Source organism: Gastrolobium bilobum, unplaced genomic scaffold, assembly GCF_033153095.1.
Source record: "Gastrolobium bilobum isolate Gb01-03AN ecotype WA unplaced genomic scaffold, APGP_CSIRO_Gbil_v1 utg11002, whole genome shotgun sequence".
Taxonomy (NCBI): domain Eukaryota; kingdom Viridiplantae; phylum Streptophyta; class Magnoliopsida; order Fabales; family Fabaceae; genus Gastrolobium; species Gastrolobium bilobum.
In genome coordinates, this window is record NW_026899111.1 from 368,171 (window position 1) to 512,349 (window position 144,179).

The window sequence follows — 144,179 nt, forward strand, 5'->3', positions numbered from 1 at the left end:
TATATATATATATATATATATATATATATATATATATATATATATATCTATATTTATATAATATAAATTAAAAGAGAAAAAAATTATTTTTTCAAACGTATGAATAATTAATTCAATTATCATGTTGAATTTTAAATTTTAAATTTTTTTTTTTTTTTGTACAAGTAAGGAAAATAAACAACCAAAGAAAACAAACTACCTACTACCTTGGGCACAGTTCGCCCTACAATCTTCCAACAAAAGATCTAAACAACCCTCAGGGGGTTCACTAAGCCAAACAATACTCCAGTCCACTTGCGAAGCCTGGCGAGCTAGCCAATCCGCCACTCTATTGCATTCTCTATTCACATGATCAACCCTCACCATCCAACTCTTCTCCAGCATCTCTCTTATCCTAAGCATGAGCAGATGGCAAGGGTGCGAATCCACACATCCTTGAGTAATCAACTCACACGCATCCATGGAATCTGTTTCCACCATCACTCGTTGGTAGCCTTTTACCCAAGTCCATTCCAAGCCAATTAATATACCCCATAGTTTAGCCATCAGAATATTACCACACCCAAGTCCTTTTGAAAAACCAGCAATCCAATCCCCATTACAACTTCGGATGACACCACCACAGCTGAGACGTGTTCCTTTTACAGAGCAAGCTCCATCCGAATTAAGCTTTATCCAGGTAGTTGGAGGTGCTTCCCAATGGGGCTTCCTCACACTCCTACTGTCAACCATCAAACCAGCTTTACAGAACATTTTTTCAGCCACTAATACATTATGCATAAACATCATAGCATGTCTCACAACTTCTATAGGAGTTTCCCATTCATCATTAAAAACTCCATTGTTTCTTTCCTTCCATATCAGCCAACAGACAACCCCAAACAGCCTCCTCCAGTCCTTATTTTCCTTCTTCCTATTCAGATTTCTTTCAATCCAGCTTACAAAATCACCTTCCCAGAAACCGTTTAGCACCAACCCGTGACAGCATAACTGCCAAATCTGGCAAGCCCAACTGCACTCTCTAAAAATATGATTACAATCTTCCACATCAGCCTGCCATCTCATGCAGGTAGCATCTTCACCAAGATGCCTCCTTACTCTTTGATCATTAGATAGCAGATTCTCCCCCATAAGGAGCCAAAGGAAAGCTCTTATACGCTGAGGCCCCTCCCAATCCCAAGCCAGACACCAGTTCCTACTGTCATCATAATCAAACTGCCTACTTAAAGAAATATATGCAGTCTTGATCGAAAAAATACCTGTGCTAGATAAATTCCAGACCACCTTATCAGTTCCAGCACCCTCAGATGGAGGCATCACCTTTGCAATAGCATCAACAGCCTCATTACTCAGAAAGCTGTTGAACTTAGACCACTGCCAGCCACCATCTGGATCAGCACAATCACACACCCACCAGCTGCTTGCTTCCTCCGGAATGGGTTTAATAATTCTGTCTATAAGTCTTCCAAATCCAGGAACCCATTAATTAAACAAAAAATATTTAAAATTATAAAAATATACTTTAAAATAAAGTAAATTAAAATCTGAACTAAAAATAATGATACAAAAAGGGAAAAAAATTCGTACAAGAAACTTTTTAAAAAATACTTAAGATAAATATTTTAAATGTATATATTTTTATATATATATATATATATATATCTATATTTATATAATATAAATTAAAAGAGAAAAAAATTATTTTTTCAAACGTATGAATAATTAATTCAATTATCATGTTGAATTTTAAATTTTAAAATTAAATATATTAGAAAGAAATCAAACTTTCATTTTTTGATGTAAGAGTGTAATTAACACAATTTTCTATGTCGTCCTAGAAGCTATTACTTGGAGATTGGAAAATGTGCACATACTTCTATGCATGTTTTCCTTTATTTTTTGTATAGAAAATTGTTAAGTGTATTAATTTATTATTATGTCTACTGGGAGGGAAAATATTTATTACTTAAAATTTAAACTTTCTAAATTTGAATTTTGAACTTGAGATGTGAGAAAAGATTCAGCATTTAATATTGTCCACTACTTTCTGCATGGAAAATTATTAAGCATATTTTTTTTTTTTGATAACAATTATTAAGCATATTAATGATAGTTATTATTATGTCTATTGGTCTTAATTATTATATCTATTAGAATTAATTATAAAACTGGAAAAAAGATATGTATAAAATAAATTTAATTTTAATAAAAAATTATTAATTAAACAAAAAGAATATTTAAAATTATAAAAATATACTTTAAATTAAAGTAAATTAAAATCTTAACTTAAAATAATCATGTAGTTTCAGCTTTGTGTTCACAATTGCATGTCAATTTAAAAACAAATTACATAATAAATTTTTAATTAAATCGAAAATCGAAATTAAGAAATTAGTGGGAGACATCTAATTAATGACCCACTATCATTTTTACATTGAAACTGTAAGGTTTTTAATTGTTATATTGGAAGATGGAAGGTTCTTTATTAATGTTACTTGAAAATGGAAAACTAATCATTTGATATTTTCTTATAACCTTCAAACTATTCAGACGCTTAATCTTCTGCCACCTGTGTGTTCTCACGTGCTTGTCAATTTTGAAAATAAATAAATAACTAAAAATTAAGTTTTAAGTAAATTAAATATCAAAATTAAAGTATTAGTGGCAAACATCAAATTAATGTCCCACTATCATTTTTACATTGGAATTGTAATATTTTTAATTTTTCTGTTGGAAGTTGAAAGGTGCATTACCAATGTTATTTGAAAATGAAAAATCCATCATTTCATGGAGAATATACACAAGCTTCTATGCATATTTCCCACTACTTTTAGTATGAAAAATTATTAAATCTATTAATAATATTTATTATTATGTCTACAGGGGGAGAAAATATTTAATATTTCAAAATTCAAACTTTTTAAATTTGAATTTTTAACTTAATAGGTGGAAAAAGAATTCCGCATTAATGTTTCTGTAGTGAAAATATATATATAGTAAAATTAAATTTAATATGTTAAATTATAGATTAAACAAAAAATTAATTAAAATTTATAAAAAAAATTTGTATAGTTGATAAAAAATAATTTAAATTTGAAATTTAAATGAAAAAAATTAGAAATGACATATTTATACCTTAAATAAATTAAAACTTTTTTTTGGTACAAAAATAAATTAAAATTTTACTAAATCGAAATACAAAAATTGAAAAATATTTCCACACAGGTATTTTTTTAACATAAATGTTTTAAATATATATGTATAACCAATATTAAAAAGTATAGAAATTATAAATTAAAAGAGAAAAAATTTATATTTTTCAAAAATATGTCTAATTAATATAAAATTCAATTCAATTCCCCAAACATTCGATATACTAGAATACTGTTTGTATCAACTGATGTTTGTTCATCATATTTGTGTTACAAATATAAAAAAAAATATGCACAATGAAAATAAAAGAATTTAAACCAAAAATAAAAAATGAAATTTATCGTTCTGTAAAAAAAGAAAAATAAAAGTTAATCACTATAACAATACGATTTTTAATTTAATATATAAGAAAGAACACAATTTATTATATTGTAAATGAAAACTAGAATGTTTTTTTTTGGTAAAATGAAAAACTAGAAATTATTACTTGGAGATTGTGCACATCCTTCTATGCATTTTTTCCGCTACTTTCTATATAGAAAATTATTAAACCTATTAATAATATTAATTATTATGTTTATTGGGTGAAAATTATTTAACATTTAAAATTTTAATTTTTTAAATTTGAATTTTGAATTTAATAAGTGAAAAAAGAGTTCAGCATTTAATGTTTCTGTAATGGGAAAAAGAGATATATATATATATATATATATATATATATATATATATATATATATATATATATATATATATATATATATAGGGCATGATCCTTTGAAACCGGTGTCAAATTTGAAATTTGACACCTCATCTGAGAGCCGTTAGATCAAAAAAGATCAACGACTCTAATTCCTAAGCATGTGACGCCATTGATCTTTTTTGATCTAACGGCTCTCAGATGAGGTGTCAAGTTTCAAATTTGACAATGGTGTCAAAGGATCATTCCTCATATATATATATATATATATATATATATATATATATATATATATATATATATATAAAAATTTGAATTTTAATATAAAATTATAGATTAAACAAAAAATATAAGGAAGCTGATAGTTAAAGGTTGCATACTGAGCTTGGCACAGAGGGTCTGCCTGCCCCGCCTGCCAACACGTTTTTATAATTAAATTAAAATTTTATTATTCTTTTTTTATAATTAAATTCCTAATTCAGATTTCAATTTTTGTAAATACAAATTTATAAAATTCTAAATAATAACGACACAAATCCTTGCAAAAAATAATTATTTATTATTATTTTGTAAATCTAATTGTAATATATAAAATTTCATCACTGAGATAAAATATAAAAATCTAGACGCAACTATAAGAGCCTTTTTGTAGATAAATATAAAAACCTATTACATCCTAATAGTTAGATGTGGCAAACTGAGCTCGCCCGGAGGGCCGGCCCACCAACACATTTTTATAATTAAATTGAAATTTTATCCTTCTTCTATATTAATTAAATTCGTAAATCTTATTTTGATTTTTGTAAATACAAATTTGCAAAATTTCAAATAGAAACGACACAAATCCTTGCAACAAATTTTTTTACTATTATATTTAAAATATGATTATAATAAATGAAAGTCCATCTTAGAGATAAAATATAAAAACCTAAATGTGACGATAAGAACCTTTTTGTGGATAAATATAAAAATCTATTGCATGCTAATAGTTAGAGGTGGCAAACTGGGCTCTGCCCGAGGGCCGAGCCCACCAACACTTTTTTATAATTAAAATAAAATTTCATCATTCTTCTTTTATAATTATTCCTAAATCTGATTTTAAATTTTGTAAATACAAATTTGTAAAATTCAAAATACTAATGACATAAATCCTTTCAAAAAAATAATTATTTACATAAAATGCTGATAGTTAAATGTTGTAAACTGGGCTTGGCCCAGAGGGTCTGCCCGCCCCGCCTGCTAACACGTTGTAATAATTAAATTAAAATTTTACTATTCTTCTTTTATAATTAAATTCCTAATTCATATTTCAATTTTTGTAAATACTAATTTATAAAATTTCAAATACTAACGACAAAAATCCTTGCAAAAAAATATTTATTATTATTTTGTAAATCTAATTGTAATAAATGAAAGTTCATCACTGAGATAAAATATAAAAACCTAGACGTAATTATAAGAGCTTTTTTTTTAGGATAGATATAAAAACCTTTTACATGCTAATAGTTAGAGGTGGCAAACTGGGCTCGGCTCTCCAACATATTTTTATAATTAAATTAAAATTTCACTATTCTTTTTTTATAATTAAAATTTCACTATTCTTTTTTCCGGTGCATCGCACGAGTTATACTTAAATTTGAAGGAACTTTTTATGTAGGGTGCTGATTTGGAATATTATTTAAGAAAACTTAACGTTCTTAATGAAAAATCCATATTATTTAAGGTCAACGTAAAAAAAAACAATTTGGAGTCATATAATGAGCAAAGATATCATGTTTCAAGTGTTTGAAGCAGCGAAACTATTGTCACCTTATTGTTAAAGTCTTTGGTGGACCCGAACGTATGTTGTTGTTTTTTAAAAATTTATCATCGTGGGTTCTTTATATTGTTACAAGTTTTTAGCATGTGTATTGATTTGATGTTGTTTAGACACATTTGCTCCAATGTAAGCAAAAAATATGACTCATACATGACCATTTGATTAATTTGCTTTCAAATCCCTTTCAAACAACGTTTTTTTGGTTCTAAAAAAATAACCCATTTTTTTTTGCTGAGACTATTACTTCTGGGTGTTAACATATTAGCGTAATTTATTTAATGAACATTTGCATTTTGTATCGTAGGCATAAATATGATGGTAGAAGAAGATGTTCCTGGTAATGCATAAACATAGAAGATCACATGTTCGGTATGTGTTGAACTCATCCCTCCAATGATTGCTACAGAATGATACTGAATTAATATCGTTTTCTTATTATAGGTACAAGCTGATCTTTTAGTTCCATATTTGCTTAGTCTGTTTGTTACCTTGATTTTATTAGCGGCTGTTATAGTTAGCAATAAGTTGTATGCATTTTTCTCTTTTTAGCCATCCTTATTTTAACTTGGTCAACTCTGGTGTATTTATTTTTTCATAACTCAATCGAGTAGATAACTATATTTGATTTGCATAATATTGATCACTCTGGATAGCAGATTTTTGTTTATGATTGATATTTGTAAAATTATGTGTCAATGCTGTAGTTTTTTCCACCTGAAATATAAAACAAGATAGCATCACGGGTTTTTGTAAGAATAAGGTTTGCAGTGCGATTAACCAACCACGCGGACGACAATATTTTGTTCTTTTTCCCGTGGCATCACACGGTTAATTCACTAGTTGGATTAAAAGGTAAACCTAAACCGCAAAAATATCTCTAGCTAGGAACCTAATGGGCACACGATGATATGAGACAGGGAAACAAAAAAAAACAAATAAAACTTACTGTGAATCTGTGATAATGGCTAATAGCGTGGAAGGCGCGATGAGGAAGGAGGGTGCGAGGTGGCTATGCGGTGCTGTGATGCGGCGGCACCCGGTGACCGGGTTTGATGGGGGTTCAATCAATGGCACACACACTCTTATTGTATTGGTTTTTTTTTTTTGGATTTTGAAGGTTTTTAAGTTACCAAAAGTATGGGGTTTCTCTCCTATTTTTCCTCCTACGTGTTTTTAGATTTTTTTTTTTTTTTTAAGAGTAACAGAAGCCAAAAAAAATCCAAGTCCCCCTTTGTTCTGCGTTTCTCATTTTTATAGAGGAAGAAAAAAAAAGAGCTTTCTTCAGCATACCAATTTTGTTCTCTCCTCTTATTTTTGTTCCATGCTCTTCTATTCTCACAAGTAAATATGGTGTCTTGTAACATTAATCAAACAAGTGTTTTAAAAATTGGCTCGGACTGGTCGGGTCGACTCCGATCTTAGTGATCCGGTGGGTTTCCCAATTCGACCGATCATTTGGACTAGTTCTACAGTCAATTTGGTTTGGACTGGTTGATCCGGCCGAGGTAACTCGATTAGACTAGTTGACTCTCTTTTTTTGGTTCCTGAGCACTCTTGAATTAAATTATGCTCGTATTTTGTTTAAATATGATTAATAAGTAAGTTGAAAATAAGAAGATATTTTGGATTAGTGCAGTTCGTTTGGGATAAACACTGATTGTCTCATCTTAACGGTGGACACTCTCTTTAGTGTATATTTTATGCCTATCATTTGTTATCATGATTTAGTTTACCTATATTATGTCAAGCACAAAATGTGCATTTAGCTTGGCAATTTTAATCCAATGTTATAATATGGTCTAGAGCTATAAACCTAAAAGTATATAAGTTTTGCTATCGTTGAGAACTAATTTATTTTTTGAAGCTCATTGATAAATTTTTTATGTGAATTTCTAATATAAGTAATATGTTTATATTTTTAATATGTGAATAGTAAATTCGATTGAAGCAATGCTCCAGTGACCCAGTACCTCGACCGAGTCGATGACCGATCTGAATTTTAAAACACTGAACCAAACCCCTTGCTACTTCAATGATAAGATTTTTTTTAATTGTTGTTTTATTTTAAATTTATATCTCCTGAACAAAATATGATGTTTACAATTCCCATGAGGAGGATTGAAGTTTTTCTCCATTGTTTAGCATAGTTTTTCATTTGTATATATGATATTGGCCTGTATATATTTTATTCTCTTCATTATGTATGATGTTATTTTTTCATCGATGTTAAACTAGTTGTATACTGCCTGTTCTGTGTACTGCTGCTTTATCAGGTACCCCATGAACCATTTGTTTGAATAAAATTGTTTTGAAAATAAATACTTTTTAAAAAATTTAAATTTTTTGTTTTCGATGGAAAGTAAATTCCATCAGAAAAAATAACGCAAAATTTAGCTTTCAACCAAATGAAATTCCTTATTTGTTTCAACGGATTTTTTTTTTTTTGACAGAATTTGCAGCTAAATTCCGTTAAAAATTGTGACTCAGATTTTTTGACAAAACATACTAAAAATTAATTGTATTTAGTTGAAATTTTTTACGAAAATTTATTAAAAAAATAGTATTTTTCTTAAGGAAGGTTATACTTACAACTTTTTTTTTACAACTTTTTTTTTTACAACCTCTTACAACCATATCTTAACACCGTTGATTTCCGTCAATCAACGGTTATCATTTATTGTGAATTAATAATTATTTAATGAGTTTAATTTGCGAAAATGATAACCGTTGATTGACGAAAATCAACAGTGTTAAGATATAGTTGTAAGAGGTTGTAAAAAAAAAGTTGTAAATATAAACTTTCTCATTTTTTTTCCCTTTTTTGACAAATTATTTTCTGTTGATACCTTCGACGGATTTTTGTTTTTTTTGTTTTTTATACATCCAATTTCCGTTGAAATGTGTGTTTTGACGTACAAAAATGAAACGGTGTTAATCCCGTTGAAATTATTCCTTCTAAAATAAGCCATTTCTAGTAGTGAACTAAGTTTTATTCAAGATTACAACATTAACTGAAAATAATATGTTAATCGTCCGTTATTTTACACATTCTTTATGTTCCTACATTTTACATATTCAGTCAAACATAGCAATATTAATACTTCAAATCATAAGCAACACAACTTTAGCGGCAAGCTAGACTTTTAATAGTGCTAGGACTCTATGAAACTCTAGTCTATTAATTATTATTTTCAACAGCATATTTCTCTTTAATTGTGACAGGAATGGGTTGCATAATCAATGATAGCATGCAACTCTTGATGTCATGATCTGGTAGTGTATACCCATCTCCATATTGGTAAAAGCACAGTGACATTCTTGCAACATCTATAGCAGTATCTATGAAACTCTGAGAGAAAGAAGAATTGCGAGCTTCTTCATTCATCTTCTTCCATGTTGTACGTATCATGCCCTTTATGTACTCACGAGAGTCTGCTTCAGAAGCACCAGTTTCTTCCATGTGGCATTGAATTGATTTAGTAACATCACCTGTATCCACCTCACGCTAAAAATAAAAGAGCTAAATTGTTAAAGTATAATATAAATCATTAAAGGTTGGTGGATCTATTTATTGTCCACTCTTCAAGTCCAGTGAACTTTTGTATGAAATGACGTGTTAAAGTATAATATAAATCATTAAAAAGTTCTCACCCACTATCTTAAGCTTTTAGATTAAATTGGTTTTAAGAGGAAATAAAATAAAAAAGGTATATGGATTGAATTCAATTTTTTTTTTTCTTTTTTGGTAAAGAATAGGAAATGGATTGTTATGGTACCTTGCATGTTCCAAGGTCATTCGCAAGGCGAAAAATAATTGCCGAAAGGCGAATTATATTGGGATATTCTTCTAAGAAAACTAAATCCTCCTTTCCTAATGGACGTGGAATCAAGAAGTAAGCATGCACCAGTACAACAGGTCCACTTATGGTTATCCACGCATTCTCAATGTATTCTTGTAGTCTTGGCGTATATCCACTATAGTACCATTTAGCCTCAACCAAATACGATTTGCATAAATCAGCCCACTACAAAGTTATGATAAAATGAGTAAGAGATATATATCGTAATTAATTAAGGGTTTAATGTTGTGGGAGATATAATTATTTTCTACGTATAGATAAAAATGTATGGGATTCATGTGAGGAGAAGAAAGAAAAAAAACACATGAATCCACACTTTTATGTGTGTATAGAAAATAACTAATATGATAAACACTAAATCCATTAATTAATATAATATATGAAAACTCATAAAAAAAATAGATAATACAGATAAAACAAACATGAGAATAATTTTATTTTCCTTTGAAAATATATCATTTGTCAATTTAGTCATTAAAACTTAGATTTTTTTTTGCAAGGGCAGCTAAACTCTCTCTACCAAAATTTTAATATAGTTATGTATTGAGAACTCAAATTCAATATCACTAATTAAGCTAAAACAACCTCATACCAGTTGATTCACGTGCTTGTGGCTAATTAAAATATTTAATTTTCCATCTATGCATCTATTATTAACTTGAAAAGCTTTTGTATAAAGGTTAAAATATGAAATGACATATATTGCACACTCAATCAGGCCAAAACCATTTTGCTTTACCAATCTTGTACACTAGTTGGGGTTTATATATGAATGTAATATTCCACCTTAAGATATTTATATTTCTTTTATAGGTATGTTGTGAATCAACTTATTAAAACTCAAATAAATGGAGGGATGAAAAATTAAAAATTTTAAGAAATGGATTGACAAAATTATATATCAAAAGAACTAAATTGTTTACAAATATGTTTTTCAGAGTCAAAACAAAATTTTACTCCAAGAACAAAACAAATAATTGCATACCGCTTTCTTTAGGTATGGAATAATGTTGTATCTATTCTCTTTTAGGGTGGCATAAGCTATTTCATTGACGGAGTTATAGAGTGCAAGGAAGCATATTTTCATGTAGTGTGGTAGACCATCCATAGCATTTAGATCCCATCTAGAATCACAAACAAATTGATAATAACCAATCGTTAGAGGAGAGGAAAATTTGCAAAAAGAGGTCGACGGAAAATAGAACAGAGAAGTAATAATATTAACCTGTCTATTGCTTCTGTGAAGAGCTCTAATTCTTCCAAGGTGCCATGTACATCATAAATATCATCAATGGTGGTTATAAGGGAAATGACCTTTGTTAATTCTTTTCTGAAATTTCCGAGATCTGGTTTAAAATTGAATCCCACGGCCCAATAGAAATTCTCCACAAACCTGTTCCTAACAAAACTCAACTCTTCTACTAAGCCAGTTCCTTTCCACCATCTAAAACCGAGAGAAAATTTCAAGTATTAGCACAAAGCATGTTATTCATCAAGATATGTTTTAAAAAATCGAAAGGAGAATAATTAACCCAGCCTTAAAATGAAACTATTGTTGGGTTTTTCCTCCTTCAACGCACAAGGCCCAATGTTGATGGAACTTGGGGTTCAAGTTTGTCATGGAACTTGGGGCTCAAGTAACCCTAAACCTTCTTCTTCCCTATATAAGCATTAGTTGTGGGATGGAGGTAAGGTTAGCTTGAGAGACATTTTTGTGAGACTATTTTGAGAGCACCTCTAGGGGAGAAGCTTGAAAGTTAGACCTCGTTAGGAAAGTTTTAGAGAAAACCATCATTGTAGGTGAGGTTTGAGTGTACTATCATTATTGGTAATGTTTGATTCTTGTAACCCATTATTTCATAGTGAAAGTTTGATTATGGACTAGTATCTCGTGTGTTTTTACTTTTTCACATTTGAAAAGATTTTTCCATGTTAAAATCTGTTTGTTTTCATTTTTTTCTCTCTCCTTTACAATTTTTGTTTCTGCTGCGCATAGGTTAGCCTGGTAAGTTCAGACCAACCTCTCTGTGATAACCGAGCTCACAAAGGCTTGTTAGCCGAGATTGAGGGACCGAGTTCGTCCCAACAACTATATGTTACTCAATATGATGGTATCTTAATATATTTATCAATCTTGTATGAGTGTCATCATCACCTTGATGTATACTTGAGTTCTTCTTGGTAGATGCTTTGAACCATGTTGAAATCCAATTTAGCAAACTGAAGTAAAGCGTGTTTCTCATTTTGCCTTCTCTCTTCTAAAAAATTAATGAACCACAAAGCCTCCAATCTTGGCACCCTCCAATGCAACGGAAACTCCAAAGCATGACTGATTAGGAGTGATGTACCATTACCTCTATTCTTCTCCACATATTCTTCGAGAAATTTTGATGTGAAATCTCTTGCTTCATCGAGTATAAGTTCGTCTTCCACTGAATGAAACGAGGCTTCATACAGTGACAGCAATCCCTCGACATCAACAGAGAGGCATTTTTTGAAATTACCCATTTCATCTTGAAAGCCACCAAAAACATCTGCAAAACCATTTTTTTTTTTATGCATAAAAAGTTAAACAGTAGTTATGCGACAATCTCAATCGGTCAATATTAATGTTTCATAGTAAAATCTGAAAGTGTATCAAGTCCTATAAAATTCAATACCTGTTGATAGATTATATCCATGTTGCCTTAACAGTCTGAAAGCAAGGGCCGTGGCATATAAATTATTCTTCCTCTTTAACATGTCCATATTGCTGTGTACATTTTCCAGTATACTCCTTATTTCATTGGTAAAATGATAAGCAACACCAAGCCTTTGCAAGACATCAATCATCTCAAGTTGTTCAGCATGATCTTCCACTTGGCAAAGCATCACCCTGATTTCTTCCTTTAGCACTCTGCTTTGCTTTGTGTATTTTTCTTCCTACAATAATTTAACTATAATGTGTTAGCTTCAGTATTTTTCAGAGTATGTTATAAACCTATAGGACTTGGATATTGCATGGACTTTTGATTGATAAATATGGGATTAAAAACCAAGAGGAAGGAAACATACCTTATATTCACTACTCAATGATTGGATATAATCATAATGCCAAATTGAAGGTTGGAAGTTTGCAGATCGACGAACAGTTTGAGTATGGCTAGAAACATCAGATAACGCCATGCATTGGATTGGACAAGGGACATTAAAGTTCTTGGTTACTAGGGATGATGTTTTTCTTTCTAGAGGAACCATTTTACCAAAACTGATGGAGTGTAAAGGAAGTTGACGAGCGGCCATTCGTTTGAAATGTATTCGAGATTAATATACTGCAAAATTTGTTAGGTTTCCTTAGATTTTGTGCTGCATATTGGAGGCAAATTAAAGCCTTTATATAGGAAAAAAAAAATTACGTAGACAAGATAATGATTTACACATTTAATGTTCACCACTCTATTATAAATTTATAACTAACTATGGTTAGCTATGCGTATTTATTTTATTTTATTTCTTTTTAAAAAAATCTTTTCGATTTTTTAAAAAGTCTAAAATTTGTATAATAATTATTGTGAAAATAACATATCTTTTGTATATATTGACTTTGTATAATTTGTATGATGATCATTGTGCAAGCTAGAAGTATCAGTAAACGATAATCTAATTTTCAATATAGTACCAAAAAAAGTTGAATTATCATCTTTTACCTCTAACAAAAAATTTACGATGTAATTGCCTGAGATACGGAGTAACCCAAATTTTCATCATACAGATGAGCTATTGTACAACAATAACCCATGCAATAGAAGCACAACCCACTTTTTCTAACATAGATCAAGCATAATCCACTTTCTCCAACATAATGAAATTGACAAATGACAACATTGTTTACAAAAGCATAAAAGCATTGTCATCGGCAAGGAAGCACGGACACTTGTAAAAATAGGAAGAGTCGGGTCCGACACGCTCCGACACGGTGTCGGACACGCGGTTGACTTTTTCCGACACGTTGACCATTCCGACACGCGAATTTGACCGTGTCCGATACGGTCAAATGGCATTTTCGTAATTTTTTTAAAATTTTTTAAATTTTTTTTTTTAAAAGTTAAAATATATTAATAAAGCTTTCACCTGATCATATTAATTTTATATTTTTGTCTTTTTTCCCCTTAAGTAAATAAGAGATCATCTCAGCATTATTGTTGTTGATTCCTATCACGCTCTTGTTGTATCTTCTTCTCTCTAATCTCTCTCTAATATGATTTGATCTCTCTATCTGATATTATATCTCTTTCTCTCATCCCAGTTCTTATTTTTTTATTAAAGCTTCCATCTTTATAACGTGTTGATGGGTATTATTAATTTAGTTTCTTTTTTTGTTAAATTATTAAATATTAAATGAAATATACACTATATAAATTAAAAATATTATTTAATATTAAAACGTGTCCCAACGTGTCGAAGTCCATAATTTTTTAGAATTGACGTGTCGGAGTGTCGTGTCACGTGTCGCGTGTCGTATCGGTGCTACATAGGTCATCGGATATTAGGCATTAAGGTAGATTTCTGATGAGTTAGTGAGTCTTGGGTTTAGAATTTTGTTATATGATTTTTGAGTTATGATTGGGGAATAGGCCGAAGTAGGTAAATGATAAGGTTGAGGAATAATTGGATTGATTTGGATTGGATCGATTTTCTCCAATCAAAGTGAAAACTGGTCCAATTCAATTAAATTTTGTGGGTTTTTTTTTCAGTTTTCAATTTTTTGATTTTCAATTAATTTAATTTTCAATTTTTTGATTCGATAACCGTGCGATTTGAATCGATAGATCAACTCCCCTAATCAAATCTGAAACGAGAACTATAAATCGGTCACATTTGTCACATGTATTAAGTATTACAGCGCACGATAAACCCACATCATAATTCATGTGGCTGTAGGCTACAGCCACATGAATCTGTAGGCCCTGCGTAGTGATATCCACACAAATGGAAAGACGGGTACCGAATATTAGGCCCTGCGTAGTGATATCCACACAAATAAAAGGACGGGTACCGACTATTCTCCACAAATAATTCATACGGTCAGTTATATATATATATATATATATATATATATATATATATATATATATATATATAAAATATCATTATCTCATGTTAAATAAAAAAAACAATTGTACTAAAAAAATGAGAAAAACAATTCCCTTTATAAAAACTGATATTTTATAATAAATTTTGGAACTCATTTTTCATGCTACAGGAGAATAACTATCTAAAAACATCACAAATGAAATCTACAAATAAGAGGAAAAATAAATAAATATAAGACTCGTTTCTGTTTTGTGTCTGGTGGAAGTTGATTTATATCCTATTAATGAGAGAAGTATAACCAAATAAACATATAAATTAGTAGTTTAAAATAAAATAGCTTGTTATAAAAAAAATAAAAATAAAATAGCTTACATGGAAGTGAAAAAAAAAAAATGATCTATATTATATTCGAAGATGTCCTCCTCATTAATTCTATTATTGTTGCCTTCTGTTTCTTCCTCTTCTTTGACAGCTTCTCTGAAATGGGAATTTTTCCATTTTCTCCAATTCCTTTTATACTCCAGATCGGTGGGAGAGAATATTCTCTGAAATGAGAGACGGCAATCCCAGGAGTGAAACTGGGCCGGGCCAAACTCAAGAATAGGGGTGAAATTGGGCCGGGCCGGCCTACAGATGCCTACGGCTCGGCCTACATCAGGTCAGATCTGACCTAGTATATTTTGTATAATAGGTCGGGCTTGGGTCTTAAAAAAGACTGTTTAATAAAAAGGTCGTGGGCCCACTTTCAAAAGGTCGGCCTGTATTATACTATTTATTTTAAATAAAATAAAATAGAGTAAGTATGCCGTGAAGGAAAAACAAAAGATATAAATTTAATCAATTACAATTATTTATAACTTAATTATATTCGATTATATTTTAATAGAAATCTTACTTTATTTCTTATATAGGAGGAATCAACATCTCAACATGTTAGATTGTGTATATTAATATATTAAAAGAATTTTGAGAAATGTTATACTTACTACAAACATCATGATGTGTTTGTTTGATTCATGTAGTTATTTTAATTTACATAGTATGGATTTGTTTGTTGGATCTGATGAAATATATGTTATTTAGTTTAAGCATTTTGCTTTTGAAAATGACTTAAATGCATATTGTATGAGTTTTGTTATGATTCATGATTCTGTTTGGACATTGAAATTATGATTTTTGGTGTAGCAACATAATTTTAGTACTTCGTAAAGTTGATTCATGATTATGCTTGAAAGTTAAAAATTAACAGGCTAACGGGCCAAACCAAGCCATTTGTTTTTTTATAAACGAGTCAAGTCAGGCTAACAGTTAGACTCATACTAGGCTTGGGCCAGGCCAAATTAAAAAATTTTGGCGTAGGCTTGGGCTTTTCAGGGTAAAGCTTAGCCCAACCCATTTTCACCCCTACAAGAAGATTTTGTTTTTCTTTCATGTTGTCTTATGTAACACCGATATCGACATGGGACATGTGACATGATACAACACGACATTCTGACATGTTAATTCTAAAAAATATTAGATTTTGACACGTTAGGACACGTTTTGATATTGAATAATATTTTTAATTTATGTTGCGTATATTATATTTAATATTTAATAATTTAACAAAAAAAATAAAGCTAAACTTATACCCATTAATTTTGCAAAGAAACATAAAATGTCACAAATATTTATATTAAATTCAATAAAATTGTAGGGATATGATCTGTTTACAAACTTTTTTTGCAAATTACACTAAGTACGACCGATCGTACACTGCATGATTAAAGTATGACCGATCGTACTTAGTGTAGTTTGTAAACAAAAAAGTTTGTAAATATAACTTGCCCCAAAATGGTAATAGTAATCCAACGAATCTAATAGTTAGAACTAAAAATGCAACGCAATGCAACCTTTGAACTTTTTTTTTGAGTTTCTATAACGTGCGTTGAAGTGTCGGGGAGTGTCGGAGAATGTCGAAAAGTGTCGGACACGACACGTAGGGATTTTTGAAGTGTCGGTGCTTCATACATTTGTCCTCCTGGTCTAGGTCCTATTCTGGACTCTATGTTTTCTTCCCTGTAGGTTTTTGTTTTGTTTTGAGCTTTGTCACTCCTCCTTTGTACTAAAATAAAAAAGAAATTAAACACAACACGCTAAACTACACACGCCCCACACCACTAGGCTAACCCTAGTGGTGCAGGGAGAGACAAGTTGTTAGTTGTGAATTGTGGATGTTTTAACATTGCATTTTTAGTACTATTGGGCTGTTAATGATTGAAATTGCAGGTGAACTGGCCCAAAAACGTAAGAGTTTGGCCCACTATGGTATCTGTTTAATAGAATGGCAAATTTATAAATTTTACTTACAATTTTTGCAACGTCTTCACAGGAAAAAGGTCCATGTGGACAATTTGTTAGATGAGAAGAGTTTTGGATGATGGACAACATTAAAAACAAACTTGAACTTTGTTTTTAGTTAGGAACTTTAGGAGTTAGTTTTTATCAGTTTTTAGAATTAAGAATAATTTGTTAATTCTTGTTAATTGTGTGCTTTAGAATTAAGAATAATTTGAAGTGAAGGAAAAGATTTTACACGAAACGAATTGGGTTTGATTTCTGGGAACGGAATTGAATCTGATTAAATCTAGGTTTGGAAAATCCCAGAATACGCTGTAGCACTCAACCTTCGTCAAGAATACTGTTGCAACAAGTTAAGTGCAGAAATGCAAAAGAAAAGATCTAGGTTCCAGAGGTTGTTTACAATTGTCAATAGTTGTGTTAGTGATTAATTTCAACTTTTCAAATCAATACTGAATTTAGATGGTTAGTAATTGAATTTCAATTGATAGTTAGATTACTTAGGTGTCAAGAAATCAATTTAGAATGAGGAAAATAAATCAATTATAATGTTCCTTGTGGGAACGATCACTATCATCTTGATAGATATACTCTTAATTCGTAGTTGTTAGTTTTTGGAACTCACTATAACCATTTTTTGGAATGACTGCTCACACACTTTCATGTCGTTCATCTTCACTAAATTTGATCGAGTTAGTTGGTAAGAGTCATTGATAGTTGTGGTTTTTGCCATGGTGGGAAGGGGAATGTTTATAACCATGGGAGGTGAGTCCAAGAATGAAAGCACCAATGCAGCTGTAGAAATTAAAAGGAGGGATATATTAGAAAGGGAAAATTAGAAGAAAGGGAGAATTAGAGGAGGAGGAAAAGATTTGAAGAGAGGGAGAAAGAAATCAGATTAGGAATAAGGGAGATAATATAAGATAGAAGAATAAGAGATAGAATTGAGAATGGAGAATTGAGAGGAAGACTGTTAGGGGGCGTTTGGTTTATGGTTTTGTAATATTCTCTTATGTATCTGACTTTGGGAAAGGAATACGTCCATGTTTGGTAGAGAGAATTGAAATATTTTCCCTACTTTCATTTTTGCATAACTAATCCGAAAGGCATGTAAAAAACGAAGCCACTGCACTGTTGAGAAAGACAACATGAAGGTGGTATTTTGTATTTAACTAGGTAAATGGCAAATAGGCAACCAGCATCAGACGAAAATACCCTCATGCTAAATAGTATTTGAAACCAGACACGGAGAGAGAAGGCAACACTGTTTACTATATAAGGGTTATTTCGTAATTTGAAGTTCTTTTCCCATCAATATTTTACTTCCAACCAAACATAGACTCAGTAAATTTAACCAAAATTTTCTAATCAAATTTCGGCCAACCAAACAATTTTTTTTCAACTTCCCTATCAAATTCATTTTCCCACCAAATTTTTAGTAATAGTATTTTTTTGATAAAATGTTTTTATCCTGAACCAAGCCCCTTATTGCTTAATTCATTCCGTAATCTTATGATCGGTGGGCTTTTTACTTATAGTCACCTACGTACATCTTTTAAGAGCTAAAGTAAACTACCGAATAATATAATTTGAAATAAACTAAACTAATCAAGATAAAGATAAACTAATTATTGTAACCAAAAAAAGATAAACTAAACATATATATAATTTTAATTCTTTATGGTAGTTGCTATCGAATTAAAGTCAGGATAGTGGAAAAACTTACCACTCCAATCTAATTTGTTGGGTATAATGCTTCTAATTTTAAATTTGTATTATAATATTGTAAAAATCCAATCTAATCAATTGAACCAATAACCCAACAGTTGAAACAGTGATTTATTGACCCCAATACCTAAATCGAAATCGAGTCAATGATCTGTGTTTAATAACATTACTGATAAGAAATGAATACAAATTATAATCAATAAATATTTGAAATTTTATCATAAATATTGGAATTAATGCAGAATCAGAATAATAATAATAATAATAATAATAATAATCTAGATGCAGCAAAATCAAATATAGATATCTATTCATGGCAAAAATTTGCCTCCTGAAAAGATGTTAATCAATATTATGCTTAGAATCCAAGCTTTTGGGATATCATGGAAAGCTGGAACCAAGCCATCTAACTTCCACCAAAGTTGAAGAATCTAATTTAACTAGTTATCAATAATGAGTCCACCTAGCTAGCATCTACTGATTCTGATTTGCACATCCACTCTCTCTCACACACACACATATACACATGAAAAGTACGCCAGATGACATTTTGGTTTTGCATGACACATGAAAATGGATCATGATCAATCAATCTCCCAAAGGGACAAGATTAGACCAACTAGTAAACAACCAATTAAGGGAAAGTAAATCAAAAGCATATTCATCCACCAACATAATCAAGATTCATCCAAAGGATAAAGGGTTTAAAAAGTGAGATTGTATATTGACTAATTCTATCACTAATATTATATATAAAAAAAAATTCATCAAACAGCTGGCCACATTTGCCTTAATAATTTGAAGTAAAAAATAAAATAAAATAAAATAAATGTTGTTGGGACTTGGTAACGTGAGGCAAAGTAGAAAATCCAACAAAACCTCCAATCCACCTCAGAGTTGAGGTAATCTTGCCGGGTTCCTGTTCCCATGGCTTAACACTCCACTCCATGCTTTGTCTAGATTTATAGCAGTGTTCCCTCTTTTCATGCTCACCTTTGCCACTTTTCTAATTAATCCTTCCTTGTTTTTGTACCCCCACCAAGTTCTGAATTACATTGGTAACACAATTAAGACATTATTTTATTGCATTAACAAAAAAAATTGGTCTAAGACCCACGTTCATTCCCTCCCTCACTTCATTGAAACTTAAACCTCTAAAGGCTGCAAATCCCTCAGTTTTCGAGCTTGCCCACGTTCACTTCCTTTTTTACTCTCCATTCAGTCAACCTTTGGGGTATGGACTTTGCTTATATATATATATTTAGCCCCCACTCACTTAAGGCTATGTAGAGAACCATTTTTTTTTCTAAGGGGTTCCTTCTGAAAAACAGAATTGCTCTAGCTACCATTATATTTTAGTACTATTATACCATATAAGGAGCTATGGCTGAACTCCAAAACAAGAAGCACAAGCATGGAGCTAAGGTCCCTGCAAAGAGAAAGGGATATGGGATTAGCAGCAAGTGTGCTTCTTTGGTTAAGGAGCAACGTGCTCGTCTTTATATCCTACGCCGTTGTGCCACCATGCTCCTTTGTTGGTATATTCAAGGAGATGACTGAACTAAAACACATTCTCATTTCATCTTTTTTTGGTCTTCTTTTAGTTATATATGTTATGGGAATATAGTTTTTCATGTTGAATGAGACAATTTATCTTATATAACATACAAAAATAAATAGATAGGATCTATTTTTATTTTTATTTTTCCTTAATAGATCTTACCTATTTTTTTGTGTATTGCATGAAACAAATAGTCTCGTACAATATGAAAAACTATATCCTCCTATATTATATAAAGTTTACTCTCTTCTATTTATCCATCTTTCAAAATGGTGACACCTTTGTTTGAACAAACTTCCTTACCATGCAATGTTTCTGCTTCTAGCCCAGTTGGGTTTTTTGGGCTTCACTGTGGCTCTCTCACTTTAGTCTCCTTCAGAGGTTCCCTTTTTTTTTTCTCTTTTTAACCCATTTGGAAAAACCCAATGGGTTTTTATGGGTGAAGGAGAGTTTTATTGACCCTTTTTAGTGCTGCTTTTTTTCACAATATGGGCTGGTATGAACACTTTGGAGCTGGCAAGGAAGTACTTAACTGAACGTTTTTCAGCTGATGCTAGAATAATTGGAATGTAGTCCTTAATATGGACACTACTTTTCTGCTTATCTTAGCCAGACCATTTGTCTTGTATTAGATATATTGCTACTTTTCTTTGACTATTGACATTGTAACTTAGAACTAGGATTTGGTCCCTATGCAAGCTTGAAAAAATACAGAAGGGAAACTCATATGTTGTATGTTACTGACAACTTGTAAACTCATAAATCGTTATTCACAAAGTTACTTCATCATGAGAAATATTGTGATAGCTTGGTGTATGTGAATTTGAGGGATAGGGGTGATGGTTAGGGATAAATTTTCAGTACTCCAGCACTAAGTGTTACACCTACTAAAATTAAAAACAAATAACTCACCTAAGTGCAGTTACTACACCAATAAGTGTGTAGTAATAAAGAATATTGTTGCAATTTCACTCTGCATGTACAAAGCACACTGAAAGATATGGTTTTGATTAAAAAAAAAAAAAATGATTGCGAGATTTGCACTAGAGATAAAAATGATTGTGAGATAAAGATTTGATTTGATAACATTATCTGTAGGTAACATGGAATGTTTGACAAAAGGTTGATTTGACTACACAAACTTACTGGCTTGAGCTAAGTCCAGATTTCCATTATATTGCATGGCCTTGCAAAGACAAGCATATCTCTTGATTCATGTTCTTTGTCATAGCAAGTTCACAACATAAGATCTTGGAGGTGCGACAGCACTACCAAGCGTGAGCTAGTGATTACTTCTAAAATAGGCAAGTCGTGCGTGCGGATATCATTTTTAATTAGAAAAATTGTGTATATAATATTTTATTCTTACAAATCGTTCTTTGAGAGGTTTGTGATAGTCTTTGCCATTATAAATAGTCCTTTAACTATACATATATGTCAGTATGTCAATGAAATCCTCATGTGCTACACTATGTTCATTCTTCACTATCAAAAATTGCTTTTTATAATTATTATGCCTTTGCATCACTATGTCAATTCGTATATTTGTTCGGCTTAGCCAAAAAGGCAAAAAAATTAATTTATTACTTTTTTAATAAAAAATTACGAATAAGTTGTCGTTTTGCAAAAAATTACGAATTTATAGCACCCAAACACGCCCACATGGGGCGTGTTCTGATGGAGAAAGACACGCCCATGTGGGGCGTGAGCTTGTAAAGGAAACACGCCCAAGTTAGGGCGTATGCGGCAGGAGAGAGACACGCCCATGTGGGACGTGAGATTCTGAACAAGACACGGCCAAAGTAGGGCGTGTTCTAGGAGAGAGACACGCCCACGATAGGGCGTGTTCTCCGCGGTGTATATAAATCCGTTTTTCACTTTTTTACCTCATTTCCACCCTCTCATCCTCTCTCTAAACCTCCTCCTCCTCTTTCTCTCTAAATTTCTTTTGGAGGGTTTTGCGCAGCGAAGCTCTGTCTCTCTCTCATGTAAGTCCCTATTTATTGTTTATTTTTTTTATTAACAGCAATTAATATATGATAGTTATTAGTGACTTAGATAATTGTTAGGGGGTTAGAAAAATATTTGTGACTTTATTTAATTGTTAGGGGGTTAGAAAAATATTAGTGACCTATGTAAGAGAATTGTGATGTGACTTATATATTATATGGACTTACAAATTAATTAGTTACTTCTAAATTGGTATATGTTGGTTTTATGACTTATTTACACACTTAGAAATTAGTTTGTGACAATTAATATTTTTTTATGAATGACACTTGCAAACATATTGACCTTTCAATTAACCACATTATAATTAGGGTTAAAGACGAATGAATAACGTATGCAATATTAATTTAAATTGAATTTGAATTAATATTTGTATTGAAATATATTGATAGAATAATGTAATGTTAAATGAATTAATTGTCAATGATGTTAATTTAATTGAAATTAATATAACAATTGAAATTAGTTAAATGCTATTTAATTAAGTGCAATTAAATTTTATTTAGTGTAAATTAATATAATATCAATAGTATTTTGGGTACATCTTTTCCATCTGTAGTAGTATTCTATTATGGCCCATTCGTCTTCATCAGAGTCCTCGCGCTCTGGATCCGATGGTGATCTTGAGCCATCCGATCCTTGTACGCATGTACTTCCTGGTCCATATAGGTGGGAGGTACTCCATAAGAGGACACAGCGCAGTCACGTTTCACAAGTTGTGTGGAACGAAGATACGGTTAGGGGGTTAAAGACGAGGCGAGGGAAACTTCAAGGGGGACCCCATCACGATGATATACCAGACGTTGTCGCTGACTATTTGACACAGGCTGGGTTCATACATGTGGCACGTATGAGTCATGTTCAGGTATGTAATGTTTAAATAGCTTAATTAAATTACCGTATGTGGACTTTGTATAATTGTTGTTTTTCCTTCAGATCGATACCCCCTTGATCTCTGCTTTGGTTGAGCGTTGGAGACCGGAGAAACATACATTTCACATGACGCAGGGAGAGATGACCGTTACATTACAGGACGTGGCTGGTATACTTGGTTTGCCTACTGACGGGCGGGCAGTTACCGGATCTACAGCGTTGGATTGGATTGCTATGTGTCAGCAGGTTTTTGGGACTGCCCCAGTTGCAGGCACAGACATTCACGGAGGCGATCTACGTATTTCTTACTTAGACAAGATATATGCTGATTGGTTTACAGTAGCACACAATCCAGAGGAGGTGAGGCGTTACACCAAGGCACACATTTTGCGGCTATTAGGCTCATGGTTAGTGTGTGACAGATCAAGTGGCAGCAAAATTGTTTGTCGTTACGTTCCATTGCTTGCAGGGGACTTTACGGACATTGGCAAATACAGTTGGGGGTCTGCGGTTCTCGCCCATCTCTTTAGACATTTATGTGTGGCAACAAACCCGCGGACTGTAAATCTGGGTGGTTGTCACGTATTACTGCAGATATGGGCTTGGATTAGATTCCCCCCATTGCACCACCTATCCCGCAGCCTACCCACCCGGAGTGGCATTTTGGTCACAGGTATATTTTATTAACTCATATTGACTAATTTATTACATGTTCATTTGTCGAATGAGTATGATAATGGTTTACACATTCCATTACAGGTTTAATTCCCTACCTCCCTTTAAGCCACATGAGCAGTCTTGGTATCGGGCAAACCTTGACACGCTTTATAGAGACGAGGTTTGTGATATCTATTATTAATTGTTTTTTATTTATTTACATATTATAGTTGGTGGTAATTGTGTACTTGTTACTAATTTTTTTATATGTAGGTTGTGTGGCAGCCATACGGAGAGTACCATACAGCATTGTTTGTATCTGATCATGAGCGGTACTTATGGTTGGCCATTACTCCTATCATTTGCTTCCACACAGTTGAGTACGCTCAACCGGATCGATGTATGCGACAATTTGGTTTTGATCAGCCCATACCGCGGAGACCAAGAAAGCTTAAGGGTGTTCATGATCTAACTTTGCGAGGGAAGAAGGATGATAATTAGGAGCGTAAGTTGAGGCCCTTCATACATCGATAAACGATTAGGGATACGTCCATACGTATTCCCCCTGCACTGGTCGGGTTGATGTCCCCGAACCATGAGTACCTACACTGGTACAGACAGCGAGGGAAACGGTTTGTCGCCAGGAAAGCTGCTAGGGTTGGACGAGCAGTAAGTTTTGACACTTCAATTATGAATATGATTATGTGTTTATAAATTTTTAATTATATCATGTTGTTTCATTTCTTTATAGATTGATGGGTTGGAAATGCTATATTTTGCGACTACTGCGGATCAGTTCCCCGCCTTTGGCTTAGAGTGGGTCCATGACGAGATTGGTCGCATTATTGTCATATTCAGAGAGTCGGCACGAGTAGAGGAGCCAGGGCCAGAGGCTCCACCTACGCAGACTGTTGAGGAGCCGATGTTGACCATTGAGGTGCCCAGTGGCAGGCAGGAGGGGCGTGGACTAGGACGACATGTTGGCCTACACATGTTAGTGCACAACATGATTTTATACCATCTGCGAGCGGTGGATATGTTGCTTCTACACCTGGCATGTCTTGCACGACTCCACCAGCTCATGTTCCAGAGGCGGTTGACGACGAGGAGCCATGTCTTGACGCATTTGCACAGGCTATAGAGGCTCAGTCTAGGCGTCGATTACCCCCACGTCAGGCACGTGATAGGCCATGGCCTCGTTGGTCGTAGTTTTATTTCATGTATTGACTGTTTTTTTGTTTAGTTACATGGACTGATGTATTGACTGGTTTTTTGGGACTGTTGTAATTGTGTACTATGCTATCGCTGACTATTGTGGACTGTTTTTTGAATTTTTCTATTAGCATGCAAGGAGTAAACAAATCAGTTTTATGTATGCGATGTTATACGTAATATGCAAGCAAACCACACAATCACCGTAAAAGCTAATTTAAAAAAAACAGAGAGATACATTGTAATTGGCAAATTAATTGTTTATAAGTGACAAACACGCACAATTCATATCATGCATTATTGCCACGGTTAGGACACGACCTACGATTGTGCCCGTGTTGCTTACAAAGACCACATAACCTACGTGATGTAATAATTTCAACCTCATCCATCTCGTTCTGTATTCTTGTAGACTTTGGACGACCCTTTGCCCGCAACATATTGTTATCTGGTATTACCACAGGACCTGCATTGTTGGGTGGAATTGCTTGCTCATTGCCGATTGGTTGCCATGGAAATGAGTATGCCTTTACCAAGTTTGACGTCTTGAATACATCATCTATATATTGTCGATAATTTCGAAGAATGGATAACGTTGCAGCAACGGCGTGACTACAAGGATATTTAAATGCTTTAAATTGTCCACATTGGCATGTACGAGCAGTAAGGTTAACAGCATATGTCCTTTCAAACCCTGCATCCACCTCAAAAACGGTTTCATCAACATTATATGTACGCACAGTATGCATTGTTGCCACAGATTCATTATGTGTCAATGATTCAATCACATTTTTGCAATAACTATGACCAGATTCAAGTTGTCTACAAGCCGATTGACCTCTTTCCACGCAATATTGAACCAATCTACTGTATGTAAATTTTACCAGACCAGTAATGGGCATGTTTCTTGCTCCCTTTAACACTCTGTTTATGGATTCTGCCAAGTTTGTTGTCATATGCCCAAATCTTCGTCCATCAAGGTCATGTGCACGCGACCACTTTTCCTTAAGGATGGCATCAATCCATTCTGCTACCTGCCTGCTTGTGTCTCGAAATCGTGCTAGCGACCTCTCAAAATCCACCATGCAAGGAGTATATCCTGCGAACAATCCACTCTGCTTGATTTTATACCATTCCGCTAGTCAGTTTAGTCACTCACGCCCATATTTGGGCGTGTCTACCCACTGAACACGCCTTATCCTAGGCGTGACCACACACGCCCTACGTTGGGCGTGTTTCCTTCACAAGCTCATGCCCCACATGGGTGTGTCTCTCTCCATCAGAACACGTCCCATGTGGGCATGTTTGGGTGCTATAGATTCGTAATTTTTTGCAAAACGACAACTTATTCGTAATTTTTTATTAAAAAAGTAATAAATTAATTTTTTTGCCTAGCCAAAAATATAAAATATATATATAAAAAAAAACCCGTATATATAGATCGTATCTTTAAATTCGTATCTACCCTAGGATCATAATTGCAAAAGTTTAGTTAAATTTTTTATTAAGCTTACTAATATCTCCAAATTAAGGAATCTTAAATTCAATGGACATAACTAAGATTGGCATATGACGTAACATGAACACATCTAATACACATTCTATCCGTATAATTTAAGTTATGATAAAGTTTAGGATGAGAAAAACAGGACTTTGATCATACTGCCCTTGTTCCCCAAAAAAAAATACCGTAATGCCACAGTTCTGAAATTTTTTCCAAACTGCCACGGTGTCAATCTCGTTGTTAGTGGCAGCGAGAGAGCAAGTTTCAACTATCACAGGCAAAACAAAACAAACTCGTTGTCAATGACAATGAGTATAAACTGCCACGTGACAAAACAAGTCAACTCATTTTCATAAAGCCATAACTTTTGGCTCGCGTGTCCAAGTCTGGTAATTTTTTTTTATTTAACGTAACTTTTTAAGATCTATGCACTGGAAGAATTATTTTTTAGTATTGAAAAATAAAAATAAAAATAAAAATTAAATAACGTCATTCACACAAATAAAATGTGTCAAATGATATACAAAGAAACATTTTTGAGGAAATTTTTTTACCAATGCCCCTCCAGATATTTGTCAACGCATAGATATCGAAAAGTTACGTAAAATAAAAAAATCGCTTGATTCAGACATCCAAACCAAAAGTTATAGCCTTCCAAAGTAAATTTTCAAAATTCTATGACACGTGTCACAAAATGATAGGACACCAAAGTCGTTGTCAGTGGCAACAAGTTTAGACTAAACTCGTTGCCACTGATAGCTACTTTGGTGGCATCAGAAAACGTGTCACGTGGCAAAACATACTCACTACAACTGCTAGCAAGTTTGAAGCCGTGATAGTTTGGCAAATTTTTATTGCGGTTATATAATACACAAATTATCTAATATATAATACACAATATAATATTTAGTACTGCTATATATGCGATTCTTTTTTGTGAAAAAATGCTACTGATATGAAGAACAAGGACTAAAAAATAAATAAAATGAAAAATGGCATTTAAGATCAAAAGAAATTGCTATGTAAACTTTCAGCAAACTCTGGAAATGACATGAGTTAAGTAAATCTCGACAGTAGTAGAAACAATAATTCAACTCACAAAACAATATACTATAGTAGATGTTCCATATGATCATGGCATAATCATGAATAATTTAAAGAAATATTTCAAGCTACAAAGTAAACATACAAAAGCATCAACCTAAGATTGGATCATGTAGATAGCAATATGCTACTTGAACTATGTAACTGGTTCTACAAATCATCATTAAAAAAAATCTGAATGTAAAACCAGAATGATAACACTCCTATAGGTATGTCATCTTTATTTGTCAATCCAATCCTTGAATAGCAACATCATGTAAAGAGGAACATTCACTGCTGCAATAACAGTCAGCATTCTCAGTACGCGTAACATTCTTTGGATTATAAATTTTGTCTTTGATTTGCCAGTTCTGGGAGGTATTCTTGATACTGAAGCCATATCCACATTCACAGAAAGATCTGCTTCCTGAGCAGTATTTTTTCTAGCAGTTTGCCGCATCACAACATTACCCCTGACAGCACATAAAAAACACAAGGAAGGTACTTAAGTTTTATGTCTCCAATGGGTAACAAAGTTGGGGATACTTAATTTTATGTTTCATGACAAACCAAGAGATAACACTTCTAAAGGATTGAACTGCCCAATATATTTTTCACATACAGAGTAATAACAGAGACAATGAGCCATGGAGCAACAGTAAGGTTGCCCCTTGTGACCGAAAGGTCCCGGGTTTAAGTCTAGGAAATAACTTATTTATAAAAATACAAGGATAAGACTACCTACAATCGACACTCTCCCCTACCTTCGCAAGCCAGGAAGTCTTGCGCACTGGGGTTTACCCTTTATGCAGAGAAATACCAGAGTATGAAAACCAAAGTTTACCTTTCCCCTAAGTTCCGTTCATTCGAATTTACAGCAGATGCATTCAAGGGTTTCTTTATAAGATGCATTGATCCTTCTGCATCCCACACCATCTCATATTCGTAGTTCGCATCCTCATCCTTCTCTTTTGTTTCACTTCTAGATAGGATGGATGCTATTAGTTGTTTACAATGGCCCACTAGACTCCAACACTGACGCCACAAACTTGTGCCACTTGTTGGCCAAAATAAGAGGGCAAGAAGGGTCAGAACAAATAGCACAATATACCTGACAGTTACAGCAAAATAGGATTCATTAAAAAAACTGACTCAAAAGCTCAGGTGACAATTATATTAACTTCATTATCAGCATTTAGAGCTACCATATGTAGACGTGTGTTTGCATTGGAAGATAACATAGATGAGTCAACACAGCCTCTTCTGGAATGGAAGCATTTGGAAGAGTTGAGTTATCAACTGATAACAGCATGAAAGAAGGATACAAGTTTCCTTGTTGCCAACTTATAGTACCTAGAGTGTGCTGCGCGCTACTATCAGTTTAAGTGTCCAAAAACTCAAGGAGACTGTCCAGATGAGAAGATCAGGTTCTTACCTCGTTGACAGGCCCAAATTTAGATTGATGAGTGACGGTGCACTGATCGTGATCATGGCCAGACAAAATAAGCTTCTGCAAAAACCAGAACTGTTAACTCTGAAAGTTGTTACCCTCATTTAACTCTGAAAGTTGTTACCCTCATTATCGTCTCCACTCTCAACTCTCCTATATTGTCAAAGCATCTATTGCAAAAGAAAGAATGACATAAAAATGAATAGCACACTATACACATGAAACATATACTAATCGTTGGCAAATCCATGATGTATCAATTTTTTTTTTCCACATCCATAACAGGGTGGAATGGCCATGCACAAGAGTCCAAAGATAAGTTAGATAACTCACAGGTTTGATTGTATCCAGTAAGTATTTGGATGAATCTTCAAAAACATAATTTTGATACCTGTATGAACCAAAAGTAAAACCAAACTTCAGTATCTGTGAGACACTTATACTCAGTTCATGCAATTTTCAGGCTTCTTACGTGATTTTTAAGATGAGTAACTTACGTTATATCCTTAGTATTACCATTTACAGCATGAGATATCCTCTGAAAATTAAAGAAAGACTCGTTACTCATTAGTAGTTTCAAGAATGGAAGGTAAGAAAACATTCAGATTTCAGACACGACCTATTGTCCCACACTATTGTGAGGGTCAATGCCATACAACATACAATATGCTTACTATAGATTCGCTTCCAGAAACTGAAATAAACTTTACCTGATTGATAATTGGGGAACTACGATCAGGGCCACAGTAAGTATCATCCCGTCGATATAAAGGAATATGTGTCAGTAAGACTCTTGGATTAACTACACCATCTAGTAAAGTGCAAAAGAAGTATGGATTATAATAGGACACATGATCCAACCTAACAATGAATCATATGGATAGGCCAGTTTATACCGACAGAGATATTCTTCACAAAGTCCCATGTTTGGGAAGTCAGATGCTTTTGTGGGTGTCCTGTAGAAAACATAACGAGTCCCGTAATTTCAGCTTTTTCAAAATTCCTCAAGGAGTGACTTGTATAAATAGCATATGAATGAAATTTACAATATTTCAGTCATATAAATTATGTTAGTTATTTAAAAAGTTAAAGAATGATTGCTTGTTTAGGAAAGAATCTTTAGTCAAAGAAAGAAAGAAATAATCCATAAAGAATGCCTCAACCAAATGGAAAAATAATCATTGCTATAGGCATGACAAGGGAGGAATAAAGTTCATGTGAAATATAGTAAATGAGATGAGGCAGCAAACGGATACAAAAGCATCTATTGCAAAAAGTACAGCACAGAGAGAAAGTGAAGAGATTGATCAAACGAAAAAAAACTTGATTATATCAGATAAATCAGAAGCGCACATTGAAAGGGAATACAAGTGTAACAGCTTGGAACCACAAAATAAGAGTACTACTATTACAGCATTGCTACTTAAAAACACGACAGCTCAAATTTATAAGGCAAAATCCAGTTTACCATCCAAAGTTTGTGCATCAACAGCAATAAAATCCACTTTTCCAACCGTAAACCTGTAGTTCCTAATCCCAAATGTTTCCTCATAGCGTTGGATAACCTATACTCATGCGATGATAAAAATGTTAAGAGCAAAGAAGAAAAAAAGGTAGACTATATAATTAACAGAAAGTGCAAAAATAGTAAATGTGTTAATCACATTCCATAAATTAGATTGTAAATTATGTAAAATTGAATTGAAAAACTTTAGCATAGAACCTCTTGAATCTTGACAAAGCATTTTGATAAACTTAAGATGTGATTTAAAGTTTTCTTTACATCAATCACAATTAAAAAGACAGGTATCTGAAATAATTCAGTGCCAAATGTCATTTACATGTGTCATCAAAATCAATCATCTGGCAACTTTCAAAAATTTCTGTGTGACATCCACAACCAACACAAGATGAAGGCATATCAATGTTTCAATCAAAATCTGCCATGTTAAATTTACATTCATCTTCTGATAATATCAACAAGACATAAATGTCGAGGGGACTAGTTTATACAAAATCCCGCCCATCAGCAATCTGTATATCATCAGTAAGTCCAAATTTTAAAATCAACAACCCTAAGGTAGCGTTTGGCATTCGGACAGAATGGAATGGAACTGTGGGACTATATATCCATGTTGAGATATATAGTCCCACATTGGTTGTATGTGCAACTAATGTGGAGTTTATAAGGCCTTGGGCACTCCCATCCTTTGAGCTAGCTTTTGGGGTGGTGTATCCCAAGGTTCTTAACATGGTATCAGAGCTTCGCCGCCCCCCACTTTCTCTTGTGGCGTTTCTTAGCACAGGTAGGTTGGGTCTGTTGCATTGTCCACTCTTCAAGCCCAATGGGCTCTCGTGTGAGGGGGCGTGTTGAGATATATAGTCTCACATTGGTTGTATGTGCAACTAATGTGGAGTTTATAAGGTCTTGGGCACTCCCACCCTTTGAGCTAGCTTTTGGGGTGATGACCTCAAGGTTCTTAACAGGAACAAAATGGAACAGTTATGTTCTGTTCTATTCTACTTAGTGCCACCAATTTTAATGCGACCAAAATGTACCAATTTTAAAACCCATAACCTATTCTGCTCTATTTTTAAAATGCACCAAGCACAATAAATGTAATTTCTCATCCCTAAGGTCTTGAATATAGTCACCAGTTCAACGTAACTGTGACTACATTCTCAGTCAAGTGTTTGGCATTTGACTCCCTCATAGTCATAGCTATATATCATACACGTCAAAGCAAGCAAACTTATAGTTCTTGGAACTTGGGCATCAAAAGTGGAGCAGTAACATGTTGAAATACCTCTGGCTTTAGAGAATGAAGACTTTCATAGCCAATATCATGGTTTCCAGGAATGTAGTAAACTTGCATGTCTGTGTATTTTCCTTGTGCATCCAAACCAAAGATATGTTTGAAGCGACTGAAAGACTCTTTCCATCTGTCCATCCAAAAGGTTGTAAAAGAATTTCATAATAGGAAATTTGAGAGAACATTCTGAAGATATACAACCAAAGGAAACAATCTTTTGAAGTTTAGACGAGTCAAACCACAATTTACTCGAAATTAATCAGGGATGGGTCATTAGTATATGATCCTTTAAAAGAAGTTGACTATAGCAATCTAAGATTAATTTTTCTTTTTTCTTCTGCTTATAACATTATCAAAGTTTAAGCTAAATATGTAAATCAATGACTAAATAATCAATTGAAATAAAGAATTCAGAGAAAAAAAAGGGGTTAAAATTTAACATTTAGCATCACCCAAGTAGCCAAAACATCAGGTATTACAAAACAAATATATATGTTTATGGTTTTTTCATGCATTTGGTTTAAGCAAAATGTTCAAATCTTTGACCTGATACTCATGTCTATAAATTTTCAGTTGGATTCTGTGGTGATCATCTGATGATTGTTTTGGAGGGGCTTCTTTGTAAAACATGCACAGGGACTGGAACTACCTTTCTCTTCACTTTTTACCTTCTTTGTCCAAAATATTCTTCTTTGAAACCAAATAAAATAAAAGAGTCAAATAGACATCCAACCCATAAAAAGTTACCAGCTCGTTGGTTATGTTGTTTTCTGAAATGAAAGGTTTATATTGAATTCCAAAATCATTCCAGGTGGAAAAGGCTAACTGGAAAAAGTATACATGGCATAATAGATAACAACAAAACTTACTATAAACTGGTGAAAACCAAATCAACAAGCAGAAATATTACTTTCAGGACTTACTCTTCATCTGATAAATAAGGACCTCCATCGAAGTAATCACCTAAAAACAATATGACATCAGGTTTGAAAGGCAGGACAGATGAAAAGAATGATCTACGCATGTTTAAATCAGTGTAGAATTCTGCAATCTCCAGTGCAAGTGACTTTGCAGGAAGACGGAGAGAAGTTTTATCCATGAGCTGTTAATGTTTAACAAAAAGTCATATCAGAAGATATGATAGATATACATCCACAGAAACATACATTAATAGATGTGCAGAAACAGGCATAAGCAATGCAAGTATATTTTTCATGAACATGTGTATGCCCCCATAACCATAAGAGAATAAAAGTTCACCTGGGGATCAGCAATAACAGCAACTTTTACATAATCAGCTTGATTATTCCTACTGTCTGTAACCTGCAAGCAGAAAATCAGAAAATCAAGTTAGTTAGTTATGCATTTCACTATGTTTACATTATGACATTGCAATGTATACACATTTTCAAATGTGCTGTTAAAGAAGCAATCATGCTGGTTTAGGTTCACCTTTTTAGCTACAGCAGCCACTAGCCTAGAATCATCAAACTCTTCAATGATCCACAAAACCCCATAAATAATTTCCAGCAAAATATAAAAATTTATAGATCCAGCACAAACTCCCCACACAATCCTTGGTAAAATTATTACATGTAAAAACAAAAAAACTCATATTTGAAGATACCAGCTAACAGAGTGTCTTAAATTCCATAATTTACAAAAACCAAAAAATAAAATAAAATAAAATAGTTAAAGATTCATTGTTCACCAACACCCCACCCCATAAACAGCATCGAAAAAAAAATATAAATATCTGGTTTTGGTTGTAAACTGTGCAAACAATATAAAAAATTGAGTGTGACCCAAAAATGAAGGAAGTGAAAAGTTGAAGACTTTATGGTTACCATTGAAGAAGAAGAAGAGGGGAGAAGATGGGGCCATGAACAGGTGAAGAGCGGTGGAACCCAATAAGCGAACATCTCCCCATAGAGAAGGGTTAGTGCCCAAATGAGGCACAGTAACACAGTCAATTCCTGCTGCTTCATCACTGATCTTCCTGATCCTCCAAGTTCAACAATGGAATCAAATTACAGTACCTCATTCATCGTCTTTTTTCTTTTTCTTTTTTATTATTTTTTTTTTTTAGGTTTCTGGTCAAGCTAGTTCTGATATTGGCACTATTGAAAATTAATTTATTTCTTTTTCGGAGTTTTAGTAAGTATATGGTTGGTAGTAGAGGTGGCAAAGTGGATGGTCCGCTCCATCCCACCCGGTCATCAACTCGTCAAAAAATGAGTCAGTCTGTCCCGTCTCGCTTTTGAAGGTGGCTGAAAAACTCAGCCCGCCCCGCCCCGTTTGGCGGGTTGGGCATGTTGGCTCGTCAGTCCGAGCCTACTTTACACTGACCCGTCTCGACCTGCCTATGTCCGTCATCAACTCGCCAAAAAATAAACCCACCTCGCTCTGCCCCACTTTTGAGATGAACTGAAAAACTCAATCCGTCCCGCCTCGTTTGACGGGTTGGGTGGATTGGCTCGGCTTGCCAACTCTAGTTGGTAGGAGTAGGGCAATTTTTTTTTTTTCTAAAGTTTTGCAAAATATTTATTCTTTAAAAAAATGTATTATACAAGTATTTTAAAGTCAACCTTAATAATGAATTTATTAAGAGTTATGTTAAAGCTAATGGTTAAGAAATATTTAATATTTTTTCTTAATGTTGGCAGGACATTAAAATATAAAATTTTGGGATATGTGCAATATTTATGTGGTGGCCTTCTCAAAAAAAAAAAAAAAAAGTCTTAATCTCTTGCTTATATGGATAGATCCAAGAAAAATATTTTTCAATTCCTCGAGGATATAATTTTGAATGGTATACCAACAAAAGGAGCGAAAGAAGTGTTAGGTTGTGTTTGGTTCAAGCTTTTTGTGTAGATCCCTATCTATCTCAGTTTGGCAATCCATGTTGCCTTTGTTTGGTTGAAGAAAAACAATATTTTAGCTATCAAACTCACTTTCCTATCCATTCAGAAATGCATGCAAAAATGGAAGGAAATTACTGTTGAACTTTATCATTTTGTAATGTGGTATTTGGAGAAAACCATCTAAATGAGAAAAGGTGAAGGACAAACATGACCATAATACCCCCTCTTCTGACTACTATCATCTCAGACTAACCTTCCACTACCAAAACCCAAAGTACATATCTGAAATAAAAATATCATACTAAATGGCGACAACATCACTGAAGCATCTACTTGTTATGGTGGGAGGTGAGGTAACTCAATCTCAGCTTTCATTCTAAGTTTCACTCCAGTGAAATCTGATGCGCTATTCCAATGGTCTCCTTATGCTAATTCAATAGCAGCTGGGTCGTGCTGAATGAGGGAGAAAGCTCAAGGTCCGGATAAAACCTTTGATCAACGGTCAATGTGCTCATTTCTCGATTGGGAAGGGGGAATCCAAAGAAAGGAAGATAAAGAGTCAAACAAAAAGTTGTTTTTATGTTATGAAAAAAAAAATTGAGAACACAAGATCTCTTTCACCCTTTGAACTTGAACTTGGAGACAGACAGATATGGAAGCTTAGATGAATGGCGCAACTGATAACCAACGGCATTCTAACCATTATTTTATTTATGCAATAGTTGTTCTCGTTGAAATATTGTAAAGGTTATTTTGTAATTTCATCCCATTTTTCCATCAATATTTTCTCTTCAACCAAACATAGACATAATATATTTAACCAAATTTTTCCAGTAAATTTTTTTCCAACCAAACAACTTTTTTTATATTTTCCTACCAAACTCACTTTCCAACCATTTCCCTATCAATTACATTTCTCTAATATTCAAAAAATTTCTCCTCAACCAAACGCCCCCTTAAGGTAATCGGAGACATTGTCTTCACAAATATAATTGCTTGTTTAAGGTCCTGCACAAATAAATTTTATGTTGTAGGAAAATTTTAATCTCATGTCATAGATATATCAAGTGTGAGATTCACTTATTTTAAAATAATAAAAAACAAAATTATGAGTGGCGTACATTTTATGATATGTGTAGGAATTATTTATTTTCTTATGTAACATGAGAAAAATAAATTTCAATATTTAATGTGAGCAAAATACATTGGGTTAGCTTCTAAGTAAGCTAGCGGGTTAGACTTAGGGATTTATACTCTTTTAGTTTAGTACGGTCGTATTGTCTAAGCAATTGGATGTTGCACTATTGAATAACTAAAAAAAATTTACTATGTAATGCCCAGTTATTTTTTTTTTCAAGATATTTTGTTGCAGGACATCCGAGGGACCCATCATATAATAGGTTTAACATTTTTTTTTATTATTGAATAGGTTTAACACTTTATATAATGAGTTTTATGTTTATAATGTAACATTATATAACATCACTTTCTTATACACACATTAAAGAGGTGGGGTCCACATATTTTTCTTTCTCTTTCATCGTTTCACTTTCTCTCTCCATTTTTGTGTGTGTGTTGGAAACAACACTTAAATCATGTAACATAACACTAATAAAACCCATATATAATTGTTAACATGGTTAAAGTCATTAAATGGTGTGACATTGAGACACCATACAATTGGATGCAAGTATAAAAAAAATTTACATTGATAGTATCACAATTACTCATAATAAAATAAAATAGGAAAAGATTCGTTTACAAAATTTTTTTACAAATTTTTATAAATTACACTATGTATTCCAGGAAGTACATAATGTAAGTAGCGTACTTCCGAGAGTACATAGTGTACTTTGTAAACAAAAAGTTTGTAAATATTACTCTCCCCAAAATAGAGAAGAATCTGTTTATAAAATTTTTTTACAATTTTTTGCAAATTACACTATGTACTTCTGGAAGTACATAGTATAACTCAGTGTACTTCCAGGAGTACATAATACAGTTTGTAAGAGTTTGTAAAAAAAAAAATTATAAATATCACCCTCTCCTAATAAAATAGCTATAAATAAAAAGATAGATTCATACAGACAAACAATTAATTAATACATTCTAGATTATTAAAGGCTCGTTAATTATCTACAACTATTCCTTTGTACATGACTTTCTATATTCAATTTTAAAAAGCCTAATCACATTGGAAAGCAGGTACCTAAGCCACTATGGTGTGCTACTCCTATAGTCCTATTCATTCCTCTTATTTTATATGATTTCATTCATTTTGAGGGGCATAATGTATATTATTCCATTTGATTCTGCGTTTGGTGACAATTGTTAATTTCAAATTCCAAGCCCAGCCATTATGTGCTCATTGCCCCACCACTGAAAATGAACCCCACATTTAATGGGCAAGAAAGACTTTCTAGTCTCTACCAAAAACAACCAAAAAGATAGATATTGAGTCAAGAAGTAATCATTAGCAAGTTACATTGATGCTACATCTCCAATAAGCTTCCAACATGTTTCTCTGTAGTTGAATATATATCATAATGCTGATTGTTCTACTTTTTGGCCATTCATCTCTTCATTGATTGCGTGCACTTCTGCTTTTGTTCTTTTGGCCTCATATTTTGTCTTGTTGCCCAAAACTTCAAATTAACTCAAGGTATCTCCTATTTAACAATGTCAATGTTCAGTTCTGGAAAGCATGTCGTCTTCACTGTACAAATTCTATTATGTCAATTATTTTAAAATCACAAATTGTCAAACCATGAAATTCATAAATGTCATGCTTATTTCCTCTTCTAGTAGAACTTAGTTTTGTTGCTTGTGCATATTTAGTTCTTCTTTTATATGAACGGTTTTCTGTCCTAGTGTTACATGAAAACACAGGTGTATACACAAAACCAAGACCACTAATGTACATGCTTAAACACAGCAGGGACATGAAGGCAAAGGGTGCTTGAACTGTTATTTGTTTTAATTATCCATTTCATTACTGATTCAGAGAATAAAAAACACGACAACTTGTTATGTATGAACTTAGGCTTTTCCATATATCTATTGATAGCATAAATTTTTGAGGCATTTCTTTAAGTAACAAAAGTAAACCATAGTGTGAAATTCGCTTCAATTTGAGATGTCAAGTTCCAGTTTGTATTCTCACTAGTTTCATTGATCTATTAATACTTACTTACCTGGAAATGAGTAACTCATTTGAAGCATATAAAAAAGCAGTCTTCTCTTGTACAGAAGATATACAGAAATGGATAGAGAATGGAATTTGTTACACTAGTTACCATTCAGTTCAGTTGCTCTTGAAATATGTAATGTCTAACAATATAATTTTGTCAAGAAGAACAAAGCAAACGGTCTTGTGCTGGATGGAGGTAGGTATTAAAGAAAAGTTTTTTTTTTTTTTTTAAATTATGAACTTAAACTAAACGTACTTTCTGTAATAAAAAGGACCTGACATTTAGTTATTAGAATGGTAATAATCAAAATCAGTAAGTTGTAGCACTGCTGTAATAAGATTGAAAAGTAAAACAAGAATTCATATAACAAAGGCTTGCATTGTCTAGGATGCTGTATTCATCATAGGTGTTATAATGTGTAGATTCTGCATAAGCAATGACACTAGTTCCTAGAGTAGAAAGTTCTTCAGATGAAAATGGATGATCACATAATATAATTCACAAAATCTTTCTAGAAATATTATTCTGACAGGGGGAATCAACATTTACAGTGGTAAAAATGACAATCCTGTATTTATAGAAAAGCAAAATTTTTTGCACAAGTATACATATCTACTGTCAAGATTTGTTGAAGGACAAACATTCCTCTCTAGTCATTATTTCTGTGCTGGTTGGCTGATCCTACATTCTTCAGCCATTCAACAACTTCTCTGATGGTTGGTCTCTTGAAAGGATTGTGGCTAACACACATGCAGGCCACATCAAGTACCTGAAGCATCTCTCCTTCAAAGCCCTTCCCTCTCAGAAGAGGGTCAAAAACTTGATCTTGTTTTCCTTCACTCCTCATCTGATGAATCCAAGCAACCAACTCTCTTGACATTTTTGGCTTGCATACATCAATAGGCCTCCTCCCAGTGAGAAGCTCAAGCATGACAACTCCAAAGCTGTACACATCTCCTCTCAGAGTAGCCACCCATGCTTGTCCATACTCTGGTGGAATATAACCTAATGTACCTACAAGTTCAGTTGTAACATGAGTATGATATGGAAGAATCAACCGGGACAACCCAAAATCAGCAACATGTGCCTCAAACTTTTCATCAAGGAGTATATTGCTTGACTTTATATCACGATGCACAATGTGTGGTTCACATATCTGATGTAAGTAAGCCAAACCACCACTTGCACCTTGTGCTATCTTCAAACGAGTTGGCCAATCAAGTTGAGATGCACCATCAGCCTTTTCATGCAACCAGTAATCCAAACTTCCATTCTCCATGTAAGTATACATGAGAAGCCTAAAGCCATTATGCACACAATAGCCTTGTAATGCCACCAGATTCTCATGTTGTGCTGTTGACAAAGCCTCTACTTCTGCTTTAAATTCCCTTTCCATAAGACCCAAATCTCCTGAAAGTTTCTTGATGGCTAGTGTAGTTCCATTTGGTAATGTTGCTTTATAAACCAAACCAAAACCCCCACATCCTATTATGTTTGCCTGGCTGAAATTTTCAGTGGCTTTTAAGATCTCAAATATGGTAAGATCCTTGGTTTCAATGGTTTTGTTGGGGAACAATACCACTACACTAGCCTCCTTGTCAACCTCAGGATGAACCCCACTGTTGGAGTAGGCAGAAATTGATTCCAGTTCAATTTTTTCTGGCACTCCTCCTGGATTGACCTTCCTCTTGGAGAGTAACCATATTACCAACACTGTCATCATGGAAGAGATGCCAAAGCAGGCTGCAATGATAAGTCCAGTCATTGCTTTTCTGTTTGGTCTGTGACTAGCTGCAGTACTATTAGTATTTTGTTGAGAAGAACAAGGGTGCTGAATAATTGAACCACACAATTGTGGATTTCCTTCGAAGCTGGAGGAGGAGAAAGTATCAAACTGACCACCACTTGGTATCTGTCCTTGAAAATTATTGTACGCTACACTGAAAAAAGACAAGAAGTGTAATCTTTTGAGTGAGTCAGGGATATCACCAGATAGATGGTTTCTTGAGAGGTCTAGTTTCTCTAAGTTAGTCAAGTTTGAGATTTCAACTGGTATATTGCCAGAGAAGTTGTTGCTTTTCAGGTCCAGCTGATGAAGGACTTTTAGTTGACCAATCTCAATTGGGATACTGCCATTAAGGTGATTGCTTCCCAGATATATTGCTGGTGGTAGGCTGGAAAGCTGATTATATTGCATCTGGGAAACATTGTTGGCATTAGCAAAGACAGGTAACTCCAAGTAAGTCCTTTGTTCATTATTATATGCTTGTTGAGATGTTAGTGTTGGGAGTCTTGTGAACTCCGTTGGGAAAATTCCTGTAAGGAGGTTAAAAGACAGGTCTATGTAGAAAAGCTGAGGAAGTGTACCCAACAAAGGAGGAATTGAACCACTAATTTGATTATAGGACAGGTCCAAGGCCTCAAGCTTCTTCAGATTTACAAGCCAGTCTGGTATTTGACCTGTGAGATTACAACCACCCAAGCTTAGAACCTGGAGATTTTGGAATTCATCCGGGCCTATTAAGTTTACATCACTTGGTATCATTTCATTGTAAAAATTCTTGGAGAGCATAAGGGTACTTAGCTTCTTGAGTCCTGTGAGTATTCTCAGAGCCCCAGTGACATTCCTCAGGTTGTTACTAGAAACTGCTAGGAAAGAAAGGGACTCAAGTCCAAGTATCTCAGGTGAAATCTGCCCCTCAAGTTGATTAAATGCTAGCCTTACTGCTGCAAGTGACTTGCATGCATAAAGGGTTGGTGGTAAAACACCAGTAAAATTATTGTTGCCAAGGTCTAGTGTAGCAAGTCTGAGGAAACCTGAGAAATTGAATACTGAGAGATTTCCCTCCAATTTGTTGACCCTTAAATTCAACACAACAAGATTGACACAGTTCATCAGAGATGGGGGCAGGGTACCAGTCAAATTGTTGACATGAAGAAGTAGCTGTTCCAATTTGGAGAGTTTACCAATATCAGAGTGAATTGGACCCGTGAGATAATTGGAGTAGAGCTCCAAAACTGTGAGGTTGGCAAGGTTAACAATGCCATCACCAATTGTTCCACTGAGTTTATTGAGTGGCAATGAGATTTCTGTGAGAGAAACAGCCTCAAAAATATCACTTGGGATAGTCCCGGTTAGAAAATTGAAACCTGCTCGGAATATCTCCAGCTTGGAACATGCTCCTAGACCAGGCTGAATGGTACCATCAAAACCATTGGATGAATAATCCAAGAATCTGAGAGAAGAGGAGTTATGGTCGTTAATGCAAAAGAGAGAAGTGGGAATTTGACCTGTGAAGCTGTTATTACTAACATTGAAAGATATCAAACTCCCTCCTGCTGCTGCACCAGCAAGTTTCTGAAGTAGAGAAGAAGGGAGTGCTCCATTGAACGAATTACTAGACAAATCCAGCTTCTGAATAACACTAACACTACTATTGCTGCTACTGTTATCAGCAACAAAGGGCGGCAATTCACCAGAGAGACGGTTGTAGCTTAAATCAAGAACCAGCAAGTGATTAAGCAATGAGAAAAACTGGTGTTGGAGATTACCAGATAACCGATTATGAGATAGATTAAGGTGAGAGAGAGAAGTGAGGCCTATGAGAGATGAAGAGATGAAGCCAGTGAGACCTCTAGATGGTAGCAAAAGATGAGTGACTTGAAGATCCCCATCACAAGTGATACCTTCCCACAGGCAGCAATCAGCAGAAGTAGACCAATTGAGAGAAGGGTAAGGCAAAGAAGTGGATATGTTACTAGAGAAGGCTAAAAGAGAGTCTTTCTCAATTTGGTTACAAGAAGAGACTTGAACAACCAACAAGGACAGAATAAGTAACTGTACTATTATGAAAGGGACCATTAACTTGGAAACCATGTAATAATATGCAGAAGAAGGATGAGAGGGTGTTGATGTTGATGGGGTTGATCTTGTTGTTGGCTTTTGTGTAGCCTTTGTCATTAGAACAACAGATACAAAGAAGGTAAAGATAGAGTCTTTGTTGTGATCCTTCCTCATGAAACAAGAAGAAGAAGGAGAAGGAGAAAGGGGACATAAGGGTGTCATAAGCCAATATGATTTGAGATTTTTGGGATGGCATGGCAATGAGCATAACCATCCATTGACACTGCAAAATGAAGGGTGAGAAAGAAAGAAAGAAAGAAAGAAAGAGAGAGAGAGAGAGAGAGTGGGGATGACGTTGACAAGTATAAAAAATAACCAGTGGATGCTTCCCATTAATAAAAATAAATAAAATAAATAAAAATAAAATAAAAAATGAGCGTTTACTTTGAGGGGCGGCCAGTAGTGGCAGAGTGGAATTTCTCAAAGATGATAATGAATATCATAGTTGACAAGTCTGCCAATCAGATAACATGTGGAGCAGACATCACAAACCCAAGTTTTATTGATGTCTGGTCTTCATGTTCTTAAGCTGCCACCAAACTGAAGCACCTACCATTTTCTGTTATTATATCTCTATGAAGATCTAAACATATATATATACATACATATATACATATATAATTCCAAAATGGGTCTTGCACTTGCATCTACACTTTAACTACCATTATTTTGTACGTATGAAGATTTAAGCATATATTACTTTTATTTATTTTTTTCCTAAATGGGGCTTGCACGTACATCTTCACTTTTGTTCGTTTTATGTAACATGTAAGGTGTGGCACTCAGAACACGGATTTTGAGAAACACCGTTAAAATTTTAACAAATATGTCTATTTTACCCCGTCAAAAAATAAATAAATAAGGGAGGCAAGTGTTTAAAAATAAAAGCATATGAGGTGATTAAAAAAAAATACATGGGATAAGTAATTAAAAAAAACATAAGGGGCAAAAATCACAGTAATTTTTGAACTTTTTCCTTTTTATTTTTTTGGTATAGAAATATGGGACAAGATTCTTTGTCACTAGTATCTAACTAAAAAATTTGACTCCAAATTTTAACCGTTGATTTTCTTCAATCTAACGATTATAATTTATTGGGTTAAACTCATTAATTAATTAATAATTCTCAATAAATTATAATCGTTGATTGATGAAAATTAATAGTTAGGATTTGGTATTAAACTTCTAAGTTTAACACTGGTATCAAAGGATCCCATATCATAATATTAGGAAAAATGATATATTTCCATATTTTATTTTTAGAATGGATTTCAACTACCAATTCAAACATAAATTAAAAAAATAAATTAAAAGTGCACTTTTTTCATGCTGATCAATTTGGTTTGGGACATAATTCTTATCTTTTTATTTTCTTCACAAATCAACAAATTAAAAGTGCATTTTTTTTCATAAAAACAAACAATAAATTCGATATTGGAATGAGCCTACTTTTTATTTTTATTTTTTATTTATTGAATAATGTTGAAATGCGTCATGGATATATTTGGCCTTTGAATCCTTGTTTGTTATGTTTAGCAAGTATTTATGTAATTTAGAATAACATAGTATTTCTAGTAATATTGTCATTTTATGCATTTTGTTTTTTAATCACTTACCTTATGTCTTTTCTTTTTTACCCTATGTGTTTTTTTTTTAATCAGTTACCCCCTTGTTAATTATTTATTTTCTGCTCAGTAGACAAAATAAATATATTTGCTAAAAATTTAACAGTGCTGACTGCTAAAGGTGAACTTGAATGAAAAAAACTATGGAGAGATATATATGATAAAAAAAATGGGCGTAAGTGATTCTGAACTTTTCCTTATTTTCTATTATTAAGTTAATTATTTTTTTAAAGGGAAATTTCAAATATATTTTTATCTTATTCTTTTCTTTCATATTTTCTTTATTTAGAACTTATTCAAATGCATATACAATAAATAATAACATATGAGGAAGGTTATACTTACAATTGTTTACAACCATATTTTAACACCGTTAATTTTCTCCAATCAACGGTTATTATTTTTCAAATTAAATTAATTAATTAATTAATTATTAATTCACAATAAATGATAACCATTGATTGACAGAAATCAACGGTTAAGATATAATTGTAAGAGGTTGTAAACGAAAATAGGTTGTAAGTATAACCTTCCTCGTAACATATTAAAGGTAAATAAGTCATATTTTATTTTTCAGATATTTAACTTAAGAAAATTACATTTTTATTCATATTCCAGGTTGCTTAATCAATTTTTTTTTAAAGCGCTTATAAAAGTTGTGAGAAGGAAGAAGGGATTTGGGGGTGGAAGTGGAAGGATGGAAATAACCCAATACTTCCATTTTTAAGTGAAGTATTGGGTTATTTTTCAAAGGATATTTTTCAAACTAAAGGTTAGAGCACCGAATCTATATCATATACCCATTACCCATACATCATGGTGTTTGATATGTTTTTATATATATCATGACATTTTTATGCCCGTAATCAATTTTAAATATAGAACAAGATAACCTAAATATATATATATATATATGTATATATATATATATATATATATATATATATATATATAACGGTTTTGATATTTTAAATGGGATAAATGTTGAACGTAACTAACTAAGAATACCTTGATTATATGCATATATACTTTCAAGAAGATTATTATTATTATTATTATTATTATTATTATTTATAGTACAAGATTCTTATTTTTTTTGATTAAGGCCTGCAATTGTCTTGTTTGTTTTAATGTAACAAATTGTTTTATGAGATAAATGTTGAACGTAACTAAGTAAGAATACCTTGATTATATGCATATATATATACTTTCAAGAAGATTATTATTATTATTTATAGTACAATATTCTTATTTTTTTTTATTAAGGCCTGCAATTGTCTTGTTTGTTTTAATGTAACAAATTTTTTATTTTTATTTTTGGAAATCTTATTGTAACAAACTTTAGTTAAAAAATAAAGATTAATTTAAGAACCGATTGTAAAGTTTTACTTGTAACTTACATGAATTTTTTTTGGTGAACGATATATGAAAATGTTAAATTAATAGGAATAGACAATAGTGCTCCAATCAAAAGATGAAAGTAACATTTCAAACACCACCGATATAGACAGCAAAGTACAATAGACCTGTTTTTTAGGTTATCTTGTTCTATATTTAAAATTGATTACGCGCATCAAAATGTCATGATATATATAAAAACATATCAAACACCATGATGTATGGGTAATGGGTGTATATGATATAGATTCGGTGCTCTAACCTTTAGTTTGAAAAATATCCTTTGAAAAAAAAAAAATTCTTTGAGTCATTTTATTCGAATAGTTAGTTTGATTTTCCTTTAAAAGAAAAACACAAACCTTGCTGACATTCTTTTTATTTCTTCATAAAACAACAAGTAGGACTTTTTAAACCAAACTATCATAAAACATTGGAATATCCAACGCATATTATGCAAATTGTCAAATTATTTAACCATAGGAATAAAATATACAAGGTTTGAAACCGATTATAGTATCATAACTCCTGTTGACTTACTAATCATTACATTTTATACGTTAAGGATAGAGAATTTGACTAAAAAAATCTTCAAAGTGTTTCCAAAAAAAAAAGTCTTCAAAGTAAGTTGTTTTAAAATAAATAAATAAAAATATATTTAATATTATATTTACAAATTTTTTATTTATAAACTCTTACAAACTACACTAAGCATGACCGATCATACTTCAATCAAGAGTGTATGACCGATCATACTTAGTGTAATTTGTAAAAAAAATTATAAACGGATCTTTCCCGTTAAAAATAACTTTAAACATATCCTTTCTTATTTAAAATTGTGTCTGATTTTCTAAGACAATTACATGTATAAGATTTAGGTTAGACTAACTCAGGCGAAAAGGTTGGAATTCCTTTTCATGTGTATTAACAATAACCTGTTGAAGGTATAATAGTGCAATTTGCGGTCAATAGTCAATGTTATGACGCATATTAATTAACGAAATTCTGTCATTATTATGTGATTGGTGAATCAAGTGGAGAACCACATCTGGTTAATTTTATTAACTAACATGCTTGCTTCCTATCACTTGATACTTTGAATGTTTCCTTAGTTTTTTTTTTTGGTAAGCAATGTTTACTTCTACATTCAATATTCAATATTATTCATGAGAGACTATTTCTAAACATGTAATGTATCTCCCCACCAATATCACATTTGGAAGGGGCATAAAATTTTAATGGCAAAAAAATTAAAATATTACACTTTTAATAATTAAATACGAATAGGTTGCAATTTGGAAATATCTACGAATCTATTACAGTCATTCACGTCCATTGGGGCGGGAGAAGTCACGCCCAAGTGAGGCAGAAATTGCCCTGAATTCATGCCCTAAGGAGGCGTGACAATTCACGCCCAAGACAGGCGTGAATTGCTTGCCCTATATAAATCCCAAAATTGCCACTTTTCCCTCTCACTCCTTCTCTCTAACTTTCCTCTAAAGTTTCTCTGCCTTCTCTCTAGATTATTTGCGGAGCATTTTGCGCGGCGAAGCCCTGTCGAACAAGTAAGTCTTCATATCTGTTTTATCAAATAGTTATTTATAATATGATACATGTTATAATAGTAATTTAGGGCAATGTTATTAAAATCGGCCCGATCACTGACCCGATCGAGGTACTAGGTCACTGGTTCAACCAGTGGGTCACTGGTTGAACCGCATGACCCGATGATTATATATAAATCTATAATTTATATTAAAAAAATTATAAATATACTCAAATAGCTGAAAAAAATAATATAAATTCTAAATATTTTAATATAAAAGTAATAAATTATACATCATTGTGCAATAAAAGATCAAACAAACACATAATGGATAATGCTTGTTTTATTGGTGTTTCAGGTTCGGTAAATGACATCTCTAACTATCAAATAAAAAATCTCTGCATAGTGCATAATTGAGATAATATTAAGATTGTAGGTACATAACTTATGTAGGTCAATAAGTAACAGATAACTCAAAATGTCAACTATGATTTTTTTTTTGGAATTTTTTTTAAAAAAAATATTTTTAAAAAAAAACCGCGTCGGGTCACTGGTTAACCGGCCGGGTCACCGGTTTTTCATCAAAACCGGCCGGGTCGCACCGGGTCGTACCGGGTCTGATACTTGACTGATCCAATATGATAACCGGACCGGTCAGATGACCGGTTCACCGGTTCCGGATCGACCCGGTCCGGTTTTCACAACAATAATTTAGGGTGTTGCGCATATAACTGTTATTATAGTGATCTAGGAATATGTTAATAATAGTGTCTTAAACCCTAGGAATATAATAGTGACTTAGAAATATAATAGTGACTTAGAAATATAATAGCGACGGTGGAATACAATAGTGAATGTGAACAAATGTAAATTGTCATTTTTTTTTTGTAGGTAATGCAATTTAATATTTTTGTTAACACATGTAAATTGCCATTTTTTTGTAACAAATGTAATTTAATATTTTTTGTAACACAAGTAATTAATTTTTTTAAAGGAGATGTAAATTAAAATTTTTGTGTAACACATGTAATTAGTTAATTTTTGTAACACATGTAATTAATGTAATGACTTTTGAATATATTAATGAAACCAATTAATTTATTATTCTGTATAGTACACTATTATGGCTGACTCGTCATCGTCGGAGTCACCTCGGTCTACATCCGATATTGAGACTCAGGCCGAGCCTTCGGATCCCAGGACGCATGTGCTTCCAGGACCATACAGGTGGGACGTACTTAGGAGGCGCACGCAGCGCAAACACGTTTCACAGGTTGTGTGGAACAAGGAGAAGTGTCGCCAGTGCAAGACACGACGCGGTGTTATCAAGGGGGTCCATCTCCTGATGCTATTCCTGATGTCGTTGCAGACTACCTGCAACATCGTCACCTGCAAGTACAAAATTAAACATTAAAACCCAAAAAGCTGCAAATATAAATGTATATTTTCAGCCATTTACTTATTTACCTTCCAAAATTGGCGGTAACTGAGTGGACGCGACATTATCATGTTCCTGGACATGAGACTCACCCACAACATTATATTCTAGGATTTGAGTGTCAGGAATACCACATTCATCATCGTTGTCTGAAGCGCTAGCGTCCTCAGCAAGAAGTTGATCTTCCATTGCAATATTTTCATCATCGTCATCCTCACCATCAACTTCCATAACCCAGGTAGGATCATTTTCTCATTCCTCAGACAAATTACCAACTGGAGCAGCAAATGATGATGCATTATGTGCAAAATTTAAATCAACTAACCTCACGGGTATAGCAACATCCTTTGTTCCGGCAATATCCACGTATAACTCAAAAAAATCTTTCCTTGACTGATTGAAAAACTCTCTGATTACCATTTCTACGTCTTCATCGTCAACAACTTGCATATTAATGTATTGTGATTCACACCATATTCTTACAGTGACCATATTGATAGATTGTTTACCTTCCAGCGCTAACTTTTGACGAATTTTTTGATGTACTTCGCTAATTGTTGAGTTCCGCATGATACGTGTTGGCCTTTTCTCTCCTTAAAAAATGACACCACGTCGACATTCTATTTTTCTACCATTATAATATAAAACAACACGAACAAAATCAGAATGTGAACTCATTCTTAACTATATTAATAAAGAAAAACACAAAACAGAGTATGCATAAGCAAGTGAGACTGTATCGAAGACTAAGAAGTTAAGATGAAGAAGAGTTGTGATGAATATGGAGATAGGAGGTGTTTATATAGGAAAAATAGGTGTCATTCACGCCCAAAGGGGGCTGGAAAGGGGGCTGAGTCACGCTCAAAATGGGCTGGAATTTCCCTTGATTCACGCCTTCATGGGGCGTGATTAGTCACGCCTATTTTGGGCGTGAATGACGTGGAATTCACGCCTTGCATGGGCGTGAATTGTCCCGCCCATTTTGGGCGTGAATGACTGCAATAGATCCGTATATAGTTTCCAAACTGCAACCTATTCGTAATTAATTATTAAAAGGGTAATATTTTAATTTTTTTGCCAAATTTTAATATCTAACCCACTCAGTTTGGGATTAATCCCATAACCATCTCAAAAAGCTGAAGCTTGTGGGGATACTAGAAATCCTATCTGACTCAAAGAAATAATTAAGGTTGTTATAAAAAAAACATATAATGTATCTACCAACTGTTATTTTATATAATCATGTACCGATCATATATATACAACTAGAAAATATTTGTGCAATATATAAATATTTTTAAATAAAATAAAATTTAAAGGTATTTTAATTTATACCGAAAAAGAAATTTTATACTAAACATCATACGTTGTATTTAACATTTTTAATTTATTAATTAATAAATCTTAGATATAAAGACAAAGTGACCGGATGAGGTTGAATGTAAATACCTTCAAGTTATACCGAAAATAATAATAATCATGCTTTAAATTTAAAACATATAAATTAAAAGAAAAATGAAGACAAAAATATTTAAAATTATATATATATATATATATATATATATATATATATATATATATAGGGGTGTAGATGGGTCAGGCTGGCCCGGCCCGACCTACATTAAGCCTGGCTTGGCCCGGCCTTTCAGAAAAGTAGAGTAGGCTTAGCTTTTAAGAAAGCTTTTTTAACAAATTGCCGTAGGCCAATTTTGCCAAGCCTAGCCCAAAGCCTTGTAGGCTGACCTATTTAATTTATTAAAAACAAAATAATAAAATAATATTTATTTTATGTGGCATGACAAAGTACCAATACCAACCCTAATTCTTAGATGAATGACATTCTCTTGTAGACTTTATTTTAGCACCCAATAATTGTATTTTTATTATTTTCCCCTTTTCTTTGACTGTATTCCTCTATGATATACATTCTAGAGCTGGGGTATTATGTTGACTCTTTCTTGTTTGTTATTTTTTTCTTATGAGAAGTACTAGTGCATGAATGAAACTTTCTTTGCTCTATACAATTATTTTTTTTGCTTAGTATCTACAGTGGTAGGCCTACAAGGCCTGTAGGCCATGTCGGGCTTTCTTATTTTTAAAAATAGGTCGGACTTGGCTTACAAATAAAGCCTTTAATAGGCCAGTAGGCCAGATAGGCTGAATTTTTTTTTTACGTAGGCTTGGGCCAGGAAGACCAAAACCCAGCCCATTTACACCCCTATATATATATATTATATAATATTTAATTTTGTCTTTTTTTCTTTTTCATTTATTGTATATAACTTCACGATACCAACTCTTTCCTTTTGAGTTTGATTTATATTCTTAATATATATTTTTATATATAACACACATGTTAGGAGTTTTATATTCTCCAACTAAATCTCTTGTATATTTTGGATACAAATTTAACTTTATGCAATAAATTAGAAAAATTATAATTTAGAATAAAAGAAATTTATATGTGTTGTAAAATTAATAAGAACTAGAAGAAGAATAGAGATAAGAGAGATAGGTGAATATATTCTTGTTGTATTGTCATACTACAATGATATCTTATTTATAGGCTCAGGAAACATGAAAGTTACAATAACTGAAATAAATTATTCTCCAACGGTCATAATATCTCCAACAACCATAACGTCTTCAACAATCATAACATCTCTAACAGTTATATAACAGATTGGACAGCCAATTGTTTATAACATGACTCCCCCCTTGAATGTTCAATAATCCTATTGAGAAGAAATATGTATGAGAAACTATCTCATTAAAAACTTTACCAGGAAAATTCAATGGGACAAAATCATGGTGAAAGAAAAAAGAGTGGAGCACTTGTTTCAATATGCACGTTCTTTCTATTTCTCAAATACATGACTTCTTCCTTGAACATCATATTTTCTTTAGTTTAATTTTTCTTTTACGTTCAATATTTTTTTTAATTCATTTTCGGCTTTCCTATATTCTTCATTACTAGTTATAAATAAAATTTACTTAATTAATTACTAAATTTATTTAATTTACGTAATTAATTCAGTATCATTTCTTTATCCGTTTGTTATTGTCTATTTAATTATCTAATCAAATATTAAATGTAACGGATAAAATTTTACAGATTTTTATTATATCAAGTTTTAGATATTTTTATGGCTTTAATGTTTCTACACTGAATGTAAATAAGTTATTTATATTTACTCCCAAAACGACGTTGTTTTGTGTTAAAATATTAAAATTATAATGAGAAAGAATATTATAACTCTGAAATAAATTATAATTACAAAAATAACTTGATTTCGGGCACAAAACGACATCGTTTTGGGCTCAATGTAGATAACTTATCTTTATTGACTGTAAAAAAATTAAACCCTAATTTTATATATTAAATTATAACATGCACCCTTGGAAGTAGGGGAGCTAAACGAATCAGGAACCTTTCAGAGGCCTTTGGCTCGGCTCGTGAAGGCCTGAGCTTATATGTCTAAAATTGGTTGTTTGCACCAGGCTTGAACTTGTATAAAAGCTCGTTTAATAAAAATGCCTCAGGCTCCAATTCAAAAGCTCGGTCTTAGAGCCTCTCAGGCTGACATAGTATATTATTATTTTTTTATTTTATATTTTTATACTTCTTATAATAGTCATCTCTTTCTTCTCAATCCATTTCACCTCGTTCTATTGGTTAAACAGACTTTTTGAATGATTTTGTTCTATATTATAATATTTGGATATACATTGAATTTATGAATATTTATGGAATTACTAGTGTTGTTGATTGTATATTCTGTTTGGATAAATTTTTGTTGTCTTATTTTTTTAAAACAGGCTAAATCATACTTTTATTTTTTGTAAATAAGTCTGGCCACAGGCCGATAATTATATTTATAACATGTAACATGCTAGGTCAGGCTGACACATTTAAACACAAGCTTAATCTTTTAAGACCAAAGTTCGGCTCGGCTCGGCCCATTAACACCCCTACTTGGAAGGTAGTCTCGATTTACCATTCTTCATAAAAAAGACATTTGTCATTCTTAACTTATTTTGTTTTAATTTTTAAATTTAAGTTCTTTTGACTAAATTATGCATTTTTAAATATTAATTTAATTTATATTTTCATTTATCTAATTAATTATATTTTTCTCTTTTATAAATGTATTTTTTATTTTTAAAATTTATACCATTTAAATATATTTATGATTCACATAATATTTTAAGGGTTTAAATTGTCTGCTTTTACATGAGACAATTATCTTATGCTAGTGAAACATAAAAAAATCGTGCCATTTTTTTATTTATTTTTAAAAAATAATGGGTCTCACATAATTTATTTCTATGACATGATATAAGTTATCTTCTATTAAAGAAGATTAATAAATTCCATATTTTAATGCTCAAAAGAAAAGCGTTAACACCATTCTTCACGTAGAAGAAAGACGATAATCATTATAACTGGCTCTTCAAATTTGCTCAAAAAAAGTGCTGATCATTAGGCATAATAATGTTTTAATAATTAATAGGTTTCGTAGCAGCTACGTACGTTTAAAGGTGATTCTCAATTAACTTATTATAATTAACTCTATAAACAACTTATTGTTGCCTCTAGCCACTAGGCTATGATTTGATTCAGTTCATCCGCTCTATACTTTTTAAGTGGCTTTTTAATTTTATGTTTTAAGTAATATTATAAACCCGACCCGATTATCAATTCAACCAGAATACTGATTTCTTAGATTAATGGTTAAATCAGTTGGTCCAAACAAATATATGTAAATTTATATTTATATTTAAAATTTCATAAAATATTCAAATACTTAAATTTACATACATTAAGATTGTAATTTAGGGATTTGAGTTATTCATACTGGTGTAAAAAACACAACATTTAAGTTTACAAAAAAAAAAAAAAAAACATTTAACAGTTTTTCTTTTTAAATAACAATTGCACGATCCACCAATTCAACTAGTTTCAAGAAAATTGGTCAGGTCATTGATTTTTTTCAAAAAACAGTCGACTCGAACCGATTCGTATCGAGTTTGTTACATGACTGATTCATTGACTCAATCGAACCAGTTATATCACTTGTTTACCAATTTTTGTTCAATCTAGTTCGTTCAAGTTATATTTAATAACACTAATTTTAAGATATTTTTATTAAAAATATGATATCGTTGGTGGCAATTATGTATATTTTTTTGGGATGAAAAGTAAGAAAATTGTATGAAAACTATTCATGCAAAAGATCATATATTAGCAGTGAGGAGATAAATTTTGGCATACATTGGGTATTGATTTTTACATTTAAAATTAATTTAATAATGTACATTTAATTTATATTTCATATTATAATTTAATTAGTTAGATGCTATCATTCCTGGCAAAGGAGGAGCAAAAAAGGATGGGAATGAATGGGCAATTACCTCAAAATTCACATTCTAGGCAAGTTGACTGCTACCGAGTCTTTAGTCTATCTTTCATTGTTAGGAGGACAAAATTTTTTCCAATTTAAATGTTTTTAATTCGAGAAATTTGAATCTACACATTTTACGTGAATTGTTCATTCCACGGCTTCTTTTATTGACTTCATTTTTTTCTTATAAAAAGTATGATAATTTACATCATACACGAAATCTTTCATCGTGGTTTATTTCATTTTTTTTAATACGTAAACTTTATTTTTGTAAATTATCATAAAAACTTCAAACTGGTATTTTCTTTTAAATATATTAGGGGTAATCTGTACATAAAAAACACGTGAAAAATATAATGTCTAAATTTGAGATGCTTTTTTTAAAATTAATACTATTTTATTTGTGGCACTATTATGTTTTAAAGATAATTATATGTTCAAAAACGAAGTTTATATATGAAAAATAAAAATTAATTAAACTATATAGAAGGTTAAAGTGTAACATGACTAAAAGTATATAAAAAGGTAACTAAAATAATTAAGAGTAAATAAACATGAATAAGCAAATTAAAATACTGAATGTTTCTCTAGAAGCACATGCGACTGCGAAGACAAAATGGCTCCTTGGAAAATGTTTCAAACTTTCAAATAACATGGACGCATCTCGAAACAACTGGGTCAGCATAAACTAACTACAAAGCATGTCAAAATAAAATAACGGTCCTGATAAAGTAGGTAAGTAAACCTACATTTATTATTAATTTAATTTTAATTCATTAAAATAATAATAAATATTATTGTATTTGTTTGCCTTAAGAATAAATAAAATAAATAGAGTCACATCCCATAAGCTCTGGACGTTGGTATCTTCCTTACACCAACAAGGTCGCATCTAATCACATGAGTAGGAGTAGATACTCATTTATTAAAAAAAAAATGGATTAAATGATTTACTTTTTGTTCCAACTTTAATAACTAATTTAATGAGTCTTAAATATTACGAGAATATTAAAGATATTTTTCCTTGCATGTACGAAACCTTGAAAAAACTTCTACCGTAGAATGGTAACTTGCCTTTAAAACCCATAATAAATTTAAATTTATAGGTATGAAGGCAATGGTTTGCTCCTTTTGTAAATACAATTGTTATGCTTTCATCTCATTTACATATTAATTAGAGTGCATATGTATCACTACCCTCTCGCTCATTAACAATTTAACATAAGAGAAGTAGTCATTATCAAATATTAACAATTATCACTAATTATATTTGGAAGGGATTTGAATCCTTAATCTTAAACTCATCCCGAACAAGATTGCTTCCTATAAATAATATATGTGATTTATTTAAAAAAAATCATCACTCGAATCGTGTGTATGATAATAATTCTATTCTCGGGTATTGTTTTTAGAAAGAAATAATCTTTTTTAAAAATATTGTCATATATACCCAAAAAGCTCACCAGAAACTTTAAATTTTATTTACTGATATTAAAGGCGGTTATTAGCTAAGCTACACATGGCAATTCTTCATTGAATCTTCATTCCAAACTAAATAAAGTTTAATGTCTTCCTTACCTTCACATATCAAATTATTTATTAAAGCAGAATTTGAGTAACATGTCATGATTAATATATAACTTAATTAGTTGACTTGATCAATCCATAAGTACTCAGTATAATTGTCTGAATTTAAAGTAACTATAATTGCTACCACCTTTTAGTCACCCATTTATCACTGATCCATAAATTGTATCACGATTCATGAGGAGTAATAAAACATACAATTTGATTCAACTTGGGCTCATAGTTAGAGAAAGCCCATAAGGCCCAATAGTTAGAAAAAAGCCCACATCTTCCTGTCGCAGAGATGGGAGAGACACAACACAACACAACACACAACGCTGTTTCTTCATTTCGAGTTTGTTCTTTGTTTCTTGCTATTGAATTTGAGGGAAATCATCGTTTTCTTTTTTAGTCTTTTCTCTTTGAATTCATCTTCATAATCCTGAAAGTGATTAAGTTGGAACGCCCAAATCGATGTCGGCTCGATTGGTGAAGAAGGTTCTGAACGAGCAACAACAACTTTCCCAACAAGTGAACGAAGAAGAAGAAGAAGAGCACGAGAATCAGCTCAACGGTGAAGATGAAGATTCCAACGCTCGTTCTTCCATCAACCCCTTCGACCTCCTCAACGACCAAGATTCCGAGCCTGAACAACAGGTTTTTTTTTTTTTTTTTTTTTTTTTAAATCCTAACTTTCTTGTTTGGATTGAAACTCTTTAACTATTGCAGCATTACCCTTTTCTCCTTTTTTAATTTTCAAAGTGGGTTCTGTTTTGCTATTGATTTCATGCACCAAGCGAATTGGATTAGCCGAAAATTCGAACTTGGCATTTGTATCTGGAAATAGGTCAGAAACAAACAACATATTAATGGAATTTAATTTCAGGTTCAAGATAACTTTTATTTTTTGTTAATCAAATGTCACCACCATTTAGTACTAGAGAGTTATATAGTGTTCTATTACTTTAGTAGAAAATTTTATTGGGTGTTTTGCTTAAATTTGATGCTTGGGTTTATGTAAAAGAAGGTAGAGACTAGGGAGTATGCTTATTACTCATCTGGATTTCTAATCCTTAGCTCTCAATAGAAAATTTGGCTGTTTTAACTGCAGGAAGATGAGTTGACATACACAAATGAAACATTGGCGAGATATGATGATAAAGGGGAGTCATCTTCATCTAAAGGAGGCACTGCTGCGGTTTCGGCGTCTAATCCAAAATCAAAGAAAAAGAAAAAGAAGAAAAACAAGGATAGTGCTGTTGCCGCTAAAACAGGAGGTGAAAAAGAATTGGACTTGATTCTAGAAGATTTATCTTTGGATGTCAACTCTTCGGGTGAGCAACATTTCTCTACAAAAGGTAGAGCAGTGAATGCCAAAGACCGGAACAAATCTGTTAAACAGAATGTGAATTCCATATTACAAGTGGATCCAAAATATTTGAATGCCGAAAATGAGCTGAGGAGAATATTTGGATCTAAGGTTGTGAAATCATTTGAGAGTAGCAATCAAGCGAGCGGTTCTAGGCAGATAAGAGGGGTGAGGCGCGGACACTATAATCTTAGAAAAACTGTTCTTGTCACTCCAGCAAACCATTGGCCTCGGTGTGACGATTCTTTGTCCATGGAATTTCTGGAAACAAAGGATGGATATAACTACTTTAGGTAAGGAACTAAGGATCATTCTTATTAAGTTGGTTGATAATATTTTCCGCATTTTTTTGTTTGAACACCACTCTTTCTGTATATGTATGGCTGTATACAGGCTAAGGACTTAGTTTCAGTATCCTATCTTCAAACATGTGATGTATGCAACTAATGAATCTCAAACATGTCCAATCAAAATAAGCACATAAAGAAATATGCTGTGTCCATTGGCGGGGGATAATAAAGTATATATCATATGTAAAAATAAAACTTGCAAAGAACTCTGGACGAATACAAAGGTTCCAAATTAAAGGGATGACCTTGAATAGAACAGAAGTACCTAGGTGGTGGGTGAGTTATGAAAAGTAGAGAGATGATTGTTGGTTATTTTTATTACTGATATATATAAGTTAGTGTAAGATTTTATTTGTTACTTTTTTCTCTTATCATTGATATAACTATAAGGCCATGCATGATTGGGCTTTTGTTATTATTTATTTTCATTGTCAATGACCTTTGGGTCAGTGGAACTCCTCAATCCTCTCCTCAAAACAAGAGCGGAGAGTGGGATCTTGGGTTCTCAACCTGTCTGTTTTATAATTGTGCGGTTTACTTATGAAGTTAAAAATTGAATATGTCTTTTGTACTTTGTATTGTGATATCCTATTTTAACCTTTACGGTTAAAGATTATTGAGATGTGACTCATAAATAATAATAATAATAGGAATTGCATATTTTCGTAGCCCTTTTAACTATTGCTCATTTCCCCCATATTTTGGCTTTTTTACGATGTAGATATACACACTCATCATCCTACTCCCAAACTCAGAGCGCGTTTGAAGCTGCCAAAGCAATTAGTGACATAAATGGCATCGCGAGAGTATTACAGTACCATCCTTATCATCTTGATTCCCTTCTAACAATGGCAGAATATTTGAAGGTAGTGGGTGAACAACAGATGTCTGCAGATGCCCTTGCCAAGTGTCTATATGCCCTTGAATGTGCATGGCATCCCATGTTCACTCCACTGCAGGGTAACTGCCAATTGAAGTTCAGACATGATACGAACAAACCTATATTCTCAGCTCTTTTCACTCACATGAAAAATTTGGACAGGCGTGGCTGTCATAGATCTGCTTTAGATGTCTGCAAATTGTTGCTTTCGCTGGATTCTGATGATCCCATGGGGGCTATTTTCTGCATCGACTACTTTGCTTTAAGGGCCGAGGAGTATGCATGGCTGGAAAAGTTTTCTGAAGATTATCAAAGTGATAACTCCATTTGGTTGTTTCCAAATTTCTCTTATTCTCTTGCCATTTGTCGGTTTTACCTTGAGCGCGAGGCCTCCAAACAGGATTCTATAGATTCTAAAATGGCTTCTTCATCTGATCTTATGAAACAAGCATTGATGCTTCATCCTTCAGTCATAAAGAAGCTAGTGGCAAAAGTACCATTGAAAGATCGCACATGGACAGATATTCTTAAGCATGCCTTTTTCCGATCAGATCAAACAGGAATTCCATCTCAAGATCACTTGATTAATATATATGTTGAGAGAAATTATCTTATATGGAGGCTTCCTGATCTGCAAAAACTGTTAAGTGATGCTGCAAAACTAGTGATCGAAACGCTAGAAAATAATAAAAGTGAAATTAAGGATTGGACTTGTGTCAGAAAAGAAGCATTTTCATCTGAGAAGAATGAGTAAGTGATTCTTTTTTATTTTATTTTATTTTTTTTTTGTTTTTAGCTCAGATTTTGCACGTGTACTTTTGTGGCATTTTTTTTGAAGTGAATCTTTATCTGAATCCAAAAAAGCATCAAATGTTTAAGTATTCTGTTTTACAAACCGTCTTCAACTAGGTTTTTTTTATTCATCTGAAGTTATTGTCTTTGAAACTTGGTGCAAATTATTTCAATTAGAAATGAAGATTTGGTAGTTGACCAATTTAATTCATGACTAAGAACTTGCAGCAATGTGTTGATATCCGCCTAACTGACGAATAATTGTGTGATAGAGTTGCATTGAATCAATTTTTTTTTAAAGCTTATCTCATGTCATAAGGAAAAAGAGAGAGAATTAAGGAAAAGAAAGTAGCACGTTGAATCTTATTCCTTATGAAACTGAGGGTGCAGTTCATTTGCTTATGATATTCCGGCACTGTTTTTATTTCTATTGATTTTTAAGCAATTCAACTTACAATTTCTAGTTTGTTAGGTATGGACATTTGTTGGTATCTGATTTCTCTGATTCAGTGACATCAATTCCACCAGAAAATCTGCAACACTTTATGGGAGTTCCAGGGGTGAGGGAGGAGGCTATGCAGGACGAGAACCAATTTGCTAATCTGCATGGCAATGGCAATGCTCCTCGTGGTGTTACAAATAGAAATGCATTAGCTGTTTTATTTGAGTCAATGCTACCGTGGGTTACATACGAGGATAGGGAGGATGGCGGACATGTTGATCACCAACCTGATGACCGCGGACATGATGATCACCAACCTGATGACCGCGGGCAAGACAATCAATGATTCTTGATATAACTCGGTCTTTCTGCTCTAAATGCCTTTTTTTTGGGGGGGGGAGGGGAGCTGTTGAACTTAATGAGATGTCTTTCTTGTAAAGAGAATCGACATCTAGGGAGCTTGATGCCTTCTGCTGTTATGTTGATCCTTGGCAACCATCTGGGAACACTAGATGTTTACAAATGCCATATAATTTTGTGGTGTCTGATTTTAGGGATATTGATATCAAATGTTATACCTTTTCCGTTATGAATTTTCATATTGATCATGTAAGTTTTTTTGAGAGTCATGTAACCAACCATCTTTTCTTATATTATTGGAAGAGTTAAACTCCAAATAACAACTACTTGAGAGGTCAAATTCTTTTAAGACACCATAACACAGATGATAATGTAGAAATGAAAACATTAGATCAAAAGTAAACACTTGCAGTATCTCATTGTGGTTCGAGTAGTGTAGGAATAGTAATATGCGGGACACATTTTTGTTGTGTGCCTACAGCATGTCCGTCTACTTCTGTAAATTGTCGAGGCTATGGCAACATTCATGGGATATCTTTGTAGATTACAGTAAGTATGTACTGTAGATTTGCTAGTATTCAACAAATACTGTCACCTTGTATTTTAGCCGTGGGAATCTGTTAGGAATGGTTCGCTTTACGAAGACAACTTTGGTTGACAAGATCAACTGTCTTTACCAGCTCTTAGCTTAACATTAATCTCATTATACGAAGCAAGAGATTAAGAGGAAACCACCTGATGAATTTCAATTTCTTGTCAACAAAATGTATTTAGAGTTAAGACAGCAGCTGGCCCAACAAGCCTTGTGGTTACATGAAGCTTATTTAACCCATGGAAACCTTCCATCAAGTGGCGTATGTCCTCCATCATCCATTGCTACAGGCTAATTCAATCTCATACTTCCTCATAAGAGGAGTAGCACATACAATACTAGAGTCAGTTACCGTAACAGAAGAGCCAGAAGAAATACTTGTTGTATTGGTGTTTTTTAGGCCTTTATAGAGGTTAAAACTAGTTCCTGCTGTTGGGATTTCTTTCATGTGCTACGAAGCTTGCAAGAGGATTTGTTGAAAATGAACAAAATCAATAACGACTGGATGAGTGCAGATTTCTTTCCACAGGAATTGTTGGTATTGCTTTTTGTTTAGGAAGAGGGAACTAATTTGTCCTTTTAGTTTTTGGTCTTGCAAATTTTGTTTATCCATACATATTTTTAGTTTCTTTATTGATTACACACACACAGTGATATTATTCCCATTCAATGTCTTTGGTCTTTGCTGAGAATACGCAACTTGTAAGTGAGCTTTATTACTTGTAATAAGTTCGAGATCAGTTACAGCATTATGTACCGTGGTTTTTTAATACTCGGCTATTGATCAAGAGTTTATATAGATAATGGTGCTTTCAAGTTAATAAAAACACGAGACAAAAACAACAACAACATAGTAGAAGTTAATAAAACCACAAAGGGTATCACAATATATATGAAGAAACCAACCTGAGATAGGAACAGGCGCAGGAAATAATACTTCTGTTCAAGTTGCGCCTATACTTTGTTGGCCTCATTTAAAAAAATAAAAATAAAATAAACAACAACAGAAGAAAACACAAAACAAAAAATTGACAGAGATAAGCAAGTTGCTGGTAAATGAGTATGAAAATGTGATTTCAAAATAGATGTTCATTAATGCGGGATGCCAGGAAGCTCATAGCTTCCATCAAACCCTAAAACGTTGGAAGGAGAGAAATTCAAGAGTTAATTTTAAATTCAAAAAGTTTTGAATGATAATGACGGGTAAGGTTACTCTTGTAAAATCACTCCACATTCCAGTAATATTTAACTGTCAACTAAATATATAATCAAGAAACTTGAGCAACATTCTTATTAATATTTTGTTCTATCAAATAATTTTTTGAAAAAGTACTTTCACAGCATATTCCTGGAAAACAGAAAAATTTCTCCTATACCAAACATTCCCTAGCTTCTAGACTCTGCCATTCCTATAATTATTTCTCAATGGCAAACCTTTTACAAACTAAATGCAGAAAAGCTGTTCAATATGCCATGCTGAGGAATAAGATATACTGACCTAAGTCCCTACAGCTCAAGCATGGTAGCATGGCATTCATTTCTTTTCCTTCTTTTTGCGTAGATTGAGGGGATTGGGGCAGGTTAGCCTTCAAAGACGACAGAGGAATCTGGGAGGGAAGTGGGGGACCAGGTTTGGGATTAAGTTTTCATGTGAGAGGATTCTAATATATCATTAGGGGCACAACTATGCGCTGCAAACATCATTACAACAATACTAAGCATTATTATATAGCATCAGAAAGAGCATGGGCGATTATACACTTTAGGATAAATTCAAATTTGCTTTAGGGAGGTGGAAAATAAAAACAAAAAAATACACACCTTATTAAACATTAATACTAACTTCTAATTCAATGAAAATTCTATATTGCTAGGCTGTCATCAAGATGAAGAGATGAATCAAGTTTCAACTATTCAAGAGTATATCCACTGGACGTGTATGTGTGTGTGCGTGTTACCAAGTTATTTCTACAGTAGCATGCTCCATTCATCTTGTTCTTCAACCATGAGTTAAAATGATATAGATCAATTGTTCTTTGATATTAAATGAGAAGTTCAGAACATTATAAATGGACCAGAATAACTTAGCTGTGGGCTCATAGAATCAAATCAACTAATCATTGTGTGGAATAATGGATCATCTAATTGAACTAGGTAAGCGTGGCTGTCTTAGGGGAACAACAAGCAGAAAGTGGATTTTGCTAATCTTTTTGTATTGCCACTAATGATTTGTGGGTTGTACTTTTTCCTCTTTTAGAAGAAGGTTTAAATAAATTAAATAGAATAAATCAATCAATAATAGAGTGTCATTTAAAATGACAAACATCAAACCCTATTATCTCTAATGTCTTATGATCAAAATTTAATTAATTTTTACCCATTTTCTTTTTTCTTAAAATTTTGATCTAATGATGTTGGAAAAAATAAACAGAATATGTATAAAAGAAAGATAGGCATAATAGACCAAATGGTGGTAGATCAGTTGACGCATGAAAGTTGAGCAGGTGATGGTGAGATCATGTGTTCGATCTTTCCCAGTAACATCTTTGGAAGAGATTTAAAGCCTTAATCTTAGACCCGTCCCGAATCAGACTAATCGCGAAGCGATAACCGATTGGAATATTTTCAAAAAAAAAAAAAAAAGATAGGCATAATATCGCAATTATATAATTATAACATATTTGTATTTACAAAAAAAAAAAAAATTATAACATATTTGTTATTTGTTAATAATTAGTTTAATTCACTCAAGTTGCTTTACTAATCATTCTATTAAAATGGAAGCTATAAGTAACTCCATCACACACATACACATTTGCACAAGACAGGATCAGAAAGATTCAAAGAGCACTGAGCAAGACACAATGGGTAATGATCGCAATGTGAAGAACGCTGTCATAGCATTCTTGGTTCCTCTTCCCTCAATCATCTTCTATCTCTCATTCCTCAACAACTATGACTCAGCAATTGCCTCTGGGGTTGACCCAAAGTTTCAATCTTTTTGGTCAACTTCATTGTGGGCATGGTGCTATCACCACCCTCTGCTATTAGCCAATGCTATTTTCTTCTTCAACGTCAATGTCCTCTTCTGGATTATAGGCCAAATCCAGAATACTCATTGGGTACGTACAATTTCCCCCCTTTCTTCTTCCTTCAATACACACTTTTCTTTCTGGGGTTCCTTTAAAGTTGACATCTTTTGCTGCTAGTGATGGTGCAGATGATTGACCCTTATTGGACAGTGATACCTGTGATGCTTGTTCATTACTATGCAACTCACCCTTTGGCTCAATATGATTGGTGGAGGTCCAAAATTGTGATCTTCTTGACTTGGGTGTGGAGTATTAGGCTCACACATAACTACTTCAGGAGAGAAAGGTGGCAATGGGGTGCTAGGGAGGATTGGCGTTTCACTGAGATGAGCAAACAGTATGGACAGCAATGGTGGTGGGTTTCCTTCTTTGCTGTTTATGTCTCCCAGCAGGTAAGTTTTTTCTTGCTTTCTTTTCCATCCATGGGTGTTGAAATGAAGTTTAAACAAACCCCCTGAACCTGCTTGGTGAATTGCTTGTTTGGTTTATTTGCTGTGCCATTGAAATGGGTGCTTGGTTTGTCTTAGGACGTGGAGAAAAATGGAGAGTGGAGGGATAGACTTGTTATTTGTGATGTCTAAGACGGCTTTTTTTAGTTTTTAACTATGTTTATTTATTTTTCTTTTCCCTCTATCTTTTCTTGCTTTTTGTTTTGATTCATGGACCGTGACCTCAACTAGTTTGGAATAAAGTAATGTTAATGTTGATGTTGATGTTGATGTTTATGTTTTTCTCATCTTTGCAGATGTTTTTGATTGGATTGTCCCTTCCCTTGTATGTTGTCCACTCTGTCAATAAGCCTTTGAGCATCTGGGACTTGGTAGCTATTGTTGTCTGTTTATGTGGCATTGTCATAGCATACTTTGCTGATACACAGCTCTATGGTTTTGTGAGTAGAAACAACAAGTTAAAAGGGCTTGGTAAACGCCCTGTCCCTGTTCTTGACAATGGCTTATGGTATTATTGCCGGCATCCGAATTACATTGGTGAGCAGCTTTGGTGGTGGGGACTAGTTGTATTTGCATGGAGCCTGGGACATGGATGGACCTTCATTGGAGCATTGGTTAATACCATGTGTTTGGCTTATGTGACTAAGCTTGTGGAGGACCGAATGCTGAAACAAGAAAGTAGAGCAGAGGCATTTAGGCTGTATCAGAAGACAACTTCTGTCTGGGTACCTTGGTTCAAGTCCTCTCCTTCTGGAGTAAAAAATAAGAATGCTTGATGTTTTTCTTTTTACAATGGTTGGTTTTGTAAAATTATCATCTTGATATCTTATAAGTCTTGCTTTGTTCTTCGTTGTTTATTTAATGGAATCATGAATTGTAAGTGTTCTAGACATGTAGGTCGCTGTGATATTGTATAAAATCTTTATGCATCAGCTACGTTTGGAGTTGTAATGCATTAATATCTTTTTGAATCCGGCTTTTCAGCTTTGAAATGATGGTTCATGAGTGCCCTGATGGCTAGTGTAGATGAAGTAATATATTTGGCTGTGGATATATGTCCCACTAGTCCTTTTAGTCAGGCTTCTTTCTTTCGTGGGAAAGCTTGAATCCATAAAGAAATGTTTTGCAGCAAAACTTTAATAATTGTTAGAAGCTATGCTATTTGCAGATCAAGATCTCATGTTCTAAAATGGGTCATCAATTTGCATGTTTTAACATGGTAACATATTGATATCCAGTGAATGTCTAAATCCCTAACCTTAATACATTGGCATGAATTCTAAGTACCACAATTAGGGGTGTAAATGGGCCAGGCTAGCCCAGCCCGGCCTACATTAAGCTTGGCTTGGCCCAGCCTTTCAAAAAGTAGAGTATGCTTAGGCTTTCAAGAAAGTTTTTTTAACAAATAGCCCGTAGGCCAATTTTGTCAAGCCTGACCCAAAGCCTTGTAGGCTGGCCTATTTAATTTATTAAAAATAAAATAATATTTATTTTATGTGGCATGACAAAGTACCAATACCAACCCTAATTTTTATATGAATGATATTCTCTTGTAGATTTTATTTTAGCACCCAATAATTTTATTTTTCTTATTTTCTCCATTTCTTTGACTCTATTCCTCTATGATATACATTTTAAAACTGGAGTATTATGTTGACTCTTTCTTGTTTGTTATTCTTTTCTTACGAGAAGTACTAGTGCATTCATGAATGAAACTTTCTTTGCTCTATACAATTATTTTCTTTGCTTAGTATCTACAGTGGTAGGCCTACAAGGCCTGAAGGCCATGTCGGACTTTCTTATTTTTAAAAGTAAGTCGGGTTTGGCCTACAAATAAAGCCTTTGATAGACCAGATAGGCTGAATTTTTTTTACGTAGACTTAGGCCAGGAAGGCCAAAGCCCAGCCAGCCCGTTTACACCCCTGACCACCATAATATCTAACTTTCCGAGATACTGAAGTTAAAGGGATGCAATTTACCATCTAGTGTTGGAAAGAGATACATCGCTAGATCCAACTAAATCTTTTAGTGCAGAGAGATTCAGAGTTTGGTAGTCCTTTAGAACTCTTAGATTATGTAGCACCGACACGATACGACACTCTGACACGTTAATTCTAAAAAAATATGAATTACGACACGTTGGGACACGTTTTAATATTAAATAATATTTTAATTTATATAACGTATATTCATTTAATATTCAATAATTTAACAAAAAAATGAAATAAAATTAATAATATCGATCAACACGTAATAAAGGTGGAAGCTTTAATAAAAAAATAGGAACTTGGATAAGAGAGAGAGAGAGATAATATCAGATAGAGAGATCAAATCATATTAGAGAGAGATCAGAGAAAAGGAGATACAACAAGAGCGTAATAGAAATTGATAACAATGATGTTGAGATGATCTCTTATCTACTTAAGGAAAAAAAGACAAAAAATAAAATTGATATGATCAGGTGAAAGCTTTATTAATATATTTTAATTTTTTTTAAAAAAAATTTAAAAAAAAGTTTAAAAAAAAAAATTAATTTTTTTTTATCGAAAATGTCATTTGACTATGTCGGAACGTGTCGGATACAGTCAAATTCGCGTGTCAAAAAGATCAACGTGTCGGGAATGTTGACCGCGTGTCGGACACCGTGTCAGAACGTGTCGGAGTGTGTCGGCGTGTCGGACACGACACTCCCTGTTTTTTAGAGTGTCCGTGCTTCCTTACTCTTAGATGCCTTAAGGTAACAATGGAATTGTTATACGCCTTTTCATCCTTGTAGTGCAAAAAATTAAACATATCACTAGTTTAGTTTTTTTAGCAAATTATTTATCCATTTAATGCGAATGAAACATGCATTGGGAGTGTGCGCTTAAAATGATTATTTGTTTCATTTTTTGCATTAAAGTGGTCAAAAAGCCATTGTTATAACATCTCTAAAAACGTGATGATCTTGTAAGTGTTTAATAAAATATGGTATATGACCGCCACTTTTAGGAGTGTAAATGAGTCGAGCGGCTTGTTAAGGGTCTAAGGTTTGACTTGTTTAATAAATATATCGAGCTCAAGCTTTAAAAAAAACCTTTTTAGCAAACAAACCCAAGCTTAATTTAATGAGATTTGGCTTGAAAGTCCGTGACCTGGCCCGATATATTATTATAATAAATAATATATTTTTATGTCACTAAATCATTAACCCTATTTTGTAACCCTATTTTTTTACTGTTTTTTTTTTTGGGTAAGCTTTTACTATTGTTTTAACTCCATAAGCAACTGACCAAACTCAGGTATTTTTTCTCTATTCTTCTTTGAAGATTATAATATAATAAGCTTTGGAGTTTGGACAGCTTATTCTATTAGCAGTGAAGTCGTCGCAATTTTTTGTGTGTGTGTTCTTTTCTGCATTGCAAGCGGCGTCGATCGCACATTCTCTTGGTTTATTAAGTCATCATGAGCTGGATCAATGTTTAAGAAGAAATTGTGAAACTTATTATTCGATCTTAAAATACATGTGGACTGAATGAGTTCTATGATTGTTTTTTTTAAGGAATAGAGAATTTGATGCATTTATAGCTTCAACATTTGGAAGTCGGTGAGTTTAGAAAAAATATATTTTATAATTATAAATGAGTCAAGTTAAGTCTTTAATTTTTTATAGTCAAGCCTAGAATTTAGTTTATACCAAGCTAATGAGCCAAGCCAAACTCAAAATATTTTTCATAAGTTTTGTTCGTTTAAGCTAAAGTTTGTCATGTAAGAAGGCTTTAGTTTTAATTTCTTAAACATGCATAGGAAAAATGGATGCTCAAGTCAGTTAATTCATGAATTAGACCAAATGCAAAGTCACAAATGATGCCCAACTTGAGATTCATGAATTAGAATTTCGTTTTGATGATTAGGTGATTCAATGAGGCCCAGCTTGGGATTAGACTTGAATAGTAAACCTCTTTTCAGTGTATAAGTTCTGATTGAATTTTTGTTTTTGTTTTTTTTTCATAACCACATCACATTAGTTCTATTGATTTTCTATGAGAATAGTACATGATTAGGGAGCTGATGAGTGATGGGTGTTAACGAAGGTGACTTGTAACTGTTGCGATAGCTTCTTATTTGACTTTGGATTACATGCCTTGAATTATGGTATTTTGCTTACTAGTCATAGCAGACGGTGATAGTGTCATGGACAGAACAGTAACAAGACCTAACAAGTGGAAAAACATATGATATATCCAAAATTCCATGTGAAGGCAAATTAACAGCTGTCTGGACTTAGATAATTATCTTTTTCCCATTTTCAAAAGCAACATAAGGAAACTAATTCAATTGCAAAAGAATATTTTAAAGTGAGGGTTGTTTTTATTTATTTATTTATTTAAATTAAATCATAATCTTTATCAACTAAAATTTAAAGATAAGTGCACTTTTACTAATTTACTCCAATTATAAGTTTATTTTAGAAAAAATTTATGGGAAAACTTCAGAAAACCCCTGCAAGTTTTCTCAAAATCACTTAACTCCCTCTCCGAAATTTTTAATCATTTATCCCATCAAAAAAAAATTATCACTTACCCCCTAATTTGATTTTCAATCCAAAATTTTGTTAAATTTTTAAAAAGTACCCAAATTACCCTTAATAGAAAAAAGAAAAACATAATTTCCTCACAAACTACTTTGTAACTAGTTTAATATGTCTTTTTAATTTAAGGGATTATTGCTTAATTTTAAGCTTGCAAACAATTGTTATAAATTTACGTTTAAAATATTCATATATACGAAACAAGTAGGATGTTGTTTTTTATATTTTAATTCCTGCAGAGAAAGTTTGAATTTTTTACTGTAAAATCCGCAAGGTATGTTGCGAAAGTTGAGTACTATCATAGAGTTTAGCAAAGAAAACCTACTTCATTAACAAGCCTACTTTTATCAAAACCCATGAGGTCCAATGTATCTGTGAACAAAATGGAAGATACAAAAATATGCACCAGGGTCGGTTTATATGAAGAACACTTGCCCCACTCACACCATCTATTTAACTGATATATAGCAAAAAACTTATAATATAATTCACATTCTCAAAACAAAATTCACCAACAAATGCTAATATTGACATACAATGAGGCTTCAAAGTTCCAAGTCTTGTCTCGAAGAAAAAATTGTAATTGTGGCAAGTTTTATATCAAATTATTTGTTATTATTATTATTATAACAAGGAGGTATTCTCACTTAGTCCCCTTAAATCACCTTGCGGTTCAAGAATTAGCTATGATAAAACGTAAAGTTTTACAATTGGTACTTTTTAAAAAATTATGTTTGTGAGGAAATTATGTTTTTCTTTTTTCTATTAAGGGTAATTTTGGTACCTTTGAAAAAATTTAACAAAATTTTGGATGAAAAATCAAATTAGGGGGGTAAGTGATAAAAAAAATTTGAGTAAGAGGGTAAATGATTAAAAATTTCAGGGAAGGGGTTAAATGATTTTGAGAAAACTTGTAGGGGTTTTTTTGAAGTTTTTCCAAAATTTATTAATGAGTATAATAATTTTAAACTGGTAATGTTAAATATTTCATTTGTGAATCGTGTTCATGGGCTAAGAATGAAGATTTGAGCTAATTATAATATAATTCAAGTGACTTGCAGACGTCAGCTATGAACTGTTTGATACAAATTCAGGGTTGAACAGTGAATGAAACATGACAGTGAGAAAATGAAAGATTTTACTATGGGGATTGATTATCCTATTGGTGCTTACGTCCAAATGGAGATGCATACTTGTGAAGGTAGGCGAAAATTATTAGATGTATTAAATAAGATTAAACTAACTTGTTCAAGAGGCAAAACATATATATAAAACCAATGAATGAGAACAAAGGAGGAAGGCTTTTGAGCAAGAGTTTTGTGATCACATGCATCTTTCTATATCCAGACAAAGGAAAACAAGAGGGGATAAAAATAATGGGTCTCGTTTTATCCTTTAACATAACACAACAAATTTTTCTACACTCACAATATTTTGTGGGCTCACACTTTTTTAAAACAAAAAATAAATAAAAAATTAAGGCACGCAAAACGAATCTCTATAACATTACACAATCACTTTTCCTACAACATAACTCTTATAAAACCCTAAAAATAAAAAATAAAACGTGGATTCTTGTTTTACTTTGGGATTTGTTTGCTTGTGAATTGAGATCTTTTTCTGCATTAGATTTCATATACAATAATTGCTAGGTGAATTTAATGGCCACGTTAAACAATATAGTCATTGTTCTGTCAGAGAAGTAAATGCCATACCTTCTTAGTTTACACGCATATTAAATTCGGGTTATGGTCTGATATTGGTTGGCCAAAAATTATGTGCTACATCAAGGTTACAAGCTTTTCAGTATTTTCTTTTTTTTTTTGGAAATACAATGAAAACTAAAGCAACATAAAAAAAAACTCTATACTGGGCACAATCTTGGGAGACTAACTCCCCTCAAGTCATTACGAAGCAATTCCAAACAAGCCGTTGGAGGGACATCCAGCACAATCAGCTGTCCATCCTGATGAGGTGCATGAGTAGCAAGCCAATCAGCAACAAAATTGCCTTCTCTATAAGTATGACTAAGCTGAATAATCCAGTCTCTTTGAAGCTTTTTAGTATTTTCTTATCTACTTACTTTTTTTGCTATCATTTTTCCTTGTCCATTATATGTATGCACTAATTAATCATTTAATATCTCATGAATTTAAATTTTAATTCAAAGTGAATTTTCTTATTATTGACTATACTGCTGTTTATGTAAAAATTATTATCTTTTTCTAAAATTAAAAAAAATGTTAAAAATGCAATTTATCATTGATCAATCACCTGAAAAAGCGAATTGCATTATTTCAAAAAAAAGTCTCCTTTTGTATAAAATTATTTTTTCTTTTCTTTTCTATCTTTTTAAGCGAATTTCTCCTTTTTATTTCATTGTTTCCATTTTATTTACTACTTTTACAATGAATTCAGTAATTATAACAAATCAATCTTAAGAGAAAATAATTTAAAGAAATAATCTCTCACGGATCGATAATTTAACAATTATTCTTATTTAGGGATTGCACAAAATTAGATTCTCCAAATCATTGTATTTATAGCTTTGATTGCACCAGATAAATCTTTGTGATTTGTTGCTCAAGTTGGTATATACATAATTGGTTAATTACTTTGAACCAATTAATGTATTCTTATCATCAACTAGACAAAGACATCCCCAAGATTTATTTCTTGTTCCTTGTTAGTTACCATACTTAAGTTGTCTTGTCTTCTTCTTTTCTCCTAAACAGTACAATGAAACTGGTCCAATGATAAATATTCATCAAGAAGAAGATAAAAGCTAAGGACTTTACTTTCATTTCCAAGTTGCTTAGCTCTAACTTCTATCTTCTTCCTACTCTCATCAACACCAGCATCCATAGCCTAGAGACCCCAACCCCACCAGGTGCAGGTGCTGTTGTAGCAGCTGAACAAGTTGAGATTTTGATTGGTTTTGTGCACCCAAATTCCCAAAACAGTGATGGTCTTGAGTGAAAGAAGTGTTTTTGGTACCAAGAGGAAAATGGGTTTGGATTCTATTGTTTTGGTGGTGTTGGTCTCATCGTGTTGTTGGATTCCTGTATGCACCTTGGCGGTGAAACAAGTGTCCCCACCACAGCAACAACAGAACCAGAAGCTGAGGTTTGGTCAAAATGGAGAATTCAAGATATTGCAGGTGGCAGATATGCACTATGCAGATGGCAAGACTACACTGTGCTTGGATGTGCTCCCTTCACAGAATGCTTCTTGTTCTGACCTCAACACTACTGCTTTCCTTCACCGGATGATCCTTGCTGAAAAGCCTAATCTTATTGTCTTCACTGGTATTCAATACTTGTCTTGTTTATGGTTTTCAGTTTTTTTTTTTTTTTTTCATTTCTCTCTAATTGTAGCTTTTAGTTTTTTAGCTTCTCTTCTCTTGTTTTTGGAAAAAAAAAAAGGACCTTTTTCCTTCATTCTTTCAATAATTAACACCCCAGTGATTTGATAGTTTAGTTACCGGAAGAATATGTGAAGTGAACATGTTTTGGTACTGGGACAATTAAAACATCTTTAACTAATCAAAGACAATGAGCATGATGTTGTTCCAATTACTTGTAACTGGATGGAAATGAAATGGATTTTAGTATTGTATTGTTTTGGGGCTTGTAATTTTTATTTTTATTTTTAAATCATCTTTTGCACATGTAAGCAAGTTATAGTTACAAGCTTCTTTGATTGTTGATATGAGATAACCTATTGTGGTGTGACAGGAGATAATATCTTTGGGTTTGATTCCTCGGATTCTGCTAAATCATTGGATGCTGCATTTGCTCCTGCAATTGCATCAAACATTCCTTGGGTAGCTGTTTTGGGCAACCATGACCAGGAAGGATCCCTCTCTAGGGAAGGGGTGATGAAACATATTGTTGGGATGAAAAACACTTTATCTAAACTCAATCCTCCAGAAGTACACATCATTGATGGTTTTGGGAACTACAACTTGGAGGTTGGAGGAGTTAAAGGAACTGATTTTGAAAATAAATCAGTGCTCAATCTATACTTTCTTGATAGTGGAGATTATTCCAAAGTTCCTTTAATTTTTGGTTATGATTGGATCAAGCCCTCCCAGCAACTTTGGTTCCAACGAACATCTGCAAAGCTTAGGGTACTGTCTCATCTGTTCCATTATCTTATCTAGCTGTGTTCTAGCTACAAAACATTTGACTTCTAAGATCCTGCAAACCCAATTATCCTGTTTCTCTTTCTTGTTTAGTATCTGCTTATGAATGGAAGTTTTTGTGGATCCTCATTAAGCATGTGACTTGTTTTTCAGTTCTTTCCATTGTTAATATTTTGATTGACCACTTACTATTTCTTTATTTTGCAGAAAGCATACATAAATAGACCATTGCCTCAGAAAGAAGCTGCTCCTGGTCTTGCATACTTTCACATCCCGCTACCGGAATATGCTAGTTTTGACTCATCAAACTTCACAGGTGTGAAACAGGAACCGGATGGCATTAGCTCTGCTTCTGTGAACTCTGGCTTCTTCACAACCTTGGTTGAAGCAGGAGATGTGAAGGGAGTTTTCACTGGCCATGATCACATCAATGATTTCTGTGGTAAGTTAACAGGTATACAACTTTGTTATGGTGGAGGATTTGGATACCATGCTTATGGAAAAGCTGGATGGCCTAGGAGAGCAAGAGTGGTGGTAGCTAGCTTGGAGAAAACAGAAAAAGGAAGTTGGGGAGATGTCAAGTCAATTAAAACATGGAAACGTCTTGATGATCAACATCTTACTGGAATTGATGGTCAGGTCCTATGGAGCAAGAGCTTTGGAGGTAAGATATCCTGTAATAATTGGAATACTCTTTTGCTTGTTCTTAAATTATGATATAGAATGAAAAGGATGTAATCTATCTTTAGAAATATCTATAACAGATGAATGTTGGACATAAAGAAAATGTGACAAGATAATGGAAAATTATAAAAAAAAACTGTTTATAGAATGAAATTTGAAGAAAGAAACATTAGGGACACATATTTGCTGGGCATAGTTAAATGAAAATCATAATGTTTGTAGCTCAAGACAAGGGAATAAGAAGCTATGGAAGAATATTGTGTTGTTAGCTTTTCCAGGAATTTAGGAAAACTGTATTGTTTTTTATTTCATGTTATCTCCTTGGATTCATTGTTTTTACTTTGGTTTTCATTACAGGAAACCTTAGCAAAAAACAAAATGTTGGCACTTGAGAATTTGAAAGTGATGAAGACAAGTGTTGGTATCCACATGAAGATTATTTATTTTATTACTTGTGATGAGTTGCTATACGATAAATTTTATTCATGGAAGTTGAAAACTCTGCTAAAGAGTAAAAAAGAAGGAATGGAAAGTTCATTAAGTGCAGTGATTGTATGCAATGGCTATTGCAATTATGCATACTCCATATGTATTGTAGGATAATGTCAATAATTTGAAGTTTTTATATATGGCCTTGGAACCAAAAAGAGTTTATTTTAGGAGATTGCTGATGATCTAAGCCACGAATCGACTGTATGTTTCAACTTGCTTGGATATTTTGCGAAGGTGCTACATGATAGTGATGAACTCACAGCACAATCGCCTTAGGAATAATATTTATTGCGGATTTTGACTATTGAATCAGGTGAGGAATAGCATTTTTTTCCTCACTTACAGAAACCAAGGCAGCTTAGCTTGAATGAAAGGAATTGTTTCAAAGAATGAGGATGAAAGAAACACAAGACTCGAAAAGGATTCTTGTTATTTTATTTATCCTAAAATAAAATTTCCCACTTAAACATCTGCTATTAAAAATAGGAAGCAAGAACAACTATGTTATGCAAGTACTGAAAACATTAATATATTCCATCTTTTTTTATTAGTACTAACATAGCATGATAATAAGTATAATCATTTTCTCAAGAAACTGTTAAAAGAGAAAAATATTAAAATAAACGCAGATATCGCTTAGCACCTTGAACTATTGGGTGAGATATGACAGTTGTTTATTATGGTATCAGAGTTCCTGTGATCATCAGGTCACGAATTAACTTTTTATTGCTCTCATTTTCTAGTAGAATTAATTCAGCACTTAATGATTTTAGGGCTAAGTTCTAAATTTAAAATTAAAAAAAAAATGATGAAATCGTATGCTTAAATTTCACATATTTTTCTGTTCATTTTCTCTGTTGAAGTCATCGGAGTAATATACTCGTTTAAAGAGCAAGGACGATCTAATATCCCCTGCGCTAGTTACCGTCAGATATCACTGCGGTCCTATCATCCATGCAAAAATGTGATTGCTTCATGAATCTACATTCAAGGCATCTAAACTTAAACCGGTATTTGTACATTGAATCATAAAACTGTGCATGACATAGAAGTGGCCATTTTACAAGCTTTCACCAACATAAACACTCCTCCCTAAAAACATTTAAGCCTTACTACATAGTAAAAGAGGTTCACCAATGTTTCTCCAAGGCTTGCAATCTTATAAGAGTTATTCTAACCCCTCCTCACTTTGGAGTGAAAGCCTGTATCAGTAATAGATAAATAAAGTCAGCAGAACAAACAATAAATTAAAGTCTAAAGTATGAAATCAAGACCTAAATGTTGATTGAACTTACTTTAAAAATAGTAGCATGACCAGGATCTGCAAGGTGAGCAAAGAGGTTGTCAATAGGACCAGTGCCAGTGTATATGTGCTGGAACCATGCACCCATCACAGCCAACATGGCCAATCTCCCATTCTTGATCTCCTTTGTTCTCAACTCTTTGATCTTCTCAGGAGAACCACTTCCCCAGCCAAGTGGGTCAAACCAAAGCCCACCTGGGTACCCAACATCAGTTCCTGTGAGCTTGTTGTTGGGAAAGATAGGGTCAGTGTTGACACACCCTGGCTTGATGATATCAGCCCACCTTCTACCCTCAGCCCAACCAATGAAAATGAGCTCAACAATGAAGAGAGTTGTAGTGTCTGTGAAATATTGCTGCTCTCCAGCAGTGTACCATGAAGGGGTGTTAAGGATACCAATCTTTGTTAGGAATTCTGGGATGAAAATGCCAGCAGCACCTAACATTGCCCATCTGCAGTGAACAAGCTCAGCTTGAACATTCCATCTCAGGCTCTCAGGATCAGATCCTGTTGAATCACCACAACCCACTTTTGTGGTCACTTGAATTCCCAATAAGGGATAATGATGACTACTACTTGAGGTGATTCAGTGATAGCAAATTTTGAATACTGATAATATCTTACCAAGACCTAGAGGATCAAATCCAAAATCTCCAGGAAGACTGCCATCAAGCCATGGAGGAGGGGTGCTTCCTGGGAACCACAGTGGCCTGTCAGGATCAGCTGCTACACACACAGTAGTGGTGGATCTTCCTCCAACTGGTGCTGTAAAGTTGTTCACCTTCAGTTTCCTCCCACTAAGAAAAGAAGCTTTTGTGGTTCCCAAGGGTGATCCATTCTTCTGGGAACTGCATGCAATTTCATTATTTTCTTTTTAAAATTTTGTTTAGTATACTACTAGCTTGAATTTCATTGCATGAATAAGTCAAGGTTCACATAAGTATGCATCAACTAAGAGCAGGGTTTTCATCATTTTAACTGTGGCAATACATGAAACATTTCATGTGCTGTTTGCATTACTGGTTACATAAATACATGTTCAAGTAATGGGGTTGTGGAGAAACTTGCCTTGGGGTGGAGATGGCAACAGCTGCAATGGCAGAGGAAGCACACACAGAAGCCATGATTTAGATTACTGAGTTGTTGTGCTGCTGTGTATGATTGATTGATGAATGAGAAAGGAAATGCAATTTTGTTAATGTATGAAGGGTTCTTATCTTAAAGGATAGGAATGTGAACCAAAAATTTGATGGCTAGTTGCCATGTGGCATGCAGAATCTCTCATAGGATAGGTTTACATGGAAAAATCAGAATCTGGTGGTTCACATTTGTCAGACCAACACACCAAGTCTTTGTGGCCTACATTGGCACTGGCACCACAAAAGGAGAGAGATTCTTCTATGTTAACAGTCTCCTTACTCCAGACCAGACCAATGAACCATTTTGTGGGAACTATCGATCTTAGCTAGATGTAAATCTTCTCTATCAAATTTAAATAAATACCATATGTACTCCAATTTACAAGTGAAAATGATTAAAGAGATATAATATAAAATTATTAAACGTCGATCACTTAACATTTTGAGTTTTTAAGTGAGATGATTTTTATTATGATATTAGAGTTTTTGTGATTATAAGGTCATGAATTTTTCCTTATTGCTTCTCACTTTTTAATGGACTTAAGTCATCATAAGGTAAAATAAAAAAATGGACATATACAATATCCACATTTATTCAAAAGCTCTCACATAAAATACATATTAGAGAAATATAATATAAAGTTATTGAAGACCCACCCATTAACAAGTTAAGCTACTATTAAAGATTCATCATTTAATAACTTGAGATGGTTGTTTATCAAAAACTAAGTTGAAACAAAATTCAAGTCTAGCTCAAACGAATCCAAAAATAAAAAATCTGACTTTAATTAATTTGTATAAATCTAATTAACTTTATTTTAATTGTTCATATTGAGTATAAATAATTGTTTAAGCAAGATTTCCATATTAAATTCGATTAGATCATATTGATGTACACAAAAGCCATTAAGCTGTCACAGTTAATAACACTAATACACCAGACCCAAATGAGTCTCCTTCTTGCTCCTGTGTGGTATCATATCCTAGCTTATTTTGGAACTTAAGAAAATACTCTCATTAGTTGTCATACTTAATAGATACTAAAGTTTAGGCTTAATTAAGTATTTGGTATTTATATTTAGAATGTATTCATTTTAATTTATAACGTTTTATATTTATTTAATTTTTTTAGTCTATCTATCAATTTGTTAATTACATCCAGTGCTGTCGTTTTAGTAAATATTTATCCAAATTATCTATTAAATGGTAATATCACATTCAAATAATTTTTTCAGTCTACGGCTCCACGTTGATTAAAGTAATGAACTAATGAACAGATTTAACTTATTTATAGAATTTATTTATATCATTAATTATATTTTGTATTAAATTTAATTGATAAAGAAACTTAGTCTTTTAAATTAAAAATATTATATATTTAATTCCTAAAACAAGCCACTTAAATAAAATTTAAAATTGAAATATACTAATATAGATCAAATATTCGAAAATTAAAATTTATTTAAATATAATCCTTCATAATCAAAACATCACCAAACCGTATACACCCGAAACGGATCCCAACCATTTAAAATTATTTAACTATGTTTTTCGCTCACATTTTACCAAACATCTAAAATTAATTTAAAATCACCGATCCCTCTACAGTGTTAGTTTTCTCCTACCTTTAGAAGAAGAAAAAAAACAATTTTTACATAATACAATATTAATATAAAAGAGTTTGTGGCACGCTATAAAATATAAAATAATCTTATTAGGTGTTTGGTGCATCTACCGTATTCATCAAAAGTTTATTATACATTAAAATAATAGATTAGTTAATAAGACTTTATAGAATAAAATTAAATTTAAATAAGTTTTGATGTATAAGTTTCTGAAAAATATTTTTAATTATAACCCTAAACTCCTCCATGCCCCATTTCCTACTTTTCCCTCCTTGCCGTTGACTTCAATAATTATTTAATTATCGCTAACTCGCTAAGGATAGTTGTCCTTGTCGTCAAAAACTAGTTACGTTTTTATTAGAGTGGTGCGTGTAAAAGGCAAGTAAAAATGATCTTTGATAAAAACTGATAAAAACGCAGTACAAAAATAGTAAAAACTTACGTTTTTAGTGTTTTAACTGTTTTTACTTAAAATGAAAAAAATTAAAAAAAAAAAGATTTAAAAAAAAAAACCAATTTTCATTTTCCCCAAATGATATGTTATCTTGATATCTTTTTGTTTGGATATATGTCTTTTATAATTATATCTTATAAAACTGCAATTCTATTATAAGTTATGCTATAAAAATTCTTTTGTATTTTTGGATTATTGTGTCCATTGAAAGAAGTATAATTATATCCTGATGACCAATAATCCAAAATTTGCAGAGTGTATAAAACAATTAGAGCAGATTGATTATTCATTACTTGTTAGTTATCATTGTTTATAATTTTGATACTTGGTTATCAAAAATAATTTTTCTTTTTAGATAGATAAATGGCTCAACACACATGTTCATTATGTGATTTTTTTTACATGTATATATATAATTTTGTATCTTGACCTTAAGTAGTAGAAAGTAGAAACTTTATATTTCGTGTCGTTTCTACGTTTTACGTTTCTACCATTCCTTTATGTTTCTACGTAGAAACTCGAGCTTGACAACATTGGTCCTTAGTCCTTACCATAACAATACATTGTCTTAGTATTGATTTGTCTTTTTAAATTTCTCAATTAGTTAGTGATAACTATCAGTTAATGGTGATGATTTTTTTATTTCTTATTTTAATATTTTTTCTCTTATCTCTTATTAATAGTTATGATCCCCTAATATAATATGATTGTGTTAAATAATACATAAAAGATACACTAAAAAATAAAAAAGATTGAATATGTTGCTTCTTGTTATAAAATAAATGGAGAGAAATAAAGAATAGAAACTAAAGAAAGAAAATATATGAAGATAAAAGGAAGAGCCTTGGAAAAAGTATAGAAATATTATTCATTAGTCATTACAATTCCTATAAGAGTCACGATGTCTTTATGTAGGACTTTACATGAAGAAAGGAGCAAGTACTCTTCAATATACTATTAGTATGGTAATTATATGATATATCAAAAGTCATAAGCAATTAAAAAATCAATCACACATCATCCACATAGTAAAATAATAGAAAAGTATATATCCTTTAAAAAGGATATATACTTAGATCATTTTAAAAGAGAAGTACATATAAAGATCTGAGATTCACATCTTTATTTTTTGTCTTTATTTTTTTCAATAAAATTCATATCTCTTTGTATCTATCTCTCTTAAAATAACCTAAATACATCTTTTAAATGGACACACTTTTCCTTTAAAATAATATTATCCAACACTTGTACATAAATTGCCAAATGAAAAGAAAACATGGAAGGTTGATAGGAAAAAAAGTGAAAAACAAAAATTAATATATTCAATTAAAATTTAAAAACAAATTACTGGCGGGTTTTATGGAATTGGTTTTAATGTTATCAAATACGGACTAATATCATCTAATATGATATTATACAAAACACAGTATAATATTAAGATTTCATTATACACTTATTATATCGAACGTTATCTTTTAATTAACATGAAGAGATTTAATTTAATTTTTTTTTTCAGTTTACATGTAATAATACGATAGTATGGTGCACAGGGAAAGCCATAGGGAAGCGAACAGGGGAACAGACCCGGGTGACCCCTCTTTCAAAACCCTAATCAGAAAAAAATCTTCACTCTTCTCTGTTTTTTTTCTTCTGCTTCGAAAACCCTAAACTTCGAGTGGTTGCTACGGTTACCAACAATGGGGGGAAAGAGGAAGAAGAACGAGGGTTCAGGAAGCGACGATGGCGAAGAAGGTTCGATGAAGAAATCAATAACGAAGAAAAAGAACAAGGAGGAGTTGCTTCCTTCGATGATCAAAAACAAGGAGAAGAGATCAGAGGTTCATGCCAAGGCCAAGCGTCAGAAGAAGCTCGAGAAGCGCGCCAAGGCCAACGCTCGTGACGCTGCTCACAAGAGAGCTCTCGAGCTCGGTGAGAAGGTTCCCCTCACTCTCTTTCTCTCTCAACAATTTCAAATCGTTTTTTGTTGTTTGCTTTGAAGTTTGATGTTTGTTTCTTTTACGTTCCTGCAGCCTCCGGAGAAGGAGGTACCTCGTACCATCGAGAACACCAGGGAATTCGACGAGACCGTTTGCAGGCCCGATGACGAAGAGGTTTTGAAATTTGAACTTAGATTATGCGCTGGTTATTGTTGAAAATGTGTTAAGATTAGATTTCAATATTTTAGTTGCAGAATGTGTATATAACATCCTTTGTTTGAGGTGATGCTGATTAAGATTAGAATTACCGGTGCTAATCCCAAGTAGAATTACAGATGATGCTTATTCCATCAATATAACTTGAAGCAGACCAATCTGATTTTACCAATAATCTTAAGTGACGTGTAGGAGATGATTATAAACTATGGAATTTGCAAACGAAATGAAAGTCATTGTTTAGGGGGATGGATAACTAGTTTTTGATGGAGGACAGTTTCTTTTGAATTTAACATTAGCTTTACAACTAAAAAAAAAATCACTCCCAGTTAAACCCGACTAGCGAGTGTGGGGTGGAGGAAATCCTTGTACGCAATCTTACCCTTGCATAATTGCAAAGAGGCTGTTTCCTGGATTCGAACCCATGACCTTTCAGTCATGAATGAACAGTTTTATCACTGCTCCAATTCGCCCCCTTTTAAAGAAACAGTTTTACCATTCCCTTTACAACTACACTAACATTTTTTTTTTCCTTTTTTTTTTTCAAATTACTTTTGCTGACTCTTGAATTGTATTTGTTTGCAGTTATTTGCCGGAAATGATGCTGATGAATTTAGTTCGATTTTAAAACAGCAACAAACTCCCAAGATATTAATCACCACTTGCCGCTTCAATTCTACAGTATGTTTCGTATATGCCACTGTTTGTAATCTCAAGTTTGTCTTTAGTACATTTAAGCATGGACCCTTTCCTCCTTAATTTGCTTTTGTCTTTTTGGTTCTGACTTTTAGGGGTAGAATGGGGTCTGAGTAAATCTTGCTTTGTTTATTGTACTGACATGTTTCCATCTTTTGGTTGAAATATGACTTGATCTGCAGAGGGGACCTGCTTTCATATCAGAATTGCTTTCATTTATACCAAATGCACATTACTTCAAGAGAGGAACCTATGATTTAAAAAAGGTGCTGGGAGTCTCTTCCCCATGTGAGTGAAAAACATGCTGCTTATTATATTCGAACTTTTCTTTCTAATTTCATTTTGGATTGCAGATTGTAGAATATGCAAGGAACAAGGACTTCACTTCTATTATAGTTGTTCACACCAATCGCAGGGAACCAGGTAGGTGGTGCTTTCCACTATAGGTCTTATACAGATTTTATAGTATTTAAAAATCGTTTTTAAGATGCTTTTTTGTCTTTAGATCTTAGGGTGTAATGTTCTTACAAGTTTTTAATTCTTTGCTCCCATGAATTGCAGATGCTCTCTTAATCATGGGCTTACCTGATGGACCCACTGCTCATTTCAAGCTCTCAAAGCTTGTTTTGCGCAAGGATCTCAAGGTTTGAAGTTTGTTATTTATAAATATAACAATAATATATATAGTTCCGGTTGTCTGATTGATATTGGTATACGATAATTTTCATAATCTGCAGTAGATGAACAATAATTTTTCCACTTAAATTCTTAGAGAGAGGGAGTAAGAAAATGTATTATGACAGTTTAAGTCAAGAGGTGCTCACCATTTTTGATTATTATTCACCGTAAGAAATATAATCTTATAAGTCCTGCAACTTGTGTTACCAATATCAGATGAATTTCATGTTGCGGTTCAACCTGTGTTAACAGGAAAGATTGGTAGATGAATTTATTTTGTTTTGAGATTAAGCTTGTCATTTTATGTTAATGAAAATAAATTATTTATTTGTTTTTATTGTGTGCATTTTGTGTCCCATTGCAGAATCATGGAACTCCAACGAGTCACAAGCCTGAGCTTGTGCTGAATAACTTCACAACACGTCTAGGGTGTCGAATTGGAAGGTAACCCTCTTCTCTTAGTCTATGTTCAATTTATAGTTAACCATTTATATGCGACTTGTAATATTTTTTCTAATGTTTTGTTATATTCAGATGCTAGGTCTGTTTGAAATAGTTTTGTACTGCCTGTCAGTTATTTTTCTAAGAATGCTTATGAAAAGAGACGAAATGAATCTAAGGCTACCTTTCCTATTTTGCTAATATCATTTTTCATTATCAAATATCTCCTTATTTGCTGATTTCTTGTTTTAATAGATTGATACAATCACTTTTTCCACAAGCTCCAGAATTTAAAGGTAGACGAGTAGTCACCTTCCACAACCAGAGAGACTTCATATTCTTCCGGCATCATAGGTATATATCATGAGGCTTACAGGCTACTATATTGTCAATATTAATAATTCTGACATTGTGTTACATTCATTCTTATACTTCAGGTACATTTTTGAAACCAAAGAAATTAAAAAAACCGAATCTAAAGGTAAAAAGGACAAGGATGGCAAGAGTGAGATTGTTCCTGAACACAAAACAATTGCCCGTCTTCAGGTTGGTATCTGCTCTTTTTTATTTCCCACCACTTTGAAACTCAATGGCTATTGGCTACTGAATGTAAATTATTGTATCACTTTTTTAGTTTTTTTTTTTTTAATGCTTTCCATTGATTGCTCCTCATTGCTTTTCTTTTTGCGTGCCAAAACATAAGTTATATTAGTGTTATAGTACCTTGAATGGTGTGTCATACTAAGTATCATATGATAAAACTGGTGGTTATGATAGTTGACTTCTGTGATATAGGGTGATATTGATCCAGATGGTATTATGGAAGAGAGATTTTGTGAAGATTAAGTAATGGTTTTTTCAGAGTTGTTGGGTTATTTATTAGGTATTCACATCTAGAGAGAGTTAACTACAATGTGATCATGACAGACATGGGTCTGCTCTCACTTTGCACATGTCTTGCATTTACCTTCGCTATGATAAACTGTTTCTAATGTTTCCTAGGATTTAAGTATTATTCTAGCTTATTCGTTCAAGTTTAGCATTATTTTTATTTATTATGGTCTCCAAACTTGTTGCTGCAACGACTTCACTTTAAAAATGCAGGAATGTGGCCCTCGTTTCACATTGAAGTTGATTAGCCTGCAGCATGGAACATTTGACACTAAGGGTGGAGAATATGAGTGGGTGCACAAGGTAATTTTATTGTTAACCAACTCTATATTGCTGTTTCAAATCTTGGTCGGACTTTGTGAAGCATTTTTCCTATATTCCTAACTCATTGTCTATTGTTACTTTATTCTCTTCTTGTCCTTTTTTTTTTCCACTCTTTCAGGGGGAAATGGACACAAGCCGAAGGAGGTTTTTCCTATGACTTGTTTGGGAACGTTACGTTTTGGAAGTCGTTTTTGCTGGAATAGTTTTTATCTTGATGAAGAGGGTTGATTATCTTTAAGTTGTTGCAATTTTTCAACTTATTCTTACATAATTCTGGTGTATTTTCTTTTCCTCTATTTCTTTTTTTATTTTGGGGCTAAAGTCCTTTTATATCTGTAAAACGGTGATCAATTTTGACCTGAAATCCACTGGTGGTTGGGGGAAGAGGGAACAAATTTTCATGTTTCTTATAAGCAGTATATTTTGTTAAATTGAGATGGTATGCTTCTACCTTGTCAGTTCTTTATGTTTACGGTTTCATTTCTTATTAAGCGTTGATGCAGTGGTGGAGTTAGGATTTAATTTTAGTCTGGTCAAAAAATTTAACATATTAAATTATAAAAAAAAATTAATAATTACACAAATCTATTAAAAAAAATTACTTAAAATTTTTAAAGTAATAGGATCGATGTTATTTTAATAAATAATAATTGTTTATTTAAAATTTAGAGTATAATATAAAATAAAATTAGTAAAGAAAGTATATATATATGAAATTTTCATGTGATCTTTGATAACATTATTTCATGCGATGTTAATGAAAATTTATTTCATGTGATGTTAATGAAAATTGATTTCGTGATCTTTGTGAATAAATTTTTTTATTTTTATATTTTATTTTGATTTGGGCTTACAAACTTTAGTTTGTAACTTAGTAGGCTTTACAACTCGTATTCGATTTTTTTAGTTTTTTTATAATATGACATGCCATAAATCAAGTATTTAATAGGCCAACAGGTTAGTATAGGTTTCAAATATTTTACATAGGCTTGGGCTATTATAGTTAAAGTATAGCTTAATTTGACTTATTTATACCCCTAGTCGTGACTTCTAAAGAACTTTAACGTAGAGGGACAACAAACTTCACAATTAAAAAGAAACATGAATAATCAGCGACAAATGTCTAAAATTATTTAAATGACATTCGATCCGACAACAAACTTCACAATTAAAAAGAAACATAGAATAATCAGCGACAAATGTCTAAAATTATTTAAATGACATTGGATCCACATAAATCATTTAATTAGTGTTTAGATATTTTAAAAAATTTAAAAATACAAAAAAAAATTTGTTAATGGATATGTATGAGAAATTTTCATACTCCATATATATACAGTTTTCACTAATATATATACAGTTTTCACTAATTAATAACTAAAATTAACATTCTTGTTGTGAAATAAAATACAAATAAAATCAATAAATAATTCAATTCCATTACCAATAGCAACTGTAGCTCTACATTAAAATATATTTTTTTTTTTAAAAAGGTAAACGTAAAACAACACTCCATTTTTTTCAAAAGAAATAAAATCAATAACTACAACCACAAAAAAAAGTTGTAAATAAAATAAGGGAAAAATGTGTATAATTTTAAAGGATGTAAAGTTGTGTCATTTTAAGAGAGAGAAAGAGATAGATAAAGGAGGAGAGAGAGTTGACAAAAAAAAAATAAAGGTGTGGGTCCCACCTCTTTGTGAGAGTGAAATGATGTAAGTTGTGTAATTTTAAATGATAGACACTTTTCCCATAAAATAAAGGGGGCGCAAATTTCACTTATGTTAGAAACACTCAATAAACAATTATGGTCAGCAAAGACAAAGAATTTCACTTTTATTAGGTTCAAAAATATAAATCGATTTTTTTCGTCAACAGACAATATAATTACCAATGCATATTCCAAGAACAGGTATCCGTAAAATCTTGAAGAAAGGAACGAAACATCGTGCCTTGTCACAGAATGGCTAGGTTCCGCGTGGTGAATGCGAATAAGAAAAAAAGGTTAGAAGAAAATCTCAATTGAAAAAAGATGAAAGAAGAAGAAGAAATTAAAAAGAAAGAAATATGTTATCTAGTCATACACGGAAAGCAACTCCATATTTTCATCTGTTACCACTGTTACAATTTTAACTATGGTCAACTTACAATTTTAGCTAGGGCCCAATTATAATTACTTATATAATTATATACACGAAGGAAAGTTCTCACATTTAGGAATTAGATTTTTGACTATTCTTTGTGTGCAATAATCCAAAATACAATAGTTCAATGGAACTTCATATTCCATAATTATAGTCCCATTATTCATTTGGTTTCATGATTGTTACTTTCAAAGGTTAAATGTTTGTTCTTTTAAAAGACACAAATTGTGTCATTTTAATTTTTAACACTATGTCTTACCGGTAACACATAGTTATAATTATGAAAAATGATTTTTTTTCTCTCTCCACGTCAGCTAAAGTGATTGAGGAAATATAAAAAAAAAAAATCATATTATAATTATGTTTTTTTTTTTTTTTTTTTGGTACATTATTATAATTATGTTTTACAGGTAAGATATAGTGTCAAAAACTAAAAGGATACAATATTGTGTCCTTTAAAAGGATAAACCATTTTTCCTACTTTTAAATGTATTTATTTGGTTCAATTAGGCCCATATTTTGAAATAGGTCAAGTAATCATTTTTGTGATTAAGTTTAGAAGTCTTTCTTTTTAAAATAATAAGAGTAAGAATAAATAACATAACTGATTAGAATAAAGCATAAAAAAAATATACAGGATAAAAAAAAGATAAAACACAAAAATAATCATACTATATATGTTCCTTATTATTTGTTTGCATTTAGATAGTTTGTTGTTACTTTGTGTTGAGTACTTGATTTTCTATTTAAGTGATGTTAAATTATAATTTTTACCTTAGTTAATTATAATTAATATAAAAAATAACCAGATGACACGTCACGTGCTGGTTTGGATGTGGTTACACCACTGGTTGACGGTGCTATTCATGTGTGACGAGTTGATGTGCTAAGGCTCAAGTCATTCATAGAACTGATGTTATCCCTCATGTGCTAAGGCTTGGATGTGTACTTCTACATGAAAGCCTTCAGTATTGGATTGTCAATTGTCGAAGGCTGCTTCAATTCACGGTGACGATATTATTGATGAAATATGTCACTTATTTCCACGTGTCACTTATCCAACTCGATCAAGCCTTTTATGAACAATAGTCAACAATGCCGGCACCACGTTATCGTTTTAGCAGGGGAAACTACAAGTAAAACCGGAAAAAAAAATTAATTTAATGTTTTTTAATAAATTAATTACGTATTTATTTCAGTTTTAAAAATAATTACACATTTATTATACAATATGATGCTCAATTTAGGCGTCACCATAACGTCTAAATTGAGCGTCACTCAAGAGGCTATACGCTTAATTTAGGCGTCACTTATCAGGTGTTGACATGTGTCATATTTTTTTTTCAAAAAAAAAATTTAATCATAAAACTTCTGAAGACCATAACTTTTAACTCGGGTATCCAAATCAGGTAATTCTTTTTTTGATTCCATATAACTTTTCGAGATCTACACAATGATATCTCATTTGATATATTTTATTTCTCACAAACATAATTTAAATTTGTAAGAATGATATTATAAGAGCGGTTAAACCCAGAAGCCTCTGAGTTCTGGGTTTGTGAATTAATATAAAAAATAAATAAAGATTTGATTTGTGATTTAATATAAAAAAATAAATAAAGATTTGATTTGTGATTTGATTCGTAGTTTGAAATTAATGATACCTTATGAATGTTTTTCAAAAATAAAATCCTTTTTCATTAGAGATTTAGAATATTTATTTAATTATTTTCTTTATTAATACAGATTTTTCAAATTGATTTTTGAGTTTAAATCACAAATCAAATCTTTATTTTGTTTTCCTTATTACTAATAATTGTTATACAAAAAAAAAATTGTTATTTTTAATTTAAATCATAAACCAAATTTTTTTTATAATAAAAATAAAAATTTTATTTTTTTAATTTAAATCACACATCAAATCTTGATTTATTTTTTATATTAAATGACAAATCCAGAATTTAGAGGCTTCTGAGTTTAAAAATGTGACACGTGTCAACACCTGACACGTCACCAATCACGTCTAAATTTAGTTTCAATCAAGAGACAATCACGCCTAATTTAGGTAATTTTATTTTTGAAAAACATTCGTAAGCTATCATTAATTTCAGACCACGAATAATAAATCAGAAACTTATAACATTAATCATTAATTTCAAAAATAATATCCTTCTTCCTTAGAGATTTAGAATATTTATTTAATTATTATTTTTATTTCTACAGATTTTTCAAATTGATTTTTTAGTTTAAATCACAAATCAAATCTTTATTTTGTTTTCCTTATTAATAGTTTAATTTAATTCAAAACCAAATTTTGGTTATAATAAAAGAAAAGTATTATAAAAAAAAATTAAATCACAAATCAAAATTTTATTTATTTATTTATATTAAATCACAAACCCAAAACTCAGAGGCTTCTGGGTTTAACCGCTCTTATAATATCATTCTTGTAAATTTAAATTGTGTTTGTGAGAAATAAAATATGTCAAATGAGATGTCATTGCGTAGATTTCGAAAAGTTATGTGGAATCAAAAAAAGAATTACCTGATTTAGATACCTGAGTCAAAAGTTATGGCCTTCAGAAGTTTTATTATTAAATTATTTATTTTTTTAGAAAAAAAATATTACACGTGTCAACACCTGATGAGTAAAGCTTAAATTAGGCATACTTGCCTCTTGAGTGACGCCCAATTTAGGCGTTATTGGTGACGCCCAAATTGGGTGTTATATTGTGGAATAAATATTTAATTATTTTCAAAACTGTAATAAATATGTAATTAATTTATTAAAAAGTATTAACTTAATTTTTTTGCCAGTAAAACTCAAGAGTTCTTCATATTCTTGCTTAGAAAGCTTTTTACCGTTGAGACTTGAGACTTCTGTGTCTGTTTAGATTGTAAAAGTAAATATGATAAATGAAAAAGAATCTGGAAATTGAAGGGTTTTTTTTTTTTTTTTTTCAATTACACTTATAAGTTATAAGAAGTAAGATCCGTTCAATATGTAGCTAAATATAATTTTAAAAAATTACCGGTCGTATATGTCTCAACATTGTCAGAATAGCGGTATCATATTAAGTCATGGTTATATGTTGAATGAGAATAAATTATGTTGATGTTATGTGGGAAGATTTTCATTCTATAAAGATAAATTAATGGTGATAAGAGATAAGAGAAAAATAATGTAAAGATATGAAGTTTGTATGGTTAAAATATTCTCATGATCATGATTCTCATGTTGAATACAGTCTAATCCAATTTTTTCAGTTGATTTTCCATTCGGGTTTTGCTGTCTGTATTATCTATCCCAACGTGATTATGGTTATATATTGGCAAAAATGTCGCATTAATTGTGTTCAAGAAGTGGTTGAAGTCTGAAAACAAAAAGGCTTGGATGAGTTCCAATCCAATGCACTAGCTTGAATTGAAGTCTAAGAATAATGAGCTGGACGTCATCAAACAGAAACAGAGCATTTGAAATGATTTATGATACAACGGGCGCCCACGGTTAGGTCCACACGGTTAAGTATCAAAGAACCTGTATTCCACGGATAGGATAGGATAGGATCCATTCAAAAAATATCCAAGTTGTTGCGTTGCCCCCTTTACCTTTCTGAGGTCTGTTTGTTTGGCTCACTAGATATGGATTGAGTTGTACTCACTGATTGCTGACTGAGACACGAGGCTTCCTTTTTACAATTTTGGGTCACCACTCACCACTTAGATTGGTCGAGTTTGTAATCAACTGCTAAGAATTAGATAGAAAATAACATGATTCTTTTTTCACATGTAAAGAACTTAGGATGATACTGTTCAAGGTCTTATAAAGTTTATATTAGTTGTCCATATAACCAATGTGAGATTATATATCTCAACACGCTCTCTTATTGTGCATTGTGCGAAAAAAGAAATTCCATCGGAAAGAAAGTGGGGGGCGGCGATGTTTGAACCCAGGACACAAGACTCTGATATCATGTAAAGAACCTTGAGATACACTACTTTAAAAGCTAGCTCAAAGGGTGAGAGTGCCCAAGGTCTTATAAACTCCACATTCGTTGCCCATATAACCAATGTGGGACTATATATCTCAACAGCACACGCCGATATTCATACAATGTACATAAATCGAATTGAATTGAATTTTTTGAAAAATTGAACTAAATTGATTTAAATTAATTTGGTTCAAAGAATCGAACATCTTTCCCTAATATCCAAAAAAAAAAAGAATCGAACATTTTGTAGTACTAAAAAAGAATCTAACTTTTTTTAACACTAACCAGTTCTGTTCAAAATCGGATCAGTTCAGTTTAAGAACGATTTGATTCAGTTAAAAAACGGTTCAGTTTATTTTGAAATCAGGTTGAACCTGTTTTGAAAAAAAATAAAAGAAATAAAAAAATAAAAAAAGAAATAAAAAAATAAAAAAAAAGAAGTCACTAAATAAATAAGAAAAATAAAGAGAAAAAATAGAAATAAAAGAAGAAGAGAAAAACGAAAAAAAATTGGTTTGTAAATTAGATTTTTAAACCACTTTGGTTCTTGAATTAGTTTTAAAAAAATTAGTGTAGTTCATGAATCGATTAATTAGTTTTAAAAAAATCAATTTTGTTCATGAATCAATTTTTTAAAAATAAATTTAGTTCATGAATTAATTTTTAAAAATTAATTATTTTAAACATAATTCGATTCAGTTAATAATTCGGTTTAATTTTTTAGTTCTTTTTGTACATTCCTAAAGGTTGGACAACTCTTGAGATGCCACATGTTGCTCCTTATATTCCTCTTTCTGTTCCTCTATTTATGTGTAGTCCGTACAAACCAATAGCTTTGATTTAAAAAAAAAAAAAAAAACCTACTAGCTTCAGCATTTAAGTTTTTTTTTTTAATCCTTAATTTAATTGGTTTTTTTTTTTTTTTTTTGATAACAGGTTTTTGTCTTCTTTAATCGAGTAGTTGATATGCATGTTGTATATCTGTCCGGCGTGTATGTATGAGTGGAGGTTGATTTTAAATAAAAGAAGGGGACACCGACATTCATTATTTGTCTTCTTTTCTTAACTTTGCCTTACCATATAAGTTGTTTTCCGCGTCCCTTTCGATGTTGAGACTTAGCTAGTAGACTACATTAACCAATAATAAATGTATTATTATTTTATTTATAAAATAATTGTATGACACATGAATTTATATGATTATTTAAGATAAACAATCTATATAAACAATGTAATTTTTTTCCTTTTCATGATAATAAGATATTAGGATCAATATTATATGACGAAGGGAGGATTAAATAACTATTTGACTCGGGTTTCTATTGCTTGCATATTATATTTCTTTATTTGCTTGAATATAAAATAATGTGTATAGTAATCAAAACAAAGAAAAAATGCAAGTTGATATCCACCGACTTGCATATCGCTTGAATGGATACATATTTTTTTTTTAACAAAATCACAAAAATTAGTAATGTTTAGGATTAATTGTTCATTTTTACATCTTGTACATATCCTTATATTATGTAGACCACTGACTGTGTCAGTACAATGTTAAAGCTCATTATTATTATATGTGATTTATGTTAATAATAACACCATCCTTCATAAAAATTATTTTTCAAAATTAATTTGTAAATTTGAATAACATTTTTTGGAAGTTTGATTAAATAATTTTTCCAAAAAGGCAAACACTTTAGGTACCAAATCATGTATTGAACTTTAAGTTTAGCACTTAATTTGATGTTTCATTAAAAAAAGAGTTATTTGAATTATTACCCTCTATAATTTATAATAATCATTTCTAGAGAGCGATACTTACTTTAGTATAAAAATCACCATTTAAATAATAATTATTAAAAAAATAAGTTTTGCAAAGACTGATTGGTCCCATAATTTACAAAAAATATTAAAATCTAATATATTATAAAATATAAACTAGAAAAAACAAATCTATTTATTTTGAAGATGACGGTAATCTTCTCTTATTTTTTTCATTATTATCAAGTAGTTATTATTATTAAATTAAAAATCTGTATAACAATAAACATAGGATAATAGATTTGTCATGTAACAGAAAACAAAAAAATTTCTTTCACAGTCAGCAATCAAGAGAGAGAAACAAAAATCAACGGGCCCCACATCTATTGTTGTATGTGCAGGAAATTCTTTTATTTTCCTGTTACATAATAAATATATTACCCATAAAAATAAATAACTTTTTTTTTTTACATAATTTACTTTATTGTTACCCTTGCTAATGATTTACATTTATTTAGATGAAAAAATGAGAGACATTGAAACAAGAGCATACAAGTTAATCCCAACCCACAAACGTCACACTCAGCCTACCTTACAGCCGTGACGTGCAAGTGAAGGTCTGGGTTTTTTAACATTTAAAAGATGAAAGAAGTATCTATCATTTTAAATAATATAAAATTATGTTATTTCAAGTGAAAAAAAAAAAATAAAGAAAAAAGAAGAAGAAAAAATAGATAAAAAAATATAAAGGTGTGGATCCTATCTCTTCGAGAGAAATATTTAATATGTTCCAGGCCCATATATAATTCAGTTGTCCAAATTAATGAAAATTAAGTATTTTCTGACTTGCTTATGTGAAGCAAAGAGAAATTTTATCTTTTTCTACAAGTGAAAGCTCAATGGAAGGAGTAGATATGTCAGGATTATTACAAATGGTCTTCTCTTTATGAGAATGAAATGACATAAATTAAATTATTTAAAAAGATAACACTTTTATATATAATATTAAACTGACGAGGATAACACACTTCATACAAAACAGAACCCCGCTAAGAAAATATTTACTTTTAAGGGGCGTTTGGTTGAAGAGAAATTTTTATGAATCATAGGGAAATGTGATTAGTAAGAAAATGGTTGAGAATTGAGTTTGGTAGGAAAATATAAAAAAAGTAGTTTGGTAGGAAAATAATTTATCGAGAAAATTAGGTAACTTTTGGTAAAATATAGATGAAAAAAATGTGTTTTTACAAAAATAACCTAAGCCTTGCTACCCTTTACCCGTAAAGAAAGTTATCATTTCAATGAATGGCCTTTTCTTCCTTCAATTTATGAATACAAGTTTGAAGAAAATGAGAAGCTCGGTTCACAGGACAGGCTACCGGCATAATCGCAAGATTAAAAAACTCCCCACACGACCTACTAACTCAATGCTATTTTGTTACCATGGTGAACGAGCATTTGTTAATCCTAATCCATTAATAATAACGAACTCGGAACACGAAACAAAAACAGGTACAATATCTAGAAGCACTACATAAAAGAGTTATTGAGAGTTTAATCCTCATCCTCTTCATCTCCATCACCACCAGCAGCTTTCTTAGCAACAGCTTTCTGGTTCTTTCTCTTCACCCTTCCAGAGGGTACGCTCGTCTTTTGCTTAGTTGACAATGTGAGCAAATAGCTACATAACAGACAATATCACGTGTGAGAAGGGAATTTTTGGCCGGGTATATCACTACAAATAGATATGCAAATTGCTTTGGTAGCATTTTGATTTAGTTAGGTAAATGAAGAATTTCCTTCAACCAAACATGGTCACCACCAAACCCCACTTCTAATTTGCGTATCAATCTACTCAAAATCCTTCAACCAAACCCACCCTAAATATAAATGAGTTTATCGTTAGTTATCTCCTACTAGAGCGTAAAACTAAGTCATTTTAATGGTTGAGAAAATTAATAAAAGAAAATTTTGTTAAAATTTATATAAAAAAAAATAAAATTAACATCTTTCCTTAATTTTCCAACTCTCGACATGATATAATTATAAAATTGGAAAAAATAATTTTATTTCATATAACACGCGATAAATATTTTTTCCAATATCAAAATATGTTTTTTTTTTTAGATATTTCAAACAATTTATTATTTCATTATTTTGGTATTAAAACTTTAAATTCATCCCAAAATAATAATAAAAATCGAACAAATACTTTCGCTGAATCTACTTTAGTTATGACACCAATTGAGGCAAGAAAATTAATTTAATGCATTTTAATAATTTAGTTACGTCCAAATTCAACGTCATATTATGCAATAAATTAAGGAAAAAGTGTTTGTCATTTTAAATGACAGAAAATTATGTCATTTTAAGAGAGATACATACACAGTAATTTTGAATTTTAAATTAAAAAAAACACTCACTTTCTCTCTTCATGATTTCCGTTTTTATGTGTCTATCTCTCTCTTAAAATGATATAACTTATGTCATTTAAAATGACAAACAACAAATCTATTAATTAATTTATTAAAAAGCATTAACTTAATTTTTTTCCCACTAATTGAGCTTTGATCATTTAGTTTAGTTTTTTTCTTTTTTTCTTTTTCTCTGTCATTATTTTGAGAGCAGCGATCATGAAAGCGTGTTGCATGATAAAGGGTAGTGAGTGCCTCTCAGGCTCAGCAATAACTTTCACAAAACAAAAGATTCCATTTTACAGCAATCACATGAATGAGTGAGCACTATGCGGTAACCCTGAAACCAAGTTGCCCTGTCTTGTCTTCTGTCTCTTTGTTTCTGCTACTGTTACCAAACCGGAACCTCTCTCTCTCTCTCTCTCTCTCTCTCTCTCTCTCTCCATATATATATATATATATATATGCATTGCTCACCAGGGCTGAGGTGATAAGAGATAGAAGAAGCTGATTTCATTCCATTCACTCACATAAAGCTTGAAAAAACGGTGTCTCTTTTCAGATTCCTTTAATAAACACATAAATTTAAGTTTCCAGAACCTTTGTTCTTACCCTTTTTGACAGTGGCGAGGATCTTCAGAATGGTAGGTGATTCTATCTCTCAAAACTCAAATTTTTTGTTTTTTATGCTCATAGTCATAGGGTCTTTTTCTTTGAGTTTTTTGTTGTTGTTTTTGTTGTTGTTGGAGGGTGGGGATTTTGTTCCGGGTACTAATTAGAGATATTCATATGAGTGGAATTCAGGTGGTAGCTGCAGGTTCTAAGTTCAATTTGAGAAGAGGGAACTGTTCTTCTCATAATGTTATCAATGATTATAACAGTGATGGAGATGTTTCCAGAATTAATAAAAGTGGATGTTTTTCATCAATGGCTGAGGTGGACACAGACCCTTCCTGCGTTTCATTCACCACTTTTAACATCCTGGCTCCGATTTACAAACGGGTTGACCCACAGGTATTTGTCTTGTCTTGTCTTGTCTTGTGCTCTTTTACCATAATCCTGTAATTCCTGTTGTGTGGAGAGTTCTCTCAAATTGTGTGTTTTGGAGGGTTTCGTTCTGAATTTGTTGTTTCTTGTCTTGAACAGAATCAGGGCCTTCGAGAAAGTGACTTTAGATCATTCTGGTTGGCCAGGAATGAAAGGATTCTGGATTGCTTGCTTTCTGAATCATCTTCCATAATGTGCCTCCAGGTAACAATTTCTCCACTTTCTCTTTTTTGGTGGTGGACTGGGGAGAGGGCATTGTCTCTTGTGAACATGTATCTTTGGTAGTGATAGATCATTCTACATGGATACTCTTGTTCCCAACCAGCTGTCTCTCACTCTATATTGTGATGTTTGTTTCACGTGTAGGAATTTTGGGTTGGAAATGAAGAACTTGTTCACATGTATGAGGAGAGACTTGGGGATGCTGGATACCATCTCTTCAAGCTTGCTCGAACCAACAACCGCGGAGATGGTAAGTGTGCATTCATGCTTCTACTCATCTAATTATTTGGATTGCCAAATGCAATACATAAATAGTAGTTAGTACCGATGCTCCATGTGTTTCTGGGGGATTGTTCCATTTTTTTTATAATCTAAAATTTATGCTTCTCCAAGTAATTTTGTTGCTCTTTGGCTCAAAAGCTCATATTTATTATGCAGGTCTGCTTACTGCGATACATAAAGCACATTTGAATGTTTTGAATTACCGAGAGTTGCTTTTTAATGATTGTGGTGATCGTGTTGCTCAGTTGTTACATGTTCAGTCAGTTGCCCCCTTTGTACAAAACCAAAATGGCAGTGTTCACCAAGAGTTTCTGATTGTGAACACCCACTTGTTATTTCCTCATGATTCAAGTCTGTGTATAGTGAGATTGAATCAGGTTTGTGAGTCCCCAGCAATATAAGCTTTTTTTCTTCTTATTCATTTGTGATTTCTGTAGCCAGCTTGCTTTCAATACTAAACCTCAGCTTTCATTTTCCTTCTTGTAGGTTTACCAGATATTGCAATATGTGGAACTGTATCAGAGAGAAAACAGGCTCAAATCCATGCCTATAATACTCTGTGGGTGAGTATATTGTTTGTTTTTCCTGTGATGTTGGTATGTCTACTGGAATCAGATATCCTTAGTAGTGTGAACTTTATGTTCTATCTAATGCAGTGACTGGAATGGAAGCAAGCGTGGACATGTTTACAAGTTCCTTAGGTCACAAGGGTTTGTATCATCATATGATATTGCTAATCAAAATAGTGACAGTTATGCAGATGCCCACAAGGTAAAAATCTCACTATTATATAAAATTGTACTTATGTTTTCCCAATATTAAAGGCATAATGTTAATGGATTTTTGTTTTGCTTGAATTTTTATTTTCACATTAATCCAGCAGTGGGTTAGTCACCGAAATCATAGAGGAAACATCTGTGGTGTTGACTTCATTTGGCTTTGCAATCCTAACCAAGCTCGTAAACCCTTGAAGACAAGTTGGGCTGAAGCTGTATTTAGTATACTAAAGGTGAGTGTTCACTCGGTTTAATATATTTTTGGTTGTCTTTGTATTTCTGTCTTTTTTACTTTTAAAAGATAAAATATTCAGCTCAAGAAATAGTGCCTATGGATGAGCTTTTCATAAAAATGAAAAACCTACATAAGGCATACTTGTTAACAAATTTTTGTTTATTAATGTGGTCTTGTAAACTTGACATGCATGGACAAGCCTAGTTTTATATGAAATGCTAACAGCCAGCCTCTGTTGCTGGTTAGAAGCTTTATTGGCAAAATGTTGTTTCAAAGTGTTTACATTTCTCCTTATGGGAAGCTTAGTAAAAATTGCTCGTGGACTTAGAGCTTCAATCTCCAACTTATCTGGAACACCGAACACCTAATAACAATACATTACATCCTTCATCCTTGTACTTGATTTTTTATGGACCTTCATAATCATAAAACTCCCTTTTTGTTGTGAAGTAATGAGAATATATATACTTGTATACATATGACCATTTTAGCTCTGCTTCTAATGCTAGTTCTTTCTTTCTTTTTTTCCCCTCGTTTCTTTTGGATTTCAGTTCCAGTTACGAAAAGCTTCATTGTCCGAAGATGATGCATTTGCCTTTCTGAAGGGTGACAACTTTGCTGATTCTGTGACATATTTTAGCTTCTCTGAAGCACTCCGACAGGTACTTCATATCTTCTAATATATGATTGATATAGAATTCTGATAACAATAGCAAACGAGCTTATAGCTCAATTGGTACCAGCCAAAAAAAAAAAAAAAACTAGTAGCAATAGACTTACTATATCAAAACTTTTGCAGGTAAAGTTAATAGGTGTGCCTCATGGACTATGCTTTCAACAGTTGCAAGATCTATGGAATGAAGCAGATGTTGATGGAAATGGTGTCATCGACTTTGAAGAATTCAAGGTATATTGTGATGTCTTCACTTTTTGGATAATTTATTGTCATCATTGTTTTTAAATTTTTCTGGTTGAAATCTATGAACATGCATGTCCCTAATGCAGTGTGCTTGAATGTTAAAAGCATTAGTAATTACCAATATCTAGGACATTGTCAGTTATTAAATAAAGTGGTGATAATTGACTTTGCAGCAGAAGATATGGAATTCTACATGTCCAGAGCATGTGTTGGAAGATTTCAATGTGTGTGTTGAAGATGCTAATACAGAGAAGGAGCATGAAGTCATTGGTTTTGAGGTGAAGAATGCAATGCTCTTCCCACGTGAAGTGGAGAAAGGACTGTGGCCAGAAGATTACTCTCTTTCTGATCATGCTAGGCTCACCACTGTCTTTTCACCAGCAAGGATGCTATGCTCAGGATCACAAAACTGTAGCTAGCTGCTTCATATATATATAATGTGGAAATATAATGTATAGCCCACAGAAAATATTCATCATTAGGAAGGTTTGGCATAGGGGTAAAAAGAATGAGAGTTAAAAACTCATGGATGAGGTTTTCAATGCAATTTTATAAGTAAAACACATCCTTGAATTTTTCAGTTTTATTTTTAACCCCATACCAATCATGTCATTAGTTTGTCTTGTACATGCTGTGTGGAGTTGAAGTAGAATGTATCTGTATAATCAATTTTGGGAAACCCTGGCCAATTTTTTCTGGCAATTGAAGAACAATGTCTTAAGAGAAGGAAAAGCAATAGATTTTTAGATGAATAAGGTATTAAATTGTGGTTGGAGCATCTGGAACCATATGTTACATCCCTAAAATTTATAACCTAATTTAAGACCTAGCAAAGTTGGTGGAAATGAATTAAATGATTACAGGACTCTCACTTTGAGTTCATGGGTCAATAATATTGAAAAGGAGTTCAAACTTTGTAGTCATCTGGTTTTCTATTGACTATAAAGTTGGACATAATGGGTTTCTATCTTTGAGATCATGATCATGCAGATATACTAGTGTGGAGCATAACAAACCACCAAATGAAAGGAAGAGAAGCATCAGAAAATGATAAAAAGTAAAATAAAATAAAATTCTGTTTTCTGTTGATGGAAAGAGAAAGGAATATAGATTGTGGGCCAAGAAGGAAACTTGGGGAGCAAGAATAATAATAATAAACCATAATATCAAATGAGAAAAGTGTGTGTTATTTTAAAAGATGTAAAATTATAATTTTAAGTGAGAGAAAGAGATAGATAAAGAGGAAGAGAAAATGGACAAAAAAACAATAAATGTGTGGGTTCTATCTCTTTATGAGAGTGAAATGATATAAGTTGTGTCATATAAAAAGACAAACAGGTTTCCCATATCAAATTACTAGTTTTGTACATTTCAACTTAAATCATATTATTATGGAACCTTTTAAGTAGTCTCTGTAATTAATAGTCATTGATTACTCATTAGTCTAAAGTGATGGAGACTCATAACAGCATATAGAATGAGAAAGAGTTAAATAACCATGTGGTCCATTTCATAGAAAGTGACCCTAGATGTGAGGAAGAAGATTGTTTTTGTTACGCGTTAAATGGGTGATAGTGATTTGTTCAATGTTCAAACACTTCAGGACGTATACAACCACGCTTAATCCTGAAAGCATATCTATCCTACATTCACACACACACACACACACACTATAGAAGGCCACTTTCATGAAACAACAAAATCTTGTAAATAAATTAATGCCAAGATCACTGCTAATAATGTAATTATATGAAGTAAGAGAAGGAATAAGAATAGGAATAAGTAAATTGAAATTGGATGTTCTAACAACAACTTTGATTACTTGTGTGAATGAAAATCTTCTTCCTTTTCTCATTAGTGAAATCCTAATAACCTCCATTAACAGAGATTATTTTTAAAAAAAAATTTAATTCCATTAGTCAATGTATACTTGCTAAAAAATAACGTAGAAGCCTAAAAAAATATGATTAACATTTTATAAATTATTAAATGATAACTAATGTCATTTAACAAATTATTTAAGAATATATTAATCTTGAAGTACTGAATTAACTGGTATAAAATTGTTTCAACTTAATTAATAATCTCGGATCAAGTCATTAGTACACAATTATTTTAAAAAATTTGATAAGGTGAATTTTGTTATCTTTATAATCCTGACTTTATTAATTAATTGAATAATCAATGAATCGATAGAGAAATAAAATAAAATAAAAAATAAAATCTTATTCCTTAAAACGAATCCTAATCTCACTTTTCCCTTTTTTTAACAAAAGATTTGATGAATTTTTAGAATGATATTTTAGATAAGAATAACATTTCATATTTTTTTCATAAACAAATATAGGGAGATTTATAAATTCAGAATTGAATTTGGAATGGCATTCCCTTCTTTGGAAAGTTATTGAACTAATTAATGAATAATTAGACATATGAATAACTTATCACCATCAGATTTGATTCCCACTTGTTCAATTGAGAAAAAAAAATTAAGAAAGAAAGAAAGAAGAAGAAACACATACACAAAAGACTGCTTCCCATGTTCTTGTTTTGGGAAAAATATTTTGGTTTTTATCGTATAACGTAACTTTTATATAAAAATGAGTGATCCTTGTTGAAAAGAGAGAAAAGATTAATGAAATTCATTTATATTTCTATTCACTTTTTTTGTTCTTAGTATTAATATTTTTCATTTTATAAGAGATTAGATTTTTTTTTATATATATATATATAAATTCATAAAACCTGCATATGTTTATATATGTATTGAAGATATAAAATAAAATTATCACTTACAATATTGAGAAACATCTATGTAGTATCGATATTGACACAGGACGCTAGATACGACATGACATTTTGACATATTAATTTTAAAAAATATTAGATTTTAACACATTTAAAATAATAATCGTAATGTAACAAATTTAACAATTGAAACTAAAAACACAGTGTAAGATAACTTTTTGAATTTTTTTTTTCAATCTCTACAACTAATTTGAAAATGACATAATATTACTGACTAAGACTATATTAATGATTTTTGTCTTCAACATTAATATTTTTATTAGTGTAATTGGCGATAACTTCTTAGCTAAGTCAAAAGTAGACTGTGATCAACTTCAAAAGTCAGTCAATGCCTTTGCATTACAAATTGAGGAGTGAATTCCATTTCCCATGCCAAACCATAACAAAACACTCACTTTCTTTCATTCTTCCTTTGTTTCTCTTTGTTATATGCAAACTGCAAAGGCACAGTTGAACAAAAGTAATGGGGAGCACAATTCCCATACTGGAATTCATGCCTGTAGGATTCAGGTTCCGTCCAACAGATGAAGAGCTTGTCGACCATTACCTCAAACTTAAGTTGCAAGGTGATGATGTCGCTGTCCACATCATCCCTGACCTTGATCTTTGTAAGGTGGAGCCTTGGGACGTACATGGTAAACAAACCCCCCCTTCATCATCTTGCAATAAAGTTTTGTCCTTTTCTCTTTTTTTGTATCTCTCCTTCAATGCCCTTCATCATCATGTAATAAAAATTTGTCCTTTTTTTTGTGTTGTTTTTAATCTATGCTTCAATGCTCTTCATCATCATGGAATAAAAATTTGTCCTTTTTTGTGTTTTTGTTAGTCTATGCTTCAATGCTCTTCATCATCATGGAATAAAAATTTGTCCTTTTTTGTGTGTTTTGTTTTTAATCTATGCTTCTTCTGCAATGATTGACATTTGATCTTCTTTTTTTTTTTTTTTTTTTTTTTCTTGTTTCAAATTGTGATATCAGCGTTTTCAGTGATAAAGTCGGATGATCCAGAATGGTTTTTCTTCAGTCCTCCAGATTACAAGTATTCAAACAGTAAAAGGTTTAATAGGGCAACCAAGTGTGGTTTCTGGAAAGCCACTGGGAATGACCGTAAAATCAAGAAAAGGGGCACCAACAATGTCATTGGGACAAAGAAGACTCTTGTTTTCTATGAAGGAAGACTTCCTTCTGTTGTCAAGACCAACTGGGTTATTCATGAATATCATGCTACTACCTTTGATGTTAGCCAGGTTTTCTTTTTTTTTTGCTTTGTTCAACAACTTTTAACACTGTTTGCTAGTCATCTTTGTGCTAGAATTTTTGTCAATAGAAATTATTGTAGCATGATTTTTCAGGCCTTGGTATTTCCTGTCTTGTTGGATGTTCTGAGATTAGAAGGTTATTGGATCCATTATTTGAATTCCCTGTTTACTTTTTTTGTGTCATTCTCTACTCATGACTGAATTTTATCATATCTTCCTTGTTTGATGACAAAATTTATCTTCAATTTTCGTCAAAGACTGTCAATTTCTGCTATATAAATCTTTTTGAGGTTAAGTTTTCGTTGAAACTGAATGTATGATATTGCTGCATGCGCATAACTGCTATTCTTTTTCAGTTTTTGCTGTGAATAGAACTGTTCAGGAAACAAGTTTCTGATTTTGAAGCATTAAGCTTTTAATTTGTACGAATTGTATAAAAAAAATAAAGGCTGATTATCCTCCAAATTTTGCAGAGAAGTTTTGTTTTATGTCGCTTGATGAAGAAAGCTGAGAAAAAAGATGGAGAAGGAACTGATGCATTGATGCGTGATGAAGGAGAGCCCAGTAGACTCATGGCTTCTGACTGTGAAAATCAAGCAACAGCTGAAGGAAATGCAGATGTAAGAAGAAGCATTCTTAGTGGACATATGGAGAACTATTTCTTGGTTTACACTTTGTTATGTTGCACACTGAGAACTCATACTTGTTTTGTATTTATTTCAGGTAGGTACTTTGCCAGAAATGAAAATGGAATCAATCTTTCAGGCACCACTTCAGGCAGAGAACTTCCCCTCAACACAAAAGTCTCCAATTGGCATTGCGCAGGAAGCATCGTTCCCAAACTCTCCATGTCTGAATGCCTATTCTAGAAATGAAAACAGCAGTGTGCAGACACCATTTGAAACTGCTGAAGAGGAAGATGAGTTCTTGAATTCAATTTTAGCTGATGAAGATTTTTTTATCATTGAAGAAAGGAGACATGCTTTTGTAAATGAATCCACCCAATCAGAGTCATTGAGAAGGGTATACTATGAAAGCAGTGACACGGATGCTGAAGTAGTCTCTGCACGGGTAAAATAGATTGTTCAAAGTCCAAAGTGTGCATTGTGGTGATGTGATTTTTGCCATGTTTAGTGATTTTCTTCTATAGATTCTGAAAGATACCTGGGTAAAATGTATGGTTTGAGTTGGTAGTCATGACTGATGCATGGCACATTACTGATACTTTAGTGCATGCTTGGTTGAAGAGAAAAGTTGGGAAAAGGGAAGGGAATGGAGATAAAGCAATCTATTTTTGTCCCCCCTTTTAACCCCCCCCCTTCCATCCCTTCCCCATCATAGACCCTAAGACTTAGTAGTACTCTTTTCTTGGGTTCATAATCTTTTATTATTGTTATTGTTTGAGAACTTAAAGAATTGACTTCATCTGTTTATGTACTTCTGAAATTATTACAGTATGGCAAAATTCTGGATGCTTCAACGGTGTGTAATGAACATTCTACTTCAGGCGAACACCATGCCTCAAAAATGTTTAAATCATCACATGGTGCTGTCCATGGCGGCACACGTCTTCTATCTTCTGACCATGAAGCAAACAAAGAGAAAAAGGAGAGTATCTTTCGAGATGATTGCTTCGGAGTGGGGACATCCTCTTGTGACTCGACTGCAGATAAACCTTTGGAGATCAATTGTATTGAGATTTCTAGTTCTCCTTCAACTCTAAGGAGATGGAAAAATCATTATTATCCAAGACCAGACAACTTTACATCACAAAGAGCTGCTACAAGAAGATCTCATCCTCAGAAGAAGGTTTCAAGCAGTGCAGCATCCCATCTTGAGGTGAGAAAACCAAGCAGCTGAACTAGAAAAATGGAGAAGCCTGTCTTGACCAAGTAGGCAATTTAATTTTAATATACCATTGACAATACCATGCTCCATGTGATGTATTCTGCAGGCTAAGAAGCAATTGCCCATTGTGGAATCAGAAAAAGATAAAAAAAAAGTTCAAAATACTAGTTCAAGAGAGAATTTAGCATTCAGAAGCCATCAATCCTCTGATGTCAATGGAATAGGTTCTTTTTTCCGCCTGGAGACACCAAGCCAAAGCCTATTTCCACGCTCGGTATATCTTGCCAATGTAGTTTTAGGGATCTTGTTGTTAATAGTCATTAGTTGGGAAGCGTTATCATGTTAGGAGTGCAGTTAGTGCATGTGAGGGGTACTATGGTTCCTTTTCTCGTAGTGCTGCTACAAGGCAAGCTTTGTTTTAGGAATTTCATCGTTATTAGATAGGTAAGGTATATAGTTTACATAGATTTTGCACTGATGCAAGCTTACTGCATCTTTCTTATCATAATGAAATGTTTATGCTCACTATTTGTAGCTTTTTCCATAGTCATTAATTTTGCAATTGCAATGTTGATACCCTCTATAATTTAAATATAGAGTAAATCCCTAAATTGGTCCTCCAAAGACTAGTGTGTTACTGCATTAGTCGTACAAAGATTTTTGTCAACCAAATTAGTTCCTCAAAGATGCAATATAGTTTCAAAATTTGTCCTCATGTGTCGCCACTTTAGTTCTCCATAAGGACAAATGTGGTGACATTTCAAATCTTTGAAGGACTAATTTGGCGATACAACCTTTGAAGGGTAAATTTCAGGGTTTACTCGTTAAATTTGTTATGATGTGAACTTTAAGGCTAAATAAATTTATTTTGTTTCCTGAATTTTGAACAATTTTATCAAGATGAACTGTCTTATATGCAGCTAATATACTTGGTGGTTACTGAAAGCAGTGTTGAGTGATATAGATAGACAAAATATATGAATAAGCCTATGTTGGCCTTTCCTGAAAATGTTATAATGTTCACAATATACTGGTATGTGTGTCAGGTCAATTGTTCAATACCTTGTCAGCTTCAGAAACTTATTTTCTTATCCAATAAAGGTGTGTCAGTAAATCATCACAAAAGTGATTAAAAATTAAAATCAGTTTTGAGTTCTGGTAGAAAGATACTCTTTTGTCCAGTAGCAATCTTCATGGCCAATTTCTGAACGTGCCTAAATAAAAAATGTCATTTAGTAGAACCAGTCCAAAATCATTATTCAAAACAAGGAAATAGGAAGCACATATGGGAATTTAAGCCATCCGAAGTTTCATTTATTTAATGAACATCTTAGGATACACAAGTCTGATACAATCAGTCAAGCCAGCTAAAGTAGGCTGTACACTCTATGCAACATAGCACAGTGCCTGGCTAAGTGTGAACGGCTTCAAGGTTTTAGGAACAGCCACCAGAGTCTTTTTTTAGATAGGGTCTTTTATTCCATTTATCAATGCTCTCAAGAACCAAATATATTAGCTGGAGAAAGTTTATGGTCATAAAATAGTTGACAATTCAAGTAACAAAAGAGATTAATATAACCATATGGTTTGTAGCATAATATATTTAAACTACACAGGGTATGTGGATTGCAATTATTGAATTAATGATTATAGATAAAACTATTACTTGCAGCTTTGAATATTTCGTTATGATAGGAAAGATGCAGTAAGTTGCATAATTGTAAGACTATGTGAATTTTACCTTATGTATCTCATCATGATGAAATTGTTGAAACAGAAAAAGGTCCTGAAGCAGCTCTTCTCAGATGAAGAGAAGACGTCCAGCCCCCTTATCTTTCCTCACAAGAACAGAACTTCCAACACATAAGCTTCCCAAATACTACTATACACGAAGGAAATGGTGATGACTAGCAGAAGATTTGAATACAAAATGTGCAGAGCCTATGTTGAAAAACTCAATGGCTGTATGGAGGACACTAGTTTTGGGGTGGGAGCAGAAAGCCTTCAGTTTTAAGGTGAAGAATACAGTGATCTCCCCCAGTTAACAAAGGATTGTGGGAAGACAACTACTTTCATTTTTAATCATCCTCAGTTGAACATTGTTTTTTAGCAGCAAGGATGCCTTATTCTGGAATATTTATGAGAAATATTAAAATTTATGGGAAATATATGTAGAAGCCCATAAAAAGCATACCTGTATTTTAAGGATCCCATTTTTTTTGTATATGGAATCAACTATGATAAGATTTTGATGATCCCTGTCCAATTTTTTCAGGCAAGGGGAGAACATTGTATAAAGATATATGAGTTATAAAAAGAAATGCTTAGCCAGAAAATAATATTTCCTTTCAACATGTGATTTTAATAGGGCATGTATAAGCACACATCTTATCTACATTGACATGAAGGAGACATAACCTTACAAATCTAAATTGGAACTCCAATCTTTATCATCATTTCATTTTCTGCTTATCCTTTGACAGAATGAGTTTCCATTTTTTAGGGGTGATAGAAAGTAGTGGGGAGCATAACAAACTATCATTATGAAAAGCACCGTAGGGACACTACGATGACTTGAGATGGTGAGAGCAACAAAGAAAATTGACTCAAAAGATTCGATCTTCTTTTAGAAGGAAGTGGAAAGGACAAATGACTTGAGATGGTGGGGGCAACAAAGAAACTTGGGGAACAAGTCCTATTGTTTCATAAATTCATATTACCAAGTTAAAAGTTAGCTTTTTTTTTTTTAAAGTTACTTTAGATAATTTTATCTAATGTTCATTGAAACAATGTTATTTTGGTGAAGAAATTGTAGTGTTTTTATAATTTTAATTTATTTCAGGATTATAATAATCTTTATCATTTTAATTTTTTAACTTTAAAATAACATCATTTTAGTAAATATTAAATAAAATTGTCTAAAATAATATTTGATACTTTTTTCATTAAAAAGTATTGGCTTGGTTAAGTCCACAAACAGACACTAATACATCCCTCAATAGTAATCGTTGGTGAAGTATTATTTAATATCATCTTATTTTTTAACGTTACTTTTATGTTATCACTTTTTGTATAAAGCTTGGTGTTTTACCCGTTCCACATTATGGACAAATGATGTATATAGAAAGCAAAAGTGTATATTCTCACTACTCTCTTTGCAAAATAGTGATCATTTTCAACGAAGTTAGATTACGTAGTACGCGCTTTGTAATTCGTCATCTTTGGAATTTTTGAAGCCGCTACAGCACTATTAAATTATCTTTGATAAAGACTCATAATGATCACATACCAAGTCATTCACTTTCATGGGTAGTGACCTTTTTCTTTTCTGTTATCTTTCACTTCAACGGTGGAATCATAATTTTTTTCTTTTACGGGATAATTTTTTTTTTTTTTTTTTAAGTTACAACTATTTATTGTTGGAATCGACTGTTTCACAAAGCACACAAATCTAAAATAGAAAAGAGAGAAAAACAAGAGGAGTGAACATATGATATATCCTGGTTTATTCAATATAGGTTATCTCTCACTTGTTGGTATTATATTCTTTTTATTCATACTCATTTCAAGTTACTCAGTTTACAAAAAAAATATAAATAGAATTTAAAAATTCTAACAGCAGCAATTCATGAGTTTAAGTCCAAACTATTCAGAAAAAGAAAAACACAATAAATCAAAGGCTCACAATAATTGACTTCCTGCTGATTTCACTAATAAAGGTCATCATTAGACTGTAAAATATGAGGCATACCCAACGTTTATACGATTAAAAAAAGAAATAATGTTTATAACAATGTATTTTTCATGAAATTTGAAAGGGACAAACGGGGAATGGTGATTAAAATGTCACTTTTTGGTAAATTTTTTATCCAAATGTCATGTGAATAATATTTTTTACCAGACTGCTACATGTCATAATTCGCTACACTGGTAGAAAATTTCTTGGCCAATAATTTCGTGATACATGACCATATTGCAGACCAAATACGCTACTACTGGTAGTGAATTATGACACATCAGTTTTTTCATGTGAAAGTGTGCCATGTGTCATAAAATCTTTGATGAACGTAATTTAATATAAGTCGTAGCGAATTACATCACGTGAGTAACAAATACTGTTTGCATGACATTTAGATAAAAATTTTCACAAAAAATTACATTTACTATTCCGACAAACGGCCCATTTGCTCACTTGTCATAATATATAAGTCAGAAAGACATGAATACTTTCGGTGTTTTTATAGCATATTACGGAACAGTGGTCAAAGTGTGACTGTTGACAAAAAAATATATCAAAATACTACGCCAACAGTAAATTTTGTCAAAATGCCACGTGGCATATTTCGCTACACTGTGTAGGAAAATATGTCTGTGCAAATAATTCGCTACACGGTGTAACGAAATATGCCACGTCAGAATAAAAAATGCTACGTGTCAAACAGGAAGAATTTCGCTACACAGTGTAGCGAAATTCACCCTGTCTGACACGTGGTATTTTTGGTTCTGTGTATTCTGACGCGACATATTTCTCTACACCGTGTAACGAATTATTTGTACACATATTTCACTACATAGTATAACGAAATATGTCACGTGACATTTTAGTAAAATTCACTGTTGACGTGACATTTTTAATGTTTTTTTTATCCAACACCAACACTTTGGCCATGTTGCGCATATTTCCTATGAATAGAAGTTGATAATAAAATGGTAGGAAATACATTTAGTTCGGTGAATAAATGTTTCAATTTTATGGACAGGATCACCTGAAAATATTTCCCCCACAAAAACATGCCACGCCAATCCCAATCAACAGTAAAAGTTGGCTTCTTAGTTAAGCCATAGCAAGTCAAGACAAAGCACAGTCAAGCACAGTCGAATGAGTCGATGACTTCTTTCACTTCACTCTGTATAAGTTCAGCTTCTTCATCATGGTTTTTCCAGTATCTCAAACTTGTTCTCCTTTTATATGGGTAAATCACACTTCTACAATCAATGGAGAGTCCAGCCTCAATGGTGAAAAGATTACTACCTTTGGGATATAGATTCCATCCATATGATCACGAGCTTGTTGGTCACTACCTGAAGCACAAGTTGCTTGGTGATGATTCAAGTGTGCACAATGAAATAGCTGAGGTTGATGTTTGCAAGTTTGAGCCTTGGGACTTACCAGGTATTTATTATATAAGGACCATGAGAGCCAGAAATAAAACATGTCTTTTCTTTTCTTTTCTTTTTTTTATACTTTAATGTTCTTATTAAATGTTGTGATGTTAGCATATTCCAAGATAAAATCGGATGACCCAGTATGGTATTTCTTTAGTCCTCTTAGTTTGAAGTTCAGAAAAAGCACAAGGCGTAACAGGAAAACCAAGACTGGCTACTGGAAGGTCACTGGTAAAGACCGTAACATCAAGACACCTCACAGCAACAATGTTATTGGAACCAAGAAGACTCTGGTTTTCTATAAGAGTTGTGGTGGTCATCGTGTCAAGACCAATTGGGTTATACATGAATATCATGCAGTTACCTTTCCTGATGACAAGGTAGTGATTGTAAATTTGTAATGTTACTATATACTATTAGTAAAATAACTTTACCACTTTGTTAATACTTGATTAAAATTGCCTCTCTTTGGAATTCATTTTGGTACTTAATTTTTTTGCATTACGAATTACTTTAGCTTGAATTGGGTATGTGTTCAATTTTCCTTTAGATGTTTAAATTGTGGACAATTTGACAATAAAAAGTTACTAGCAATGTTACTGAATTCCCATGAACATTTGTTGATCATTCCTTTAGCTATGTCTTATGTGGTACAATGGACAAATCTGTAGCAAATCAATGTTGATTACTCCCTTACTTTATACAGAGAGGTTATGTCTTGTGTCGCTTAAAGGAGAAAGCTGAGAAAAATGCAGAAGTTGGAACTGATTCATTGATACATGATGAAGGGGAGCCAAGTAGCCATATTATTGCTGACTATGAAAACCAACCAACCACAGATAGAATTCCAGATGTGAGCATCAGCATCCTTTGTGTGACATTTGAGAACTGGTTCTTAATTTTTGCTTTGCATAGTAAAACAAACTGAGAGCTTACACTTAATTGGTTCATATTTGTTTCAGGTATATACTCCCCCAGAAGTGAATTTGGAATCAGTCTTTCTAACACTACCTCAATCAGGAGAATTTGACTTCTCCTCACTACAACAGTCTCCAATTGTCATTGAACAGGATCCATATTTCCAAGCTTCCACATTTCCCAATGCCTGTTTTGGGAACGAAAACAGCATTAAGCAGGCTCCATTTAAAACTACTGTAGATGAAGGCAATCTTGGGGAAATCAATGAGTTCTGGCATTCATTTATAATACCTTCTTTTGCTAATGATTCCACCCCCTCACAGTCTTTGAGAAAGGATTATCATGAAAGCTTTGAAACAGAAGCTGAACCACTATCTGCACGGGTAAAGATATAGAAAATTTCTTGTATGGTCACAGTGATTATAAGCACACCACTCACAAGCATATTCCTTTGAGCTTGTGATGGTGTGCCTGCAGTTACTGTGCCCAGGGAAGAAAAAGCTCATGTATATATGCTCATGTATATATGGTCACAGTGCTTATAAGCACACCACTCACAAGCATATTCCATTGAGCTTGTGAGTGGTGTGCCTGCAGCTACTGTGCCCATGGAAGAAAAAGCTCATGACTATACCATCCAAGCATTCTCTTACTCTTATTATTTACCTATTTTTAGTTCATTCGAGTGTGAGATATACAAAAAATTTGAGGCCCCATATTGATTATGACATTGTAAACATAACAATCCCAGGTATACTATAAATATCTTTTCACTTACCAAACGTCTCAAGGATTATTAACTTAATCTATTTTGTGTTGAAATTGTTACAGCATGGAAATGTTCTGAACTCTACTTCAACAGTGTGTAATGAAGATACTGGTTCAAGGGAAAACCCAGTAATATCAATGGTGAAATCATCACATGATGCTGGCCCTTCTTCAGTATCATCTAAAAATGAAGTAAATCTAGAGAAAAAGGACAGTACCTTTGATGATAATTTCTGGGGAGAGGATGCTGATTTCTGGGAAGTAAATGCATTTGATGACTCAACTGCTAATGAATCTTTTCCTATGTTTCTTATTGAAAGTGTTAGCCCTCCTTCACCTCCTAGGGCTAGATCTCCACCTTCAAGAAGATGTAAAAGTAAATATCATCAAGGACCGAGGTCATCCAAATTTACATCACAGAGAGCTACTTCAAGATCTCAAGCAAAAAGCCAAGCTGAGAAAGCTGTATCCCAACAAGAGGTGAGAAAGTCAAGCTTCTTCACTACGGATATGGAGAAGCATACCTTTAAGAAGAGATACATGCTTCTTTCGAAGCTAATTATATTTTTACCATATCATTGATAAGTCTTTGCTCCACATGATGTATTTTGTAGGCACAGAAGGAAACACACATACTGGAGTCAAACAAAGAGCAGAGAAAAGCTCAAGGTACCAGTTCAAGAAAGAATTTGGAAACCACAAACAATCAATCATCTGCTGTCAACAGAAAGGGTTCTTTCAACAATTTGGACAATACTATGTTATTTAAATTGTTACGGCATGACAAGATTCCAGACACTACTTCATCTCGGTTTAATGAATATACTGGTTCAAGGGAAAACAATGCTATATCATTTGTTAAATCAGCAAATAATGCTGTTGACAATGGCCCTCCTTTATTGTCATCTAAAAATGAAGTAAACCTAGAGATAAAGGACAATACCTCTGATGATGGTTTCTGGGGAGTGGATGCTGATGAGGAACTAAGTCCAAATGAACCTTTGTATATTTGTGTACTTGGGGCTGATAGCTCTCCTTCACCTCCAAGGCCTAGTTCTCCTTCATCTTCAGGAAGATACCAAAGTAAATATCATCCAATATCACACAACTTTGTGTCACTGAGAGCTACTGCAAGAAGATCTCAAACACAAAGGAATATTTCAAGTCAAGCAGTATCTCAACAAGAGGTGAGAAAGCCAAGCTATTGCAAAAGAAACATGCTTCATTTGAAGCAAATTTTAATTTTTACAATGCCATTAATAAGCATTTGTTCCATATGATGTATTCTGCAGGAGCCGAAGGAATCACATATAATTGAGTCAAACAAGGAGCTGAGAAAAGCTAAGGGTACCAGTTCAAGAAAGAAATTGGAAACAAGAAGCAATGTATCATCTGGTGTTATTGGAAAGGGTTCTTTCATCCACTTGGAGACTCCTTTAGTGCAAAGTTCATGGTCTTTTTTCACTTGGAGTTGTGCTTTGTCTTGGCATGGTTTTGAATTTCACCGTGATATGATGCACAAGATTAAATTCAAAGGGGTCTCTTAATGATGCAAGCATAGTGCATCTTTCTTATAATAATGAAATTTCTACACCTTTAGTTGTACCTTGTTTCATAGTCATTAGTTCTGCTATGTAGTCCTGGTATCCTGTGTTATATAAACTTCTTGTGTTGGTGTGTTTTATAGACTTGAGCTTTAAACAAAAGAATTATGGGATATTCTATGAATGTAGAGGTTCTTCCTTGTAGCTAATATTAAGCAGGCCTGTCTGGATATTCAAAGCTCTTCAAGTTCTTGCTTCATATTCAAAGAGTTGTTTTTACCTTGAATAGTCTTGTAACATGAATCTTTCAATGGCTTAGTTTGCCCCTTTGAATTCCCACTTCTCAAGTTTCTTCTTTTAAGCGTGATTTGGTTTAGCTTAATTTTTTCTTTAAAAAAAATCACTTTTTAATTAAAAAGTATCCTTTCAATCTAATTTTAATTATAAATCATTTTAAACATAAAATAAGTTAATCTATAAAGACACAGATTAACTTTACTAAGAGCTAAGTAATTAGTGTAAAATTATTTTAAGGTGAAATACATTTTAAAAATTCATTAATTTCATCATTAAGAAAATGAAATTTGCATTCATTTTTTTTCCTGCATACATATGATAATTTTACCAAAATAGTTTTTATAAGAATAAATTTATGTCAAGTAATTTAATGTATTGGGAAAATCGAATCTCAACTTACTGCAGCTATTACTGATAGAGAAATGATGTGGGTCCCACAAAAAGGGAAAAAAAAAATATTAAGGTAGGATTCATTTTAATTTTTGTCACACGCTACAGATAGTAATTTGTAGCAACTGCAGACTCGAATATAAAACTATTGTTGAGAGTCATACTCTTCTTTAAAAAATGTAAAAGTATACTTTACAGGGTAAAGTATTTGTTATTTTAAAGGATATAAAGTTGAGCCATTTTAAGAGAGAGAAAGAGATAGATAAAGGAGGAGAGAAAGTTGACAAAAAAAAATAAAAGTGTGGGTCTCACCTCTTTGTGAGAGTGAAATGATATAAGTTATGTCATTTAAAAGGATAAACAGTTTTTCCTACTATATAATATCTTTATAACCTTATTAATAAGGATAATATATGTTCTTCAAATTTTTGAAGATCCAAAAACAAATATGTGAACCCTAAAAAGAAAAAAAACACTAATTAATTAATGATACTATTGGCAAAAGGGAGAAAAAACTGAATTTGGGGTGAGAGAGGCTCGAACTCTCGACCTCAGGATAACTCAATAAGCTATGAGACCTACGCGCTAGCCAACTGCGCCACCACCCCAATTGGTGACTTCTTATACTTATATTTGTTAATATAATATAATTATGAAATGATATATTCCCAAAGTTAACGATCTTTGTGTGTGTTTTGTTTTTCTTTCTTTCTTTCCTGTTAAAAGCTTTCCATTTAAAGTCTGTATTAATTATACAATTTTCCAAAAGGGACCAAAGTACATGCAAAACAACAAAAAAATTCATGTTTAAAGTACTCACTGATTCAAGGCAAGCAAAATCGGGCCATTTGTACAGTGTACAATTTACACACAATAGTGAGGTTCTAAACAAACGCAACAATTCAGAGGTTGTAATTGTACCCAATCCAATTACCAAGTTAATCCACAGTTGACCACCAGACTCTAGGCCCTTGGGCCATGTGTTCACATCATCTACACTCCTGCGTCTTAAAAAATATTTAAAACTGTGGGACTAAAATTGATTGAACCTGAATCTAAAAACAAATAAAAAATTATAATGATGTTATGTAAATTTCACATGTTGATGGTGTTAAGAATTTAATAAATGACATAATCGATCACATTCAAGGTGAAACACTCAAATAATAGTTTCATTTCCTTTTTATTCCCTATACCTTAGTTCTCCTATGAGACACCACTTGTAACTCACAAGAGCACACCATATGTGAAAGAACCTCAACCAATAATAATAATAATAATAATAATAATAATAATAATAATAATAATAATAAATAGCTTAAATAAAGTTAGGGATGGAATATGAAAAATTGAAGGTCATACTCGATCAGTATGCTCTAATGAATGTTTTATGGTTTTCATTGGCAGATGCTGGTGTGGTGGATGTCTTCTTGGGGAACCTAATATTTCTTGTAACTTTCTTCTATATATATATTTTTAATGCACCTGTTAAAAACTTCACAAGACTATACACGGATAAAAACAAATTGACCACGATGAAGTTTTATAAATTTCTTATTAATAAAATTATTTTTTAATAATAATAATAATAATTGACACTTACTACGTATGAAGTTCTGCTCATAACTAATTTTTTAAGTGTAGGGTTACATTTACAAATTTTTTGTTTACAAACTACACTATGTATTATCGGTAATACATACTGCTGAGCATGTACTACTCATAGTACATAGTGTAGTTTGAAAATAAAATTTTTGTAAATATAACATGTCTCAATCTTTAGAGTAATAATATTTTTACATAATTTTTAATTTTTATTACACTATTTTTACATAAAAAAATAAATGATAAAATAAAAAATACATATTTCAACATATATAATCTCTACCTTACTTTTTCAAATAAACAATAAAAATGACGTGGATATTGCGATGTAAAAATGTCATTTTTCAACTCTTTAGTATATAAAAAAAGCGAAATAATCATTTGATACCGTTATTGAATTAAAAAGTTTGACATCAAATTTTAAACGTTAATTTCCGTCAATCTTATGGTTATAACTTATTGAGAATTAATAATTAATTAATAAGTGTTACTCAATAATTAATTATAATAGTAAAATTGATGAAAATCAATTGTTAAAATTTGGTGTTCAAGTATTCTGCCCCATATAAAAAATAAGTAAGGAATGCATTGCACCTGTGTTTTCAGAAAAGCAGAAAATAATTTTTTTGGTAAATTATTTGTCAATTTAATGTTAGTGAAATATATATGGAGATTGTGCCCGTTCAAATCATGCATTATCTCATACATAACTTGTGCAAAAATCAAAATGTGTCTATCATCAAACTCTGCAAGACATGTATGGAGTGTACATAACTTAAACACGCATCTTGCATTGCTCTTACTTATGCACAAATCGCACATGCGTATTTCACTTGCATTAAATGAATAAATAATTTATAAAAAATAAAATAATAATATTTTTTTGTTCATTATACATCCCAAAAGACCGTATTTGCACGTTTGCTTGTCTCGCTCTTACGTTACGTTCAATAAATTGTTTTTTCCCTTTTCATATAAAAGGCCAGCCAATCCATGATAAACACTTGCAGTGCCATTCTAAGAGAAGAAATCGGATCAGACTTGTCGGAAAACATGAATGTTGAAATTGAAAAGTAGAGAAGGTTGAAATTTTGCATAATTTTGGTCTCTCTGCCGTACTGTTTTTTCTTTCCAATGTTTCTCTATCTTACCAAGCATTAGTACGAGACCTAACTAAAACCCCTACTTACAATAAATTCAATACCCACATACATATGATACATATAGTACTAATTGTCATTCAGGCCAAAAAGACGACAATAAAATCGGCATAGGCACCAGTACCGATAGACTAGCTAGACCACATCCCAAAGTAACTACATGGATGCCACTAAAGAAGCTTCGTACTCATTACATTCTCTTGTTCCTTTCAAATTTTGTGCAATAAAACGAAAACAAACAAAACGAAAGGAAATAACAAGCCATGTGCCATGTGGAACCTAGCTAGCTAGCTAACTGGCCAAACCTTCACCTAACTTCATACTATCTAGCTTAGCGAAAATTTTAACATAGGTACCTATATTTTTCCAATAAAAACATAACACTAATATATTTTTTAAAGAAAAATGATTATATTATATAATTTTTTTTAAATGAGTCTTATCTAATACTCAATGCGACAATAATACCAAAATGTTCTCCCTTCCCTACCTTAGGTTTTGAGAAGCCACCACTTGTTGATTGTGTCCCTGTCTATATATATTCACCAAAAGGTTTAAGAATCTGTGTAATTTTATACACTACTATTAATGAATTTGTATCTTTGTTCTTTTTGAAATGTATATAGAGAAAAAAATTTGTATGTATTTTCTATTAAATAAAAATTAAAGGAGAGAAGATAATCCAAATATAACTATGACTACTAAAGATGACTTGAATTGTAACTTGGTTGTGTTGGTTTCTTTCATTTTCTTGGTCTCTCTCTATGGTCTCTCTCTAGCTCCTTTATTTGGCTGCATGGTCCTCAATGAAATCACTGTGCATGCAGCTGATCTGTTCGCTTATCATCTTGGGAAACATAGAAAACCCCAGCAAAAACTTGTATAGATATGTCACTTTTCGGGATCACTTCCGTCCTGGACACTCCTATAATCTTCACCCTCTCTCTGGTCCTCCATGATTTTTGTTTTATATATATATATATATAGTGCTATTAAAATGCTCTTTTTCAAGATAAAAACGAAAAGTTTTTCTAAGGAAAAATGTGGTTTTTGTCTATAGGTTATTTTATGATTACAGATCAGTGTTGGCTTATTAAAATTTGATAATGTTTAATGACAAAAACGAAAAGTTTTTCTAAGGAAAAATGTTTTTGTCTATAGGTTTTTTTATGATTACAGATCAGTGTTGGCTTATTAAAATTTGATAATGTTTAATGACAACAAAAAACATTGATGATATATATATATATATGGGGAAGGAATTCGTTTATAATTTTTGCAAATTACACTATGTACTCCCGAAAATTATGTAACACTGATACGACACGCGACACATGACACGACACGACACGACACTCTGACACGTCAATTCTAAAAAATTATGGATTTCGACACGTTGGGACACGTTTTAATATTAAATAATTTTTTTAATTTATATAGTATATATTTCATTTAATATTTAATAATTTAACAAAAAAATAAAACTAAATTAATAATACCTATCAACACGTTATAAAGATGGAAGCTTTAATAAAAAAATAAGAACTGGGATGAGAGAGATATATAATATCAGATAGAGAGATCAAATCATATTAGAGAGAGAGATTAGAGAGAAGGAAATACAACAAGAGCGTAATAGGAATTGACAACAATGATGCTGAGATGATCTCTTATCTACTTAAGGGAAAAAAGACAAAAAAATAAAATTGATATGATCAAGTGGAAGCTTTATTAATATATTTTATTTTATTTTTAAAAAAATTTAAAAAAAAAGTTTTAAAAAGTTATTAAAAAAAAATTACGAAAATGCAATTTAACCGTGTCGGACACGGTCAAATTCGATGTCGGAATGGTCAACGTGTCGGAAAAAGTTGACCGCGTGTCCGACACCGTGTCAGAGCGTGTCGCCGTGTCGGAGAGTGTCGGACACGACTCTCCCTGTTTTTACAAGTGTCCGTGCTTCCTTGCCCGAAAATACATAGTATAATCTAGTGTACTTCCGGAAGTACATAATGTAGTTTGTAAAAAAAAAGTTTATAAATATATCCCTCCCTTATATATATATATATATATATATATATATATATATATATATATATATATATATATATATATATATATATATATATGTAGGATCCTTTGACACCAATGTCAAATTTGAAATTTGACACTTCATCTGAGAGTCAATAGATCAAAAAAGATCAACGACTCTGATTTGTAAGCATGTTACACCATTGATCTTTTTTGATCTAGCGACTCTTAAATGAGATATCAAACTTCAAATTTGACACTGGTGTCAAAGGTATATATATACACTATATATTTATATACATATGTATATATATAGTGTGTATATATACACATATGTATATATATAGTGTATATATATACACTATATATATAGTGTCAAAGGTATATATATATATATGAGATTGTTTTTCTCATGTTGTATGAGAGAAAAATTATCTCCTATACACGTATGGAAAAGAGAGGAGAGAGAATAAGGGAGAGAAAAAAATTTAAAATGGGTCCCACATTCAATTTGTATCTAATGCATAAGATAATAATCTCATGTAACATGAGATTATTATTTATATATATATATATATATATATATATATATATATATATATATATATATATATATATATATATATATATATGTATACATTTGACACCAGTGTCAAATTTGAAGTTTGATACATCATCTAAGAGCCGTTAGATCAAAAAAGATCAATGGTGTCACATGCTTACAAATCAGAGCCGTTGATCTTTTTTGATCTAATGACTCTCTTTCCCTCTCTCTTTAATATATATATATTAGAGATATTCCAATTGATTTATCGCTTCGCGACTAATTCGATTCGGGGTGAGTCCCGAGATTAAAGTCTTAATCCCCTCCCAAATTAAAGACGATATTAGGGAGGATCAAACACATGCTCTCATTCTCACTTGCTCATTTTCCGGCACCAACGGAGCTACCATTATTCGGTGATTGATGATAGATATTGTCATCCGCATAATAGTTTTTATTAATATTTATATAAAATCGATGGAAGAAATATGCATTTTAAGATTAGAATTACCGATATTCAGCTCCAAGTTAAAAATGTTCACCATACGAAGCTGCTAGTAGCTTTAAATATTTACTTTTTGAATTGGTACTTGAATCTCCTTAAGTTTTAGGGTTTTGAAAGCTACTAGATACCAGCTCGCATTAATGAAGTTGTGGACATTACCACAAAAACAAAAGGGGTTTAGATATTATATATATCGCATGATAAACTTATCAAAAAAATTTACCATTCTAAAATTTTTAGTTGACTACATGTCAGAAATGTGAAAAATAAAATACCAAGAAAGATTCCATTCCAACGTGAACCCCTCAAGATATCATTAATAAAAAAATAAATAAATAAACAAGAAGAAGAAGAAGAAGCTAATAGGTTCAATATTCATTAGAACCAGCTGCTGAATTGGGAATCCAACAAAGTTCCTTTCTTTAGTTTATCATCTCGTTATAATAATTCTTGTAATGTTATTGTTGGGAAAAAGCAAAAGAAAATTTATATATGCAATGGCGAAGTGGTCCATTGAAATCTTAGTACAATAACAATGATTTGGATTGATCACTGGTGTACATTGCATGCGTCCAATGATCCAATTTTCAGTTAATTAATGGAAGGCCACGCCATGGTAAGTAAAAGGTCTACTTCTGCTAACTTTACGGTACAATCTACTTTATGATAGTCGTAAATATTTATAATGCAACCCCACATCACCCTCGATCTTAATCACCCTATTTATAGGGTGGGGGCACCGTTCGTTCAAAGGCCATTTGACTAGTCCCAAGGGTGTTCCTAACAATATATCCATTATCCATCTATGTATCCAACTCCCCAGAGTCCCAGTCTCCCACACAATTTTAAGTACCCCTTTTTTGAGTCGAGTAATGTTTGTTTCCCATTTACATTTAGTGCCTGTTTGGAGCACCTAATAAAGAAAATAGGATAAGATAACTTATCATATTATATTTTTATCTCTTGTTTGGTGGGTCAATAGGATATGATTAGCTTATCTTATTGTCTCATTTTATCCTATATACATGATTTCTTATCCTATGAGGAAGCAGAGTTAGGATTCAACAGGATATGATATCAATATTGGATATCCAATATATCCCCACGCTACCCAATATATCCTCACACTATCCAATATATTTATATTTATTGCATTATATTTTATTTTTTTTCTCTCCTTTCTCTTTCTACATAATCATATCAGATTGCTAATTAGGTGCTCATCAAACACATGACATGATATAGGCTTATCAGCCTCATATCATATCTTATCCTTATCAATCTCATATCATATCCTACCATTATCCTATCCTATTTATCAAACGAGCCCTTAATACAAAAGTACCAGGCATTCAAAAGTCAGTCCTAAATGTAATGGGGAAAAAAAATTCTGATGAAAAATATATATAATATCATATTACATTATCGAGGAATATTTACGTAGAAATGATTTATCTTTGAACTTTTTTTTTTAATTTTGATTTTCAACAGTCAAATCATTTTATTCTTGAGTGATTGTTCTTTTTAAGATAGAGAATATTTCATTAGTGCCCCATTGTATATACTTAATTATATTAATATTAGATATTCATTCATTTAATTCATATTCAATTCAAAATTTTACAATTTATAATATTTTGGAAAGCATAGAGCCAGAGCTATAGCATTGTTGAGAAAGAAGCTCGAAGTTACTCTAATGTCTTGTTGTAGGATTTACTTCAGTTTTGATTTTTCTAACATCACTACTAGAAAAATCCATATTTTTTAAGGAATTTTTTCTTTGCAAATGATGAAAATTTCGTCAAAAATATATTTTTCGATGAAATTTTCAACGGAATTTTTTCGTCTAAAAATCCTTCGTCGAAGGGCAACAAATTTTTTTTATTCAAAAGCCTTATTTTTCTGTCAACAAATAAAGCCATAATATAATATTTATTTAATAAATTTTGACAGAAATTATTTCCGTCAAAAAGTTCCGTCACAATTCGCAATAGAATTTAACTAGAATTCCGTCGAAAATACCAACGGAACTATTTCCGTTGTAAATACTGAAAATTCTGGCACAAAAAAAGGACACATTTCATACTGGTCCAACATTTCTACTCTGTTCATCTTCCTCTTCACAAAACAGAGCAGACAAAATCAAAATGAACAAAAAAATTAAAACAACAGAAGCGCATCATCATCAATCCAAATCATTTTCATACCAACAAAAGGATCGACCAGACCCAATTTCTACAACTGCAACATGAAAAAAAACTATGGTCTTATCTTCTTGTTTCTCCTTTTCTCCATACAAAAACAAAACTATGACTTTATCACCATAACAAAAAAGAAAACTTGAAAAGGAAAACAACAAATTTTTTATTATCAAAGCATCGCTCTTTCATCTTCTTATTTCTCCTTTTCGCTGGCGGAGCACAACCCTCCTTCGGCAGCTTCTTTTGCCAACCTTGGACTTTCTTCTCCACCGGTGTTGGCTTCTTTGCAACCATGGATTTCTTCCCCTTTAAATTTGCTTCTCTGCTGCGTTTTGCTTCCCCATTAGCTATGTGGAACTGTGAAAAATGTGTTATATACCATACTGGAAGAAGCAGTGTTCAACATATATAGGTCCAAAACTCAATTTGGCAACAAATTCGTTCAACAACAATAATAATAATAATATCTTTACGTAGCGGGATATCATTGATGTTCCTCGTGAGAATAATATGTTGTGCAAGATTCAATTCCGCAAATCGTTCTATCAATACATAGTCTTAGAGGTTTTTTTCGTGGGCTTCGGATATTGAGTAAATAGTGAAGATTATATAAGTCAAATTTTACTTTAATTTTGTTTTAATTGAATATAGTATTTTATTATATAATGTTTTATGAGTAAAATCATAGTGTTTTATATTTAAATTTTTTTAAGGGACGAGGCGACATAGAATGAAGTTAGACGGTTTTCTTTGCTTAATTATTTATATTGAGTTTGATGATATTTGAAAATAATTTTGAACAACATTATAAAATTTACGATATGTTTATATTTTTAGAGTTTATGTATTTGGAAGGTATTACACTATTATTTGAGTAATTTTTAAAGTTTGGATTTTGAAAATAAATTATATTTCCATTTGATTGAACTAATTTTATAATATTTGCCTTGGATTTTATGATATTGACTAAAGTTATGGAAGGATCTTCTGCATTTGAGTACTATTTATAATTTCATGGCTGAATATTTGATAATTGCAATTTTTATGAATTGATTTATGAAATTATGACATGCTTATGATTGGTTTTGAGAAAGCGTATATATTATGTTATATGTTTTTGAAATTGGTTTTGTGGGATGATTTCGTTGGAACACTATATGCTAACAACAATAGATATCAGCCTTGATGCACCATAATTTATTTACAGGGAAAAAGTCTATTATTGATTTGTTATACTCGTGGAACTTGACATTGTTATGATTATATTTTTAGGCAAAGAGCCTGACATTAAGGGGCGTTCGGTAGAGGATAATTTTTTTTTTATCTGGAAATCGCAATTCCTGGGAATATGGTGGGAAATTGACTTTCCCGGGAATGTTACTAAAAAACTGTTTGGTAGGCCAAAATAATCTCGAGAATGTTGGGTTAATTTTTCTGATGCTATGTTTGGTTGATTGTAAAATATTGTTGGGAATGTGAACTGAAATTACAAAATTACCCTCGATTGTTCTTTCATTTTCCATCCTTTTCTTTTTTTCCTTTCATTATGCTCTCCCGACTAGAGCTCTACCTTGCTTCAACTTCACTTTCAATGATTTTTGCCTTTCTCATCTCCAAACACTCAACCTCACTTTCAATGATTTCTCTAACTCCCATCTGTCATCTTAGTTTGAAGGGTTAGTCAGTCTCACGCATCTCAATTTCTTTGGTTGTGACTTTGAAGGTGTAATTGCTTCCCAGATCTCAGACTTTTCCAAATTAGAATCACTTGGTCTCTCTGAAAATGATCATTTAAAGTGGAAAGAAACCACTTGGAAAAGGCGGGTCCAAAACGCAACAAAGAGCTTCATTTGGAGACCACATATATGTCTTTAGTGATGTCAAGCTCATTATCTTTTGCTCTTCCTCTTTGGAAAGTTGACAAATGACATTCTTTATTCTACCAAATCTTGAACTGAAATAAGCAAAGGAAAGTTTCATAGAAAATGAGATTTGTCTGAGTAAGGATATTTTGTCTGAGAATTCTATTTCCATTTCCCCACCATGTGGGATTTGCAAAATGCCATGCTATCGATGGTAATTTCAAATGTAAAAATAGTGTGTAAATCAGAATCCCGGAAAAGTAAGATTCTCAGAAATATTTTTACTCTTCCTTGTACCAAATATGGGAAAATAACATTCCCAATCCCACTTTCCCAGGATTCTAAAATTTTCCCTCATACCAAACACCCCTCATATTATATTTATAGGCGAGGAATTTGATTGATATGTTGTATTTTTGCCTGAGTACACCCTCGTTTCAACGTGTATATGTTATTTTACTTAAGTTTGGATTTATGAATTAATTTGGATTGAAAGTTTATAATATCAAAACAGTAACACATTGACTAAATAGAAAGAAAGAACGACTATAAGAATTGTAAAAAATTATTATTATTTTTTTCTGAATTTTATTAACCAAAAATAACTAACTAACAATAGGGTTATTCAAGCTTTAAATAGACAAAAAAATAAAATGAAAATAAAATCAAACAGAATCAAAAGGAATCATGTGCAATTAAAAGAGATAACGTACAATCAACACACACTCAAACATAATCTAATAAATAACAAAAAAGGTAAATAACTAACAATTATTGAAAAACCCTAAACTATGGAAAAGCCCAAAACTATTAATGCCTATGGTAAAGTGATAGGTCTTGCTTATAAGCCCATTTCAAGTTGCCTGTCCGAATTTGAGCCCAATTCAGTCACCCAGGTGCATCAATTTACATTTGAATCTTGTTATCAGATTTCATCAATATATTATTGTGATAAAATATTACTTTTTTTACACATACAAATTGATTCGAGATTTGGGGATTTCTCATTTTTATTTTTTGATTAAATATTAATTTTATAATTTACCACATCACGCTTGTGATATTTTCTATTATTTACTCATTAAGTTGCATTACAACTCACCCTGATCTTAATTATATATTTTTGCAAGTATAACCATAGAGTTAGCTTCTAATTCTACTCATCCAGTTTGATCGTGAGATTTTGTTTGGTCATCGGTGGTGAGCCCATCACATTGTTCCGTGTGGGCAAGGTTTATATTATAGTTTTTTCTAGAAGACTTATAGGTTTATATTTTAGAGTTACTTCATTGTTTCTACAAGTAGATTTGTAATTTATGTTATAGGAGTTGTTTGGTTTATGAACAATGTGTAAAATGCAACTATGGAGTAATAGAGATGAACTTGAGATTCCTTTGAGAATTATGGTTCTGATGCTGAAACTCTAGCGGTAAGAGAGTTGTTGAACCGTAATGATTTGCAATTATGGAGTCTATGGGTAGAAGCAAAATCCAAGCTTTGAAATTGATTTTGGGAATTTGATTGGTGTTATTGCAATTTTATTGCTTCTTTGTTAATACCTTTAATACTTCTATTTATTTTGGGAATGGATGTAGAATGCCTTCTATGTATCTTCCCTCCAACAATGTGTGTTTATCAAAGGATAGTAGATTTGATTTCTGAGTCATAATTTTTGAAGAGGGTGGAAAGATTCAAACCCAAAACCATTTTAGAGAGACTCATTAGGATTTCAGACACCGATTAATATTTACTATACCAGTTATGTAAGGATCTGCACCGTTAAATTAGGAATTTAAATAATTTAAATATGAGTTTAAGAAATAATTCAATAATTGACCTTGAATAAATATGGAAAGATTAGAATAATTAGCACAAAGGTTTAATAACGCTTAAAGTCGCTTTTCGGACGAAAAGTGCAGATATCGATTCTGCTTCACGGTATAAGTGCGTATCAGTGAAGTATCCCGAAAAATTATAATAAGTATATGAATATTCCTAGAATAATATTTAGGAATGTTATATAAAGTTTGGAGTCGAAATAATGAGAACTGACGTCAGAACTAATACCGGCTACGTAAAAATGCGTACCGGCAAAGCGCTGCAAAAATTATAATAAAAATATGAAAAATCCTAGAAAAATGGTTAGGTTCCTAATATGAAGTCTGAGATTAAAATGATTAGCGGAGTTATTAGTGCTAATACCGACGGATTAAACTTAATACGCATATAAATAGGCGTGACACAGATTTTTAGATCAGATTTTCATATTCCTACGTAAGTTTTCTGAAGTTTTGTGCAGCCACCTTGCCACCATTCTTCCCACTCCATAGAAACCTCCAAAGTGATCACCTTTCTTCATACTTCTTTCACCAAAATAGCATAGAAGAGTGAGAGCAAGCCTTTTGAGGGAGTGAGACAACTCATTGCTGAGTTTGAGCTTCTGAGTTGGTGAGGTTTGTGGGCTGAGTTCTTGGTCTTGGTGAGGGAGCCATTCCCTTGACCTTTGAAACTTCAAGAAGCTATTTTTATTGATAAATGACCAAGCTTGTAATGCATTTTCGTGGCCTTGAAGTAGCAGAACCATAGAGTTGTATAGAAAGCTCCAAGCCATTTCCATTTTTTGATTTCTTAAGCCTAGAGGTAACTCATGATCATTTCCCTTGAAAATTCATGATTTTAGCTTGTTTGAGTCATTAAAAGGGAAACTTTGATTATTCAAATTAAAGGTTGACAATCTATGCTTAAAAAGTGTTAATGAACTTCTGTTTGTGGAGTCATTGGACTCCAAATCGTTATAGGACCCTTAAAATGGTGATTATGCAGAAACTGCACGAGTTTCTGCATTCTGTCTGATAAGTATTCGGATACTTTTCGTGAAGTATTCGAATACTCATCAAGAGGTATTCAGATACTCATCAAGGAGTATTGGGATACTTTTTTGAGAAGAAAAGTATTCAGATACCTTAGTAAAAGTATTCGGATACTTTGTGGTATTAAGATACTGTAGTAAAAGTATTCAGATATTGTGGTAAAAGTATTCAGATATTTTGTAGTATTCGGATACTTTAGTGAAAGTATTGGGATACTTTCTGGAGACATAGAGTATTCGAATACTTATCGAGGAGTATTCGAATACCTCATGTAGATTGAGCTTAAAACCACTTAAAACAAGTTGGAAAGTCTTAAACACTTAGTGAAGCTTTGGGCTATCAATATTAATGATATTTCTGGTATAAACATATCGTGATTGTGTTGTTTGGTGACCGTGGACTGGTGTGGACTATTAATTGGGACTGTTAGCTTGAGAGGTAAGCTTTCGTGTCCTCGATTTTGCCTATTGTTGGTTCCACCATACCTCATGGAGGGATGATTATATGCATGTTGTGTTCTTATGAAAATATATGATGATTCTTGATATGCTATTGAGATGAATTATGAGTGCTATTGCCATATGATATGTATGTGGTGTCCACCTAGACGGTAACCCCTGAGTATGTGGAGACATACAAGATGGTAACTCCGTGGGTGAGGTACAAGCGATGATCCTTGTACTGTAGGTTGTAGACGTATGTAATCCCTACCTTATGTTCTCTGGCCAGTAGGATGCTCACACACATGACATGGATATATGCTGCATTGCACAGATTTTGGAAATTATACTGTTGTTACTGTTTTGGAAATTATATTGCACATGTAAGTGAGCTTGGGGTGGAGAGATTCTTGAGGATCCCTTGTCTTACTGAGATTTATTTTTAGAGATCTCATCCCGTGTTGGGGCACATTTTCAGGTACATGTACCTCGGGGGTTGAGACCTCTGGCAGCAAGAGGCCGGAGTTGAGCTGACTGATGCATGCTTACTGCTTTATCTGTTTTACATGATTATGTCTGATTCTCATTTTATGGCTATTGTACTTGAGACTTTGTTTGGCCTTGTTGCCTTTTTTGGTGAGAATGAGGGTTGTCCATGCCACATTGATATCAGTCATGTTTGAGTTTACTTGAGTTGTATAATGTATCAGGATATTGTTCGGTCTACATATTGTAGTTCCGTGACTAGATACACAGTTATTTATACTAAGAGGTTATTCAGTTAGTTATTTATTGCAATTTACATACATGCGATATTTTGAAAATGAATAAGTAATCCACTTGGTTAATAAAGAATAGTTCATAATTGGAAAGAAAAAGTTAGCTTCCGCATTTAATTAGCTGCGCTATTACCATATGTATGTTAATACACCGGGTGCACATGGGGTGTTACAAGTTACTCTCTTTGTGAAAATTTATGGTGGAATAAAAAGGAAAATGGCTATAGTAATGATGGATTGGCAAGAAATCATCAAGGTAGCCCTGCACCCAGCCTCTCAATAGCAAGAAATACAAATCACATATTTATTTTTAGGATTTTATTTTTACTTATGGTTACTTTTATAATTTTTTTTTTTTTGAGATATTCTAATCGGTTTATCGCTTCGCGACTAGGCCGATTCGGGACAGTTATAATTTCATTTTTAATTTAATGTTTTGTTTATTAAGGATATTTTTTATATTCATGGAAATAAATAAATACACATAAAAGCACAATGAGTTCAAGTGATAAGTTTGAAACCAAATAAGGTTAACTGATATTGGGTGTAACCATGCACAAGGGCTGAAAATAAAGTTTTCCCTAAACTTGGTAAGCATTTTTCTTTATTTCATATAGATTTGTTTAAAAATATTTCATTAAAAATTTAATATATATCACTCAATACTACTCATGGCCCTCCTTCCCGCATCTATAGAAGCACCTTCTATGTCCACCACTTTCACAAACACCATAATACTCCTTTATATCAATAAGTTTACACCACAAAACGAACACGCATTCACCATTCTATTCAATTATGCACCCTACACTCAGAATTCTCCTTATCCCCCCCACTCTGCAGGTATCTATCCGCATTCACCATTCTATACCAACATTTTGAAAATTGAAACACCAGCCTCCATTAATTGAGCTGGACATTTCGTATTCTATCATACAGAACAATTATCAATAAATTTTCTAATGTATATCACATGTTTAAAAACTAACTAAATTTTACTGAAAATAAAAAAGAAGACCAAGTACATACTATCATATATCATTTTTTATTTCTTAATATATAAAATTTTTGTGTGACGGCAAGCTTCCCCTTAGATTAATTTTTTTGTTTACCGAAAAAAAAGAAGGAAAGTTTTGTATAACAATAGTAACGCATGCACTGTTATATGAAGTTGAATGTGGCTAGTGCATAGGTAATATGAGCATAAAATAGAAGTAATAGAAAAGAAAATGTTAACGTGAATGTGTTGTTATACAAAGATGGATAAGTTAAGATATGAATATATTCGATGAAAGATAGAAGTAATACCAATAGTTGAAAAGATGAGAGAACATAAATTGAGGTGGTTTTGATATAATGCGAAGACCTCTAAATGCTTGGGTAAAAAAAAGTTTGTTACCAAGAATTTTTCCTCTTTATTTTTCTTCTCGTTTATTTATTTATTGTTTTTTTCTTTTTTCTATTATGTATTTCTCTTTTTTTTTTCTTTCTAGTGTCATTTATATATTTTTTCTATTTTTTATTTTATTTTTTATCCTCTCTTTTTCAACAGGGGATCGCATTTAATTTTTTGGGAATTTATTTGTTAATTTTTTCAATACTTTATGGTGTCACCTGTTAACTTTTAAAATTGATGTATATAATATTACCAAAAAAAAATGATGTATATATAGTGATAAAAAATTGTAAAGCTTGCGTATACCAGTAAATTATGTCCTTGTTTTTAGCTTGGGCACTCAGAAATCAAATTATTTCTTTTGGTATCTTTACTATTGAAATATCTAGATAATTTTGCAACTTAATGAACTTACGTACCTTTTGTCAATGCAGTTAATTTTGTAAGGACATTATTTTCTCATATAAAATTATATTCATAATAATAGCGAGATAAAAAAGTTTAATATTCTTAATATTAGCATCCGTCAACATATATAAAGCCTTACATGTTAGAAAAAACAAAATGTTCGCGGTACATTTTTTTTATGTACTCCAATTTTAATTTTTTTTTAATATCCTAATATTCTTGTCTTGCTTAAGAATGGAGGTTTGCAGAAAATGATGGATCGATTTTAACTGCAAAGAATGGCCGGCGAACACTGTAATGAGACAAATAACTATGCTAATACATGCTCAAGAAAATAAATAATCACAAAAAATGGATAATTTTCTATGGTAATTTATACTGAAAATCATTGCGTATTGAAGTTCACCATAATTTATTTTTTTCATATCTGTCTATTTCACGTGTAAGATATAGTACTGTAATTTTTATTTTTATTTTTTCAATTTTGACTGAATATTACCTTTAAAGTTCATCACTAACTTATCTTTAGAATAATCATAGGTTTTGTTTTCCCCTTTTTCGTTAATTATGAATTTCTAATTGTTTGATATTTTTATCCCAAAGTTGGGTAGAAAGTAACTTGTAAATTTTAATATCATGAATCTATGTAAAATGAAAACAAAGTTTTTCCCCCTAGTTCATACCTTTTATATATTTTGGTTATAAATAATATTCTTAATACAAATTGAAAGGAGAATTTGATTCCTCTCTTCTTTTAATTGTAGGATTTAATTTCTTTTATAGGAAACAAAAATAGAAATGTTTGTATTTATAATTAAAAGAAATTACCTGTTGCTATTAATTACGACAAAATATATACATATACATAATAAATTATAACCTTATCATTTACCACACACTTTTAGTGTGTATAGGAGATAAAATTATTTCTTACAGCATAAGAGATATTAAACCTTAAAATTAATTCTATAATTTTTTCCTATTACTGATGAATATTTCTTATTTTTTAAATAACTTAAACTATTTATTTAAAAAGATCAAATCAATAGAGTCATTATAAGGATGAAAAGGTCCAAAATACAATAGTAAAAGACACCTTAAATACAGATAGAAATAACGTGTTATTTACATAAAAAATGTTATATTTACAATTTTTTTCTTTACAAACTCAACTAAACATTTCGGGGAATAGACTCGGCTAGAAATGTATTACAGGGAACATAAATACATAGTGTAGTTTGTAAATAAAAAATTTGTAAATACAACCTACCATTATTTACATATAGCAACAAGTTTACATAATTATATTAGAAAGATATAATTTTTTTAATTATGAGTCTATCTTGTAAATAAAAAAATTAACAGGATCAGGTGCACATAAGTTACACTTTGATAAGAACAAAGTTTAAAATTGGAGAAAAAATGTTTCACAAAAAAAAATATCACCAATGCGACAATATTCAAAGAATTTATTTTATAATAATGCATGTAAAGACATTTTTTAAAAAATATTTATCATAAATAAAAAGATAATATAATCTTGGAATTTATTTTTTTAATTTTTTTTTTCCTTTGATAGAGATAACTTCTAATCTTTAGTTTTTCTATCAGCTACCGGCAAATTTTTTGTGAAGTTACATATTTAATACTTCATAAAAACTACATAGTTTTTGTAGTTAACAATTTAAAAAATTATTTACTAAAAATCCATATTAAACTAAGTTTTATTAGGTGATGATTTTTACCATAAATTTTAATATCGTCTATGCATGCATTGTACATACATGTTTTAGAATCCCAAAATTCCAGTGACTGAATATGCAGCATGTTCCGTAGATGAAAAATCCCAAATATTCAGAAATAAAATGTACCTTGGTTAAATATTCCTAAAATCTCACTGAAATGACAACTGTCTGATCTTTAATCTTTATATCATAAGGTCTGATTTGGTACTTATTCTACTTTTCCCCTTCTGCATAAAACACCCATAATTAGCATAAAATTAATTAACTAGCTTATAAATTAAAAGTGCATAGAACTAATTAACATTAGTATCAATACCACCATATAAATAACAAACATTCCCTTTCATACAATTTGCAAAACAATGACAACCTTCACTTGCCAAAAAACAATTTTCATGATATATGTATAAATCCCATTATATTATTTATAATTAAACATGAAGCCTAATACTTCGGTAGAATTAATCCCATGAAATTATGGCTAACTTTAATTAATTAATAAGTGCAACTTAAATCATAATTAGCGACATATATAATATTTCATGCATGTATTTATGAAGCATAAACCAAAATCTTGAATTCTCCTTGCAAAATAAAACATGATAAAAAGAAAAAAAAAACTCCTTTATATTGTTAAATGTATGACTTAAACGTTAATCTGTTTGTGTCCCGAATCCGCTTGAATGCCAATTAATTTCCTTGAATAACTTGGATAAGCAAGATCATAACTTCTAAATTAACAACGCCTGATCATAGGAAAATATAATACAACAAAAATTAAAGAAAAAAAAGAGAGAAATGATTTTGAATCTTATTATTATTTTTATTTTGAGAGACATTATATTTACAACCTATTTTCTCCCCTTACAACCACCTTTGATGAAAATCCAATCAACGGTTATAAAAAGATATTAAGTATGAGATATTGATTTGATTAATTTAGATTCAACAACTATAAAAGTAATTGTAAGAAAATAATGTTACCCATAATGTTACGACCACATCTTAACCGTTGATTTCCGTCAATCAACGATTATCATTTTTCAAATCAAACTCATTAATTAATTATTAATTCGCAATAAATGATAACCGTTGATTGGCGGAAATCAACGGTTTAGATGTGGTCGTAACATTGTGCATAACATTATTTGTGTGTCACAATATCCTATCCCAATAAAATATAAGAAAAAATATGTTGTAGATATAACATATTTCTGTTTTATTTTTGCTTTATTTGATCTTAACTATCTTTTTTCTGGCCTTGTCGGGTTCCAAGCATTTAAACTTGATCATCCCAAAAAAAGAAAAAGTTCCATTTCTAGTCTCTTTCATTCTTTATTTTCCAGCAGTCAAGAGGATTCTTCCAAGACTTTCGAGGTGAGCTCATGGAAATTGACTTTACCCGTGGATCCAAGATACTTACTATTATTTTAACAGAAAAGCATCACATTCAAGTCTGTGTAGCAAAGAAAAAAGTCCTGCTCTTATCTATGTCTTGTCTCGCTTACTGTTGATCTTATAATGTCCTCTATATATATGCTTCTTTTGCTTTCCCCCCATAGTCACACCGTGAGAACATATATAACATTCTATTTGATATCTCCTTTTTATGCTATCAACAGTATTTTTGCATTGAATGTGAGTCTAATATTCTATCCTGAGTGATTCTTGGATTTCTATTAATCTATTTCCACCAAATAAATAAGAATATTGAAAAGTTTGTGTGTCATGTAAACCTAAAAACAAAGTGCATTGATGTGTAAGAAAATTTTCTTTATCCAGTTCATACTAATCAACAAGATAATTTCAAAGTAATATTATTGTTCCTCTAATTATATTTATCAACCAACTCAAGTAGTGCACACTGCACACTACATACATTTTGTATGAATCAAAATGACAATTTTTACAAAAGGAAAAGTTTCACTTTCTAATTACAGTATCCCACATTTTATATCCACTATATGTTGTTAGGTTTCACAGAAAAAAAGAAAAAATATATAAGCTGATAACTGATCACCTCGATCACCAAAGTAAAGCTCCTTGATTCAATGTCCAAAAGTCTGATCAGCTATAATAATTATTGCAATGACTGTGACAAATCCAAAGAAGGCTTATAAATATCCAGTGAGTTTTCAACTTTCAACAGTAACAAGACTGTGATGAAGACTAATTAAACACCACATGAGGAATCTAAAACCATAAAGTAAAAAAATAATTGAAGTCTAAAAGTTAAATAAAGTGTATCTCTCAAATCAAGATAACCATATATCAGAGATAAGCATTAATTAGAGTTTGGTTACTTACTCTAAAAGCCTTGAGAAAAATGGGGGGAAAAGCCCCACTTTTTATTTGCCAAAAAACACGTTTGTGTGCAGTGACAATCCAGACAAGAAGGCGGCTGCTGAATAAGAGAAGTCAAGAAAGTATATATTACAAAAAAAATGAAAATAAAAACAAAAGTAACAATGAAGAGAGAGAGAGAGAGAGAGAGGGGTTATCAAGTCATAGACAATCAATAAATGATATATGGTAAGAATAGCATAGCAAGTAGAAAGAGCAATCAAAATGGACTGAGTTGGAATAAGAACAGAAAAATTTACCCTTTTACAGCTGTACAACTTTCTGCGCTTTATCTGCAAAGCCAAAATGCATAACTAAGCAGAAGAAGCAGAAGCAGAAGCAGAAGCAGCAGTGTTGTGATCGACATCAACCCAACAATGCTAACAGAAACATTAGAGGAAAGAAGAAAGCAACAAGCTTTTCTGTGTATCATTAAATGCTGCAAACGGAAAGAGAGAGAGAGAGAGCACAGTATTGAAGCAATAAATATATATATATATAAATTTGTATTGTATTATACACAATTGAAAGGTCTAAACGTAATTGATCTCCTTGGATTTCATGATGTTCCATTTCTTCATCAGGACCCAAATCCCCAGCTAATTAATTCATCGAGAGCACTTCTAAACTTACTATAAGTTCAAAAGCTAAACACTAATTACTGATCAGAAGAAGAAGAAGAAGAAAGTCTAGTAGCTCTTTCCTTTGTAGCTGATGAAAGAAACCAAAAAGAGAAAGAAAGAAAAAAATTAAAAATTAAAAATGCTGCAAAAGAGAGTGTAGCTCTAGCCCAGGTAACTTTAGAACTCGTATCTTCTTCATTATTTGTCTCCTGAATTTGTTTCAATCACTGCCGGTATTGCAAAGAAGGGTCCAAATCAAAAAGCATTGAAGCTTCCCCTCTTTGATCTCCAAACCTTGTTGATGGTGAGAGTAGTGTGTCTTCATGGGGTACCCTCAAAAGCTGAAGAGGTGGTAGAGAAGAAGAGGGAAGTGAATTAGCCATTGTCACATGTGCTACCGAAGTTGAGGACAATAAGCTGCAACATTTGGGGTCTTCTGATGGTGAAGAAGAAGAAGAAGAAGAAGCACATTCCATGTTCACCCCAAATAGCCTTAGCCGTTTACTACTACTACTACTTGAACCACTCTTAACACCATGGTGATGATGATGATGATGCTGCTGATGATGGTGAGCAACAGGAACAGAATCAATGATCATGGGGGAAATATTCCCTCCCTCTTGTTGTCGTTGCCTTGTCAAGCTTTGATCACCCCTTGGCATTGATGGGGTTGACCTCAAGTAATAGACCGAGCCAGATCCTGAACTCAGTTCATTGTAGTTGTTGTAGTGAGGAGTTCCACCACCATGGTGGTGCTGTTGTTGATGCTGAAAGGGATACATATTGTTGTTGTAATTGAGCTGCTGCTGCAAATGGTTATGGTTCCTTGGTGCCTGTGGTGAAGGCAAGGAGTACAATCTTCCAGTTCCACCCCATCTAATAGAGTACTGTGACAAGTGTGGCTGATTTGGAAGAAAGAAAGGTGTGAAGAGTGTTGTTGATGGATCAGGGCCATGATCAGGTCTTCTCCTCCAATCTATGAACAACCTATGCCTATACAATTCCCCAACACCACGCTGAAACGACACAACATCACCAGCATCAAGCTTCTTCTCCTTAACAAAACGGCTCCATCCTTTGGTCATCACATAGCTCTGGCTACTGTTCCAATATGAGTACCTGAACCTCCACAACTTTCCATTCCTGTCTTCAAAATTGAGGAGCAAACCTTTCTCATTTGTTGAGGAATCAAGAGGGAAATACTTCTCAGCATGCTGTTTTGGTATCACCAAACGGTTCAGCTTCCCTACATCACTTGGTGTCACAACTTTATCAAACATGTGCTCTTTCTCAGTTGGATGGTTGTTGTTGTTGGAAGAAGAAGAAGAACCAGCACTTGCATGGCCATAACCAGCAGGATTAGGAGGTGGAACAACTCCTCCTGATCCTTGGAAATTGGCTTCATCACTAACATCTTTGTTGTTATTGTTCCCAAGTGATAACTCCATGAAGTCTAGCTGCTTTGTGTGACTATTGGTGAAATTGGAAGAAGCTGCTACATCTTGGTGCTGGTGTAATAACCCTAGCCCAGATGATGAATTGTGAGATTCAATAGCAGTGATACCCTCCTCTGGATGATGATGATGATGAGGATGTAATGTATAATTTGTTAATGAAGGAGAAGAAGAGAAAGAGGGTGAAGAAAAGGGGTAGTTGTGCTTACTGCCACTGCTTTCTTCTCTTGTTATAATCTCTTCTGCTGTTTCCTCTTCCTCTTCTTCTTCTCTGCTATCAGAATACCCTTTCACTTCTTGCATCAACTCCATGAAATTATAGAGTAGTGAGTATTCCCACCTCGGATTCTGCTAATTGTAACCTCTGGATCTCAGAAAATTAAACAATGTCACCCAAAGAATAACATAAAGAAAACAAAACAAAACAAAAAAAATTGAAATAATTAGAATGAAAGGAAGAGCCAGTGGAGAAAGGAAGTGGGGGTGGGGGAAAATAAATAATAAAATAAATAAAGAACGAAATTAAATTTGACAAAAAATAAAAATGGAGAATTTAGAGAAAGTGGGTCTGAAAAAAAAAAGATTTTTTTTTTAAATAAAAAATTACCAAGAAATATTTTGAGGAAGATATTTCACGACCCAGATTTTTGAGGCTGTAAAGGAAAACTAAGAAAAGCAGGTTCTTAGCACAAGAGAATTGTAAGAGTCGGTGCCTTCATATTTGACTCTTGAGGCTTCAAACCCTAAAGACAAGCCATGGAGGAATCAAAACTGGGTCAAGTTGTGGTTATTGTTGACCTACAAAAGCATAACATGAAGAGTCAAAGAGAGAGAGAGAGAGAGAGAGAGAGAGAGAGAGAGAGAGAGAGAGAGAGAGAGAGATGAAGAAGGGGAAGTTGATGTGAGTTTTAGCTAAACAAGTATAGTTACCTCACAGGAAGCTTCTTTTCAAGTAGGAAAAAAGAAGCAAAAACGTTTGTTCCAACCCAGTTTTATTCTTAAGATTAGAAAAGAGAGAGAGAGAGAAGAGAAGAGGGTTACTACACTTACGTGGGGGACCCATTGAATAATGTGCTTAATGGGGTCATGTGAGCAACTAGTCCTTTTCATAATATTTAGGATAATAATCTGTACACTATGTATATATATATATATATTTAGGGTTTTATAAGAGTTATGTTGTAGAAAAAGTGATTGTGTAATGTTATAGAGATTCATTTTGTGTGTCATAGTTTTTTTTTGCTTTAAAAAGTGTGAGCTCATAAAATATTATGTGTGTAGGAAAATTTAAAGGACAAATTAAAACCCAGTATATTTATGCTTCTGGTTCCAAACCGAAAGGCCAGTTGTTCAAGAAACAATAAGCTTCACTCTGTTAAATCTCCACCGTTGTTAGGTGATATTTACCATAATTATTTTTTATTATCAATTTTGTTATCATTAGATTAAAATCAAATCAACCGTTACAGACTAACATTAAACGAAAATCAATTTGATTTTGATCCAACGTTTATAAAATTTATAATAACAGCTAGTAAGAAGAAAAAAAAAAATAAGTATAACTTCTCTCTTATTTTAATATGAAAAAATAAAATTATTAATTAAATATATATAAAAAAATGGAAACAATATCTATGACTAGTTGTTATAATACAGAACAGAAGTAGAGAGGGGATGCAATGCCAACGGTGTAGTAGAGGAGAGAGAATGCACCATATGTTATTAGGTTCTTTTGTGTGTGTGTGTTTGTTTTGTTTTGTTTTGGTTTTTTTTTTTTTTTTTTGACTTGTGGTGCCATTGATTGTGTGCTGTGTTCTGTGTGATGATGGTCCCTCCTAGCCCTAAGGAAAGGCAATTAGCTGAGAGAATGAGAACAGATACCTCTCTCTCTCTCTCTCTCTCTCTCTCTCTCTGCAGGCCACCCTACTTCTTCTCTCAATGTAATATATGTATGTGTATGTATAAACTGCTTTCCCTTTCATTCTCTTTCAAATTATGTCTTATGGTTTCTAATCCAATATTCTTCAACTGTAAAAGTTTAAGGAAGAAGAAAAAAAAAAAAAAAAAAAAAAACCTCACCCTTTTATACTAATAACTTCTCCTTCAAAACTTCAACCCATGAGTTCACTTCAAATTTAATAACCCGGATCCCCAAAAAAACAATTAATAACCCGGATCCCCAAAAATATGACAAATGCCAACTTTTAGTTTCAGCTTTTGATAATATTAACAAGTATTTTATGCATTAATTACATGAGTATTTTAAATTTAAACAAGATTTAAAAAGTATGAATTAAAAGAAAATATTTCAAAGAAATTCTAAATTGTAAAGGATGTATGCATGGTTAATTCAGACATATTTTAAAAATATAAATTAAAACAATTTAAAATTATAAATAAACTATGTGTAATTTTATTAAAAAAAATAAATTAAGAATAACATGTGTAATTTTAAAAGTGAAATAATTTCGAAGGTTCTGCCAATACTGTCGACTCGATATAATACAATCTAATTTAATACATAAGGATGGAGCAATTAAAAATTAGAGAGAAGGAAAACAAGTTTTAATGTAAAAGTACAAATTTGAAAAGGTTTGATATGAGAGTATAAATAAACAACGAGATTTGGGGAGAAAAGAAAAAAATTCAACATGAAAGGAAAATTTAAGAAAAATTTCTTATTGTATCATGTTCTTCCTTAAAGACATGTGGTTTTACTGAAGTTAAGTTTAGTTTTTTTTAATGTTTTTCAAAATCTATCAAATTATTAATTATTTTAAAAGTTTTCATTTTAAATTAGAATTTTTTTCTTTCTTCTCTCAATTACTTATACTTTTAAATGTTTTTTTATATTAAAATTTGATCTTTTAATCTACTCATAAAATAACACATGTCCTTCTTAATTTCTCTTTTTTAAAATTTTAAATTTCTTTATTTGATTATTATGCATATTTTTTTAATCCTTTTATTTTCCTCTTTTAATCTATTTTTTTATTATACCATAATTGAATACGCATTACATCCTTTATAATTTAAACATTTTTTACAAATATTAATTTAATTTATAAGTTTTTAAATTTTACCTAAACTTAAAATACCCGTGCAACACATTGGATATATTTATTTGTTATTTTGACAGTATCAACAGATGAAATTTTAGAAGAAATAAGTAAAAAAATAAATTTGAAAGTAGTTAATATTTCAAGAGTGTTAAAAAGGTGCTAAACAGAAGTAGTGCATGCCACACAAAAAAGAGTACTATAGGAGATTATAATGAAGAAGACTTACTTATAGATAATCCATTATATATTACCATTATCATCTTGTGTATGTAATTTATTACCATATCTTAATTTTTGTAATTTCTTTACAACATAAAATTTTCTACCTTATTCCTATAAGTTGTTTTTTAGGGATAAAATATATGGTAATTTAATGGAAAATATATTTTTTAAATTTTTTGATAGTTTTTAATTGTTTATAAAATACATGTTGTTAGGAAGTAAAATGGAAAATCATTATTTAAAATTAATGAACTAATAAAGTGGAAAATTACATTTTACAACAATTCAGTCTAAACTCACTAATTCCCAAAATATTCAAAAGCTACCCACAAAATAAGTAAAAATAGAAAAACAAAAATATTATTTCATTCTTGTTGAAATTATATTATTATTTTCATTATTGAATGTATTAACTACTTATAATATACAGCTGCGATATATGTTGATGAATATATATATATATATATATATATATATATATATATATATATAATATATTTTTTATGAATCTCTTAATCTTAGGTTTTTTTCACCAAACCAATTGCTTTTTTTAAAAAAAAGAAAAGAAATACTTTTTATCAAAAATTATTTCAAACTAATGTGGTCAATCTGAACGTCAATGATGCAGGACTTAATGTCACTGTGACAATCCCCTACATTGACAATGTGTCTGTAAGACTTTTTTAAGTCTCACATGTTGACTATAAGTACGGGACTTAAAGCCAGCATGTCAGTCCCGCATGGCAAATATATAGGACTTTATGGCAAGCGAGTGACTTATATGCTAGCGTTAAGTCCAGTACGAACAATGTGCGGTATTTAAAGAGTCTCGCATGCAGTGGTGGAGCCACTTGGGAGGTAAGTGTTGCCTTAGCACCACCTAATTTTTTAAAATGGTATAGATTTTTAAAAAAAAATTATATAGCCTTTATATTAGTTGGATTGTAAAAAATAATACAACATTGACCACCTGATTCTACCTGGCTGGATCTTTTAGCATTATCTGATTTTTTTCTCTGGCTCCGCTACTACTCACATGGTCATCGTGCTGGACTTACACGCCGACAATAATCTCGCATCTTTCACATGCGAAACTTATCTCATATGATTAATGTGCAGGATTAATCACATTAGTTTGAAATTTTTTTTTAAAAATGAATTAAATAAATAATGTTTTTATGTCAAAAGCATTTGTTTGGTAAAACAATCCTCAATCTTAGCATAAAAACATATTGGACAAAAAATATATATATTATATGAATTATTTAAAGTGAGTTTAACTTTTCCTAGGCTAGTACTGATGAGTAATGACTGTAATACCAAAAGTATTTGTATGTGGTGGTGTTTAATTAATGAGAGAAAGCAGCAACCTATAAGATTGTACAAAACAATTAATTATCATTTTTGTTTGCAATTATCGATTAAGTTTAAATAAACCAAATTTGACAACCACTTGTATCACCCACATAATTAACAATTCCTTAAGAAGATAGGGGCATGGTGTTTTCTCAGACTTGTTGAATATAGATACATTATGTAACTTAGGGGAATAAACAAGAAAGTTGAAATTAAAACAAGTTGATATAACATGCAATTATGCATAACCAATAATTAAGCTGCTCTCGGGCACGTGTTTGACCTTTTATTAGGTACCTATTCACCAATTTAATTATAATCGCCAGATTTTTTTTATTTTATTTTTTTGGTGTGGATCGCCAGATATTTAATTTCAGGTAGAAGTTCAACATACTTGCATATTTGGGAGATCACGTATAAATTCTCAAAAAAGAAAACAAAAAAAGTCATCGTTTTGTTTATGTAAAGAACCTTGGGATACACCACCCCAAAAGCTAGCTCAAGGAGTGAGAGTGTCCAAGGCTTTATAAAGATCATATTAGTTGCCCATCCAATCAATGTGGGACTATATATCTCAACACGCCCCCTCACGCAAGAGCCATTTAGGCTAGAAGCGTGGAAATTGCACAGGCCCATTTTTGGTTTACCTTTTTGTGCTTTTTTTTTATTTTTATTTTTAATTCCACTTTTTAAAGCGGGAACGGTGAGGCTCTGATACCATGTAAAGAACCTTGAGGTCATCACCCCAAAAGCTAGCTCAAGGGGTGAGAGTGCCCAAGGCCTTATAAAGACCATATTAGTTGCCCATCTAATCAATGTGGGACTATATATCTCAACAGTTTACATGTCATGTTGGAAGATTACACACGTCTTCATTAAGGTCCCAAGAAGTCAAAATCATTAAGAATATGAACTGCTAGCGAAATCATGTGCATAAGTCTTTAATATTCCAATTATGAAATTGCTTAACAGAACCTCCGCATGAATGTTCTAATTTATATACAACTGATTTTTCAATTAATATATTCCCAGCTAAATGGAAAAATATTATAGAGCATATGGTCACGTACATTAGTGTTTATTGGCAGAAAATTTTGAATTAGCCACGAGAAAGGTATTTAATGTTGGGGTATTTTCAAGTAATTTCAATTTTTTTATTATATCACTGCACATGCTATATGGTATATCTTTGAGTATGTACCTTCAAATGTCATCGAGAAAGTAGCTTAGTCAACATTGAACACAAGTTAAACGACTATTTATCAGTTGCTATATTATATTGTGTTCTTGATAGCATTTGAAATGTGATAATATTTATTGAAACGCCACAAAAATTAGAAATTGGATATAAAAAAAAAAAGTTTGGTTATGCTTTGAAAGAATTATATTCTATATATATTTTGAGAAAGTAATTGGAAGCTCAGAAGAATAATTATTGTTTAATTAGCACAATATATATTTGCTTTCATTTTTTAACTACACAGAAAACAACTAGTGTAAACAAAATTATAATAAACCAAAAACTAAACAGGGTTTAGATATTTGCCTTATCATAGTAATGCTTCTTGAAACAGAAAGCAAACAAGTCCTTGTCTCTTTGATGGTTGAATATATAGTTAGCAGTAACACTACTTTTTAATACTGTAGAGTGTACAATTAATTCATACTGCTGCAAGCTAGTGCTATACGCAATAGATGGCTATGTTTATGAAAAGTAAGTGTCATGTGGTCCAGTGTAATCTATGTGCCTATTTCTATGGTTTGGACACAGTCTCCGATCACCATAAATTGTACATTTGCATCTATGATATAGACAAACAAAAAGATTAACATTGTCATACTTAAGTTGTAGAGGTAGAAACATTGGGAATAAGGGTATCAAACGAGTAGCTATGCCTTGACAAGAGGAATTGCGTCTAGTCACATTTCAATTATTAATTATATTCGTGTGATAACATTTGTTGTTTCTTTTGGCACTCTCATGGAGTCATGGTATGGTTGTTGAAATGAGATATCCTTTCCAAACATTCTGCTACACATAATAATAACAACAACTATTATACTAATAATAAATCATACTAATAATGCCACAGGATTATAAATAAAATATACGAGAGCTACCCTTCACCTTAAATTTAAACTATACCAAAAAAGGGAAAAAAAATGCACGAGAGAGAGACATGCCATTTATTTTGACACCCAAAAAAAATATAAACTTGAAATAAAAAGCTGTATAAGTCTTTTTTTTTCTTCTTTTTTTTGGTAAACTAGTCTTTTCTTTTCTTTTCTTTTCTTTTTCTTCGCTCTAGTTAGGTTCAAAAAAAGAAAAAAGAAAAAGAAAACACTAAAATCCCATCTTTCATTTCCTGAAATGAGTTATTATTGGCTTGAGAGTAGAGAATGTATAACAATGGCATGAAACTAAAGGAGGAAATATATTTCATACCAAAACAAAATATGTTAATTTTGTCACCGTACCGTTTTGCATCTTAATTAATTATAGTAATCTGCAATATTTTAATTCCCTTTTCGTTAGTTTCCGGTATTAAGCTGCAAACAATTGGTAAGTAACACATACCGAGAATTTCCGAGGAAATGTCACATACACATAAGTTGAGGACAGATAGAAAGTAGAGAACTGCAAGGCTAGATTCCAGTTCAGGCCCTAGGGCAATTGGTAAGAAGTTGGTGCAGCCGCCCTCACCCTTCTTTTTTTAGCTACTAACACAAATTTAAAGCCTATAGTCCTATACACTGAAACCCCACGGCAGCAACAATAAAAATAAAATATCTATCTGTACCAATATATAAATAAATAAATACAATATTTATTGCGGACCCCTCTCTTTCATATTTCAATTAATAACGGGTCGTATATTATATATATATATAGGGATAGGATATTGTCACACCCAAGTTATGTTACACCCATGTGACACCCAGTCAATCTCACCGTTAGATCGCTTATGTTGATCCAACGGTTATATTTATTTCCATCTTTGTATGATCATGATTTCTCAAATTTAATATTTTATATTTATTTATACCTTTGTATGATTATGATTTCCCATATTTAATGCTTTCACTTTAAATTTGGAAAATCATGACCATACAAAGATGGAAATAAATATAACCGTTGGATCAACATAAGAGATCTAACGGTGAGATTGACTGGGTGTCACATGGGTGTAACATAACTTGGGTATCACAATATCCTATCCCATATATATATATATATATAAGAAGATTATATTTAATATCATTCTAGACTTATTATTTTTACTATTTTATTGGTTACTGTTTGATCAATTTAAAATTAACTGAGGTTAATTTTTTTTTCCATTTTTCAACTGTTAATTTCAAATTGGTTTAATAATAACTAATCAGACAATAAGAGTAGTAAGCCTAAGCTAGTAGTAAGTATAACCGTCCTATATATATATGTTAAATCATTTCTGCAGCGGTTTTACGTACAACAACGACATGTGTATGGTTATGATTCCCCACCCTTAATGCTTTCATCCTTTGTATGGCTATGATTCTCCACATTTAATGCTTTCAAGTATATATATGGCAAATATTTGATTGCTGCACGTACAACAGCTGCAAAAATGTAAACCTATATATATATATATATATATATTTATATATATAGGGTTTAGCGGATGTACAATGACTGCACCTAAGGATTGGTGCAATCATATAAAACTACGTCGTTTTATAGTGTGAAAGCATTAAATATGGGAAATCATAATCATACAAAGACGGAAATAAATATAAAGCATTAAATATGGAGAATCATAACCATACAAAGATGAAAATAAATATAATATTTTCATTTTCTATAATTAATTTTGAACGCGAACTTCCTTTATCCCAACCAAAACGACGTAGTTTTTAGGTGACTGCACCAATGCTTATATACAGTCACATTACAAATCATTTTGCCATATATATATATACATATATATATATATATAGTAAATACTTATCTACATTGAACCCAAAACGACGTTGTTTTGAGGCAAAAATTAAGGTATTTTTATTATTATAATTTATTTTAAGGTTATAATAGTCTTTTTTATTATAATCTTTTAATTTTTCAACCCAAAACGACGTCATTTTGGGAGCAAATGTAGATAAGTTATCTACATTCACTTTAGAAACATTAAAGCCTATATATATATATATATATATAAATATATATATATATATATATATATATATATATGTGGGAAAAATATTTCTCAAGCAGCTTGAGATAAGTTTATCTCCGGTCGTTTTATTTATTTATTTTCTTATATTAATTGATTCACCTTTGAATGGTCATGATTCCCTTTTTCTCTCTCTTCCTTTATCACCATTGATCCATCCTTGTACGATTATGATTTAATAGCCGTAGATAAAATTATCTCAAGCAGCTTGAGAAATGATAAGCTATATATATATAGGCTTTAATATTTCTAAAGTGAATGTAGATAATTTATCTACATTATCATCCAAAACGACGTCATTTTGGATTGAAAAATTAAAAAATTATAATAAAAAAGACTATTATAACCTTGAAATAAATTATAATTATAAAAATACCTTGATTTTTGCCTCAAAACGACTTCATTTTGGAATCGATGTAAATAAGTTATCTACATTGACTGTAGAAAAAACGAACTCATATATATATATATATATAACATTCTTTTCACACAAAAAAAAAACATACTTTTTTTCTTTCTTTTCATCATGCATTCATGTACTTATTATATATATATATATATATATATATATATATATATATATATATATAGGGAAATAATACTCTCATGGCACATGAGATACTCTCATTTTACTACACAAATTCGTTTTTCGTGCCAAATAATTTTTTTTTTCTTTTTTAATATAAAATATGGGACCCACATTTAACTTCTCTCTACTTTTTTTCTCTCATACAATCCTACAACATAAGAAAAGTTAAACCCATATTATATATAACATTCTTTTCACACACAAAAAAACATAATTTTTTCTTTCTTTTCATCATGCATTCATGTACTTCTTTAACAAACCATCGTAGTATTTATACTATTGCTTTCCTATTTTTTAAAGTTAGGCAAAACTATTGTTTTTCGCTTAAGGTTTAATTTATAAATGGGTTAAAAACAAGAAATGGTCAATTAAATTAAAAGATGTTATTTCAAACAAATATGCTTTAATCATATTCATGTAAGCATGTGAAAAAGTAATATCCGAAAAAATCAAAGCAAGTTTTAGAGTGATAAAAATTCATGAATAAAAATCACACAAAAAAGAAAAGAATGACAAGAATGTTCAGTCAATTCATCAAAAGGCAAAATCTCATGAGGCATAATTATTTCATATTCAATCTATCAATTCAATTTCATTGGTCAAATTTATTCAATTTCAGCATTGGACAAGTTATATTTACAAACTTTTTTGTTTACAAACTACACTATGTAGGACCGGTCCTACACAGGGGCGGACCCAGTAGGGGGGCTAGGGTGGGCCCCGCCCCCTTCTAAATTTTGGATTTTTTTTTTGTATAATATATTTAGAAAAATGTGATGATGAAATTATCATGTTGTACACGTTTTTTCTTTCAGTTCCCCGTGCTTCTGCCCACACTCTTAAGGTGTGTTTGGTATAATTTTTATTTTGAGTTTGATGGGAAAGTGTGAGTGGGTATTAGGAAATACCATGTTTGGTTCAAGTTTTTGAAAAAAAAAAATACTAGACAAATAAGAAGGCTAGGAAACGATTTTGATGTTGATTTTTAGGTGAAATTCACTGTTACAAAATACCACTTGAGATGTGGTATTTTGAGATAACTGGAAAAGTGGAAAAACAGGTGCGAAGTTCCTCTCGAACATAGATTTTGTAAATTTAAATAAATTTTCACGGTAATATTTCGGTCAACCAAACATCTTTTTTTAAATTTTTCCATCAAACTGACTTTCCTAACATTTTCTCAGTAATTATATTTTCCTGGTCAAAAAAATTTTCTCCTCTGTCAAACGTTCCCTTACCCATATTTTTCCTTGATAACATCATATCATCATCTCTCTCATTTCCGTGTTCC

The 144,179-nt window shown here is 32.1% G+C and overlaps 13 protein-coding genes and 1 non-coding gene across 23 annotated transcripts; 8 read left to right on the forward strand and 6 right to left on the reverse strand.

Moving 5' to 3' along the window:
* Positions 1 to 195: 195 nt before the first annotated feature.
* LOC133287319 (myrcene synthase, chloroplastic-like) lies at positions 196 to 12,811 on the reverse strand. The gene is made up of 8 exons (XM_061484891.1): positions 12,584 to 12,811; positions 12,190 to 12,451; positions 11,685 to 12,063; positions 10,755 to 10,973; positions 10,515 to 10,653; positions 9,446 to 9,694; positions 8,866 to 9,174; positions 196 to 1,428 (listed from the first exon to the last, which is right to left on the reverse strand). The coding sequence occupies exons 1-8, from the start codon at positions 12,809 to 12,811 to the stop codon at positions 196 to 198; spliced, it is 3,018 nt and encodes a 1,005-aa protein (XP_061340875.1).
* Positions 12,812 to 20,053: 7,242 nt separating this feature from the next.
* Positions 20,054 to 20,230, forward strand: LOC133287320 (small polypeptide DEVIL 22-like). Its single transcript, XM_061484892.1, has one exon. It carries the CDS (start codon positions 20,054 to 20,056, stop codon positions 20,228 to 20,230), a length of 177 nt encoding a protein of 58 aa, XP_061340876.1.
* Positions 20,231 to 27,620: 7,390 nt separating this feature from the next.
* Positions 27,621 to 33,914, reverse strand: LOC133287342 (uncharacterized protein C630.12). Its single transcript, XM_061484925.1, has 13 exons — positions 33,681 to 33,914; positions 33,094 to 33,156; positions 32,757 to 32,935; positions 31,828 to 31,963; positions 30,489 to 30,585; positions 29,917 to 29,976; positions 29,731 to 29,831; positions 29,518 to 29,558; positions 29,354 to 29,411; positions 29,006 to 29,080; positions 28,776 to 28,933; positions 28,415 to 28,681; positions 27,621 to 28,043 (listed from the first exon to the last, which is right to left on the reverse strand). The coding sequence occupies exons 1-13, from the start codon at positions 33,819 to 33,821 to the stop codon at positions 27,812 to 27,814; spliced, it is 1,608 nt and encodes a 535-aa protein (XP_061340909.1). The 5' UTR covers positions 33,822 to 33,914; the 3' UTR covers positions 27,621 to 27,811.
* A 4,453-nt stretch (positions 33,915 to 38,367) lies between these two features.
* On the reverse strand, positions 38,368 to 41,972 carry LOC133287340 (tyrosine-sulfated glycopeptide receptor 1-like). The gene has a single exon (XM_061484921.1). The coding sequence runs from the start codon at positions 41,952 to 41,954 to the stop codon at positions 38,538 to 38,540; it is 3,417 nt and encodes a 1,138-aa protein (XP_061340905.1). The 5' UTR covers positions 41,955 to 41,972; the 3' UTR covers positions 38,368 to 38,537.
* Positions 41,973 to 55,110: 13,138 nt separating this feature from the next.
* LOC133287331 (uncharacterized) lies at positions 55,111 to 59,318 on the forward strand. 2 transcript variants are annotated; one of them, XM_061484905.1, is made up of 4 exons: positions 55,111 to 55,424; positions 55,879 to 56,429; positions 57,208 to 58,116; positions 58,631 to 59,318. In XM_061484905.1, the coding sequence occupies exons 1-4, from the start codon at positions 55,242 to 55,244 to the stop codon at positions 58,944 to 58,946; spliced, it is 1,959 nt and encodes a 652-aa protein (XP_061340889.1). In that variant the 5' UTR covers positions 55,111 to 55,241; the 3' UTR covers positions 58,947 to 59,318. The 2 variants fall into 2 exon arrangements, with proteins under 2 accessions (XP_061340889.1, XP_061340890.1); XM_061484906.1 differs by having other exon boundaries at positions 58,623 to 58,802.
* A 3,069-nt stretch (positions 59,319 to 62,387) lies between these two features.
* LOC133287350 (uncharacterized protein C594.04c) lies at positions 62,388 to 64,014 on the forward strand. The gene is made up of 3 exons (XM_061484943.1): positions 62,388 to 62,674; positions 62,773 to 63,036; positions 63,390 to 64,014. Exons 1-3 carry the CDS (start codon positions 62,417 to 62,419, stop codon positions 63,867 to 63,869), a joined length of 1,002 nt encoding a protein of 333 aa, XP_061340927.1. The 5' UTR covers positions 62,388 to 62,416; the 3' UTR covers positions 63,870 to 64,014.
* A 6,381-nt stretch (positions 64,015 to 70,395) lies between these two features.
* LOC133287329 (probable inactive purple acid phosphatase 29) lies at positions 70,396 to 73,241 on the forward strand. Of its 2 annotated transcripts, XR_009748230.1 has the most exons (5): positions 70,396 to 70,971; positions 71,401 to 71,795; positions 72,018 to 72,252; positions 72,329 to 72,474; positions 72,852 to 73,241. XR_009748230.1 is itself a non-coding variant. In XM_061484903.1 (4 exons), the coding sequence occupies exons 1-4, from the start codon at positions 70,629 to 70,631 to the stop codon at positions 72,884 to 72,886; spliced, it is 1,230 nt and encodes a 409-aa protein (XP_061340887.1). In that variant the 5' UTR covers positions 70,396 to 70,628; the 3' UTR covers positions 72,887 to 73,235. The 2 variants fall into 2 exon arrangements, 1 of the variants encoding a protein (XP_061340887.1); XM_061484903.1 differs by having other exon boundaries at positions 72,018 to 72,474; positions 72,852 to 73,235.
* A 742-nt stretch (positions 73,242 to 73,983) lies between these two features.
* Positions 73,984 to 75,517, reverse strand: LOC133287299 (chlorophyll a-b binding protein, chloroplastic). Its single transcript, XM_061484870.1, has 4 exons — positions 75,358 to 75,517; positions 74,914 to 75,137; positions 74,282 to 74,796; positions 73,984 to 74,188 (listed from the first exon to the last, which is right to left on the reverse strand). The coding sequence occupies exons 1-4, from the start codon at positions 75,411 to 75,413 to the stop codon at positions 74,171 to 74,173; spliced, it is 813 nt and encodes a 270-aa protein (XP_061340854.1). The 5' UTR covers positions 75,414 to 75,517; the 3' UTR covers positions 73,984 to 74,170.
* A 3,589-nt stretch (positions 75,518 to 79,106) lies between these two features.
* On the forward strand, positions 79,107 to 83,122 carry LOC133287341 (uncharacterized). 2 transcript variants are annotated; one of them, XM_061484923.1, is made up of 11 exons: positions 79,107 to 79,444; positions 79,538 to 79,618; positions 80,246 to 80,341; positions 80,539 to 80,622; positions 80,710 to 80,779; positions 80,918 to 81,000; positions 81,399 to 81,478; positions 81,731 to 81,829; positions 81,913 to 82,021; positions 82,580 to 82,669; positions 82,809 to 83,122. In XM_061484923.1, exons 1-11 carry the CDS (start codon positions 79,205 to 79,207, stop codon positions 82,845 to 82,847), a joined length of 1,071 nt encoding a protein of 356 aa, XP_061340907.1. In that variant the 5' UTR covers positions 79,107 to 79,204; the 3' UTR covers positions 82,848 to 83,122. The 2 variants fall into 2 exon arrangements, with proteins under 2 accessions (XP_061340907.1, XP_061340908.1); XM_061484924.1 differs by having other exon boundaries at positions 79,210 to 79,436.
* A 10,176-nt stretch (positions 83,123 to 93,298) lies between these two features.
* LOC133287335 (uncharacterized calcium-binding protein At1g02270-like) lies at positions 93,299 to 97,203 on the forward strand. 4 transcript variants are annotated; one of them, XM_061484909.1, is made up of 11 exons: positions 93,299 to 93,645; positions 93,806 to 94,015; positions 94,148 to 94,252; positions 94,415 to 94,520; positions 94,709 to 94,929; positions 95,039 to 95,115; positions 95,209 to 95,323; positions 95,433 to 95,561; positions 96,115 to 96,225; positions 96,363 to 96,470; positions 96,656 to 97,203. In XM_061484909.1, exons 1-11 carry the CDS (start codon positions 93,643 to 93,645, stop codon positions 96,899 to 96,901), a joined length of 1,431 nt encoding a protein of 476 aa, XP_061340893.1. In that variant the 5' UTR covers positions 93,299 to 93,642; the 3' UTR covers positions 96,902 to 97,203. The 4 variants fall into 4 exon arrangements, with proteins under 4 accessions (XP_061340893.1, XP_061340895.1, XP_061340894.1 ...); XM_061484911.1 differs by having other exon boundaries at positions 96,659 to 97,203; XM_061484910.1 differs by having other exon boundaries at positions 95,436 to 95,561.
* A 2,412-nt stretch (positions 97,204 to 99,615) lies between these two features.
* Positions 99,616 to 104,676, forward strand: LOC133287330 (NAC domain-containing protein 62-like). Of its 2 annotated transcripts, XR_009748231.1 has the most exons (7): positions 99,616 to 99,925; positions 100,268 to 100,536; positions 101,022 to 101,168; positions 101,272 to 101,619; positions 102,004 to 102,387; positions 102,503 to 102,840; positions 104,174 to 104,676. XR_009748231.1 is itself a non-coding variant. In XM_061484904.1 (6 exons), exons 1-6 carry the CDS (start codon positions 99,754 to 99,756, stop codon positions 102,740 to 102,742), a joined length of 1,560 nt encoding a protein of 519 aa, XP_061340888.1. In that variant the 5' UTR covers positions 99,616 to 99,753; the 3' UTR covers positions 102,743 to 104,676. The 2 variants fall into 2 exon arrangements, 1 of the variants encoding a protein (XP_061340888.1); XM_061484904.1 differs by having other exon boundaries at positions 102,503 to 104,676.
* Positions 104,677 to 107,409: 2,733 nt separating this feature from the next.
* On the forward strand, positions 107,410 to 110,017 carry LOC133287321 (NAC domain-containing protein 96-like). The gene is made up of 7 exons (XM_061484893.1): positions 107,410 to 107,569; positions 107,674 to 107,942; positions 108,269 to 108,415; positions 108,525 to 108,863; positions 109,312 to 109,728; positions 109,863 to 109,917; positions 109,980 to 110,017. The coding sequence occupies exons 1-7, from the start codon at positions 107,410 to 107,412 to the stop codon at positions 110,015 to 110,017; spliced, it is 1,425 nt and encodes a 474-aa protein (XP_061340877.1).
* A 1,984-nt stretch (positions 110,018 to 112,001) lies between these two features.
* TRNAM-CAU (transfer RNA methionine (anticodon CAU)) lies at positions 112,002 to 112,087 on the reverse strand. Its single transcript is given in 2 exon segments — positions 112,002 to 112,037; positions 112,050 to 112,087. It is a non-coding gene; the product is annotated as a tRNA-Met (tRNA).
* Positions 112,088 to 131,800: 19,713 nt separating this feature from the next.
* On the reverse strand, positions 131,801 to 134,491 carry LOC133287339 (B3 domain-containing transcription factor NGA1). 3 transcript variants are annotated; one of them, XM_061484920.1, is made up of 4 exons: positions 134,376 to 134,491; positions 134,053 to 134,243; positions 133,655 to 133,809; positions 131,801 to 133,513 (listed from the first exon to the last, which is right to left on the reverse strand). In XM_061484920.1, the coding sequence occupies exons 3-4, from the start codon at positions 133,755 to 133,757 to the stop codon at positions 132,216 to 132,218; spliced, it is 1,401 nt and encodes a 466-aa protein (XP_061340904.1). In that variant the 5' UTR covers positions 133,758 to 133,809; positions 134,053 to 134,243; positions 134,376 to 134,491; the 3' UTR covers positions 131,801 to 132,215. The 3 variants fall into 3 exon arrangements, with proteins under 3 accessions (XP_061340904.1, XP_061340903.1, XP_061340902.1); XM_061484919.1 differs by having other exon boundaries at positions 131,801 to 133,561; XM_061484918.1 differs by having other exon boundaries at positions 131,801 to 133,809.
* Between the last annotated feature and the right edge of the window lie 9,688 nt (positions 134,492 to 144,179).

Bases quoted from the DNA above. Each gene is read 5' to 3' on its own strand.
- LOC133287319 (XM_061484891.1), bottom strand. From the start codon at position 12,811: ATGGCCGCTCGTCAACTTCCTTTACACTCCATCAGTTTTGGTAAAATG. The intron at 10,654-10,754 runs GTTAATATTATT...TTGTGATTCTAG, and splicing joins TTCACAGAAGCAATAGACAG to ATGGGATCTAAATGCTATGG. The intron at 9,175-9,445 runs GTACCATAACAA...TTTTATTTTTAG, and splicing joins ATGACCTTGGAACATGCAAG to CGTGAGGTGGATACAGGTGA.
- LOC133287320 (XM_061484892.1), top strand. From the start codon at position 20,054: ATGGCTGAACTCCAAAACAAGAAGCACAAGCATGGAGCTAAGGTCCCT.
- LOC133287342 (XM_061484925.1), bottom strand. From the start codon at position 33,821: ATGAAGCAGCAGGAATTGACTGTGTTACTGTGCCTCATTTGGGCACTA. The intron at 28,682-28,775 runs GTAGCTCTAAAT...TGTAACTGTCAG, and splicing joins CAAACACACGTCTACATATG to GTATATTGTGCTATTTGTTC. The intron at 28,044-28,414 runs GTAAACTTTGGT...ATGTGCTGTCAG, and splicing joins GAACGGAACTTAGGGGAAAG to GGGTAATGTTGTGATGCGGC.
- LOC133287340 (XM_061484921.1), bottom strand. From the start codon at position 41,954: ATGACACCCTTATGTCCCCTTTCTCCTTCTCCTTCTTCTTCTTGTTTC.
- LOC133287331 (XM_061484905.1), top strand. From the start codon at position 55,242: ATGTCGGCTCGATTGGTGAAGAAGGTTCTGAACGAGCAACAACAACTT. The intron at 56,430-57,207 runs GTAAGGAACTAA...TTTACGATGTAG, and splicing joins GATGGATATAACTACTTTAG to ATATACACACTCATCATCCT. The intron at 58,117-58,630 runs GTAAGTGATTCT...CTAGTTTGTTAG, and splicing joins TTTTCATCTGAGAAGAATGA to GTATGGACATTTGTTGGTAT.
- LOC133287350 (XM_061484943.1), top strand. From the start codon at position 62,417: ATGGGTAATGATCGCAATGTGAAGAACGCTGTCATAGCATTCTTGGTT. The intron at 62,675-62,772 runs GTACGTACAATT...GTGATGGTGCAG, and splicing joins AAATCCAGAATACTCATTGG to ATGATTGACCCTTATTGGAC. The intron at 63,037-63,389 runs GTAAGTTTTTTC...TCATCTTTGCAG, and splicing joins CTGTTTATGTCTCCCAGCAG to ATGTTTTTGATTGGATTGTC.
- LOC133287329 (XM_061484903.1), top strand. From the start codon at position 70,629: ATGGTCTTGAGTGAAAGAAGTGTTTTTGGTACCAAGAGGAAAATGGGT. The intron at 71,796-72,017 runs GTACTGTCTCAT...TTTATTTTGCAG, and splicing joins GAACATCTGCAAAGCTTAGG to AAAGCATACATAAATAGACC. The intron at 72,475-72,851 runs GTAAGATATCCT...TTTTCATTACAG, and splicing joins ATGGAGCAAGAGCTTTGGAG to GAAACCTTAGCAAAAAACAA.
- LOC133287299 (XM_061484870.1), bottom strand. From the start codon at position 75,413: ATGGCTTCTGTGTGTGCTTCCTCTGCCATTGCAGCTGTTGCCATCTCC. The intron at 75,138-75,357 runs GCAAGTTTCTCC...AATTGCATGCAG, and splicing joins GTTGCCATCTCCACCCCAAG to TTCCCAGAAGAATGGATCAC. The intron at 74,797-74,913 runs GTAAGATATTAT...GTGATTCAACAG, and splicing joins ATTTGATCCTCTAGGTCTTG to GATCTGATCCTGAGAGCCTG.
- LOC133287341 (XM_061484923.1), top strand. From the start codon at position 79,205: ATGGGGGGAAAGAGGAAGAAGAACGAGGGTTCAGGAAGCGACGATGGC. The intron at 81,479-81,730 runs GTAACCCTCTTC...TTGTTTTAATAG, and splicing joins CTAGGGTGTCGAATTGGAAG to ATTGATACAATCACTTTTTC. The intron at 81,830-81,912 runs GTATATATCATG...CTTATACTTCAG, and splicing joins ATATTCTTCCGGCATCATAG to GTACATTTTTGAAACCAAAG.
- LOC133287335 (XM_061484909.1), top strand. The intron at 95,116-95,208 runs GTGAGTATATTG...TATCTAATGCAG, and splicing joins ATGCCTATAATACTCTGTGG to TGACTGGAATGGAAGCAAGC. The intron at 95,562-96,114 runs GTGAGTGTTCAC...TTTGGATTTCAG, and splicing joins CTGTATTTAGTATACTAAAG to TTCCAGTTACGAAAAGCTTC.
- LOC133287330 (XM_061484904.1), top strand. From the start codon at position 99,754: ATGGGGAGCACAATTCCCATACTGGAATTCATGCCTGTAGGATTCAGG. The intron at 99,926-100,267 runs GTAAACAAACCC...TTGTGATATCAG, and splicing joins GGAGCCTTGGGACGTACATG to CGTTTTCAGTGATAAAGTCG. The intron at 102,388-102,502 runs GTGAGAAAACCA...TGTATTCTGCAG, and splicing joins GTGCAGCATCCCATCTTGAG to GCTAAGAAGCAATTGCCCAT.
- LOC133287321 (XM_061484893.1), top strand. From the start codon at position 107,410: ATGGTGAAAAGATTACTACCTTTGGGATATAGATTCCATCCATATGAT. The intron at 107,943-108,268 runs GTAGTGATTGTA...TACTTTATACAG, and splicing joins TTACCTTTCCTGATGACAAG to AGAGGTTATGTCTTGTGTCG. The intron at 108,864-109,311 runs GTAAAGATATAG...AAATTGTTACAG, and splicing joins CTGAACCACTATCTGCACGG to CATGGAAATGTTCTGAACTC.
- LOC133287339 (XM_061484918.1), bottom strand. From the start codon at position 133,757: ATGGAGTTGATGCAAGAAGTGAAAGGGTATTCTGATAGCAGAGAAGAA.